Raw genomic sequence first — 144,179 nt, 5'->3', positions numbered from 1 at the left:
AAAAAAGAATAGAAGTCAGAAGCTGAGGGCTAGTATGACAGCTTTTCAATACCCTAAAGGACTTAGCCTCTTCCTGTTTTTCTGCTCTGTCATCCTCAGCACGTTCCATCCTCAAAGTCACCTCAGTGTTTAACCTAATTGCTGACTTTCCAGCCATCAAGTTTGTATTCTGAGCATCAGAAAGGAAGAAGGGAAGGACTCACTTCCTCCCTTTTAAGAAAACTTCCATGTAGTCCCACACAACACTTCTATTGGCCACGTAATAACTTCAGTTGGCCAGAACTTAGTCCCATGGCCACAGCTAACTGCAAAGGAGGCTGGGAAATGAGGCTGATTATAGCAAAATTAGACTGTGTTTGGAATCCAGCCTGTAAGTATATTTTGACTGGCCTTGACAATTTTGACCTGCATGATCAGACATTTAAATATTATAAGACTTGACATTTAAAATATCCTTTGAGAAGTTTCCCCTTTAGATAGGGTCTTGCTCTCCCATTTGCACCACCTCTTGAGGTGGTTTCCAGGGCTTGTGACTTTGAACTCCAGGCTTTTTAGGGGATTCCTAATGGGTCCAGGTCACCTGCTTACAGGAGAGCTGTCCTTGGAAGTTTCCCCTACTGGACCAATCTGTGCTGGTTACTGGTGGAAGAGGTTGGGGGCCCTGGGCAGCTCTCCAGATTGGGTTGTGGTACAGGTATGCACCCCCAAACCTGTCCATTACAGATGATAGTAATCAGCATCAGCACCTTTGGGACTCCTGCAAGGTGGGGCCAGCTGCCAGAACCTTGAGCTGCCCTTTACTGAGCACCTACTGAATGCTGCATCTATTGGACTCCAAATCCCATTTTACTAGTTTCTCAAAGTGTGGCACAGAGGCCTCCTGCATCAGCATCACCTAGGGTGTCTGTGTAAGCTGTTGACTCCTAGACTGGGTTCCAGAACTATGGAATCAAACTCTGTAGGCCAGGGGCCAAAGACTCTGAATTTCAACAGACTTCCTGGGTGATTCTGACACTGCAGTTTGGGAGCAACTGCAGTATGCCAGCCCCACAGAGAGGAGCATGGGGCAGGGATCCGCTCTCCTTGGCTGTCTGGGGAAGGCAGGGTATTGTTAGGGTCCAGGCTTCTGAGGCTTCCCCAGAGAACAAACTACACAGGCATAGAGATGTAAATTCAAGCAAAGTCTTTATTCAGCTAGCTAGCTGAGGTCCAAGTCAGCCCGATGCAGCGGGTCTCAACAAGGACCCCGAGCACTCAGAGCCAAGGGTTTATATAGCAATTTCAAAGCACTTAACTCATAGCAATTTTCTATAACTATACATTATTCTTGCAAGACATATATCCTGGGGTTAAGCAAGGGCAGGGTAAGACTACTCCTCAATGGTTAGGGAGGTTCTGCACGATAAGCTTGGTATGTAAGATTTACTGACCAAGGTTAGCTGACCAAGGGTCACAGCTGCCCACCACCCGGTGCTCATGATTAACTTGTTTTTCAAGGCCTTACCCAGGCCCAGGGTTTGTTTTTTTTGTTTTTATTTTTTTCCTCTGAGTCACACTCTCAGAAAATGGTTTCTAGGTTTCTAAGATGGCTATGCTTATGCTAATTTACTAATCTTACTAATGCTTAGATTCTACATTTCCCCACTTTCCTTTGACCATTCCAATCATGGAATGTTTGTTTCTTCCTGCTGTGTGAGTGAATGATACTGCGGTCTCAGCATTAGCACCTGAACAGCACTCACTCTTTCCCTAACAAAGGCTATTAGCCGGTTTAAGATACAGGGACCTAAAGTGAGAAGCAGTATAAAAATAAGCAAGGGCCCTGCCAGGGTGGATATCAGGGTTGTAAACCATGGGGATTTAGTAAACTAGGATTCAAATAGCCCTTGGCTGGCCTCTCGCTCTCTCTTCCTTTGATCTGGTCTCTCTCTAAGTTTAGACATTGAATCTCTTACTATTCCGGAATGGTCTGCTGTTAAGGTTTAGCTAAGTTTTATTAGTTCTTTTTCCTGACTCTTAATGCTCTCTGCACTCCTTTACAGTATCAGTAGAATCTCTCTAGTCAGGAGGCTGGTGATTCCCCTCAGGGTTCTGGTCTGAAAGGCAGTTTGTACAACCAGGGCATCTCCTGCCTGCAAGGCTAACCCTGGGCTGCAGGGTGTTCTTCCCTGAATTTTAATTTCATTTAGAAATAGTGGGAGCAGCAGGTAGTCAAATGGTTGCGCAGAAAAAGGCATGCAGCATTTACCTAAGTGGTAATACAATGCCTTTCTAATTAGCTGCCTGAAGTAATGGACTGAGAAATCAGTGGGCAATAGCACAGGGCTTGACTAGCAATGTCTGCTGTGGGAGCATAAACTAGTACAAGTGCGTGTGTTACATCCTTGCTGGTGTGAATTATTCTTCTATTGATGTTATTTCTTCCAAATCAATAAGGGGACCATCATGGCTGTGTGCTCCGTGGTGTTCAGGATTGCTGCCACTTCTCAGCTCAATTCAGAAATTAGAACATGGGATGATTTGTGGCCAGAGGTGACTGAGGCACTTGTGGTGGAAGGGAATTTGCAGAGGATTTGGGGTGGATGTCCAGAGGCTACCTTCAGCCTCTGCCACTTGCTGGGTGATCCTGGACAACTCACTTCCCCTCCCTGGGCGCCAGTGACTAAATCTGCAATGAGAGGAAGTTGAAGAACAAGGACTCGGGGGGCCCTGTGACTTGTGTGCAGGAGGTGCTATCCATGCTGTCCTCCTCTACACTTCATGCTGTGGTGGCATCAACCTACTCGTTATTCCCCAAAGGCATTGTTCTCCCTCTGCACCTTTCAGATGTCGCTTCACATACTCCTCACCATTCCTCAGTACCCTGCTCAAATGTTCCCCCCTCCTCCTCCTCCTCAGGCAGGGGAGACAGAGCTTCTACTGGGGCTGATGTGCCTGGGGCTGTGGGCTCTGTCACCCTCACCAAGCTGTAAGTTGTCTGAAGGCAGGTCCGGGTCTGATTCAGAGCTCGGCCTGTGACATGGCACAGAGCAAGGGTTCAGGCAAGGTTTGTTGAGTGAATTAGTAAATGACCCCTTTTCAGAGGCATGAGGCTGCTAGAAAATTCACAGAAAGGCCAGAGTCCCAAGGAGTTTAATGCTTTCTATATTTCTCCTGCCTCCCTCCCTTCCTCTCTCCCCTCCCTTCTTTCATCTCCCAAAGAATTTCCCAGCAGAAAGAGCCTGTGTGATGACCAGCACTGCCTTGGGAGGTGAAAACCCTGCTTTGTGGGCCTGGCCTGGCCTGGGCTGAGCTGGAGGGAATGGTGGTGGTGGTGGTGGGGTTGGGGGAGGACCAAGACCCTGGATCTCCCCTCCCTTTCAGAAGCAGGGGCTCTCCAAAGAGTCATTCAGAGGCACTGTTTACATGCTAAAGCCTGTTTTTCTCTGAACTTCCTGAAAATTGGACTGAATGTGCTAAATGCATAATGAATCTGCCAAACTCTTAATGCGCCTGCAGTATTTGTTGATTTCCTCGTTGATTACATATAATTTGCAGAACTGATTTGGCTGTGTGACTTGAAAGGTATTTGGGAGAGATCTCTGTAATTTATCACTCAACTCACTCTGGACTTTAAAATGAATCAGAATGATACATCAAAAAAAGTTTCATGGTTGTGATCCACATTATCTTTAATTGATGGCCCATGTTCAATGAAGCAAATTTTGTGCAGAATTCCAATTATATTCCAGGCTCTGTATGAGCTGCTAGGGCTTCACTGATGAATAGGAGTGTGTTTCTGACCTTGGCATGCTCAGTCTACATGGGTGGAGGGTGGTAGGGGAAGTTAGGGCTGGAGAGACAGGCCCACGGTGCCTACAATTCAGAGAGTGGGAGCGCAGAAGAAGAGCATGTAAATTCATTTATGAAGGTCAAAGAAATCTTCAGAGAGAATTTGACCTTTGAGCTGTCATGAAAAATGTGCAGGAGTTTCCAGGCAGGCCAGGTACGGTAAGTAGATGTCTGTTGCTCTTGTCTGCCCAGCTTCCTTCCTCCCTTTAATGACAGCACCCAGATTTCTTTGGAGAATTTCCCTCCCCCATCCCACACCCGACCAGGACCTGGTGGAACCAGGGGTGCCCCCAAGCACACCCCACAGCCCGGGGCTGGTCCTTCAGATGTTACTCCTGGGACTCTGTCTGCCATGGCATCTTGCCAGGATTCGGCAGCTGCAACTGAGACATCCCAAGATCGTCCTTGAATTTCTGCTGCTGAGATTCCGGCCCTATCTGGGTTCTTTCTCTCTTGAATCTCAGTCTATGAGCTGCTCTGTAGCCAAGGTTTCTATTGCTTATAATCAAAAGTCCTTAAGTGACACAATAAATGTAAAGGCCCTTTCTCTCCACTTCCCCTGAGGAAGAACTGATCCTTCTCCTTGGCAAGATGATAATCCCACGGCCATGCCTTTGTCATTTACCCATGACCCATATTTACATCTCCGTCCCTGAGTTCTCCACTGAACTTGGAATTTATATAACCAACTGCCCCACTAACACAGCCAGTTGGAATCCTAATGCACATCCAGAACATGAATCTCAATTCCTGCTCTCCTGTTGCACCCAAACAACGGCTCCTCCTCCATCTCAATAAATGGCATCACTCCCCACTCCCGAGCTCTGGCTAGTTGTCATCTGTCTTCTTGCTGTGCCTTGCCCTGCTCAGTCCCATCTGTCTGCCAGTGCTGTTGGTTCTATTTTGAACCTGTCCTCTTCTTTCTATATCGATTCCACCAACCTAGATCAAGGCACCAGGACCTTGTAATAGCTTCTTAAATGCAACCTTGGACTCCACAGCCCTGCATATCCCTCTGCTTAAAACCCTTCCAAAGCACCCACTGCACCTGTGACACAATTAAATTTCCCACTGTGTCTGGCACGTCCTGCTCCATCCAGCCCCTTCCCCAACCTTGTTCTCACCTCCTTCCCCTCTTCCCTCATGCCCAACCCTCAGTGGACTGGCCTTCCTGTTCCTAGACTCCACAGGGCACCTCAGGGGCTTTGCACTGGCAGGGTCTCTGCCCGGGGTGTGCTTCTTGGGAGGTGAAAACCCTGCTTTGTGGGCCTGGCCTGGTCTGGGCTGAGCTGGAGGGAATGGTGGTGGTGGTGGTGGGGTTGGGGGAGGACCAAGACCCCAGATCTACCCTCACTTTCAAAAGCAGGGGCTCTCCAAAGAGTCATTCAGAGGCACTGTTTACATGCTAAAGCCTGTTTTTCTCTGAACTTCCTGAAAATTGGATGGAACGTGCCTTCCTTATATGTATTTGTGCTTTACCTGGTGGTTCCTCTTCATCATTCTGGACCAGGGTCTCAGCTCAAAGGCCATCTCCTTAGCGAAGCCCACCTTGACCATGCCAGGCACTGTCTAACCCACCCCAACCAACTCTCTCACATTATCCACTTGTATTTTTCTCATTGCATATGTTGTTGTCAGATAGCATTGGCTTCATTTGTTCACTTGTCTGGTATCTGTCTTCCCCACTGGCATGCGAGCTCCAGCAGACCAAGGTCTGGACTGTTTGCTGTGTCAACATCACCCTGCACATAGTGTGTGCTCAGATATTTCCACTGTGCAAACAAATGAGTGACTAAGCAAATGAATCAATATCACATACCTTAGTGTTTTGCATTTGCCAGGTTATTTTATTAAACCATCTGTCCTACTGGTCTGACCTCCCTGAGGACAGGGACTGGATTGTTTTTAATGTCAGTTATCTCCAGCACCCAACAGATACCTGGCATGTAGTAGGTGCTAGTGAATGTGTGTTAAAAGAATGCAGAAGTAAATGGCACTTGTGGCAGAGGAAACAGGATAGGGAAAAGCATGAAGGCTGGATTTGTGATAAATAGATTCACACTCTTCTTGGAGAAGCATTGAACATGACTATTCATACAGCGCTAGGAGCGTGCATGCATACACACACAGAATTGCAGGGAGTAGATGAGGTAACAGAGTTACAGGTGATAAAATCTTGACAATGAACCCTTCCTTCTCATCCAAAGCAGCACAAAAGAAATGATTTCCAAGGATCAGGGTCCACAAGGAACACGGAAGTCAGGAATTTCCATGAGAGGAGAAACTGTGGGAGGGGAGTTGAGACTTTGATAAATGCCCAGACTTTGTAATTTGCAGATTAAAAGGGGTTTAGCATTCGTCTAGGCCAGTTTTCAAATGTTAGTAAACATTAGAATCAGCTGGAATGCTTGATAAAGGGGCAGATTCCTGGAGCCCATCCCTAGGGATTCTCATTGCATAGGTCTGGGCTGAAGATTAGATCTGTGAATCTACATTTTGACAATCACCTCCTGGTGATTCTGATACAAGGGATCATTGACCGCCAGACCAGAGGAACCCTGGGCTGAAACAACTCTATTTGATGCCTTGAATCATCTGTAACATCCCCTCTGGAGGCCTTTCATTCTTCCTGTGATACTCTTAGTGATGGGAACTCATCATCTTTGGACATCTGAGACTGTTAGGAAGCTTTATTCATGTGGAGGTAGGGGGAGGTGAGTGTCATTTGAGGCAGGATGTGCAGAATACACAAAGGCTTCTAAGACTGCGACAGTATTGATTACAGATGAATCATTGATTTAACAAGCTTTGGGAAAGGAAAAATAAAAGCTGGTTGTATCAATTGTATGAAATACCCTGATTTCAGAAATGTTAAAATGTACAAAGAAAAAGGTGATTTTGAATTGAGGAAATGGGCGACGATGATGAAGATGGTGGTGGTGCTGACCACAGGGGTGATAGTGCTGAGAAATGGGGGAAGGCAGGCGGTGAGTGGGTAAGAGTGCAGAGTGCAGACTCGGAATTGACAGGCTGCACATAAACCCTGGTTTGGGCATCCACCAGCGGCCCTATGTTGAGATATGTAGACCCTGGAAAAGGGCTCACCAAGTGGTAGCTTCTCCCCCTTGCCCACTCTGTGCCTCAGTTCCCCTTTCCACTGTCCTGTCCCAAGACACCAAATTTCATGATTTTTGCCTTCTTTATATGTATTTGTGCTCAACTACTTTTCTATAATTTTTTTAATAATCAGATTGTTTTGATAATTTAGAAATATCCCTTCTGGGAAATTATAAGGAAAATACTATCCATATTTCATTCCCTCCTCCTAAAGATAGCTCTTTACCATTTTATTTGATTTTCTCCTATGGTATTTTCCTGTGTATAAGTTTCTGCTATTGTCACAGTTACAATCATCCTGTAATTTCCATTTTGTTTCCTGTTCTCGTCTTAGTTATTACCAGTTCTCCCTAAATAGAATTTTAATGACCGTAATATATTTCATCATGTGTCTGGAATTGGTTTACTTAATCATTTTCTATTTTTGAATGCTACGTAGTTTCCAAGTTTTCCCCAGGCTCATAATGTAAGGATGAAACATTTTCTATAGAAACCCTTCAAGTTTCTGATTAACATCATGAGAAAACAATCTTGTAGGCAGAAACACTGGGACAGGAGTTGGGACATGTTTTCAGTTCTTTAGTCTCTGATGTTTTCCAAAATTATTTTAGTACTATGTGATCCTGTAGGTATCTATCAGCCTATTTCAAATGGTTGGTGTGTGCACAAACACACGTGTACTCACGTGTTTAGCCTTTGACCCAAGTCGCCCCTAGGACTAGGAAGAGTAGGTCCACATAACCAGGAAAACAGCCCTTCAAAACCTGTTTTAAATAAACTCAGCAGTAAAATAACCCAAAGAAGCTTCCATAGGGCATATGGGCAGCGGAGGTGCCATTACTCTTTCCAATTCTGGCTCAGACCCTAGATTTCAGTTTTAATGCTGGGACTTCTCCCTTGAATAAGATGTGGCCCTCTAGCCTGAAGCCTTCTTTCCTCCTTCCCTGCACAGTGCAAAGTCCCCTGGGCAATTTCCTTAGGGCGTAAGTACCATTTCCCTCCTATGCTTTCTTGTCCAGCTAATTTGGCACTGGACCCTAGGCAGGTACCCTCACCAGGAAATTTGCTCCTGAAGCACCTCTCACAGTCTACAGGAAAGTACATTGGCATGTGAGATTAAACATAAGAATTTCTCCTATTTTAAAAAAACTTTCTTGGTGAAAATAATGCATATTCAGAAAAGTACATTCAAGTGTACAGCTAATGAATTGTTCCACATAACCCCCACCCATGTCAGTCCCCCCAGAACTCTCCTATGGTCCCCCTTCAATTACACTCCTTTCCATACCTGCTAAAGGTAACCATATCTTGACTTCTATGGTAATCACCTTGTTAATGTTCTCCATAGTTTTGTTACCTAGGTATGTTTTCCTAAACAGCTAGTTTAATTTTGCCTGATTTTGAATTTTCTATAAATAGAATCAAAAGCATGTGTCCTCTTGTACCTGACTTCTTTAGCTCAAAACATATGTTTTCTAAGATTCATCCATGTTGTGTAATATTTGATGAATGTTATTAATCCAGTGTAAAAAATATGCCACGGATTATACAACCACTCTACCAGAAGTCTGCAAACTACAGTCCACGGACTAAATCCAACCCAACACCAGTTGTTTATAAAAACGGTTTTATAGAACACAGCCAGGCCCATTCTGTGTTCTCTGTGGCTGTTTTTGCCCCACAATGGCAGAGTCAAGTAGTTGTGGGCAGAGGATGTACGGTCTGCAAAGCCTACATATTTACTATCTGGCTTTTTGCAGAAAATGTTTTTTAACCCCTCCATTTTACAGCTGATGGACAGTTAGACTGTTTCCCAGTTTGGGGCTACCACAATTATTCTATGTGCCTGTCAATAACTTTCTCCTGGTATGTAGGTGCCCAAGATTTTCTGGAACATGTACTTCAGAGTGGAATTGTTGGTTTACATGACATACATGTCTTCAAATATTCTAGATAATGCTGAACGTTCCAAAGGGTTTGTACCGATTGACACGCCTCTTGAACCCATGAGTAAGAGCTCCCATTGCTTCACATCTTCTGGACACTTGTATACTCAAGACTTTATTATTTTTGCTAATCTGAGGGGTGTGAAATAGTATCTCGCTTTAATTTACACCTCCCTGATAACTAATGAAGTCGAGAATTTTTTCATTTGTGTTTTGAATCTTTATGTTTTTTCTTCTGTGAATTTCTTGTTTATTTTGCCCATTTTTCATTTGGTTATTTGCTTTTTTCTTCTTGAGTAACAGGAATTCTTTACAGTATTCTGTTTTTCAATCTTTTATTGGTTAAATGTATGCAAATACCTTCTCCTGCCTTTGAGTAAGCACTTCACCTGGTTTTTTGGTCTTTTTTTTTTTAAATTAAGGTATCATTGATATACAATCTTATGAAGGTTTCACATGAGCAACATTCTGGTTTCAACATTCATCCATATTATCAAGTCAGCCCCTCCCAGCCTCATTGCAGTCAGTGTCCATCAGCGTAGTAAGATGCTATAGAGTCAGTACCTGTCTTCTCTGTGCTATACTGCCTTCCCCGTGACCTACCTATATTGTGTGTACTAATCATAATGCCCCTTAATCCCCTTCTCCCTCCCTCCCCACCCACCCTCCCCAACCTCTTCCCTTTAGTAACCTCGAGACCCTTCTTGGGTTCTGTGAGTCTGCTGCCATTTTGTTCCTTCGGTTTTGTTTTGTTGTTATACTCCTCAGATGAGTGAAGTCATTAGGTACCTGTCTTTCTCCACCTGGCTTATTCACTGAGCAAAATACCCTCTAGCTCCATCCATGTTGTTGCAAATGGCAGGATTTGTTTTCTTCTTATGGCTGAATAATATTCCATTGAGTATATGTACCACATCTTCTTTATCCATTCATCTAGTGACGGACACTTGGGCTGCTTCCATATCTTGGCTATTGTAAATAGTGCTGCAGTAAACATAGGGGTGCAGATGTCTTTCTGAATCTGGGATCTTGTTTTCTTCAGGTAAATTCCTATGAGTGGAATTCCTGAGTCAAATGGTATTTCTATTTTTAGTTTTTTAAAGGAACCTCCATATTGCTTTCCACAATGGCTGAACTAATTTACATTCCCACCAGCAGTGTAGGAGGGTTCCCCTTTCTCCACATTCTTGCCTGCATTTGTTGTTGCTTATCTTTTAGATGTTCGTATCCTAACTGGTGTGAGGTGATAGCTCATGTAGTTTTAATTTGCATTTCCCTGGTGATTAGTGATGTGGAGCATCTTTTCATGTGCTTGTAGGCCATTTGGATTTCTTCTTTGGAAAAGTGTCTGTTCAGATCCTCTGCCCATTTTTTAGTCAAGTTGTTTGCTTTTTGGGTGTTGAGCTGTGTGAGCTCTTTATATATTTTGGATATTAGCCCCTTATCAGATATGCCATTTACAAATATATTCTCCCATACTGTAGGATGCCTTTTTGTTCTGCTGATTATGTCCTTTGCCATACAGAAACTTTTTAGTTTGATGTAGATCCATTTGTTTTGCTTTTGTTTCCCTTTTCCAAGAAGATGTGTTCAGGAACAAGTTGCTCATGCTTACATTCAAGAGATTTTTGCCTATATTTTCTTCTAAGAGCTTTATAGTTTCATGATTTACATTCAGGGCTTTGATCTATTTCAAGCTTACTTTTGTGTATGGAGCTAGACAATAATCCAGTTTCATTCTCTTACATGTAGCTGTCCAGTTTTCCCAACACCAGTTGTGAGAAGGCTGTTTTTCCCCATTGTATGTCCATGGCTTCTTTATAGTATATTAGTTGGCCATATATGTATGGGTTTATATCTGGGCCCTCTATCTGTTCCATTGATCTATGGATCTGTTCTTGTGCCAGTACCAAATTATTTTGATTACTGTGGTTTTGTAGTAGAGCTTGAAGTTAGGGAGTGTAATTCCCTTAGCTTTGTTCTTCTTTTTCAGGATTGCTTTGGCTGTTTAGGGTCTTTTGTGGTTCCATATGAATTTTAGAATTATTTGTTCGAGTTTGCTGAAGAATACTGTTGGTATTTTGATAAGGATTGCATTCAATCTGTATATTGCTTTAGGCAGGATGGCTATTTTGACAATATTAATTCTTCCTATCCATGAGCATGGATGGGATAGATTTCCATTTATTGGTGTCTTGGTTTTTGGTCATTTTTTACTTGGAAGTTTTAAAGTGTAATCAAATCAACTTCTTTCCCTGTGGCTTGTACTTTTTCTATTTTATCCAAAATTTTTTCCAATGTTGAAGAAAATTTTCCTATAATTTCTTCCAAATTTTTTTTCTCTGGGAGTCATTATATACAATGTCTTAGACAGTTTAGATGAGGAAAGAGGTTCAGATAAGTTAGTGACTTGGTGATAAATGCCAAAACAGAGTCAGATCTAGGCCTCACTGCCGCACTTCAGGACACTCCAGAATCCTCCTGTGGCCACAAGGCCTTCCTTCTTAAGAGACCAAGTTAGGGCACCAAGTTCAATTCCATCCTCCAGTAGGAGGAAGTTGAAGCTCAGAAGGAGAAGTGGGTTCAGTGACTTGTCCAGGGTTCTGTGGTCAGTGAAAGTGCCCACCTCTCCAACCACTTATACCTTCATAAGGCAGAGGGCAGCCAGGCAACGGACCACAGAAGCACCCCAGCAACCCCATTTCCAGTGGTTCTCAGTACAGCATGCCTGGATATTATCCCAGGGCAGCTTCCTGGCCAATAGGTCTGTTTTTAGACCCTGGCCAGATATGGCCTGACCTCTGGGCTCTCCAGGGCTCAGCTGCAGAAACACGCTCATTGTTTTCCCACTGAAGGTCTGTGAAGGTGGAATCTCTTGAAAAGGTCCTCTTATTTTCCCAGAAGTGAATCTCTGCCTCTCAGCCTGTGTGTTCCAGGCAAGAAGGCTCACAGCGAGGTATTTGACATGTTTCCAGGGAGGATTCACTGGTCTTCATGAATTCCTTGAGAGGATCCATTTTTGGAGCAGCCACCAAGCATGTGTGCCTGGAGGACCAAAACTCTGGGCCTGGTGCTCAGTGGTTCTTCCTGGGCACGGAGGTGAATCAGAAGTGTTTCCCACCCTGGACATTGGTCTCTGTGGGTTGTGATGTGTGGTGCAACACCAAGTCTGCAGTGGCCAGGCCCCTTCATGGGGTTGCCATTGATTGTGGGACCTAAATACAAAATTTCCTGTGGGAGTCCAGTATTCAAATATTCTCCTCAAACACAAAAATGTGCCTCCTCATTAGACTGTCTACCCCATAAGAGAAGAAGCTACTATTTGGGATTTAAATGTATCATCTCACCAAGTTCCCACAACTGGTCCTGTGAGGCCCCATTCCACAGAGGCTAAGGACAGTGAGGCCCTTGGACAACAAGGGCCCACCCTGGGAAGTGGCAGGTGCCATGATTCATTTCTTCATTCAACACATACTGTTGAGGTCCAACTATATGCCAAGCGCCATGCTAGATCCCCATGCCCAAGGGGCTTACATTCTAGAGGTAGAGAGAGAATGTAACAAGTAAATGAGGTTAGTGCAGGCTATGAAAGGGCCGGGAAGGAGGTGGGCAGGGTGAAGAAGTTAACTTCAGATGGGTTGGTCAGGGGTGGCCTCTCTGAGGAAGTGATCTGGGAGCTGAGGCCTGAATGAGGAGGGGCTGGCCATGCAGATTACTCTGCCAGTAATCTTGGCAGAGAGAACAGCGAGAGAAAGGCCCCTAGGAGCTTGAGGAACAGAGAGAAAGCCAGTATGTCTGGACCACAACCCGTGGGGGAAGTGGAATGTGGGTGAGGTCCAGGCAGGTAGGAAACAAACTACACAGGGTCCTCTAAGCTACAGGAAGATTGAATTTGATTCCTAGTGGAATGGAAAGCCACTGGTGCCTTTATCTAATGGATGGACACAATGTGATTTACATTTTAAGAAGAGCATTCTGGGTGCCACGTGAGGCAAGCGAGGGAGCATCGAGGCTAGTCCGATGGCCATGGCTTCATTTGAGGGGTGACAGCTGGGACTAGAGTAGAGGCAATGCAAGGGCAGGCCAGGCACACAGAGCCTCCATATCTCCCTGGGCTTCTTTTTTTCACATTCCATAGAATTCATTATTCCTAAATGAACAACATTTTTAGTATATTCAGGCTGTGCAACTATCACCACTATCTTTCCACCATCCTCCAAAAAGGCCCCATACCCATGAAGCAGTGACTCCCTATTTCTTCCTTCCTCTACTCCTAGGTAATCACTAATCTCAGGATTGGTCTATACTGGATGTTTCTTATAAATGAAATCAAGCAATATACAGTCTTTTGTGTCTGGCTTCCTTCACTTAACATAATGTTTTTGATTCATCCATGTTGTAGCATGAATCAGAATTTCTTTTCTTTCTGTTGTGAAATGCTATCCCATTGTAAAGATTTACTACACTTCGTTTACCCACCCACCAGTTGGATTGTTTTCACTTCTTGCTTATTACGAATATTGTTACGAAGATTCCTGTCCATGTTTTCATGTGGACATATGTTTTCAATTCTTCTGAGAATATTCCTACAAGTGGAATTGCTGGGTCTTGTAGTAACTCTGTATTTTTAGCTTTCTGTGGAAAGAAAAATACCAAACTCTTTTCCAAAGCAGTTGTGTTTTACATTTTTATCAGCAGTGTATGAGAATTTCAGGTTTCCACATCCTTGTGAGCCAACACTCAATGTCCATCTTTTTCATCCTAGTCATTCTAATGGGCGTGAGATGGTATCTCATTATGGTTTTGATTTGCATTTCTCTGATGACTAATGATTTTGGTCATCCTTTCATGTATTTATTGGCCATTTGCATATCTTCTTTGTAGAAATGTCTATTCAAGTCCTTTGTCCACTTTTAATTGCATTATTTTAATTTTTATTACTGAATTGTAGGAGTTCTTTATATATCCTAGATAGAAGTCCATTATCAGATATATGATTTGCAAATATTTTCTCCCATTCTGTGGGCTGTCTATTCACTTTTTTCATAGTGTCCTTTGAAGCATCAATGTTCATAGTTTTGTTGATGTCCACTCTGTCTATTTGCATTGTTTCCTGAGCCTTTGGTGTCATATCTAAGAAATCATTGCTTAATCCAAAATCACAGATTTGTCCCTATGTTTTCTTCTAAGAGTTTTATAGTTTAACACTTATACTTAGGTATTTCGTCTATTTTGAGTAATTTTTTTTGTATGTGATATGAGGAAGGGTCTAACTTCATTCCTTTCCATGTGGATATCTAGTTGTCCCATCACAACCTGTTGAAACGATTATTCTTTCTCCATATTCCAGGCTCTTTGAGAGAACCTGGTGAAAAACAAGAGAGGAAAATAGATGGACGTTTCCTGTGAGAGCCCATCTCATGAAGCTCCACATAGTCCTGGGCCCTCCATGTCTCTCTTAATTCCTGGGGAGTGTACAGTTGACTAGAGAAATGGGCTAGGAATTCAATGGGAGGTTCCTTGATAACTTAGGGCCCCAGAATGATGTCCCCAGAGACTGGGACAGGAAGATCTGCTGAATTTAAGAATCTTACTTTACTGGAGAAGCATTGGAGACTCAGAGAGAGGTGACTTTCACAAGGTCACAGCCAGTTAGCTGTAACTGGGTCCAGAGCAACCTCAGCACCCCTCAGGCTGTGATCTCCAAGCAAGCACAGGAATGACCCTGCTTCCCCTGCAGACCAGACGGACCCTGGGGTATGGGGCTACCTCTGAGGACTCTGCAGGAATGAGCTGGTTCCTTGGCATAGACTTAGGAGGAAATAGAATAATACTAGTTGCAACATGAAAAATAATTATGGCTTTAAAAGTGCAGTGTTTAAGTCCTTCCTCTCTAGAAGGAATTGAGAGCAGCTCTTACCCCCAAGGCCCCTTGCACTCCCCTTCCCCTCCCCTCTATCCTCTGTGCTGCCGGTACTGCTGGGCCCTCACAGACAATCCCCTAGGTAGGGAGAGGCCCAGTGGCCAGGGGAATCAAGCCTTTCTTAGGAGAGAGGGCTTGGGAGGGGCCTTTAAAGGATAGTGCTGTAGAGGCAGGGAAAGGAAGGCATATTGGCAGACAGAACGGCAAGGGGCAGGGCAGAGATGTTCTTCCAGTGATGGCCCTCACCTGAGACTCAGTTTCTTCCTCTACAAGGTGGGGTGTGTCTATTGAGATGCTTTTAGCTCAAGTAAAAAAATACCCAACAAAAGTGGCCTAAACATTGAGGTTTATTACCTGTTCAACTGACAAGGAGTCAGGAGGCAGATGTTTCTGGGCTTGATGCCCCAGTGCTACTTGTCAGGACCTCGGCAGCCTCCCTGAGAACCTCTTTCCTCCTCCCCGTGCATGATGGCAGTCACGGTTCTCCCATCTGGTGGGGGAAGACAGGCCACAAACTAGAAAACAAGCACATACATGAATGTGATGTGTGATACATGCCATGAAAACAGTCATAGCAGTGACAGAGAATAACAGGGGGTTCTCTTTATATAGGGGGCAGAGGAGATATCCCTGAGAGCCCACATTCATTCTTAGGCTAAGACCCAAAGTCAGAGAAGGAGCCAGATGTAAGACAGGCCAGGGGACAAGAGATCCAGGCGTTTGGCAGCATGTGCAAGAGCCCTGATCCAGGGGGGCTCGGCTTCTTACCTCCTTAGCTCATGACAACTGACGTGCTACACTGGGGGCTATTGTGGATGACCCACAAACAGGGGCACTGAAAGCTGGCATGGGCACCCAGCTCTGAACTGGTCTTCTAGGGAGTCTGGAATATAATGGCATTAACTTCCAGTGATAGTTAAAAGCATTTTTAGAGTACAATGAACAGTCCAGGTGAAAGTAAGAAATCTGAAAACAGGTCTCATGGAAACAAAAGTTCACCAGTCTCTTTGCTTCCCTTGTTCTCCCACAGTTTATTTTCCACCCAGAAACCAGAGAGATAGTACAAAAATGTCAATGAATTAATGTCATTCCTTTGCTCAAAGGCCTCCAATGGCTTCCCTTTGCCCTAGCATTAATTCCCGAGCCCTTCCCAGGACTGATAAGAATTCGGCACCAGCCAGTCCTTGTCATTTTCTCTGATCCCTTCTCTCACTACCGTTGCAGTCCCCGCTCACTTGATTCCAGCTTTTCTGGCATTCTTGCTGTTCTTGGAATCTGCTGAGACATTTCTGCCTCAGGGACTTTTTCACATGCTCTTCCTTCTGCCTGGAATCCTCATCCCCAGATATTCACATGGCTCACTCCCTCACTTCATCCAGGCCTCTGTTCCAATGTCACTTCCTCAGTCACCCGCTATTGCCTTGCCTTGCTACATCTTAAACTTGGCTATATATTGTTGGCTTTATCAGAGTGGAAACTTTGTCGTGTTCTTGCGTCCCCAGTGCCCTGACAGTGCCTGGCACATGATAGGCACTCAATTAATATTGTTAAATGAATAAACAAAGGATATAAATCCAAGTTTGAGATCATACAGCTGTTTGATACCCCAAGGTATTATTTCTGAGCAATGGTGGCTCTGTTCACAGTGACTTCAGGAGAGGACAGTGGCAGGGAAAGATGATGCTCCTGGCGGGAACACTGTGAAGTTCAGATATCACTGTAGTGTCTGGGAAAATCAGCAGGTGAGCGGCTGGGCTGGAGACAGAGAGACCTAGGAGGCACCTGCATGGTGATGGGCACCCAGATTGTGGGAGCTTGCTGTCGGAGACTGTGGGCTTGAGAAGGAGGGGAGACCTGTCCTGTGTGGCCTGGGGCCATGAAGAGAGTGAGGAAAGAACACCAAGAGAGGACTTTCTGGAGGAAAGAGAGCCAAGGCATCCTCGTGGCCAGGGGCAGCTGTCACAGGGACACTGAGGAAGACGAGGCCTGAACAGCAGGACTGCTTTCAGGCACAGCAAGAAAATGACACCTGGAAATACATTTTTCAAATCAATGGTTGTTTCAGTTGTCCTTGGGAAAATCAACTGGCTTTTCAAAAATAATCACAAGGTTCAAAACAAACCAGACAAGTTATTCCAAGTGCAGAAAGGACTGCTTCTATTCGGAGCAATGGAATTTAGCTTTTTTTTCCCAAGGTCCCTGTCTATGGGTTCACCAGTTACATTGAACTCACAGTGGGATCGTGAAGGATTTTAAAATATACAGAATTCGCTGCTAACATTTAAAAATTGGGAATGTTCACAAAAAACCTGATTTCAAACTTCTTTAAAACACAGAAAAATTTAGAAACATGGGCTCCTAATTCCTCTGAGGCATCAGTTAGCTGCCCTCTTTATTTTATGTATAGTTCTGAATGTTTTGGTTAAGCAAATAATTTTTTAAGCCTTTTTTATTATTAAAAAATGTCAAACATACTAAGATGTAGAGATGAGAATAATAATATAGAAGTAGCCCTGTACCATCAGCCAGCTTCAGCAATTATGAACATTCTGTCTCTCTCACTTCCTCAGTCTCTATTCTAAACTTTTTTGGTGGGGGTAGAGGGGCTAGAATATTTTAAGTCAGATTCAAGACATTATATGATTCCACCCATAATGTAACTTTCTAAGAGATGGAGGCTTTTAAAAATCTTAGCTAGAATGCCATTATCACATTCAACAAGATTAATAATTCCTTAACATCATCTAATATCCAAGCTATGCTCAACAAGATGCATACAGTGCATATAGTTGCTGTGTCTCTTACAATTTTTAACTTATAAGGATTCTTTTTCCCTCTCCTTTTTTTTTTCCATTTATTGAGGGAACTGGGTCATTTGCCAGGAAATTTTCCATATTCTGAGTTTGACTGATTGTCTCCTTCTGCTATATTTAACATGTTTGTCTATCCATGTATTTCCTCTAAACCCATTAAAGTTAGAGACTTGGTTAGATTCAAATTCATTGTTTTCTTTTTTTGCAATTATCACGCATTGGTGGTGGTGTATACTTCCTATTGGTTATATATCAAGGAACCCGTAATGTCTGTTCTACATTTTCAAGAATGATTAGCAAGTTTAGAGGGTGTCACGAGCTGTCACCATGAGAAAGTTCATGATTAAGCCATTGATGATCATTGTCTAGATCATGCATTCTCACCCGGGATAACAATGCCTCCAGGGAGGCAGAAATTGGGTCTTGGAGTGGGTTAGGAAAAATCTTATTGTTCTAATGTATAAAGGCATAGATGTACCTATAGTACATAGATACACAATATATCTGTGGTATTAAAATTTCATGGGAAATGTAATTTCCCATTGTATGGTTAGGGAAAAAAAGGCTAAAAAAAGCTCCTTGGGGATCATAATGAAAAGAAAATTGAGGAACATTGGCACGGATGTATAATTTCATTAAGGATGGCAAATTGGGTAATTTCCTAATGCTGTCATTCCCTGGCTATGATTTTTTTATTAAAAACTTTTCCTTATCAACGAATTGGCTTTTCTGAAATCCAATCCATATTAGGAAAGGAAGATAAACTTATCCCCCTTTATTTAACAATGGCTGGCATAATGAATTGGAGTTCAGCAACTTCCAGAAGAACCAATCAGATTTTCTTTTGTATCATTTTGAACTTACAGATTTCACATACTTTGTGTGATTTTCTTATCCCTTTTGGTGAATATTCTTTGCTTTGGCCAACGAGAGCCTCTTCAAAAAGGCTCCTTTGTCCACTGCTTTGTTCCCAGTGGTCTAAAAGGCCTTGTTTTCAATTATAACAAAATATCCCAAATTCTGCTGACTTTTCTTGCCCCAGAACTTCAAACACCCATTCCTCTGAGCGGCCCTGGTTCCTTCTAGAGGGAAACGGTGTTGGAGTGCTGAGGTCTGAGCACCAAGGGTAGTCATTCACTGCTACGTGGTTATCAGTGCTTCTAGTTGTTTTCAGTGGACAGAAGTAGGAGATAATAATTTTTAGAAACGGGAAAAAAATGAGTTCATACAGTTATTTCCAACTCAACTGAAAAATAATAGAATTTGTATTGAACATTTTGATATATTTATATCTTCTCTATTATGCTAATTATCTTGGTTTCTAATGAAATTAATATAATTATATGCTTTATCCCAGTGTCTATCATACACAAGATATGATTGTGTGTGTATATAGATACACACCAACATATACATAGGCTTAACATAACCATACTAATTTGTTTTTTTACTAAATATTTGACCACTGACTGCAGTGTAACTATCTTTCCGGGGGTTTTTTTTTTGTTACCTTTTAAAGGGAACTTAAAATCCTTCTTCTGAGTTTGTTATGACATGGTAACTCGGGGGAAAAATATGCTCGCATCCTGGGGCAAATAACCTTTGAAGCTGAAATTAAAGAGAGAAATAAAATGGGAGAAACCTGTTTATTGATTGCAAGGAGTCATTCACTTCTGCTTGCCCTTGTCTTTGGCAACCCGGCTGCAAAAAGGGACCCTATGCAATCTCTCAGGTCCAGATATTCCCTCACTCCCTCTACTCTTGTAATCACCTATTGATATGGAGATGAACTACTCTCCACCCCTTAGGAACACCTATTGATTTAAAGATGCACTAAAGCCAGGTGACAGATTCTGGAAATATTACCCACAGGCCACCCCTCCAGAAATCTCACCTTACAATCTACTCATTCCCCCTCTTCTGCAACGGTCCCTGGGCCAGAAAACTGGAGCATTGTGACCAGAATAATGACATAACAATAGCAACAGCAATAAAATCATGATAATTCTCAAGCTGGAGGATTCGGCTACATTCAGAGTCCTTTGCAGATTAAGCCCATAGCTCACCATTCCAGCAGGCAGGCAGTAGCAATCATCACACAGCAGCTGCAGCCAGGGGGCGCAGCCAGGCCACAAGGACTGGAGAAGAAAATAACCTTAAGGGAGATACACATTCTAATGCCGTGAGCACAGGCAGATCTTGTCCATCAGGTAGGATACATGCAAGAGAGTGGTTCTGTGATAGGACAGTGGCAGGAATGGGATCTCATCCTGGTCTAGTATACCAGACGTTCACCCTCTTCCTGCGGGAGTTACAGATGGGTCAATATATATATATATAGGACTACGGGAGGTACATGAACTGGCCATAAAGATAAAACAAAACTTCCCTGTAAGATACTCTAACCTCCTGTATGTTTTGGGTACACAGCAGTGATCTTTGGGGGCCACTCTGCTGCCACACCAGGAATACTCACGAGGCCAGCTTCCTGGCCTTTTCCCCAAGGTGCCAGAAGGGCCAGCCTTCGCTGGTCCGTGTGTCAAAATGTCCAGGGCCACGTCCACTGAACAGAGTCCAGGGTTTAATGCAGTTGGGCTGGCAGCAGGATGTTGCTCTGCTGGCCATATGCTGGCTTCAGTAACTCCTCTTTGGTTTGCACATACAGTTGTATAGGAGAGGCAGCAAGGTGTGTTGGTGTACCCACAGGGCTCAAGGCTCCTTTTCAGGGCTTCTCATTCAAATGCCGTAGCACTGTTCGTAAGGGATATGACCAGCCACATAGACTATTGGTGTATGACTTCAGCAAACCATTGTACCTCTTTATCATGCCTGCCCTGGTAGAATTACATGGTACATGAAATTTCCTCTTTATTCTTAATTGCTACACTGATTCTTCTAATGCATGTCCAGTAAAGTGGGTGCCTTGATTGCTGTCAGTCACCCGTGGCCAGCCATAGGCTGCAAAGAGATGCTCTAGGCCCCTCTTTATGGTTTGCTGATCTGCACAACGTGCAGGAAAAGCAACCAATAGCCCAGGAGCTGTTTCCACACAAGTCATGGTATACTGATATCCTTCTGATATGAGCAAAGGCCCAGTATAATCTGTCTGCCACCTGATAGGGGGTATCGACCCCCTTACTATTGTCCCATGTTGCTGTGGAACTCAGTGTAAGCTCCCTCTTAGAGCACACAAGGCACTCCTTCTGGACTTGGCTGACTTCTTCAAAGGTCAATGGCAAGACCCACCGACAAGCTAAGTCCTCATTGTCTATTGCCTCATGTGTAACAAATGCTGATGTAGCCATTGGGCCACATCAAAGGCAGGCTTTCCTTCTGGCCAGTGCACCTGGGCCAATGTGTCTGCTTTCTCATTCCCTGGGGATGCCAAAGGCAGATGGCCAGTCACATGATATATGGTAAGAGTCTTAGTCTGACCAGAGGCCCATAGATCTTGTCACAACTCTTGTCCCCAGAGGGACTGGTGACCAACCTTCTAGTTAGCATGCTACCATGTCAGTAGCCACAAAGTCAAACCCCAATAGACAGCCCAACTCCTGGGTGATTACGAGCCATACTGACCGCAACTCAGTTCATTGGCTGCTCTTCCCCTCTCCATTCTCTATCCATATTGTCTCAGTCTTAGGATGGAAGCTGAAGCCCTCCACTTTGGGCGATGCCCATGACTGGAGCTGTTTATATACCAAGCATCTTCAGGTAATAGGGGCTTTTCCCTCCTGATAAGGGATCTTAACTACCAATGGCTCAAAAGCAAGTTCTTCCTGCTTTCCACTGGTATAAGTCACTGGCCCCAGTAAGTGTTAGAGTTCTCCACTTAAGTGGCTACTGGGGAGGGTACTACACTGCTGTAAATATGCACTTAATTTGGTCAGTGTACGCATCTGTGCCATGCCACTCCACGGCCTTTGGGTCCAGTGTTTCACCCACCATGCAATGGGATAGGTGGTTATTATCTTGGTTGGAGCTCTTCCAGTGATGGGCTCTGTAGCCAGAAAGGCATGGTACAGAGCAGCCAGTTGCTTCTCTATCAAGGTGTACCAGACCTCTGCTCCTTTCCATAGTTGTGACCAGAATCCAATAGGTTGGTATGTCCATTCAAACTGCTGCCAAATGCCCCATCCATGACTATCTTTTGTTACATGGACTTCTAGCTCACAGGGCCTTGATGAGTGCATTACACTTAAGGCCTTTATGGCCTTGACTGCCTGCTTGGCAGCAGTAAAAGCAGCTGCACATGTCTTATCCCAGTCCCACCTGATGCTCTTTTGTACCAACCAGTATAAGGTTCAGAATTTCTGCCAAGTGCAGGATAAACACTCTCCAGTAGCCCAAAAGATCCAAATGTAATACTGCCACTGTGATAGGGGTAGGGAAAACCTGGATGTTGTCTATGACTGCTTCAGGAAAAACTTAAGTTTTACCTGATAAGAGAACCCCCAAGAATTTTACAGACAAATCAAGTCCCTGAATTGCTGTTCACAGCCCATCCTTTCTCCTGTAGATGTTGCAACAGTCTAGGAACTGCCTCTTCTAAATCTGCAGGAGAATCAGGTGTGTGCATAATATCATCAATGTTGTGATACAGCCACACTGTTTGCGGTCTCTTCCTTGTGTCCAAGTCTGGGCTGCAAGTCTGTGACAAATGGTGGGACTGTGGAGGTATCCCTGTGGAAGGACAGTGAATGTCCACTGTCGGCCTTCCCATGACAAGGCAAACTGTTCCTGACTTTCCTGCGCTATGTCAATAGAGAAGAAAGCATTAGCAAAGTCCACAATGTAATGATATGTCCCTAGTTCATAGTTCATTACTGAGCATGTCCATAAGGGCTGCTATAGATGGGACAGCAGTACACAAAGGAGGTGTGACTTTATTCAGTTCCCTGTAATCCACAGTCAGAAGCCAAGAGCTGTCTGGCTTTTTCACTGGCCACACTGGGGAATTCAAAGGACTACAAGTGCATGTTATGATGCCTATCTTTTCCATCTCCTGTAGAGTTTCTCCAATTTCCTGTGTCTCCCAGGAAATATACATGGCTTAGTATTTTCACCTGCCAAGGCACAGGCAGAGGTACAGGCGTTTGCTGAGCATGTCCCCTCAGAACTGCCTTTCCCACATGCACCACGTGTGCCCTCAGTTCAAGCTGACCTGCAGGGCTCTGCTACCACAGGCCCTGCAGGAGAGCTACGCCCAAAATATATTCAGGGATGGGAGAGATGTACACGGTATACTCTTTTGGGGGTAAACACCCTATCCCCAGTGGGATTTGGGCTTTCTTCACTCTGATTGCCTTGCCCCCATAGCCATCTATCATAGCAGGGGTCCTGGGAAAATGCTCAGGGTTACCATCAATCAGGGAACATTCAGCTCCTGTGTCCACCAGCACCAGGAGATGTTGTACATTTACAGGGAACCAATGAATTGCTAATTCTACATGTGGCCTCTGGTCCCCACCATGTCCCTCTAGGTGGGGCCTTGAACCCCCCCTTCCCCAAAACCGAGTCAAGCCACAACACCCAATCATCCTCCTGTGGGAGTGAGGGCCCAGGTGGAGCATGAGTACTGTCCTCCAGGAAGTCTTGCAGGGACACAGGCCGGACATGGGGCTTTACCCCTGGTTTCCGTGTCCTGGACCTCAGTGGCTGGAACTGCTTCTCTGGCTTTAATTGGTGTCACAGTTCTAGCAAGATCCTACTGGGCTGCCCATCACATTTTTCTTTCACTTCCCTGGCCTTTACCAAATCAACCCACATCTGGGTCCTCAAGACCTTCACAGGGCCCTTTGCTCCTCTCCTTTCAGTTGTAGCCTGTACTTCTTTTCATACTTTTATTGTTTCAACCTTCCCCAGGTATGCTAAAGTAGGAGTACCCTCACTTATGGGTTTCACTATGTGGGGGGCAAGAATAGTCACTAGGGACCCAAGGAGAGATGGGGGAGCTGAATGGAGCACCATATTTCTCATTCCTACAGTGAACAACTTCTCATAGGGGCCCTGGGAGTCCATATTACAGATGATTCATTTGAACTCCCATAACACCTGCTGGAGCTTTGCATGTTTTCCAGCTAGTGGGTAAATATGGTAAAGCTCCCTGATTAGGCCAAACTGCCCTGATGGCTGCTGTCAGCCAATCCAGAAGTGCCTGATTCCCTGAGGTGTGACTGGCATTTTGCAACTGCTGCTGGAGGGAAGGGAGTCATCAGTGAAGCCAGTCTACCCATTTCAGAAACAGACAAAACAATGTTTTCTGCCTCCATATCCCAAAGACACAAAAGCCATGTAGACAGAGGTTCTGACAGCGTTTGCTGAAACCAGATGCTCATGTCCACCTGGTCATCCTGGGTATAGGGGTGGAGTATGGAGGAGGTGGCGGCTCCTCCTTCTGAGGAGCCTGCAGTTGTGTTTTTATTTTCTAAACTACAACGAGGCAGGCCTTTAATACAGGAGAGGCTGGTACCTCAGGTGGTGACCTCAACAACAGTTCGGCCCACAGCCCCACCCCTCATACTCCACTGACATCTCCTCTACCATCTCTGGGGCTGAAGGTACCATTCTTTCCTCCCCCTTCACTATGGCCTCGTGCAACGTGAGTTCTCCTGCCACCTCCCCCTTCACAGCTGCTAAGGAATCTTCCAGGAGTGTGACCTGTCTTCTCAGTAACTGTCTCTCTTTCTTAAGGGTATCCCATAGGTCATGGCCCAACTACTCCAAATGATGCCAAAGTGTATCTCTCTCATTGATAATCCTTCCCACTATCTTTAGAAACAAATATCCCACAATCCCAGCTGCTACAGGGCCACTCAGGGCCTCTAAGCAGTCTTTGGAGGGCTAATTCCACAGCTTCCAGTGTCTCCACCCTATCCCCAATTCTGGAGAAAGGCCCACCCATCTAGAAGATACTTTATCCTAGACCAATTTCCCACTAGGGGCTCCCCAAGTGGAAGCCCCAGGGATAGGGGGCTCCTGGGTGAAGCTGCACCATCTACCACTGCCTGAGGGAAGGATGAGTTGTCACCTCCCACTGCAGCAGCCACTGGGACCTCCCCACCATCCACAGGGGGGTTTCCAGATATCTCTCCACCATCTCTAGGGAAGCCTGCCCAAGCATCACATCCATGAAAACAGATTTCGGGTTAAGAGGTACTGCCAACTACCTCCTGGTGCAAATCCAGGTGGAAAATATATCCCCAGCCTGGGGAAAATAAACTTAGAAGCCAAAATCAGTCAAAGGGAGAAAAAAAGTGGGAGAAAACCATTTATTGCCAACAAGCAGTCATCCACTTCTGCTCGTGGGTGTCTCTCATGACCTGGCTACAAAAAGGGGCCCCACCAAACCTCTCTGGTCCAGATATACCCTTACTCCTCCCGCCCTTGTAATCACTTGTTGATATGGAGAGGGACTACTTCTCTCCACCCCTTGGAAACACCTACTGATATGGGGATATAGAAAGGCCATGCAAGAGGTTCTGGAAATATTGTAATTTTACCCACAGACATTAACTTCCTACACAGCTAGGTTTTTTTCTGCTTGCTTTTTCTTTTAGAATTTTTCTTTTTGTTTTGATTGTAAAGATATGTAAAACATCTACATATCTACATGGTTACAAAATAAAAACTGTAAAACATGGTACATTCAGAGAGGTCCAGCTCTATACCTGTCTATTTCTTTTGGTTCTTAGAAAGTTTTGTATTTTAATTCTAAAGGTTACCTTTATATCAATAGCTTTGTATGATAGTCTTAGTTCTTTCTTTATTAGTTTCTATTGGTTTCTAACTAGTTTAATAGTGTCTATTGGTGTCCAACTATGAGGAATATTGAAATTAACAGAACTTTTTCATCCTTTCTTCCTTCCTCAGCATATATTTTAAAGTACTATCAGATATATTTTAAAATAATGTCTTTTTACTTTCAACTAGTGCCAGTGAGGCCATCAGTGAGATCATGCTACTTTTCCTACACTCTCTCTCATATTTTGAAAATTGTATTATATCTAATTATCAGAACATGTAAAATTATATGCTAATTTATTACTCTTAATCCCATTATGTAGTCTTCTACTGTTAAGCATAGTCAATGTTCCCCACCAGCCCTTTGCTGAATCTTTCCTCATTTTCTGATCATCTGAAGTACATTCTGTAGTAGACCTCTTAGGAAAGGATCCTGGGAATAATAGTCTCTGAGTTCTTGAAATTCTACAAATTTGTGCTGTGGCCTTTTACTAGATCTATCCAACTGAATATAAAATTCTTGACTCTCATTTTCTTTCCTTGAACTTCTTAAATATGTTGCTCTTTAGAATTCTGACATTAAGAGTTTCTGATGACAAGTTGGATACCAAAATGATTTTTTTCCTCTTAAGTAATTTGTTCATTTTGAATGGATATCCAATGTACCTTTTCTTTAAAGTCTGAAAGTTTTACTAAACTATGTCTTGCTGTTGACCATTTGGTGGTGTTTTTTCTGGATTATATAATTCAAGATCTTCTTTGTTCAGAAAAGTTTCTCAGATGGTAGTCTTGTTGTTTACTTTCTTGTGTTGTATTTTCCCCTTTGGGAACTATTATACACATGTTGGACATTATAATTTATCTTTCATATCTATCACTTCCAAATCTTTTCTTTTAACTTCTTTATTTGTGTTTCATTTCTGTTTCCCCTTTTCATCCTGTAATTCTCTAATTGTAATTTTCCATGGTGTCTATTGATGTTATCTTTAATTCATTCCTGGGGTTTTCTAAATCAGTTTCATATTGCTCTTTATTAACTGTTACCCACTTATCCTTTTTTTAAAAAAATTTTTGAGCTAATTTTGAAATTTAGGTTATAGATTTCCTCTGCTTTGAGCTATATATTTCTAATGTGTTAAAATTTTTCATAGATACATTATTCTCATAATTATCCTACTATTAAAAAAAATTCTTTGACCTCAGTCTTTTTCTCTTTACTCATAGTTAAGTGAGAAAGGTTTCTCTGTGCTTTTTTGGAGGAAGTTTTTGTTTTCAAGAGATAATTTTCAGAAACAGGTATGATCATAAAAATATGAACAAGTGGTATAACAATTTTATCCTATTTGTTAATCAGCATGGGAATCAGGCAGATGTTATAACCAGTTCAAAGGAGAAGTCACAATAGTACAAATTTATGTGGAGTAAAGGAGTGTTTAGCTGAATTGCAAATCAAGGCAAATTTTGTGTGTGTGTGGTAGGGTACGAGATAGGACAGAATCCACATGCCTATGAGTTCCATACAATTTACAGATTTGTAAAAGAGCTCCACAGACTCAGAATCTAATAAGGCATAGGGTGTGCTATGAGCAAGGCATAGCTTTCCACTGAAGTACAGGACTTTTTTCCACTCTGTGCAGGAGGTGGGGGTGGGCCAGCTCTCCCAGCTACTGTGAACAATGGACTTCCACCCAGCAGAGGGTAATTACCCACCCACACTGCTATGAGACCTGATCCAACTTTAGCCTGGCTTCCACCTTTACTGGGCCATTCCTCTAACAGTGACCCTAGCCCCTGTGCTGAGTCTTTGCTCAAGAAAACACTATGTGGCTAAGCCACAAAATGTATATTGTCCACTCATATTGCCAAACCATTTTTAGTAATTCTCCACTTATCTCCCTTCTGTAATTTTCCATTTCCTCAGGGCCCCTTTTGGTCTCCTTTTTGTTTTCCCATTCAAAACCTCACTCACCTTTATATTGCTACATACTGAGCTCAGTTTATATGCGAATCTATCTGTCCTAGTCTAAATAAAGTCTATCTTGCCCCCTTAACAACTGTCTAGTGCTGTTTCTCTTTGACACTTTGTGGCTCTAGAGCTCTCTCTTCTGTTGTCTCTGTAAAGTATTAAAAAATGTAATATTTCAGTGAAGCCAGATCCCCTGCACTTTCAGAGATCTATTTCCTCTGGTACCTCCCCCACAAATACCTAAACCTTTTTCTACCTTTACCCACAAACTTCCTGCCCTGGTTGTTTTTCATGCTGTTATCAGCACTTCCCACTCTGTAAAGCACGTTTTGGAGGGCCCGAGTCCCCAGGCGGTTCCAGCAGCACCCAGACCCCACTCTGTCCCCTCACACTTATCTGCAGCTCGGCACCTACAGATACCCCTCCATGTTCTCTGTTCAGATGTGTTCCAGTAACTCTGGGGAGAGAAAATCCCGGGGCAAAATACCTCTAAAAACGAGATCAGTCAAAGGGAGAAATAAAGTTTAAAATCCGTTTATTGCTTACAAACTGTGGTCCAGTGGCCATCTCTCTCCTGCTCTGGCAGAAGCAAGCTAAGCCTTCACCAACCTTTCAGGTTCAGATAAGCCCTCTGAATTACGGTGGCCCAGGTAATTACCCATTGACATGGAGATGAACTACTTCTCTCCACCCCTTAAGAACACCTATTGATTTGAAGATGCGCTAAAGCCAGGTGACAGATTCTGGAAATATTACCCACAGACCATCCCTCCAGAAATCTCGCCTTATAATCTACTCATTCCCCCTCTTCTACAATGGTCCCTGGCCAGAAAACTGGAGCATTGTGACCAGAATAATGACATAACAATAGCAACAGCAATAAAATCATGATAATTCTCAAGCTGGAGGATTCGGCTACATTCAGAGTCCTTTGCAGATTAAGCCCATAGCTCACCATTCCAGCAGGCAGGCAGTAGCAATCATCACACAGCAGCTGCAGCCAGGGGGCGCAGCCAGGCCACAAGGACTGGAGAAGAAAATAACCTCAAGGGTGATAAGATACACATTCTAATGCCGTGAGCATAGGCAGATCTTGTCCATCAGGTAGGATACATGCAAGAGAGTGGTTCTGTGATAGGACAGTGGCAGGAATGGGATCTCATCCTGGTCTAGTATACCAGACGTTCACCCTCTTCCCGCGGGAGTTACAGATGGGTCAATATATATATATAGGACTACGGGAGGTACATGAACTGGCCATAAAGATAAAACAAAACTTCCCTGTAAGATACTCTTACCTCCTGTATGTTTTGGGTACACAGCAGTGATCTTTGGGGGCCACTCTGCTGCCACACCAGGAATACTCACGAGGCCAGCTTCCTGGCCTTTTCCCCAAGGTGCCAGAAGGGCCAGCCTTCGCTGGTCCGTGTGTCAAAATGTCCAGGGCCACGTCCACTGAACAGAGTCCAGGTTTAATGCAGTTGGGCTGGCAGCAGGATGTTGCTCTGCTGGCCATATGCTGGCTTCAGTAACTCCTCTTTGGTTTGCACGTACAGTTGTATAGGAGAGGCAGCAAGGTGTGTTGGTGTACCCACAGGGCTCAAGGCTCCTTTTCAGGGCTTCTCATTCAAATGCCGTAGCACTGTTCGTAAGTGATATGACCAGCCACATAGACTATTGGTGTATGACTTCAGGCCATATTTCAACAAACCATTGTACCTCTTTATCATGCCTGCCCTGGTAGAATTACATGGTACATGAAATTTCCTCTTTATTCTTAATTGCTACACTGATTCTTCTAATGCATGTCCAGTAAAGTGGGTGCCTTGATTGCTGTCAGTCACCCGTGGCCAGCCATAGGCTGCAAAGAGATGCTCTAGGCCCCTCTTTATGGTTTGCTGATCTGCACAACGTGCAGGAAAAGCAACCAATAGCCCAGGAGCTGTTTCCACACAAGTCATGGTATACTGATATCCTTCTGATATGAGCAAGGCCCAGTATAGTCTGTCTGCCACCTGATAGGGGGTATCGACCCCCTTACTATTGTCCCATGTTGCTGTGGAACTCAGTGTAAGCTCCCTCTTAGAGCATACAAGGCAGACCTTCTGGACTTGGCTGACTTCTTCAAAGGTCAATGGCAAGATCCACCGACAAGCTAAGTCCTCATTGTCTTTTGCCTCATGTGTAACAAATGCTGATGTAGCCATTGGGCCACATCAAAGGCAGGCTTTCCTTCTGGCCAGTGCACCTGGGCCAATGTGTCTGCTTTCTCATTCCCTGGGGATGCCAAAGGCAGATGGCCAGTCACATGATATATGGTAAGAGTCTTAGTCTGACCAGAGGCCCATAGATCTTGTCACAACTCTTGTCCCCAGAGGGACTGGTGACCAACCATCTAGTTAGCATGCTACCATGTCATTAGCTACAGGGTCAAGCCCCAATAGATGGCCCAGCTGTCAGAGCAGACAACTATAGGAGAGGGCACCTGGGTGATTACAAGCCATACTGACCACAAGTCAGCCCATTGGCTGCTCTACCCCTCTCCGTCTTCCATCCATATTGTCTCAGTCTTAGGATGGAAAGCCACAGCCTTCCACTTTTGAGGCTGCCCATGACTGGAGCCATCTGTGTACCATGCATCTTCGGGTATAGGGACTCTTTCCTCCTGATAAGGACGCTCTGCTTTCCACTGGTACAGATCACTGGTTCCAATAAGAATTGGAGTTCTCCATGTAAGGGGCTAGTATAGAGGGAGTTACGCTGCTGAAAATATGTGCCACATTTGGCCAGTGTAGGTGTCTGTGCTATGCTACTCCATGGCCTTTGGGTCCAGTCTTGCACCCACCCTGCAATTGGATAGATGGTTATTACCTTGGTTGGAGCTGTTCTGGTGATGGACTTGGTAGTCAGCAAGGCGTGGTACACAGCAGCCAGTTGCTTCTCCATCAAGGTGTACTGGACCTCTGCTCCTTCCCATAGTTGTGACCAGAATTCAATAGGTTGGCATGTCCATTCAAGCCACTGCCAAAGACCCAATCCATTACCATCTTTGGTTACATGAACATGTAACTCACAGGGCCTTGATGAGTCCATTACACTCAAGGCCTCTACGGCCCTGACTGCCTGCTTCACAGCAGTAAACGCAGCTGCACATGTCTCATCCCACTCCCACCTGATGCCCTTTTGTATCAACCAGTATAAGGGCTTCAGAATTTCTGCCAAGTGCAGGATAAACACTCTCCAGCAGCCCAAAAGACTCAAAAACTCTTGCAATATTGCCACAGTGGTAGGGGTAGGGAAAGCTTGGACGTTGTCTGTGACTGCTTCAGGAACAACTTAGGTTTTTCCCGACCAAACAACCCCCAAGAATTTTACAGGCAAATCAGGTCCCTGAATCTTGCAGCCCATCCTTTTTCCTGTACATGTTGTAGCAGTCTAGGAACTGCCCCTTCTAAATCTGTAAGAGAATCAGACATGAGCATAATATCATCTATGTAGTGTTACAACTGTACCATTTGCAGTTTCTTCCATGTGGCCAGGTCCTGGGCTGCAAGTCCATGACAGATGGTGGGACTGTGGAGGTATCCCTGTGGAAGGACAGTGAATGTCCACTGCCAGCCATCCCATGTGAAAGCCCACTGTTCCTGACTTTTCTGTGCTACGTCAATAGAGAAGAAAGCATTAGCAAGGCCTACCACATAGTGATACATTCCCAGCTCATGGCTGAGGGTGTCCAGAATGGCTGCTATAGAGGGGACAGCAGCATGCAAAGGGGGTGTGACTCTAATTCCCTGTAGTCCATGGTCATATGCCTGGAGCCATCTGGCATTTTCACTGGCCACACTAGGGAATTAAAAGGACTATGAGTGGGCTTTATGATGCCCACCATCTCCAACTCTTGTCGAGTTTCTCTAATTTTCTTGTGCCCTCCAGGCAATTTATCCTGCTTAGTACAGGCAGAGCTACTGGTGGGTGCTTAGCATGTCCCCTCAGAACTGCCTTTAGCACGTGTACCTCAGTGTGATCTCACCTGCATTGGTCTGTAACCACAGGCCCTGCAGGATATCTATCCCCAAAATATATTCAGGGATGGAGAAATGTACACAGTATACTCTTTTGGGGGTAACCACCTTATCCCCAGTGGGATTTGGGCTTTCTTTACCCTAATTGCCTTACCCCCATAGCCATCGATCATAGCAAGGGTCCTGGGAAAATGCTCAGGGTTACCATCAATCAGAGAACACTCAGCTCCTGTGTCCACCAGTGCCAGGACACGTTGTGCATTCACAGGGGACCAATGAATTGCTAATTCTACATGTGGCCTCTGGTCCCCACCAAGTCCTCCAAGGTGAGGACCTTGACTTCCCCCTCAGTTGAACCGGGATACCCAATCATCCTCTGGTGGGAATGAGGGTCTAGGTGGAGCCTGAATACTGTCTCCCATGAAGTTTTGCAGGGACACAGACTGGGCATGAGGCCTTGACTCTGATTTCTGTTTCCTGGACCTCAGTGGGTGGAACTGCTGTTCTGGCTTTAATTGTTGCCACAGTTCTAACAAGATTCTATTGGGCTGCCCATCAAGTTTTTCTTTCACTATCCCAGCCTTTATCAAAGCAACCCACATCTGGGTCCTAGAGGGGCCTTCACAGGGCATTTTGCACTTCTGCTTTCAGTCATGGCCCGTACTTCCCTCTGTGCCCTTACTGTTTCAACCTCCCCCAAATCTGCTAACATACAAGTAGCCTCCCTTATGGGTTGCCATAGGTGGGGTACAAGAGTATTCACTAGGGACCTTCAATTCTTTTTGCAGCACCAGATTTCTCATTCCTACAGTGACCAACTCGTCATCGGGGCCCTGGGGGTCCATATTATTGATATTTTTCACACCCAATTCCCACAGTACCTATTGGAGCTCTGCATGTTTTCTAACTAGTGGGTAAATATGGTAAATAACCCTGATTAGGCCATACTGCCCTGATGGCAGCTGTCAGTCATTCAAGGATAACACATTACTCCCTGGTCCCACAGGGTCTACTTCTACACAGTCTTTGTTTTTCAGAGTCTATTTCTGACACTCAGCTCGTGGCTCAGTGTGTGTCTCAGAATCTATCTGCTTATAATATTTTTCTTTATATTTTATACATTTTTCTCTTTGTAATACCTAAGAAGTCATTCCTCTTGCTCTCTCTCTCTCTCTCTGTATCTTTCTTTTCTTTTTTAGTATCTCTTTTTGTCTTTTTCTGTATTGTTTTCTTTGCTCGGTACTAAAAAGTGTGAGATTCACTCTCTCCCTCAGGCACTGTGCAGGGGCTTTCTTGAACTCTCTAAACTTTAATTTCCTTATCTGTAAAATGGAAATTATACATTCATCAAAGACTTTGAAAAGATTAAGTCTATGATAGGTCCTCAATCAGTGCCTTTTTGCCCCTCCAACTGGTCACAGAGATGAAACTCAAGTACATTTTTAAGTGTTTTGTTGCATCTATTGAATAGTTTTACAGTTTTTTAAAAAACAGATGTGCATTCAGAATGTTTTAAAATTCTTCTTTTGAAGAAAGAGCCCCCTGGGAGAAAACAGAAAAGAAGAAAAAAACAGGTATTCAGTTGCTTTTCCTTCTCTGTTCTGCCCTGGGTCAAGGCCTCTCACAGGAAAAGAAGAAGAGGAGAAAGAAAAAGAAAAAGGAAAAGGAAAAGCTTTCTGCCAACAGTTCAAAATAACGCCTTTTATGACCGTATTTTTTCCTTCTGAATTGATATCTCCCTGTGCCACATTTTTTAGCCTTTTAAAAAAGTGCCAGAAATGATTAGAAAGGAGAACAAAAGGGTTGGAGATTCTGAAAGGTAAGTACTCCAGGTCTGAATTCAATCGTCTCTTTTATTATGCAAATATACCCACTTTGATTCTGCCTCTCAGGTGTTATTAAATGGAGATTCTTAGGATGAATGGAGCACAGATGAGAAATAAAGCTTCCACATTTCTCAAGTCCCTGTTCCTCAGAAGCCAAATAGCTTTCCTCTCCACAGCCCCTATTGTTTTCTTCAGAATGTGGTCCATATTTCCCGGGGGAAAATAAATTTTGAATTATTGTCCCCGGCTAAATGCTAAAAACAAAAACAAAGCCCCAATTCTCTGGTTTCCTGGAGCTGCCTCTATCAGCCAGGCTTCAGATCTGGGTGGTGTTTCCTGCCTGATACAGGAAATAATGGCTCACATTTTTACTGAGTGCTTCCTATGTGCCAGGCACGGTGCCAAGCGCTGTCTCCATCCATAATCTCCCTCCATCCTTCCAACAGCTGCAAAGGTGGGCACTTGCTCTGATTATCTTATTTTGCAGTTGAAGAGTCCAAGACTTAACCCATGTGGAGTCATCCCCAAACCAGGACTGAGACCCAGGGAAGGTTCAAAGTGTTGGCATCACTATAAACAGGCACAGAATCCTATGGGCTTTGGAACAGGAGTCCAAGCCTGGTTTTTGTGTCACCTGGACCCTGAATTTCCAGAAGCAGAGCCAAACAGGGCTGGCACCATGTACCCAAAAGATAAAGGAAGAATGAATGAAGAGTGAATGAATGGATACCAATCTAACAACAATGCAGGAAGGTGGAGTGGAAGGAACACAAGCTTTGTAGTCAAACACATGGGTTCCAGTCCCAGTCATGCCAGGGGTTTGCAGTGGGACCTTATTGCACGTTTTCTAGTCTCTCTGGACCTCACTTTGCTCATGTATCAAATGGTGCCAGAAACATCTTCCTCTCAAGGATGTGGGAAAGATAAAATTTAGAAATCCATGGGAATCTCTATGTTAACTTAATAGCATTTTTTAGAGGGAGACATACAATTTATTGTCCAAACCAGGTGTTGTATATTGGTGTGTTATGATTTCAAAAATACTTGTTTGTGGCTTAAATAAAGATATTTTGATCTAAGGGTGAGTTTGTTTACATTGAGGAGGTCATGTCAGGATGTCATCAAAATGGGAGCTTCTGAGTGCTTATCTATATGAACATAGGAGGAGCAATATGACATAATGGGCACTTAAGTCTTAAATACCAAGAATTGTGAGGATTTATCAAGAGTGTTCAGTTTGGGCAGGGCAACTCTTTGCTTATACAAGTAGCTCTCTGAACACCTTGGGACATGAGCTCCTGCTGAGGGCAGGCTACCTGCAGGCAGTGGTGAAAACACAGCAATGGCCCTGCGAAGGTGATCACCTTGCACATCAGTACCAGAGCCTCAGTCTGTCAGCGATGTGCTCCGGCAACAAGGACTTCCCATTTGCACTGGTAGCTGGCCCCCAACTGTTGGCTGGCTCAGGTGACCTTTCTGAGAACTAACCTATAGCACGGTACACCTAAACTAAATTTGGACCTTATTTCTTCCATCTCCCCTTTGCCTGAAACAATAATGTATCATTGTGTTTAATCTATCATTGGTTTGGAGAGTTATTTCTTTATTGGCTTATTAGGAGACATTATCCTATATACTTGGCTTCTGAAATAGTATTACTATTATAAATTATAATCCCCACAGTGAACTTGTGTTAAATAAATTATTGTCAAAGACAGTCTTAGTCTCTGAGCATGTTTTACCATGAACAAAACACCAGGGCGACAGAGAACAGCAAGGGGCACTGTGAACATTGACACCTGTAATGGAGTGCAGAGAGCATCAAGAGTCAGGAGAAAGAACTAATGACACTTAACCTGACTGCCTAGAGCGAGAGCCACCCAATCTTTTCTTGTGTAAATTACCCGAGGCTTCTGAGAAATGCACCTACCCTAAGTTAGATAACTAGAAGTGGGCAACAGCCTGGGAATGCCTGGGAATGTAACCTGTGATAAGTCACATAGACATGCTTGGGTAAGCAAGAGATAACAATTGAAGCGGGCAGGCAACTGGCATGTTCCCTAACAAGGTTACAATGTTTCCCATTGGTTACAATATAGAGTGTGTTTTAAACCTATTAGTTGTAGAACTGCGTGGGCTTTGGTGTAAGGGCTGTGAAGATCCTATATAATCAGTACCCAAAGTTGCTTCGGGGTCAGCAGCTCGGACTCGGCCTGCGTGTCAGGGAAGGTGCTGTCAACCCCAGCTTGCTGGCTGAATAAAGACTTTGCTTGGATTTTCATCTCTGTGTCCATGTGTCTTGTTCTCTGGGAAACCCCGGAGTCCTAGACCCTAACATTTGGGGGCTCGTCCGGGATCCGTGCGGCTTCCCTGAGAACAAAGGACGGCTGGAGGCAAGGTGTAATTGTCCAGACCGGGCAGTGTAATTCGAGGGTTGCCCCCTCGTGTCTGCATAAATCCATTATAAAGCAGGAGTCGCCATCCCGTGTATGGTCTCGGGTTAGTGACCCTGAGTGAGAGAGTCCGGGTTGGTAGTCCCGGCCCCCGGGTTAGTGACCCTGGGTGAAGTCCAGGTAACTAATCCTGGCCCTAGGGTCTGAGTGACTCGGCCTTAGGAAAGCAAGTACGATCGGCAGGAACCTGGTGCCCGAGGAGGAAAGGATTGAGCTCGTCACCCTGTGGCAGTCCGAGTGGACGCCTTTTGGGAGAATCACGAGAGTTTTTGAGGATCCTGAAAATGGTGAGGGTGGTGCGCACCAGAGTGAAAGAAGGACCGGTCCGAACGAGTGCGATCAGATGTGGTGTGTGTGCTTGGTGTTATCATTGATTGTTTTATTGTGTTTTGGTTTCAGTTTATATTCTTTCTTGTGCTTCTCATTTTAAGTGTCCTTGTTCTAAGGTTCTCCTGCTCTCTCCGTTCCTCCTTTCTGCCACTACATCATTCCCCGTGGGCACGGGTAGGGCAATTAAGAGCCATTAGGGCGCCCGCCGCTAGAAGACTCCCGTGACAGGATAAGGGGGTCACAGCCGCGAATCCCAGATAAATTTGTGTCCCCCGCAGAAGAAAAACTGTGCAACGACAGGCACCCGTTCACAAGCACATGCAACTGTCATCTTGTTTGAAGTGGCATCTTCATCCTTCGCCTTTGTCTCCCTCATATTCTTTTTCTTCTTCCTTCTCACTATGGGTCAGACTCAGGCTACTCCTAAGAGTCTGATCCTTTCCCATTTACCGAAGGTCAAGGAACAGGCCTTAAATATGAGCCTTGGCATCAAGAAGGGTAAGCTCGACACCTTTTGCTCGGTCGAGTGGCCTTCCTTTGGAGTAGGCTGGTCGACCCAGGGGTCTCTTTCCCTGGACCTTATTGGCAAAGTCAAAACCATTATCTCCCGACCAGCCCCTGAGGGCCACCCTGACCAACTCCCCTATATCTTGGTCTGGGAAAATCTAGCCGAGAATCCTCCATCCTGGCTGAGGCCCTTTTTGGTGGGGAAACCTCATACTGACCCACTAAAGACCTCCGTCCTAGTTGCTCAGGAAAAATTAAAGCCCTCTGATTGCAGGGCCAGAAATCCTGTGCACCTGAGTACGCCGCCTGTCCTCCCCAACAGTTCTCCTCTCTACCCCCTTCTGCCGATTGAGCAGCCACCCCCGTATGCGGAGGAGAGGGGTAAAGCTGCCGGGAGGATAGAAAATGAGGCTGGGAAACCCAGCGGGAACCAGGCGGCCGCAGCTTCCCCAGACTCTTCAGCAGAGGGAGGCAGGAGGCCGGAAAGAGCTTCCCCACACTCCCCCACCCTGGCCCCACGCTGGGCGCCAGGTAGAACAGGAGGAATGCAGTTAAGGCCTCCGGGGGCCAGGGAACAAGAAGGGGAGGCTCCCTCCTCCACCTCAGAAGGAGCAGTGCCGGTTCTGCCTGTGCGTGCCATCGGTACAGGCATTGCTCAACAATATCAATACTGGCCCTTTTCATCTAGTGACCTCTATAATTGGAGGACTCAGAACCCTCCCTTCTCAGAGGACCCCCAAGTGTCTTATAGGTCTAGTGGAGTCCATTATGTTTACCCATCGTCCCACATGGGACGACTACCAGCAATTGCTCCGCACTCTCTTCACAACGGAAGAGCGAGAGCGTATCCTCAATGAGGCCAGGAAAAATGTCCTCGGAGAGAATGGAAGACCCACTACCCTCCAGCCCATCATCGATGAGGCATTCCCACTTACGCGCCCAGATTGGGACTTCGGGACTGCAGAAGGTAGGGAGCGTCTCTGGGTCTATCGCCAGACTCTGATGACCGGTCTCCGGGTGGCCGCGTAAAGGGGGAAATGGAAAGCCCAGCCGCGTATCTGGAAAGGCTGTTTGACGCTTACAGGCAGTATACCCCCATAAACCCGGAAGCAGAGGAACATAGATCAGCTGTAGTCCTCTCATTCATCAACCAGGCAGCCCCCGATATCCGGAGAAAACTCCACAAGCGGGAGGACCTGGGGGAGATCTCTATTAGGGAACTGCTGCAGCAGGCGGAGAAGGTCTTCAATGCTAGGGAAACTCTGGAGGATAGAGAAGAAAGGCTGAGGAAAGAGAAATGGGTAATGCAGGAGAAAAATAGGAAGGAAGACAGAGAATTTCAGAAGAGGGAAAACAAGAAGCAGAGGGAGGAGATGGCCAGGATATTCCTGGCCGGGGTGAAGGAGGGCCCTAGGCCACCTCAAGGAACAGGACCCCGCCAATCCCTACTAGGACAAGATCAATGTGCCCTGTGCAAGAGATATGGACATTGGAAAAGGGAGTGCCCCCAAAGGAGGGAACAAGGAAGAGGGAACCCTGTTAAGACCCTGCACCTAGGAGAGGAGGATTGATGGGGATGGGGTTCGGCACCCCTACCCGAGTCCTGGGTAACCCTGTGCATAGAGGGGACTCCCATTGGGTTCATGGTAGATACTGGGGCACAATATTCAGTTCTTAACCAGGCCCACAGTCCCCTGAACCCAGGACGCACAAGTATAGTCCAGGGAGCGACAGGGTCCAAGAAATGTGCTTGGACCACTAGCAGAAAAGTGGACCTAGGAAGGCATCAGGTCTCTCACTCATTTCTGGTTGTACCTGAGAGCCCTGCACCGTTGTTAGGTAGAGACTTACTAACCAAGGTTGGGATGTGCATTCATTTTGACCCCGAAGGGATAAAAATCATGGACAAAGAAGGGCAGCCCCTACAGCTGGCGCATGTGTTAACTCTGTCCCTGGCCGACGAACATTGTCTGTTTCAGGCGGATCAAGAAAAGTGGGGCCGGGGAGAAATGGACTCTTGGTTACAGAGGTTCCCTTCCGCATGGGCCGAGACCGGAGGAATTGGTCTCGCTAAACACCTATCCCCAGTCGTTGTTCAACTCAAAGCCGCGGCTCTACCCATCCGGGTCCGGCAATATCCAATGCCGGAAGAGGCTAGGAAAGGGATAGCACCCCATATCCATAGACTGTTGGAGACAGGAATCCTTAAAACCTGCCAATCTGCATGGAATACACCCCTGCTTCCAGTGAAGAAGCCTGGCAGTAGAGATTACAGATCAGTGCAGGACTTGCAGAAAGTCAATGAGAGGGTAGAAGACATCCATCCTACAGTGCCCAACCCTTACACCCTACTCAGCCACCTGCCACCCACGCATGTGTGGTATACTACTCTGGACCTGAAAGACGCCTTCTTTAGTATCCCACTCTCTGAAGTTAGTCAGCCTTTGTTTGCCTTTGAGTGGCAAGAGCTGGGGGTAGGGGGGGAAGAAAAGGGCAGCTTACCTGGAATAGACTACCACAGGGCTTCAAGAACTCTCCCACCTTATTGAATGAAGCCTTAAGCCTGGACCTGGAGCCCTTTCACAGGAGCCAACCCCGTGTGACACTGCTGCAGTATGTGGATGACCTGTTGCTAGCCACGGAAACCCGTGAAGAGTGCAAAGAAGCCATGGGGAACTTGCTGGCTGAACTGGGCAAACTGGGATATCGAGCCAGCACCAAGAAAGCCCACATCTGTCAGAGGTCAGTAGTCTACTTGGGGTACAAAATATCTAATGGGGCCAGGTGGCTAATGCAGGCCATGAAACAAACTATCCTGACTATCCCCGTCCCTTCCTCACCCCAGGGAGTGAGAGAATTTCTTGGCTCAGCCGGGTTTTGCAGGCTCTGGACTCCAGGGTACGTAGAAATAGCCTGACTGCTATATGAAGTGACCAAAGAAGGGCCGGGCTGGCAATGGACTCAGGAACAACAAGAGGCTTTTGACAGACTAAAAGAAGCTCTCATCCGGGCCCCCGCCCTATCTCTGCCAGACCCAGAAAAACCCTTTATCCTGTTTATAGATGAAAAGAATGGAGTGGCTAAAGGAGTCCTGGCTCAGCAGCTGGGCCCGTGGAAAAGACCTGTGGCCTATTTGTCCAAGTGGCTAGACCCAGTGGCCTCCGGGTGGCCACCTTGTCTGCGAATCCTAGCAGCTATCGCTCTACTGGTAAAGGAGGCAGACAAGCTGACTTTTGGCCAGAACCTGAGAGTAACAGCCCCACATACCGTAGAGGGGATCCTCAAGCATCCTCCAGGAAAATGGATGACAAGCGCAAGACTCACCCACTACCAAGGGCTCCTACTAGATTCTCCATGAATTGCCTTCTCTGACCCAGTAACCCTAAATCCTGCCACCCTTCTGCTGGACCCAGATCTGACGACCCCCATCCATGACTGTAGAGACATCCTTTCCTAAATTATCCAGGTGTGAGCAGACCTGAAAGACACACCGTTACCAAACTGTGAGCTAAATTGGTATACGGATGGGAACAGCTTTGTGCAGGAGGGGGTCAGGAGAGCAGGGGCAGCAGTAGTAACCCATGAAGGGGAAGTTGTCTGGAGCGCAGCTCTGCCCCCTGGCACCTCAGCACAGAAGGCGGAACTTATTGCTCTCGCTGAGGCCCTGGAAAGAGCAGAAGGCAAGCGGGCCAACATTTACACAGATAGCAGATATGCCTTTGGCACTGTCCATGTCCACGGTGCTATCTACCGAGAAAGAGGATTCCGTTCCACGGAAGGGAAGGGACTGAGGAATCTGCAAGTAGTCCAAAGACTACTAGCTGCTGTCGAAAAACCCAAAGCGGTAGCAGTTATACATGTACCGGGCCACCAATCAAAGAAGACACCTGAGGCCATTGGCAACAGCCATGCTGATGCGGAAGCTAAGAGGGCAGCCCTCTCGGACTCCCTTGTACTTGCAGCCCTCGAAATACCCATACCTGAACTGCCCACCTTGCCACCCAAACCTGAGTATTCCCCCCAGGATCTTGAGTGGATTAAGAAACAAGTCTCGGGGAAAGTGTTTAGGGAGGGAAATTGGAGTAGGGACCAAGAAGGTAGGTTGATCCTGCCAGAAGCATTGGGGCAGTACATGCTTGCTAATCTGCATAAGTCCACCCATCTAGGCTGGAAAAAGCTGCTCAGCCTTTTCCAGTCCACGCAGTTGGTGTTTCCCCACCAGAATGAGGCAGCTCGTCAGATCACGAAAGAATGCAGTAGCTGTGCAATGCTAAGACCAGCCCCAAGAGGGCTGCACCCGGCAGGTACCCGGGAAAGAGGGAGGGCTCCAGGGAGGAATTGGGAAATAGACTTCACCGAAATAAAACCAGGGAAGTATGGATACAAGTATTTGCTGGTTATGGTAGATACTTTCTCTGGGTGGGTGGAGGCCTTTCCAACCAAGCATGAGAGTAGCCAGGTAGTAGCAAAAAGATTAATTGAGGAAATCATCCCCAGATATGGGGTCCCTGAAGCAATAGGTTCCGATAACGGCCCGGTTTTCATTAGCAAAATCCTGCAAGGACTAGCCCTAGCTTTGGAAGTAGATTGAAAGTTACACTGTGCTTATAACCCACAAAGCTCTGGGCAGGTAGAAAGAATGAATCGGACCCTGAAGGAGACCCTTTCTAAATTGGTATTGGAGACTGGCGGGGACTGGGTGACCCTCCTTCCCTTAGCCATCTTACGCGCTCAGAACTCCCCCTATGTACATAGTTTAACTCCATTTGAGATAATATACAGGGCCCCTCCACCCATAACCTGGTGAGTGCAGCTTCCCGGTGCAGAGGACCCATCCCCTGACTATCTGAATGTGTTGCAAGCTCTTGCTAAAGTGCAGCAGGAAATCTGGCCCCTGATCAGAGCATATTATGAGGGCGGGAAAATTCCGAGCCTGGAACATGGCATAGTCCCAGGGGATATGGTATGGGTCAAAAGACACCAAGTGAGGACTCTCGAGCCCAGGTGGAAAGGACCTTACGTTGTATTGTTTACCACCCCCACTGCTCTCAAGGTTGATGGTATCGCTCCATGGGTGCACCACACCCACGTTCGGATCCTACCTCGTAACGATCCAAGGAACCAAAAAGAAGAGTGGAAGGTGCAGCAGCATCCTGCCAATCCCCTAAAACTACACTTAAGCCAAAGATGAAAGAGATCCTGCTAATAAGCTCCTTAGTATGGATCTTCACGGGAGCCACATGTGTGGGGATCAGAGGCACCAACCCCCATCAACCAAGGAACCTGACCTGGATGTTGATTGATGGCGACAATGGGGAAGTCATCAACTCCACACAACACAGTGCGCCAATCGGAACCTGGTGGCCTGACCTGTATTTCTGCTTTTGGCAGATCAACCCCGTTTACTGATCTGTCCCTCCAAATTTGGCTCGCTCCCATGGGTTTTATGCTTGCCCAGGAACAGGTAAAGGAAGGCACTGTGGGGGGGGGGCATGACTTCTTTTGTGCCAGCTGGGACTGTGTAACCTCGAATGATGGGGATTGGAGATGGACAGTTACAAAAATCGATTCTGTCAAATTTACTTATGTCAACAAGGGCATCCCTCGTCACCAGCCTATGACCCTTTACAAAACCAAGGCTTATGACAAAACGGACCAGGATTGGGTAAGAGTTCAATTCACCGAGACGGGCAAAAACACTGAGGTATCGCGCTGGATAAATGGACTAACGTGGGGAATGGTGTATTATAAATATGGGGGGCATGCCGGCTCGACCCTCATCATTAAATTAACCGTGTCAACTCCCACCATCTCCATAGGTCCCAACCCGGTTATAAATCCCCAGAAACCTTCAATCCAAGACAAGGGCCTGAGCAAAAAGGATGAGAAAATGCCGACCGGAACGCTTGCTCCAGAGCCCACGAGAGGACCGGGTCCATCGACCTCTGGGTTATGGGCCCAGCATACTCCCTCCGGGTTAGATAAACCCATGTGGGAAATGGTGCAGGCAGTAGTAGAGACTCTTAACCATACCACTTCCTCCCTCACCGATCCCTGTTGGCTATGCTACCCAGGTTCACCCCCTTTCTATGAGGCAATCGGGATAAATGGCTCCTACACTATCAACAACTCCCATCCCACTTACTGGGACGGGAGACTGTGGGGACTTATAATCGCTCAAGTCTCAGTCATTGGTACGTGTGTAGGCACAGTCCTGACGACCCAGAGCCAGTTATGCTCCTCCTATAATAACACTACGTGGGAGCAGGGAAAGTGGATTATACCCTCCTCGGGCTGGTGGCTCTGCTCAAAGACAGGCCTCACTCCAGCCCTATCCACCTCTGTGTTCAATGCTAACAGTGAGTTTTGTGTGCTGGTGGCCATTCTACCTCGCCTAATGTATCATTCTCATGAATCTCTCCTTTCTTATTGGGAAGAAAGGCCGAGCCCCCACCGGAGCAAGAGGGAGGTTGTTACCGCCCTGACCATTGGGACCCTCTTCTCCCTAGGGATAGCAGGGGCAGGGACAGGGGTTACAGCCCTTGTGATGCGGGAAAAAGGGCTCACAGCCCTGAGGCTGGCAGTCGACAGGGACCTAGAACAACTCCGAGAGTCAATATCAGACCTGCAGCAATCCCTCACCTCCTTGTCAGAGGTGGTCCTACAGAACCGAAGAGGCCTGGACCTCTTGTTCTTAAAAGAAGGTGGGCTATGCGCAGCCCTAAAAGAAGAATGCTGTTTCTATGTAGATAAGACAAGTGCAGTCAGAGATTCCTTAGCCAAACTAATAAAAGATCTTGACAGGCGGCGTAAAGAATATGAAAGCAGCAGCAGCGAAGGCTAGTTTGAGTCTTGGTTCAAGCACAAGCCATGGTTTGCTACCCTCCTCTCGGCCGTTGCAGGGCCACTGGTCATCCTGCTGTTTTTGCTTACCATCGGCCCATGTAAAATAAACAGGCTGCTTAAGTTTGTGCAGGAGAGGTTTGACACCGTCCAACTCCTGGTCCTTCGCCAAAAATATTAGGCCCTAGACACCGCTGCGGAAGATTCCTTAGTCTGATCAAGAAAAGGGGGGAAATGTAATAGAGTGCAGAGAGCATCAAGAGTCAGGAAAAAGAACTAATGACACTTAACCTGACTGCCTAGAGCGAGAGCCACCCAGTCTTTTCTTGTGTAAATTACCCGAGGCTTCTGAGAAATGCGCCTACCCTAAGTTAGATAACTAGAAGTGGGCAACAGCCTGGGAATGCCTGGGGATGTAACCCGTGATAAGTCACATAGACATGCTTGGGTAAGCAAGAGATAACAATTGAAGCGGGCAGGCAACTGGCGTGTTCCCTAACAAGGTTACAATGTTTCCCATTGGTTACAATATAGAGTGTGTTTTAAACCTATTAGTTGTAGAACTGCGCGGGCTTTGGTGTAAGGGCTGTGAAGATCCTATATAATCAGTACCCAAAGTTGCTTCGGGGTCGGCAGCTCGGACTCGGCCTGCGTGTCAGGGAAGGTGCTGTCGACCCCAGCTTGCTGGCTGAATAAAGACTTTGCTTGGATTTTCATCTCCGTGTCCATGTGTCTTGTTCTCTGGGAAACCCCGGAGTCCTAGACCCTAACACACCCAATCAACCATTTTCCTTCTAAGTGTGCAAATTGTCACTTCTGCTTTCCTAAGAACAGAAGAAAAATGTTTCAGGAGGAGGACCCTTGGGAAGTGTTTAATAAGGTCAACTTAGCTTTCATGGAACCTGGCTTAGCACCTGGCTCTGTCCTATTTACTTACCAGATCTTGGGGCCCCTTCATAAAATCATGTCATTTTCAGTTTAATTCAGAGATTGCTGATTACAGTTGAGATGATTGATGCTGGAGTTTTATTTTGTGTATTTGAATCCCATTTCTGTCTCTTATAAGCTATGTAATCTTGAGTAAGATATGCAACCTCTCTATGCCTCAGTTTTGTTCCCTACAAAATGGGTATATTCACCCCAAGTTCATAAATTGTGTGAGTATTGCATTCTTGGCACAGTCCTTGGCACACAAGAACCCTCAATAACTGGTAATTTCCATTTTTTCCTTTGGCTGAACCATGCAGCCTGTTCGAGTATTTATTGAAATTCAAGCATCACAGAAGACAATGAGAATCAGGTTGCACTGGTTGTGTTATGGGCCAAGTTCATTCTCCTCAGTTCTTGTCCCACCCCCACCACAAAAAATGGAAAGGCAGAGACGCATTAGTGAGGCAGAGTGAAAGTTTTATTTGAACACACTCCAAGGGGAAGTGGGCCAGAGACAAGGTAGACGAAGAAAAGAAAGGGAAGCTCATTTAGCTCCTGCTTTGTATTGGGCAAATCCTTTGCCAACTCCTAAAGCCAGGGTCACCTGGCATCCAGGGTCTGTTGGAATTTGCACAGTGTAGGAACTAAGTCCTTACCACTCCAGGATTTGGGGGAGCTGCAGATCACTGGATGGAGTGAGTTTATATTCTGAGAACTTCCCAAAGCAAAGAGATTTTCAGGCAGGATACTAAGGAGCATGATCATATACCGCAGTTCCGTCCTGGTCACCCAGGCAACGGGAACTTGCAAGCTCAAATCAGAGCCCTCAGTGGTCCCTCCTTACTTATCTGGAGTAGAACAGAGAGTGACACACTGGAAGAAAGGGGAGTGTGGGCAACCTCAGAGAGGGAGGCATAATGAAGGTTTTAGGGTTTGGGGTTTTATAGGGCTTTTTGGGTAGAAGTCAGCATAAGGCATGATGTATACAGATGTTTCATAATTCCTTTGAAGTTCTGTCTTAAGAATAGGGTTATTTAGATGACTGTGTTGGTCTGGATCTCAGCATTCTTTATCCACATAGGTTTATTTACACTTTGGAGGTCTATCCTCTATCCTGGTTTCAAAGTTACTTGATTAAGGGGCTGGAAGAAGAGGAAGAACAGCATATAGATTAAGTTAAAGAATAAGCTGGGCCTTTTTGCGGGCTAAGTAGATTTTACAGGGGCATGATCTAATCGGTACAATGAAGACACAGGCTGTGCTCCAATACTTTTCTTTGTTTCAGGAATATCCAGACATTCCAAGTCACTCCTGGCCTTTGAAGCTTCAACTAATTAACTAATTAACTCTCTGAGTCCTTTCTGGCTCTCTGGTTTTATCTGGTTACCTCTTTAGGTCCCTTTTAGTGGGCTTTACTGGCTTTATTCTCTCTCCACCCCTCTCATGTCTGTCTTTTGGCCTAACAGTTGTAGTAGTCTATAACATTTAAATGGATAGTACAGGGAAAATGCTCTGTTACACACACCTGTTGTTACTAGTAATAATAATGGTAAAAGGAGCAGAAGCAATGGATGTGCCACTCCACACCCCCCTGGCCCTGCAGGTTGGCCCAAAAACTGACTACTTCTTTCCTCAAGCATTTGCATCTCTCCTCTCTGTTGAGTGCTGCTCGTCCCATGCAGACACTGCCATGCCTCCCAGGGCAACCCTTACATGATGGGGGCAAGAGTCTGGATACCCCTGAGCCTCACGTCCTCGGGGGGCATGATTCTGACGTGATTCCACTGTGTTTTTCAGGGGTCCCATGAGGACCTAGGCCCCAGGTGTCTGCAGCAGGAACCCACTCAGAGACACCTTATAGTGGCTTTTCTCCTTTTTCTCTCCCCAGATCCCCACTGTGTTTCCTGGGGTCGCCTTGTAAATAAATCATGATCCCAAGTCTTGCTCTTTGAGAAACCCAAGGCTAGACAGTAACTGGAAACTGCTTTGGTCTGTATGCCCTCCAAATTCATCTGTTGAAATTGCAACCCCCAACGTGACACTATTAGGAGGCGGGGCCTTTGAGAGGTGATTAGGTCAGGGGGTGGAGCCATCGTAAGTGGGATTAGTATCCATATAAAAGAGACTTCTTCTCCCCTTCTACCATGTGATGGTACAGTGTGAGGATGGCCACCAGAAAAGAAGCAGGCTCTTACCGGACACCAAATCTCAAACTGCAGAGCTGTTAGAAATGAATTTCTGTTGGTTATAAGCCACCCAGTCTATGTATTTTTGTTACAGCAGCCTCAAAAGTCTACGACACTAACACACATAATAGTAAGTGCTGGCCATGTGCCTGGTACTGTGTTGAGCACTTTACAAATACCCTTCTGTGTGATCTTTGTAGAAACATTATGAGACAGACACTATTAATATGCTTCTTTTACAGATGAGAAAACTGAGTCTCAAAGAGGTAAAAGTGATTTCCCCACAAATTCAACAGTGACTTAGAGATTTTCCAGGGTAGAGTACCTGGGTCAAAAATGAAGTTTGTGCTGGTTGATTCTGTAGGGGCAGAAAAATTGTCCCTTCTTCTCTTCTAGGTTCTTTAACTGATCTAATAATTAAATTTACATAAGATAGAACAACAAGAAAAAAACAAATTAAATTTTGTATGTATGAGAGCCCCATAAAAATGTGAGACCCAAAGATAGGCAATTGAGGTTTATATGCCTTCCTAACCCAAGGAATGGAACAGGAGCCTTGGGCTTCCTTCAGAGGAGAGGAGGGCAATTTGCAGAAAGAGATGAGCAGATGTTTGGTAATCAGATGTCTGTCCTGCTATGCAAGTCTCCTGTGGCAGTAGCTGTCTTTCTGCTATAGACCCCCACTAAATCCCACGAGGCAGTCCAGGGAGATGTAAAAGTTTTTCCTGCATCTGCTGGATGTTGATTGCCTTCAGCTCAAAATGATCCACATGCCAAAGTGGCACATTCTGGGGAGGCATATTCTGCTCCCCTTCAATTCTGTTCTGATATGTTGATTCATTCATTTGACATGAGGAATATCTTATTCAGAGGGGACTTTGGAGATGACCTCCTTTGGGGGTGGGCGTGGGCTACAGAATATTTAGACTCTAGAGGTCTGTAGGTCAGGAGTTATTGATGAAATTGGGCTTCTGGTCAATACAAGAGTTTAGTGGAGCCTCAGGGAGAGGCTGTCACTGTGTTCTGATGACATTACTAGAGGCATAGAAGAGTGAGGTCTTCAACAGAGGCTGTTCTCTGCCTGCTTGACTCATGGGGAGGGGGTGGTCCTCCCTGGACCAAGAGGGGCAGCTACTCTGTGCCTTTCCTGTGGGGCAGGCACCATGCTGGGAAGTGTCCCATATCATTGCTAGAGGCATATTTCCCATGTGAGGGGCCACAAACCCCGCTCTTCCTCTAACCTATGGTGTCTGCCAAGCTCAGGTCTTTGGCCTTTGATGGCCTGCTGATCTTGGGGAAACTGAGGCAGCCATGTGTACTGAGTGCTGGCCTTTTCGTGATCAGACTTAAGTCTCCAACGTGGGACTTCTGATGCAACTTCAGTGTGGAGAAGCCTTTAATTTCAGCTCTTGTTAATTAATTTATGATCAGATTACCAGGAAACTTCATTTCCAAATTAGACAAATTGCAAGAAGGAAAGTGTGCTTTCTTTTTTTAATCTGGAGGAAACTGGAGTCTGGAAACCATCTAGGTGAAGGACAGAGCAGTAAGAATGCTGAAAAGCTGCCTAGTGTCCTCTTCTTCAGAGGGCTGCAGACTTGAACTCTGAGTCCAAGCCTGGCTTCACCTTTTACTGGCCATGGGCTCCCAGGTAGGCTGCATGATCTCTCTGCTCCTCAGTTTTCTCTCTGTAAGATGGGGATGATACTGGTTCTTATCTCACAGAATTTCTGTGGGTACGAAATGGCAGTGCATGTAGACAATTTAGCACAGTCCTGGAAGCAATAGTAAATGCTCAATAAATATTAGAGCAAAGGGTTTATTGAACATATCATATGTGATGGTAAAAGGGAGAGGAGGTAGGGAAACCTTCAGACTTTGGTGCAAATCTGACATTTGGCCAATGGAGCACCAAGTTCTAGAGCAATAACTGTTTTTAGAAGAATCTGCATAGGACAGAAATGGCCAGGCCCAAGTAAGTCTGCCATGCTCTTTCCCTGGCCAGGGCAGAGAACTCTAGCTCTGGAGAACCAGAATGCTGAGCTGCATGCTAAGAGGCTGTAGCCAGCTGCACTTCTTACAACTGAAAGGCAAGCTCCCTGAAGGAAACCGGAGCATGCACCTCTGTGGCTGCCACTGGGAATCTCTTCAGAAGCACAGCCAGTTCCTGACCTCACCCAGGTCTATGATCTCCTGAGAAAGGTGGTCATTCTTCAGGCCCCTAGTCAGCTTTTGGGAAATGCTGCCTCATCCGTGGGGACTGTTCTCCCTAGGATCCACCTTCTTGTACCCGCAATACATTTTCTTAAGTCCTCTTCTATCAAAAGCACGGCCTCAGAGATCCAGGGGGCTGGGGGACAGCCAGGAGTGGCCTTGGTCAGGGGAAGGTGTCATCTCAGCCTACTTCCTTTGACATCTCCCTACCTATGTGCTGGAGACACTGTTCTGTAATTGCAGTCATCCTGCAGCTAAGTGAGGGTCAAACTCTGTTCCCTCTAGCACTGCTCCCACTGAGTGGTATCTCTAAGCCTCCTTCACAGCTGACGCCCAGCTTGGCCATGTGACTTGCTTTGGCCAATGGGAATATCAGCCAACGTGACTTAAGCAGAGGCTTGGTAAGTGCCAAAGCACTGGGGTTTTTCCCTCTTATGCTGTCCTGAGGCCACCATGCAAGGAAGCCAGTGTAGCCTTTTGGAAGATGAGGGGCCACATGTAGGAGTACCAGTGCCCCAGCCAACAGCGAGCAACAACTCCCAAACATGTGTCTGAGGCCATCTTGGACCTTCCAGCCTCGAATGCCATTACATGAATGAGTTCGGGTGAAACCAGCAGAGTATCATCCAGCCAAACCACAAAATCAGGCAAAGTAATAAATCCTTGTCATTTATTTTAAGGCAATGTTTGGAGTGGGTTGTTATGCAGCAATAGGTAGTTGATAAGCATGTACCCATATAAGCATCTCCCAAGGAGAAAGAGGTCTTTGAAACCTTATGAGTCCACCAAAGGGGAAGAGACATGTTTCCTAGGTGCTGCATAACTTGCAAGTTTACCGCTCACCCTGAGGAGTCAGAGGGGCCAGAATTTCACTTCAGTGCAGAGCAGAGTTGACCCTCTCCTCCAAGTTTCTGCTCTCACACTGTGGCTCCCAGCATTTGTGAATGAGGCATAGGTCTGCCTCTGAGTCAAATACAGAATGTCTGCTCTCTTAGCCACTGAAGACTCAGAGGAACCCTGAAATGAGAACATGTAAGGACTTACTTGAGGGCCATGCCCATCCCTGGTTCCTGTGGGGAGGGAAAAACCTTCTTTTGGATGAATGAGGAGCTTATGTTTTAGAAGTCAGCCATGGTATGTGTGTGTGTGCTTGATTTGTTTGTTAATTAGTTCATACACTCAGCAACCATTTTTGAGGGCCAACTATATGCCATCCACCTTGGAAATTTCCTCAGAGAAAAAGGACACCTACCCGGATCCAAATATAAACAATGAGGTGAGGTCAAGATTCCTCTCAGCAAGTAATTTAGAATGATTTACGTCAGGGCCCTAAAACACTACTTTAGAAAGCACAGCCTAAGGCATTTCAACTGAAAAATGCTCAAAAATCAAAGTTATTTTTTTCTAATTATGAAAGTAACTGCAAAATATTTAGAAAGCACAAAAATGTATAAAAAAGACACAAATATCACTTAAAATCTCACTGTCACTGCTAATAATTTGGTGTTCTCCTTCTTGGTTTCCCTCTGGTTTTAAGAGGAGTCATTTTAATCAGGCTTTGAAGGAGTTTGCTAGGCATATCAAAGATAGAGAGGCCTTCCAGAAAAAGGAAGTGGCATGTATAAAGGCCTAGAGATGTGTAAGTCCACGCACATGGTTTGCGAAAGCCAATAGGGAAGGGACAGGAGGGCCAGAGAAAGGATACTGACTTGGACAGGCAGGCATGGATGAGGTCATGGAGGGCTTCAAATGTCAGATCAAGAAGCCAGGCTTTGTCAAACGCTCCAGGAGAGGATGTGCCTGCTCAGGCGGTGTGGAAGTGGGACTAGAAGGGGGAAAGCCTGACAGCAGGAGCGAGTGGAGGCTGTGGTCCAAGATGGGGAGCCAATGGTTTGAAACAGGCTGGTAGGAGTAGAGGACACAGAAGATGTTCAACCTCAAGGGGTGAGAAGCAAACAAAACAGAGCTACTTTTAGATCTTTAGCGTGTACAAAAAAAATGATACCATCTATTTGAGAGGGTGTGAGGAAATGAGCCCCGTTGCTAGAGTGAAAATTGGTACTACTTGTTTCACATAACAGTCCATTCACTAGCTATGTGATTTGGGGCAAGTGATTCAGCCTCTTTAAGCATCAATATCATTGCATGAAAAGTGAGGATAATAGTAGCATCTATCCACAGAGTTGATGAGAGGCTTGAATGAGATAATAAAAGAAATGTCCTTATAATGCCTGGCACATCAAAATAAATGCTAAATACAGTTAGTGCTCATCACCACCATCGTTATCTTCATCAACATTACCACCACCATTATCAAAATTTTAAATACTCACATCCTATGACCTCATCTCAATTCTAGGAACCTCTCCTAAAGAAAGAACAGCATACAAAGATAAAGCTATACACAAGAATATTCATGAGTTTTTTTTTGTAATGGCAAAAATGTGGAAATAAAGGAAATGTCCATCAATGGAGGAATAATAAATTATGGGAATTAATATTTCAGGATTCTATGAAGCTCTTAATAAGAAAGAGGAAAATCTACATATACCACCTTGAAAGATATCCCTGGGATATTTTTTAAGGAGGAAAATGAAGCTGTAGTTTAACATGTATAATAGGATTTCATTTTTATAGACAAGGCCAAGCCAGATACATTTGCAGGTGAACGTAAATACTTGCCTAAGCATAGACATGGTCCAGATAAGCACAGACCAAATGATAAAGCAATTGCCCCTGGGAGATGGTGCGTTGATGGGTGGGATTTGGAAAGGAGAAGAGGGAAGCTATCATTTTATACAATTCTGTATTAGCTGAGTTTACTGTTATGAGCATGTATTATTTTTGGAGTAAAAATAAAGAGGTTTTTAGGTCAGAGACATTGAGGCTTAAAAGAAAGTAGAGCAAGGAGGAGGAGCTCGAGGTGGGGCTGGGATGTTGCTGCTTTGGGAATGAATGGAGGGAGCATGTGTGTGCCCAGGACAGAGCGCCCTGCAGGGCTCCAGAAACTGCCTGAGCAATAGGAATAGTGAAATGCTCCTCGGCGATCCTGGAGTGAAGCCAGGGGTGAGAGGCTACTCAAGACCAGACGGGGCGCCTTCGTCATGCACAGCCGACCCCGAAGACAGCGTCTTGCTGCACTGTGGGTCCCCCCAGACCCTCTCTAACCCACTCTCAGCAACTAGACTTAGAGCTGCTGTCCACACTAGCCACAGAGTCTGTCTGCCTCTTCTTCCTCCTCCACTTTTTAAAAAAAATTTTGTTATCATTAATCTACAATTACATGCAGAACATTATGTTTACTAGGCTCCCCCCTTCACCAAGTCCCCCCCACAATCCCCATTACAGTCACTGTCCATCAGCGAGGTAAGATGCTGTAGAATCACTACTTGTCTTCTCTGTGTTGCACAGCCCTCCCCGTGCCCCACCCCACATTATACATGCTAATCATAAGGCCCCTTTTCCTTTTTCCCCGCCCTTACCCCTCCCTTCCCACCCATCCTCCCCAGTCCCTTTCCCTTTGGTAAGTGTTAGTCCATTCTTGGGTTCTGTGATTCTGCTGCTGTTTTGTTCCTTTAGTTTTCCTTTGTTCTTATACTCCACGTATGAGTGAAATCGTTTGGTACTTGTCTTTCTCTGCCTGGCTTATTTCACTGAGCATAATACCCTCTAGCTCCATCCATGTTGTTGCAAATGGTAGGATTTGTTTTCTTCTTATAGCTGAATAATATTCCATTGTGTATATGTACCACATCTTCTTTATCCATTCATTTACTGATGGACCCTTAGGTTGCTTCCATTTCTTGGCTATTGTAAATAGTGCTGCGATAAACATAGGGATGCATGTGTCTTTTTCAAACTGGGCTGCTGCATTCTTAGGGTAAATTCCTAGAAGTGGAATTCCTGGGTCAAATGGTATTTCTATTTTTAGTTTTTTGAGGAACCTCCATACTGCTTTCCACAATGGTTGAACTAATTTACATTCCCACCAGCAGTGTAGGAGGGTTCCCCTTTCTCCACAACGTCACCAACATTTTTTGTTTGTCTTTTGGATGGTAGCGATCCTTACTGGTGTGAGGTGGTATCTCATTGTGATTTTAATTTGCATTTCTCTGATGACTAGTGATGTGGAGCATCTTTTCATGTGTCTGTTGGCCGTCTGAATTTCTTCTTTGGAGAAGTGTCTGTTCAGCTCCTCTGCCCATTTTTTAATTGGATTATTTGCTTTTTGTTTGTTGAGGTGTGTGAGCTCTTTATATATTTTGGATGTCAACCCTTTATAGGATCTCTCATTTATGAATATATTCTCCCGTACTGTAGGGTACCTTTTTGTTCTATTGATGGTGTCCTTTGCTCCTCCTCCACTTTTTATTGTCAGGCTCTGCTTAGCAGTTTGGGATTCCTTGTTTTTTCCTCCATTGTCCCGTTTTGTCTCGCAAGGGAGCCCTGGGAAGCTGGAAGTTCTCTGGAGAAGTGGGATCCAGTCCCAGCTTCTCTCGTTGACAGCATCCTCCTCCTCCTCCTCTGATCACCACTTCTGTGTTTTCAGAAGCGGCTTATCCTGGTGAGGAGGTCGGGTCAAAGGGAAGGGTCTTGCTTGGTTCCTGCACTTTGTGCAGGTGGTCGCGTGGCCCCAGCTGGAGAGCTGCTGGCGCCCATCACTTCTGCTTCACCCCACACCCCTCTGCTGGCAAACAGCAGAGCGAAGCCCCCCCCTCCTCCAGTGGGGACCAGAATTACTGTTCACAGACTTTGTATCACGAGGTTGTGCCCTTTAGAATTTCAATGGAGTAGACGCTTTGTCTCTATTTTTAGCTTTTTATTATTTAAAAAAGATTGTTCTGCTAGGCTACCATCTTCTCTGGAGATTGCACATGATTAAAATACATTTTCATTATAAACGGGAATAAGGGCAAAACGTGTTCGTGATTGCAATCACACAGATGAAACAATTTCCTGGCCCTGGGAACTGGCTGGGATGCCTCCTGCGGACTACTAATGCTTGCCGGGCTGATGCTGTGGCCCTACTAGAAATGGTTTGCTTGTCTGTCTTCTCCATTTGTCTGTTATTGCTGGGAAATAAAAGGACAAGGGAAGGAATGTCATGACCTAGGCCATTTACCCCTTTTAAAGACTATAAAGTGGGTTTTATAGTCTCCATCTTACAGATGAGAAGATGAGGCTCAGGGAGGGGGGCTGCCTTGTCCCATACCACAGCAACAGTGAGCAGCAGAGCTAGGATTTGGGTACTGTCCCTCCCCTGCACAACCGTTCAGGATGAGCCCCGCTTTCAGGACAAAGACCACGTTCCTCCCCTAGGCATTGAGGGGCCCTCAAGGCTTGGCTCTCTGGTACCCTGGTGGCAGCCTCCCTGCAGCCTCTTCCCTTGTACATTCTATGCAGCCACACTTTCTCTGATCTGCAGGTCTTTGCATGGGCTCTACCCTTTACCCACAAGCCCTAGTTTTCTTCCTGCCCCCTTTTCTTCCCAGTTAGTAATTCCTACTCATTTTCCAGGTGTCTGCTGAGGGGCCACTTCTAAAGCCCTCCGGATTAGCAGCTCCCCTCCCTGGAGATGGGTTCGGGGTTCACTTCCTAGTGAAATTGGCTTGTGTCACAGCCCGAATGGCTCTGAGGGTGCGTATGGACTGGGTCTGCTCCACCAGTGCTCCGTGTCCCACCTCCCCCTCCCCCTGGGAATTAGGTGCCGGGTACCAGGAGCCCCCAGTGGATGAATCCATTCCTGCTTTCAGGAGTAAACCAGGGCATCTTTGCAGCTTGCCGCAGCTAGAGAGATCACGTCTTTCTCATAGCTTCCTCTACCCTCTCCTGAACTGGCCTAATATATCCGGAGGTCCACGTTCCGGGGCCGCAGCAAGTTGCCCTGGGCCACGTGCCCTCAGTCCCGGGGCGCGCCCCGCTTCGGGCGCGCGATCTTGCGGACAATGCTGCACCCTAGCGGCGCCTCTCAGCGCGGCGCCGCTCCTGGCCCGGAGCTCCCAAACCACAGCCAGCTGCAGGCCTGACAGTGATCAAGGAGGCAGATTAAGCATGTCAGTAGGGCCCTGAACTGGATGTTTTCCTGATTAAAAAATGAATACAGCTGCATTGCAGAAAATTCGAGACAAATACAATTGTAAAGAAAAGAAAGCTTACCTGTAAACCCAGAGACACCAACAGTTCAACTATTTTGGTGAATATCCTAATACATCTTTTACACATTTCAATGCATGTACTATTAGAAAATTGGGATTATAATCTATAGAGGTTTTAAAAAATTGCATTTAATTAGTATATCCTGAGTTCAGAAGCAGAAGAAAATCTGGAAAATCAGAAAAGCATAAAGGAGAGAATGTAAAAATCACTTAAATGCCATGATCCAGAGAGAACCTTTCTTCTCAATTTAGCTTATATGTGTGACAATTGGCTGCTGTTTATCCATCTATCTATCAGGCAAGAATCCAAATCAGAAATTTAAAAGATTTCCCTCAGGGAAAAATTTATCTTGTATTACCCCACAGTTAGTGTACACTCTTTTCTTTCCTGCCTGCCAATTTCTCTGGAAACATCACCCAACTTCTACCTTCCTCCACCTGTCCCTCTCTCTCCGTTAATATTTCATGTGACTCCTGTAGGAGTAGCCAGGCCTCCTGTGAACGTGTGAGATTAATTCTATTCATCTGTGGGATTAATTCTTAGAAGTGGAATTTTTTAAAAGAGGGTATGTGCATTTACAAAAAGTCTTGATAGATACTGCCAAGCTGTCTTGCAGAGAAATTGTAGCAATTTGCACAGCCACCAATAGTTGCAAGAGTGTCTGTTTCCCCTTAGGGTCAACAGAGTGTTGTCAAACTTACTGTCCCGTTGGGTCTTGAGCCTTAAGTTTAGCTGCAGTGTGCTGAGTATGTGCTGTGCCAGGCACCAGGCTAAGTGCTATCTATTAATATTCACTGAATATTAATTACCAAATGAGGAAGTAGTTTTATCTTCATTTTACAGATATGAAGACTGAGGTTTAGAGAGCTTTGCCCATCTCAACTCGATGAATGGAGCTGAATTCAATTCCAGTGGTGTCCACCCAGTGGTTCTCAATCTTGAGTGTGTCAGTCATTCAGAGGACTTGTTAAAAGTTGGTTGGGCCTCACCTTCAGAATTTCTGACTCAGCACATATGAAAAGGGCCTGAGAACACCCATTTCTAGTTCTCTGTGATGCTGTTGCTTGCTGATGCTGTCAACAACTTTGAGACCACACTTTGAGAACCATTGCTCCTAACTATGACAATTATATGGGATCCTGTCTGGAAAGGACCACGCTGACCAACTATTGTCCTTAGTTGGGTGCTCATTTGAACTATACATGTTCTACAAACCTTTTGTGTGTGTGTGTGTGTGTGTGTGTGTGTGTGTGTGTGTGTGTGTGTGAATGTGAATAGATCTTTTATAGTTCTTTGCACCAACTTAGGTTTGTGGCAAGTGATTTCACTTCTTCAGGACAGTTCTGCCACATTTTTAATGGAGATGATGCTCAAAAGAACCCTTGGGAGAATTACAAGTAGTGTTGTATGTAAAAAAGCCCAACACATTTGTAGCTCTGGGAGTAAGGGGGTTCCCCGTCTGGGGCAAGTTCCCTAAGAATCTTTTGAAACTGAAGGAGGACAAGGGGAAGGGCAGGTTAGGAAAAAGGGTTTTTATTGCTTATAGCTCCCTTGGGTTCTTAGCCAGCCCTTGCTCTGTCCATCTCTTGCCCCAGGTGACTGGAGGCTCTGCTCTGGTAAACATCCATTGGTATGTAAATGAGTCCCCTATCTGCATACCACTATGGAACCCAGGAAGATATTCTGGGTGGAAACTTCCATTTATCCCACAACCCACCTTACTTACATGCTTGCACTCCCAATCTTCCCAATGGCCCCTGTGTGAGAAAGCTGGAGCTCTGTAACCAGGATAACAACATACAATAACCACAACAATTATACAGGTAGCAATAAAATCATGACAATCCTCGAGCCAGAGTTCAAAGTCTGACTCAGACTGAGTTCATTGCTCATACATTCCGTGGGAGGCCAGAGGTGAACTGGCAGGTGACTCCATGCACACTCATCAAGCAGCAGCTGTGGTTAAGGGCCAGGCCCAATCTGCAAAGGCTGTAGAAGAGAACAACCTTAAGGGTGATACATGTTTTAATGACACCAGCACAGGCAAATCCTGTCCATCAGGTAGAATGCATGCAAGAGAGTGATCCTCTGATAGGACAGTGAATGTAGGATGCATGCAAAGGGGACAGTGCAGGTAGGATGTGGGACAGTGCAGGTAGGGATATGTGCAGAGAGTGGTCCTGTGACAGGACAGTGTGGGTGGGATGTGTGCAGAATGTGGTCCTGTGATGGGACAGTGGCAGGAATGGGGTAGGTGTAGTTCTCCTGGAAGCACAGGCACTGGCCACAATAATAAGACAACTTTCCCCATAAAGTGCTTTCACCTTCCAGCCTTGGGTGCACTACCATGACCTCTGGGGGCCATTCTACAGTTACTCCAGGAACACACAGGAGGCCAGTTTCCAGGCCTTGTCCCCAGGGTGCCAGAAGGGCCAGCCATCGCTGGTCCAGGTGTCAAGATGTCCAAGGCCATGTAGCCTCCAGGTCGTTGTGGGGCTCAGTCACGCAGTGCATTACTACCAGGCTCTGCTGACATCACCAAACATCAGAAGCAGGCCTCACCAAAGGACCACAGCCCACAGTGTCTGCCCTGGACCAAGCTGTCTGCTCTATGATCCCCTGGGGAAGCCAAGGCAAATGGCCTGCAAGATGCTGCCAGAAGCCCCAGTTACACAGATGTCCTGCTTGTCTGTTTTTCAGTGGTGGTGATAAATGCACACATTTTATCCCAGCCCCACCTGATTCCCTTGCATGCCAAAGTAATCACAAAGGTCTCAGAATTTGTGCCAAGCGCAGAATAAACACTTTTCAGTAGCCTACAAGACCAAACTTCTTGAAATAATGCCACAGTTATCTGTAAGAGAATCAGAGGTGAGCATAACATCATACACGACATTAGATCCCCCTATTCCCAAGGGGATTCAAACTTGTTCACTCTGACAGCCCTATCCCTGCAACCACTGTAACAGTGTAGACCCCAGGACACCACTTTGGGTCACAATAAATCAGGGAACAGTCAGCTCCTGTGTCCACCAGAGCCAAGACACACTACACACTCACTGGGAACTAATACTTTACAAAATTGCTCAACATGTGGCCTCTGGTGCAAGAGGCCAGTCAGTCTCCCAAAGCAGGTGCCTGACCCTCCCCTCGGTCAAACCGTGACACCCAATCATCATCCAGCAAGGGTCCAGGTGGGTTCTGCATGTCCTCTCCCAGGAAGTCCTGCAGACACATGGGCCAGACGTGGGGCTTTGCTTCCGGGTTCTGTGTCCTGGACCTCAGTGGCTGAAACCGCTGCTCTGGCTTTAATTGTTGCCATAGCTCTAGCAAGATTCTATTGGGCTGTCCATCAAGTTTTTCTTTCGCTGCCCCCACCTTTATCAAATCAACCTACATCTGGTCCTGGAGACCTTCGTGGGGCCCTTTGAACCTTTTCTCTCAGTAGCAGATTCTATCTCCTTCCATGCTCTTACTGTTTCAACCTCCCCCAGATCTGCTATAGTTTGAGTAATGTCACTTATGGGTTGCCCTATGTAGGAGGCAAGAATAGTCACTAGGGATGCAAAGAGGGATTGGGGAGCTGTATTTCTTATCCCCACGGTGAATAACTCTTCATCGGGGCCCTGAGGGTCCATATTGTAGATGATATTTTTCATGCCCAACTCCCGTAAAACCTGCTGGAGCTCTGCATACATACTGCCAGCTAGTGGGGAAATGTGGTACATCATCCTCATTAGGCCATACAGCGCTAAGTGCCACCACCAGCCAATCAAAAAGTGCATGATTCTCTGGGGGCTGATAAGCATTCTGTAACCTCTGCCGGAGAGAGGGGTGAGTCGTCAGAGAAGCCAATTTACCCTCTTCTGACCCAGATAGAACAATCCCGTCTACTCTTAAATCGCAAAGACACAAAAACCACGTGGACAGAGACTCCAAGGGCTTCTGCGGAGACCGGGTGCTCAAGTCCACCAGCTCGGCCTGGGGATCGGGTGGAGCATGGAGGGCGCCACAGCCTGGGGAGGGGGCTGCTCCTCTCCCTGAGGAGCCCGTGGTTGCTGGGTCTTTATTAACTCCGACCGGGCGGGCTTTATATACAGGAGGTGCTCGTGCCTCAGGTGGTGCCTCAGCACCTGCTCGGTCCTTGGCTCCACACCCTCATCCTTTCCCAGCTCCTCCCCCTCTGACATCTCTTCTACCATTCCTGGAGCCAAAGGCACCACCCCTTCCTTTCCCTCCCTGAGGGCCTCTGGCAGCCCATTTTTCTGCTGCCCCATCACACACAGCTAGCATGTCTCTCAGCAGCGTAATCTCAGTTTCCAGTAGCTTTCGCTTATTTTTCAGAGCATCCCACAACTCGCGTTCCTGTTCTGCCACTTTTGCGGAAGCGCATCTCTCTCCTTGGTAACTCTTTCCAATGCTGCAGAAGCATCCAACCCACATACCCTGCTGCCTCTAGGGCACTCAGGTCCCCTAGGGAGTCCCAGACTTTGCGGAGGGCCAACTCCCATTGCCTCCGGGGGCCCCACCCCTCCCCAGTTCTGGGGGGACCCACTCCTCTAGAAGGCAACATACCCTGGGCCAAATCCCCACTGGGGGATCTCTGGGTGAATCCCCAACACCCATAAGGGGGTCCAAGGGTATTTCCCCACCACCCACAGCGGGGTCCCTGGGTGTCTCCCCACTATCTACAGGGGCATCACACGCATGAGGACAGTTTTCAGGTTCACGGGACCCTGCCAATTCTATGCCAAAACGTAGCTCCAGGAGTTAGGGGGTTCACTGCCCGGATCAAGTTCCCTAAGAATCTGCTGAAACTGAAGGAGGAGAAAGGGAAGGGCAGTTTGGGAGAAAGGGTTTTTATTGCTCACGGCTGGCTCGGGTCTAGTAGCCAGCCCCCACTCCATCAGTCTCCTGCGGCCGAGCGCACACTCCCTTCCCTCTTCCAGGCAGATCTCCATGGTGACCAATTAGATACCAGGAAGAGAATGGGGGAGGGAATGGCTGCCACGCTTCTCCCCTTGCCCCCGCCCCACAGGGGCTGGAGGCTCTGAAGTGGCAAACATCCACTGGTACATAAATGAACCCTTATCTGCACTTCACTATGGAAGCCAGGTGGAAATTCTGGGTGGAAACTTCCATTTACCCCAAAACACTGAAGATCATGAAATGCTGTACCAAAGCTAGTTGTAGGTATTCCTATTGATGGAGAAGCTGTGAAACACAGTGGAAAACACTCTGGAGTTGGACAAACCTGGACTGAGATGGTGGGTGGGCCGCTGCATGACACTAGACAAGTCAGTCCACCTCTCTGAGCCTCAAGTTCCTTCTCCTGAAAAATGGGGCTATTAGGGGGTCCTTGAGGATTAAACAGCCCTGTATATGTCATCCCAAGTGTTTGCTACTCTAGAAGCTCCAGGGGCAGTGATGCCCTTTGATAAAGGGCTAACTCTGGAGAATGGTTATAATTTGGTTGCTCACAGCCATTTCCCCCTCTCAATTCTCAGGGATAATGTTCATTTCTAGGACTGTTACCAGAAAATTCCTATCTCTGTTCACACATCCTGGTGATGACCTCTCTGTGACACAAAATGGACTTTTCCCCAACTGCAAATTGGAAATGGAAGGATACTTCTTCAGACTCCTGCAAAGAGCCCAGTTTGAGCCCAGTGACCACGTGGACCCTTGGCTGGTGCCAACTGTTCTCTGCGCTGGAGGAATGGCGGTGGACAGAACGGAAATCCCTGTCCTTGTAGGTTTATACTTACTGTGTCCCTACGTATGCAGTACAATGTCAAACTGAACCTGCATGCTTTCTTGGAATCTGGTGAAGGATAAACATGCAGATTTATAGCAAATTACATTGATCTGAAATTGACCCAGTGAAGCCCATGAATCTAGGAATACCAGAGATGCTGCTACAGTCAGAATTTCTCAAGCTGTGATGTGTACTGGGCTCCTGTTATCCTGCACTTCCTGGCTCAGTAGGTCAAGAATGGGGCCCAAGAACTGGCATTTCAAACAAATTTGAATGCTGCTTGTCTATACACCACTATTTGAGCATCTAGAGTTTGATACCTTATATCATGAATACCAAATGTACCTTATTATTCTTCAGCTTTCAGTGAAATTCTGAATACACAAAGGGCAAACTAATCTTATTATCCAATTGTTTACATTTTTGGACGGGCTGAGGGTTTGAGTGGCAGATCTTCACAGTAGTTTTCAAGTGATCATAACAGCCTTGAATGTGTATTTAACTACGGGAAGCCCCGGCATTCTCGTCTGGGGGCAGACTTTTCCTACCTTTGTCTCATTTAGGTAAAACCTTGTTTAGATACTTTAAAAGGATGGATTCAAGTGTCTCCACTTGACCATTTTAATCTGATACTTTTAGTTGAGTTGTGGGTTATCTCTGGGGTAGTTGCCAGGGTTCTGAAATCTTAGCATAATATTGACAAACTGGCAATTTCCATGTCCAGTGTCTCTAAAATGAATAACTGTATGATGGGCAACTATTCATTGAATGCCAACTGCCATACAGGGATTATTTTGTTTAATCTTTATAACTCTACAAGGCAGATTCAATTATTTTCTCCAACCAACCAAACAAAACTGAAGGTCAGAGAATGTCAGTAGCCCAAATGTATATATTTTAAAACAGGGTACAAACAAGACTGTACTGGCTCTGACTTCTAGACCCAAGCTCTTGAATATATTTAGGTAATTTAAGTGATGAATAGTTATGGTAGCAAAACAGATTCAGAGACATGACCAAGAAGGTTAAAATGCTCAGTTCTTTATTAAGTATGTTAATAAGGCACTCCCCAATCTTGGGTTGTTTTATTTTTTCTGTGAACTAGGCAAATGATGGGTCCACATTAGAATCTGACAATATAAAAACAAATTTACCTCACCACCATGTGCCATGGTATTAGTCACCAGGGTCCAAAGCAGAATCACATTTCTCCCCATGCTTATAATAAACATTCCTAGAAATACATTGTGGGGCTGGTGTGTATGTGTGTGTGTGTGTGTGTGTGTGTATGTGTGTGATATGTGTATGGTGTTCAAGGTGGAAGACTGGTAGCCAAAACAAAAATGTTATTTCCTGCATAATGTAAAACTCTCTCTTCACTTGAGTTACTGATGGTACTATTAAGTTTGAATGAAAGGTACCATCCAGTGTAACATAAAAAATGCATCATCCTTTACATACAAATAAAACAGAGAATTTATTTTCATTCTGAGTTTATTTAACATTTCATCCAGTTGAACTGAAGTAACACATTGATTCCAACACTCGCAAGACACTGCTAATACTGAAATAAAAACTGCCAGTCAGTAAGTACGTACAATTCTTTATATCATTTTAAAGGAGTTAGAAATAACTATCTTTACAAGCTTATTGCACTTCATGTGGACTTTTCTCCAGAAAAGTTATTTCTAAGAGATCAGCAAAGATTGCCAATCTTGGTTCATTTGTTCCTTTTTATAAGCCATGATTAAACTATACAGTTAAAATTTCTATATAAAATCATCAGGAGTCAGAAGCTTCAATAAATAATGTTTAAAAAGACACATCTCCATGTTCATTATCCCTTTAATAATGATGCTTTGGTCGTATCTTTCTGGTGTGTATAAAATTTTGGTTAGTTCATCCATCTTAAAACCAGTTATTAATTTTTTCAATTAAGGTTATGATTCTGAAATGGAGCTACCGATGAACAGGGGCTGAGAATCCTGAGATGAGCTGGGGCAGGTGGGGCGGGGCTCAAGTGCATTGGTTTCTTGTTAAAAGCACCCTTCCAGCACCTCATGGAGATCTGCCTTGAATGTCAGGCTTTTAACCACTTTTTAAAGGGAAGCATCTAGGCAGCAAAATACATCCAAGGCCAGTATGTCATGGGGAAGCTATTTTGCTTCAAATGGTTTCAAGAGAGAAAACCTAAGTGAGAAAATTCTGGCAGCACAAAGGAGGGCTCAGAGTGGCCCCAAGCTCCAGATCCACAGCCTTTCAGAGAAAACAGAAACACAGACACAAGGCACACCACACCATTTTTTCTTTATGAGGAAATTCAGTCTGGTCACATCGTCAGGAAAAATCTGTCAAGACTAGTTTCTACACTTTTTTCACTTACAAGTCTTTGAATTACAATCGAATTGCGTGGTCTTCACTCAAGGAAACCACCACCTCACATATATGCCTTTGAATATCTACAGACTTGAAACATACTCTGTTACATTAAATACATGTGAAACTACTATAGATGATATAAATGTGGTCCATGAATTCATTCTTTTCCAATAGGGTGGAATGTAATATACAACATTCAAGTAAAATCCATTTAGTCACTGATTCACATACACATAATTTCCATAACTTCCTGAAACCAAAGAGAGCTATAAAGATGACAAGGTAAGACATGTAGGTAGCTGGAACTGTGTTCTCACCTCTAAAAAAATCAAACAGAACAGATTCAACCCAGTCATACATCACTGGCATTGACTATTCTTCTAAAACTTGACATTAGTATATTTCAGTTATTTGATTATTTGATGTAAATAACTGAATATAAAGTCAACAAGTGCAAGGTAAAATTAACATCTTCCTAAGAATGTAACAGCATAAATTTAAAAGTCAACCAGAGAAACCCACCAGCAATATGAATGCATATAGTCGCTGGCAACAGGGAGGGCTTGTCATATTTGTCTACTACCGTGACTTTCAGAAAGTATATGAAGGAGCTTTTACCCTACAGATCGAAGAACTCATCATCTACTTTGGGTTGCTCACTGACCAAACTGGGAGCAAACTGCCCTTAATATTTATTAATCATTTCATATAGTTTAGCCTCAGACCTTTAGTGTCTTCCCAAATCATTGCTGAGATCTTCATGATTTGAAACAAGAATGGATAAAAATTCAGTATTTTAAACCGATTTCCTTTTCACTGAATGATAATTGACAAATACTTACTGAGCATATACTGAACATCTACTCTATGCCCAGCAGTGCTGTTTAGAACTCTGGGTGAGGGCTGGGGTATTATCGTTTAAAAACAATTACTATAAAAGCTACAGGAAGGGTATTTCTGTAAATGATACCATAATTCAAATGTAAAGGAGGGAACAGGTGTTGGGCACCTGGCCCACACCAGGTGCTGTGCTCTATGTAGCAGCTTGACTCTCAAAAGCTAACGTGGATCTTTAAAAGGTTTCTTAACTGGAAGAAGCCAGGTCAATGGGAATTCCCTCACCTATGTGGCTGCACCAGGTATGCTGTTGGCCAATCAGCTGGGGGTTTCTTTCCCTACTTTACAACCCCTTATTAAAGTACACACGGCGTAATTCAGGATAGGTCTCCTGGATCTTGGCTTGCAACTCAGCCTCCAAGCTTGTCACAGACATGGAACTGGGATAAGGGAGAAACAACAGGATTATTAAGTGGGCAGAGTTTAAATGGGAACTAGAACCTGGAGAGAACAGAGAGGACATTTCGCGACTGATGCAGTACAACAGTCCCATTTGAAAAATGCTTCATGAGCTTAGAAAACGAGCATCCTATTCCTTTCAGAAAATGAACTGTCATTAAGAATCAAGGAAACACACCTAAAGAGCCCCCAAATTACTAAAATCTCAAAATCCACTCATCACTGGTAAGGATGCAGGGCAATGACACTCTCGGACCCTGCTGGCACTGGAAAACACATATGCCCTCAGTGGGATTTTTAACACTGAGAATCACCCGCACTGACGTGCTTTTGTCCACTGTATACAAAACACACACTCATGCTCAAACTTTCAGAAAATACCAAAATGTGTGAGAAAAATCCTTCGTAATCACACCACTGAGACATGACCACTGTTAGTCTCTGCTTTATGCACTTAAAAAATGTACTTGAATGTTCTATATGTGTATATATATAAACACTTTTTCTTATGAACACATAAATATAAAGGTACAAAGGAAAATTGTCCAGAATTCATACTAGCAGAAAACCTGTTAACATTTTGATATGTAATTAGTCATTTAAAAAAACTGGCCTCTTAGTTGAGATGTGGTAAAATATGAGGTAAAAAAGGTAGGATATAGACTTATAAACACATATGCAAAAAAAAAAGTTATGCCTATAGAAAAAATACAACAGCTATTTTCTATGTAGTGGGACTTTGGGTAATTTTAAAATGCTGCTGCTGCTACTACTAATAATAGCTATGACTTATCGATCATTTGTTGATTATGACATTATGCATTTTAATCCTTATAAAAACCCTGAATGTCAGGTATCATCCTAATTTTACAGATGAAGAAACTGAAGATGTAACTGATATGAAGCCAGATCTTTTCTCGACCCCAAAGCCATGGTCCTCACCAACAGGCTGTACTGCCTCTTGGTTCTTCTGTTTTTCCACTGATAGGGAGTCTTCTGTTTCCTATCTTCTTGGAGAGTTTTAAAAAATTGGCATAATCTGTTTCTTCACAGTTGAGTAAACTTCACCTGTAAACCACCTGGTTCTTGTGCTTTCTTTGTAGGAAGAAGTTTACATAATACTTCAACTGCCTTAATGGCTATGAGCCAATTCAGACTTCCTAATTTTTCAGTCTTGTTAATATTTTTCTGTGAATTTGTCCATTTTGCCTGTTATCTCATCTATTGATATAATAATGCTGACAATATTCTCTTACTTTTTAACCTCTACTGAATCTGTAGTTATGCCTTTTTCATTCATAATATTTGGGTCTTTTTATTTTGATATCACAAGGTAACTGTCTACTTTGTAACAATTTTCAAAAAATCAACTTTTGCCTTGTAGATCCTCTACTTTTTTCTTTGTTATCTAATTTATTTATTTCTGATCTTATCTCCTTTTTCTTCCCCTAGAGTTTATTCTTTTGTTTTTTAAAACAAGTTGGACATTTAGTGCATAGATTTCCACCCATTCTTCATTTCTAATATAAACATTTAAAGCTATAAATTTCTTTCAAGGCAGTATTTGTTGTTGCTTCATACAAATTTTGATTAGGAATGTTTTCATTATCTCTCACTCATGCAGAAGAATGGATATTGTGGTATATTCATACAATGGACTACACTATATGATAGTAAAGAATGGTTAAACTACAGCTACATGCAATATGGACAAATCTTAGTTATATGATATTGACTACAAAGAACAAGTATAGGAAGACTATATATAGTATGGCACTAAAAAGTTCCAAAAAGACAAAACTAAACAACAGCATTAGGTATACATACAGACAATAAAAAATGAAAATGCAACTGTGTGATGGCCATGAATTCAGCACAGGGTTAAATCTGCTGGGGAGGCAGGGAAACAGGCTGTGAAGAACCCATATGTAGATGTAATTTATTGGTAGTATTTTTATTCATGAGTTAGGCAGTGGATTCATGGTGGTTTATTATATTATTAAAGTAAATAAAATAAAACAGGGTCATGCTTGGAACAATGAGGACAGTCTGCTATGAACTGAGGAATATGATTAATCCTATTCTATGCAACAGACAAGGAAGAAACAAAAGGAAAAACAAACAAACAAATGAATAAGCAAAGCCCCTCACTGATAAGCTTCACTGTAGATAGAGGAAGACAAAGGGTGTTCTTGGTCTCCCAAATGTAAAACCGTATTTCTCCAAGGACAAGCGACCTTGTGGCACTAGTGGTTACAGAAAACTTTTAATTTCCGTAACTTAAAATTTCCATACCATGAAACTAATCATAAAAACAAATGTTAGAACAAAAATCCTGTTTTTCTCATACCACAAAACAAGGCCTATATTGGAAGTTTCTTTATGGATTTTCAAACCCTTTTAATCTCAAAATAATATCTATATTTATTAAGATTATACCTGTATCAGTCACTCTCCTCAACATTTCACATACACTATTTCTAAATCACCGAGTGCAAGATCAACTACCAGATACTGGTGTTGCAGTACTATATCCTTGAGACATGAACTTTTCTTATGTTAAGCCCTGCAATTCAATGAAATAGGTATGATTACTCCTCTTTAGAGATGAGAAAATTCATCTGTACAGGGCTCAGAGAACAGGTTCTGAAGATCCTGTTCTCTCCAATGCAGGGCTTGGCTATAGCCATCACGGTGATAAAAGGCTCCCTCTCCTTGAGATTTAATTCTCTATTAAGAATAATGTGGAGTCAAAGACAGAAATGAAAGTGCAGATAACAGGTGGAGATCTCTATCAGGTGGAGGGACCTGACAAAGTTGGTTCTAGAACAGAACTCATTGAAAAGCTTACGGCATGTAAGGGACCCATTGGCCAGGAGCTTGGTAACCCATTATAAAGGCAGGAGCCTGGTAGCACTGAACAAAAGCAAAACAACAAAATGCTTCTTCTGTTTCTTGATGTTAGGTCAGGAGGAGGCTGAAGATTTATTTGATGCTGATTTAATGCCTATCAATCCAGTTCTTATATCAAAAGCAGGATTCAAGAGCAGCTTGTGATAAAAGTGCACAATAAGGCTTTGAAGGCACAATAAAAAACTAAGTGGGAAGAAGGGAAGCAATTACTCCAACCACTGAAGCTAAGTGTGTATAATTGCTGTCCCTGGAGGGAGAGCTTAAATTCTAGTATGTCTGTATTATAGATATCATTTGCCAATGGATTGGACAACAATGAGCCATAATTAAATTTTTATGAAAGCACATCTGCACCAGAGTTAACCTGACTCTTACAGAAGAATAAAGCATTTTCAAATGTAACAGTCGTGGGTAGAAAAGAGCTGGGGAAAAAGCTCTGAAATAAAACAGACTTCATTGGATTTCTGCCTCTCTCTCTTCCTTTGAGAGACTTGGCTTCATTAAATGTTTTTGAGCCTCAAATTCCCTACTAGTGAAACGGAATAACAGTGTGTGTATCAACTGGTTTTCAGGATTAAAACTCATGATCATTCTGGAGAATAACAAATACATACCTTTTCTGAGGAAACAGAGCACAGCACAGAGGAGTAGCAAATACCAAGCTTAAAAAACAAAAAAAGACAGATCAAAGCATTTTGAAATGGCTGACTTTTTAGATTCTTTTTCTCTTTTACATCTACAATCATTCCCTTTCTTTCGTGCAAGCATTATATTGCCTCACTAAAATATAGTTTGTGTAATTTTATTAACAAGGACAGCCAAAATAATTTCTTAAAAATGTCAGGGGTAACAGGAGTTTAAAAAAGAATCAGATTAATGATAACAAAATAAAATAAATAAATAAATTAATTAATTAAATTAAATAAAAAAGAATCATGCAAATAGCTCCAAAAGTTGCAGATTTCTCTTTATTTTAATCTAATTGTTAGGACCCTAAGTCCCAGGTGTTCTGGGATGGTCCCATTTTCAAAACTTGTGTCCCATTTTATCTACCCTTTCCCTTCCCTTTCATATGCTGTATATTTATCTTTAGAAAAAAATTAATTATGTAAAGTAATTCTACTCACCAGAAGCCAACTAATCCAACTTGAACAGGTGCGCTCATCCATGGGAACCTCTGTGTTGAGAAATAAATTATTTTGACTACCTCCGTCTAGGCTCTTACAGACAATTTCTTCTGCTGATTAACTGGGAGGAAATGCTCCACATTACAAGATCCAGATGGAAAGTGATTAGTGAAATTGGGGTTAACACTGCAACAAGCATATTTAGTCCTGACTTTCTGTGGCCTTCCTTCATCATCAATGAATGCACATGCAAAGATCAAATGGCTTTTCTCACATTTTCCCCCTGAACATATATTCTGAGAGATGCCTGCAATATACAGGAGGTAGAGACATCACTCTTTCACTTACAATGTACCCCCTGCTTGGAGAGGCAGTAGAGCCTGGTGCCATGGGAAAACAGACCTGCCCTACTAGTATGCTCCCAGCTGCAGGGCAAGGGCAGGCAGAGCCCAGTCCCTCCAGGCTTCGGTTTCCCTATCTGCCAAATGAGCGTCACAAGTGGTTCCTGAAGGCGTGTGGGTGAAGATACAGCAGGTAATATTCATAAAGCACCTGGAATTTAGTGGAAACCCAAACATTCCCCCTTCCTCCCCTGCTCCTCTTTCTTTCGTTGGGTTTAGTTTCTGTCAGTGGCTGGTGTTTTTGCCTGTCACTTTTTAAAAATGGAAATGAATGAGTTGGTTGGCCTTTTGGAGAGTAAGTATTGTTAGACTTTTCATTTTCAAAAAGGAGTAGGACCAAAACGCACAACATAAAGAGTGATGAGATATGTGGTTATATAAATAAGGCCACTGAAACGGGTGCAAACAAGCTGTGCCCTGGTTGTAATGAAATCAGCCAACTTAGTTTAGAGTCAACACAAGCTGTTAAAAGATCACGATCCCAAGAAAGGCTTGAGTGAGAGGCGTACCCCAGTCTCTGGGCAGACTCCTCTGGTGGAAAGGTACATCATGTGGGTTAACGTGAGCGCAGAGGCAGGGACTAGAGAGGAAGGGAGAAACGCTGTCAAGAGGAGGCAGATCCACAGAGCTTAGGCAGAGGGGCCACACCCCTCGAAGGAGAGCAAGGAAACACTGTACTGTGGGCAACCGGCTCCTGATGATGAGGGGTTTTCAGAAGGAAATGTAGATCGTCACCCGAGCAATTCCCAGACATGTGACACGTGAGGCAGTACACAGACCTGGTGATGGGAAGGCGGGCTGCGTACTGAAAGAGATCTTGCAGAAGGAGGAGCTTGGGCCCAGGAGAGCAGCCTCCTCATTCCAAGTGGACGCCTGTCTGAAGCAAATGGGCCTAGCTTGTTATCCCAGGAACAGCTGTGTGTCACCTCAAAGAACAGCATGCACAAATGAAAGGCTGACTGTGTGTGCACAGTTTTTCTGGAAAGGCTCTTGGTAATGGCAAGGATCCCCGACAGCTCTGGCTTACTGGTGAGACCCAACCTGGACGCCATCCCTTCTCCCGACTCCTCTCCAGCACCCCATGCTGCCTAATTCACCCCTCCTGCTGAAACAGACTTAGTCTGAGACTAAATCAGTGGGCTGTGGATGTTGGGTCTTCCCTATATACTCACAGAACACCTCGATGTAGGCTCATGTCTTACCTAGCACAGAATTGTGCAAACACAGAATATTTCAAATGAAAGTTAAGTGAATTAAAAACAGTAACGTAAGTTTAAAAGACATATATTCAATGAGGCAGAAGCTCAAAAAGTTAACCTGCCTCTAAATTCCCCCTCCATACCACGCCCTCCACCACTACCAGGATGTCTTTTCTAATGGCTTGACATATATAGTAAACTACACATATTTAATGTGTACAATATCAGTTTTTACATATGTATTCAGGTCTAAGCCATCATCACAATCAGTATAATGAACATACCCATTACCCCTAATACTTCCTGTGTTCCTTGCGCCCATGGCAATTCCTCCCTGGTTCCCTAAACCCTGCACCCCATTCCCTGGCAATCTCTAATCTACTTTCTGTCACTATACATTACAGTTTATATTTTCTAGGATTTTATATACAGCACCTGCTCTTCTGTGTAATTATTTTGAGATTCATTCATGTTGATGCATGAATCAATAGTTCATTACTTTTTATTGCTAACAAGGTGTTCCACTGCACGGATATATCACAATTTGATAATCCATCCTCCTGTTAATGAGCATTTGGGTTGTTTCCAGTTTTTAGCTATTGCAAATAAAGCTGCTGTGAACATGTATCTTTGATGGATACATTCTTTCAAATACCTAGGAGTGAAATGGCTGATCAGATGGTAAGCATATGCTTAACATTTTAAGAAACTGCCTGTTTTCCAAAGCGATTGTGCCATCAGCCTGATATGAGAGTTCCAGTTTTACATTCTCATCAACTTTATTAGGGGAGGTCTTTTTTTTTTATTAGTGAAGTATAATTGATATACAATATTATCCTGGTTTCAAGTAAAAAACATAGTGGTTCAACAGTTACCCACATTAAATCCTCACCTCCCCTAGTATGGTTACTATCTGTCAACATAGAAAGATGTTACAGAATCATTGACTGTATTCTCCATGCTGTACTACCATCCCTGTGACCAACTTATATTATGATTGAGATTTCTGTGCCCTTTTATCCCCCTCAATCTCCCCACCCACATACCCCAAACCTTCCCCCATGATAACCACCAGTCACTCCTCACTGTCTGAGTCTACTACTGTTTTGTTCATTTTGTTTAATTTCGTTTTTAGATTCCACATGTAAGTGGAATCATATGGTATTTATCTTTCCATACCTGGCTTATCTCACTGAGCATAATACCCTCTAGGTCTACTCATGTTGTTGCAAATGGCAGGATTTCATTCTTTTTTATGGCTGAATAATAATTCATTGTGTATATGTGCCACCTCCTCTTTATCCATTCATTTATTAATGGACACTTTAGTTGCTTCCATATCTTGGCTATTATAAGTAATATGGCAATAAACATAGGGGTGCATATATGTTTTTGAATAGGATTTTATTTTCTTCAGGTAAATTCCTGGAAGTGGAATTATTAGTAGTATGGTATTTCTTTTTTTAATTTTTTGAGGAACCTCCATATTGCTTCCCATAGTGGATGCACCAATTTACATTCAATAGTGTAGGAGGGTGCCCTTTTCTCCACATCCTTGCCAACTCTTGTTATTTCTTGACTTTTAGATAGTGGCCATTCTAATGGATGTGAGGCATTATCTCATTGTGGTTTAGATTTGCATTTCTGGGCAGTCTTGTTTATTTTAGACATTCTAATAGGCATTTAGTGGTAGCTCATGTAGTTCTAATGTGAATTTCCCCAATAACTAAAGATACTTAGCATCTTTTTATGTGCTTATTTGATATCCATATATATTTGGTAAAGTATCTGTTCAATCACATTGCCCATTTTTTATTGGGTTTTCTTGAATGAGTGTTGAAGGTTCTTTATATATTCTGGATATAAGTTCTTTATCAGATACATGCTTTGCATAAGTTTTCTCCTAGTCTGTTTCTTGTTTTTTCATTTTCTTTAATAGAATTTTAACTTCATTTTGATAAGGTCCAATTTATCAGTTTTCTTTTACACTGTGCCTTTGTTGTGTAAGGAAATCTTAGCCTAACTCTAGATCTCAAAGATGGTCTATTATCTTTTCTTCTTGAAGTTTTACAGTTGGAGATTTTTACATTTAGAGTCATGAATCAGTGGGCATTCACTTTTGTATGTGATATAGTCAGTTTCCTCCACATGGCCAGGCAACCTGACCATCCACAAATCCCCCAACAAACCATGCTGTGTCTTCCCTGGGCTTCTGCAGAGCATGTGCCCTTGACCAGTCCTATTCAAATCTCAACCCACTTACCACAGTTGGGGGGTGCTTCTTTGCTGCTCTGTGCCTTGTGGTATAATCAGCACGGACTGGACCTCCTCTTTCCATCATTATGCTACACAGCTCCCAACAGCAGGGCTCAAGCCCTGTTTCTATGACTCTAGCACCTAGCGCTCTGCTTGGCAGACAACAGGTGTTCAGCAAACGGATGCTGACTAAGCAAATGAATGAATGAACAAATAAATGCTACACTCACACTCTATCGCAGACAATCCTGAGAATCTACTGCGTAGATGGAACAGTTCCCTGCTATCAAAGGAATACAGACAAAGGAGAAATTAAGGAATGAGGAACTATGATCTGACCCAACACACATCAATTTTCTTCCCAATGCAAATGCCAGCAAGTTAAAGAGACCACAGGAACAATCTTTCAAGAAAGCCACTGTTTGAAGTACTGGATTTTAGTCAGTGGACTTTCTGATGTACTGCAGAGATTTCTGTGGGTCACGTGCCTACAGCTATGCTTCCTCCAGCATTCCACTCAGGAGAAGATAAGGGGCAGGGGAGGAGGGCTCATGTAGAATGCTCTTCAAGCTCCCCATTTAAAAAAGCCAAGAATGGTCATTTCATGTTTGAAGAGGAGTTTGGTCATATCCAAAGCAAAAGCCCAGATAAGTACATCCTTGCAAAGAGGCACCTCTAGCCACTGGAGCTGTCGGAGCAATCAGAGGGCCGACAAGCAGACATTATAAACTGCTGAGAAATGACCTGTGGAACCTTTGTAACAGGGGCACAGCAAAGCCTGCTTTTCAGAATAGCATTTGAAAGTGCTCTGAAGATGCAAACACATGGATATTAATGTAAGCTGCCTCTGCCTATGGTTTGGTAACAGCTATTTTATCAATTAAATCCTATGTTCCTCTCTACGGGGGCAAAATGCAATGTCAGCGTAACAGCAGTCCTGAACTTAGGAATGTATGTGTTTATGAGTAGCTCAACAACACTTAGCCATGGCTTTTTCTCTGCTGAGGCCTGAGGGAGTCCAGCTACAGCCAGACCCCCTACAGCCAGTGAGGTGCTGGACTGACCCATGAGTTACTCTGCCCCTTCCGAGCTTACCACAAGGGTTCTGAAGCCAATGGCCCCTTCTGGCTCCGGGTGACGCCCTTCAGCGTTGGAGTTAGGGCAGGCTGACAGCTTCCTTGTGAAGGGTAGGTGAGGTGGCACACCTCCAAATTATTACTGAAGGGTCCAGTATTAAGTAAGCAAAGCTAAAAACTGCAAACTACAACGAGGGAGGAAAACTCAAAGTTTATTCATTTATTATTGTGGAAAAGGACAGTGTGGCCATTGTGGGCTACCTTCTTGTACCATTTGCTGGTTCCTTCATGTAAGAAAATGACAGGCTGGCCCTATGGCAATTTCTGTCAAAGAAAGAAAATGCGGCAGTATGCCAACTATGTTTTTTTGTCCAGTGTTTGTCACTGAGAAATCAGAGTAAAAGGGGCAACTTTTCGGCATTAAGATCCCAGGAGTTCAGGGGCGTGACTGAATTGGGAGGGTGAAAAAGCAACTTCATTTCACGTTTTCCTCAGTGTCCTAACTTTGCAGCATTAATATAAGTTCAAAAGCAGACTTTTTGGGGTAGAATTTCTGGAAATCCAAGCCATGATCAGGATACATGCTAGCAGCTAGTGTAGCCAGTCCTCACAGGCTGGGGGCAGACTCCATGGCCTAATGTCCCACCATCAGTGGCAAGATGGGGAGCTTCTACTCCACACTAGAGGTTGGGAGGCAATTGAAACGTTGAGAGAAAGGACTGTAAAAGCTTCAAGAGTGGGGACGCTGCCACTGAAGGTGGCCTCCAAACTGCTTTCACAGTCATCTGCAAGTTCATGACAATCCTAACACTGTTACACTACTGGTGGAATGATCCACATGTACTACTCCTCTATCCCAAAAGCTGTCATTTTTATGTCCGACAAACTAACATGGCAAGATGATAGTCTCCAAGTCTTATATCTACCTAGAAATCTGGTATTGCTTTAAAAAAAATGATTTTGCTTGAATTTAGCAGGAGTGGAAGGTTAGGTTTATTAAATCCATTTTTGATTTTCCATTGTTTCTGAGGCTGACATGTGGATACCTTAAAAATTAACGACCAGGCAAGTCAAAAGACTGTCTGAGTCAGTATGTGTCTTTGCAGAAATACTGTAATCCTAATCATTTATCAGATCAAGAGCCAGCAGAAAACACAAGGCATCAATTCAATGTCTGCAAAGCTATGGGCCCACTGAGTGGGCCACCCACTCCTAATGTCCTGGAGAAAGATGTTGATGGACCCCATTCTCAATTCATTTGATAGGTTTTCTCCCTCAAAGCCTAAATCACTTTCACAAGTAAAGCAGGATGGGTAGAGGAAGGAACATTAATTTTTTCCATATTATCTGAAAAGCAAGGAAATGTCAAAGTTGGTGAATTCCAAAGGTTTATGTAATTTGGTATTTTTAAGATGTCATCACTGAGTATGTAAACTAATCCATTAGCAGTATTTAAGAGTTATCTTTCCTAAACTTTGCACCAGAAAGAGACTGGCAAAACAACTTCCATGAATTCTCAAAATAACTTCTGTAAGTGGGTAAAATGTCAAATGAGGCTATCGTTACATTTTGGTTTACATGAATAGCTTTACTGCTTGAATATATGTAACATCTGTATTTGTGCTTGAGGCTGTCAGACCTGCACAGGAAATGGAAGGGGACTCAGGGCTTGTGAGGGCGCAGCTTCCTGGGATAGGCCAGGGTCTGTGGCTTTCCCCGGGAACACTCCACACCGGTTCATACTGACATGCAAGACAGCTAGGAGCAGCGGCTCAGGGAATATAATTCCTCCACAGGTCCAAAGCTCCCAGGAGAGGATATGGGAGGCGGAGGGCACCATTCCCTTACATGGCATTGGTGCATCGGCAGGTGACAATTCAAGCACATTGGTCAAATGAGGCGCTCAACATAACGGTGTCTTCACAGCATGCTTTCTAAGAACGTAATCGTATTTGAAAGTGTTTATGGAGAGTTCACTTAGTGTTGGCCTTAGTTTTCCTTCCAGGGCCTCTAGGGAGCACACAGGTCAATGAACCTATCTGTGGGATGTTTAGAATTCTCCTAATGACTGAATAACTCAGGAAGGCAACTATGTTTGTCTGGGAACTATCTTCTTTTCTCAGATCTTTTTAGTGTCCCCTCAACATTACTGTTCTGTTTCTAAGACTCCAAACAATTCACCCCAACAGACCTGCAGTCTTCATCACAAAACACCTGTTCCTCCATCAAGGAACCTGAGCAGTTCTTCTGGTAGATCTAACTATGTCACTTTCCCCACCAAGGGCCAAATGAGTCACCCTACCCCACTGTATCCTACTTGTAAGATTTGGGAAACTAAGGTGATGCCTAAATACTGCTGCATTAAATCACAGAAGCTACAAAAGTCAATGTAGAAAGAATGCATATAGCACATTGAGATTTCTTGGTTAGTTTCGTCCTGTAATATTTTCAGACCTTGAGGGGAGGAAGCTAACAGATTAATGTATTACTAGATATGATCACCAAAGAACAATCCATTGGGGCACTCAATTCAGTGCTCAATGAGGCTACTACTCCAAATTCTTTTTTCATTTCTGATAGGATGGATAGTGACTTATAAATACACTGTTCCAAATTCTCCCCATCTCTTCATTATTACCTAGCTAGGCATTCCACCGATGACTAAGGCAAGTATATAACTGAATTATAACTTCTCAAGAGAAGTGGGTAGCAGTCTTCATTTCTGAGAGCTCTTTAAAATATCTGCGATCAGAAACAAAATGTTCTTGGAAACATCTTTTTATTTATGTAAGTGCCCAAGTGCCACTGGCCTTCAAATTCTTCATTCACTATTCATGTAGGAAATACGCTCTATAGTTTGAGGTCTGAAAAGGAATTGAAAGGATTGACATGATGATAAACAGAATTGAGGCTTACCTTTAGGAAGGCTTTCTTTTCCAAAGTATTCATGATAAATGGAGGGATGGCTGCAAGTAAAGACAGATCCGTTTACATCTTTACTTAAGGTCTATTTTCAGCTCACATTTTTTCTCTTAACAATTTCATAAAAGGCTGATGTCACTGTTAGGCTACTTTAAAATTGGCAGAGTTCAACTATTTGTAATAATTCTTTAAAATACTTTAATGTTAAAAAAAAATTCACTGTTCCCATTCTCTAGATTTTTGAAGAATAATGTAATGCTCCTTGCCAGCCAGACCATTTTATAAACTTGAAGAGAACTTTACAACTAACTTTAAATATGCAGCAGTATGAACATCAAGAACCCTTCCCTCCTGTACTAATAAGACAAACACAGCCTTCCCAGGGCATCTATCCTACAGGGAGGATAGTGCCAAGAACCCTGCTTTGAGGGGTCCTGGAAAAGTTCTGTAACTTCTCTAGGCCTCAGTATTGTTTCCCTCATCTATAAAATGGAGAGAATTGAATCAAACTGGCCATGATGAATTAGATGCAATAACACAACACACATAGAAAACTGGGTAGTGGTAGTTAATTTGTGCATAATTTTCATCAGACTGAACTGTCACATCCACCACTTCAATATGACAACTGCCTTTAGAGATTTCACTGGGATAGAAAGATTGTGTTTCTTCCCTGGGGACTAAAAAATGTTTAAAATAACCAATCCACTGGAAATAGATATGTTGGGCTGGCTGAACTCCAAAGAGGAGTTTCGTATTTCACAATGAGAAAGAATAAAACCACAAGCAAACCCTGGATAGAAGCTGGAGTTGCAACCTTTATTTCGACAAGTCTAGAAATCTGGGCTCAGCGGGCATGCATGTTGGGGTGGGCTCCCCAGCCCCCTTTTAGGTTAGTGACAGTGTGCCATCCTGGGCTCAGCGGACTCGGCCTACATTGCACACTGTGGTTTGCACAATGCATCCACCCTGCAGTGCACACTGCCATCTCATGAGGGCGCCGAGGGGCTCCCTTGTTCAATCAATTAGTGGTGGTTAAATCAGATAATCTCAGTTAGCTGGAATGTGGCTGACACGTTCCTCAAAGTTTTCCTTCATTCCCTTTTCTTCAACTTTTCTTGTCCACTCCTACTCATCTGCTGATGAGCATATACAGTGACAAACGGAATTTAAAGACAACAAAAAATATTACTGGGAAAACTTGACAGCAGCTGATTACATATGCTTTCTTTGGGAGTTAATAGCCAAATTCAGTTTAGATGATGAAATTAACCATGTTTAATGGTTAGAAAGAGCAGCAAAACTGCCAGGCCCCCTGGTCTCTGAGTAAGTCTGAGAACCTCCTCTAGGCCCCTAGTCTGACGGTAGCTCTAGGAAGCCTTGGGAGTACACCAGAGAGCCTCAAGGAAGTGAATGCAAGTCGATTTTCTGCCTTTGGGCTGCTGACTCCAAGCTCTGTGAACAAAACTGAGTAGTAGTTTGGCAGGTATCTTAAGAGCTGCCCTAACAACTCAATTTGGTTCATGTTCCAAAACTTTCTAATTGATAAAGATAACAACTCTTCAGTAGAAATTACTCCTATTCAAGAACTTCTGGAAGTTTCTTTTCAAGATTTACAAAGATCGAATTCTTTGCCTTCAAGTTCTCTCCCCTTAGGCTGTCATAGCCCTGGTCCCTGGGGACTGCCAACCCGCCCGTCAACACTTGCTTGCAGTGCTGTGACAGCTTCCTGACCCGTCTCCAATTGTCATTCTTGCCCCCTCCTGAGTCTGTTCTCAACACAGCACTCACAGTTATGCACTCAAAACCTACATAGGATTATGCCACCCCCCTGCTCAAAAACCTCCATGGTTTCCTATCCCTCAAACTAATAGCTAGGGCTTGAAACCCTACGGGGCCATCCACGTTCTGCCCTGGGGCCTTGCTCATTACATCCTACAGTTCCCACCTCCCCGTCTGCTCCAGCTGCACCTGCTGCCCTGCAATGCTCCCAATGCGCCAGGCAAGCTCCCCCTCTCCTGCCATCCTCTCTGCCCGAGACATTTGCCGCAGGGCCCACTTGGCTCACTCCCTCGGCTTTAGTCCTCTTCCCTCGTCTTCCTGTCTGCTTCCACACCAAGACCCCCAATCTCTCCTTCTCTTTAGCCCTATTATCATCTCACATATTACATATATTACTTCCTTTGTTTATTCTCTGCCTCCCCTGACAAACAGTAAGTTCCATCAAAGGGTATAATTCACCCCCCCCGCCCTCCCCGGCTCCACCGATGCATAAACATTTCTTCAATCTGTATCTACTCAAAAAATGCATGGATGACGGAGTTCTACTAACCCATGCCAGGGGCTGCCATGAGAATCCTAGAGACGACGACCTGGGTGATGGCTTGTTTTGCAGCATTTGCTGACTCACCCAAGCGGTTCCCATTTTCATCTGTGACAGGAATGCCAACTTTGAGTTCCCTACAGGGCAAAACACGTGCAAAGAAGTTCAAAGATGTCTTCCTGAAACGGCTGAAAATAGTACTATGCTGTGAGAGATCAAGTCGCTCCTTAGTCTGAAGACCCACTCAAGTGTCAGTTTGGCACTAACAGGTCTATTTATTAATACCATGGATGAGTTTAATCCACGTGTGATAGACACAAAAGTAAAACAACACTAGTTAACTGTTATAAAAAAAAAGTGTAGCATTTTAAATAACAGTATGACTCAAAGGATGAATATGCTAACTTAAAGAGAAGGTTATTTCTGTGCTCATGATTGAGCAACTTTCCAAACAAGAGAGAGAGATAATACATGGCATTATTAAGTCAAATATTTATAATGACATAGGGGTCACTAGTACATGGCACTACTGGATATTTAACTACAGTTACTAACACTAAAATTATAGCTCCTGTTGTTACCCTGTTTTTTGTTATCCATTCCAAAATGCTTTTCCTTGTTCTTTCTTCTCTTCTAATTTTTGCCAGTTCTAAAAAAATACTCCCAAAGATAGAGATTAATACTATTTTAAACCCAATCAGAAAATTCTGGGGGAAGAAACCTTCCTCCTTTGCCTAGTCTAAGCACAACTAAATGTAAGTCTGAGATACATAATTTAACCTTTTCATAACACAGAAGTTGAAAGAGTACTCTAAACCCCCATGTATTCACTGGCCTACTTAATAATTAGCAACTGCTGGCTAAGCTTGTTTCATCAATGGACCCATCCTCACCCCCAACATAAATTATTTTGAAGTAAATCCCAGATCTCATATAATTTCATCTAAATATTAAAATGAATTTTAATTATTACAAAAGACTCTCTGTCAAGCACAAGTCCTTTTAAGAGTGCATATTCATCTTACCTTTGCCTCATTAATGGAATATTAATACAGTTAGCAGCAGCTACCGCAGCAAAGGGAACAAAACGTCCTATAAGTGGTGAGACATGCTGCAGAAAAGATAATTCCAAAAGCATTATCTTACTTTTCCTTACTACTGAATGAAAATACTTATTTCTCCTTGAAAATTGCTAAAAATGCAGAGTCCTGTTTATTTAGAAACTCAGGCCAAGGTACTTTCAAAACTTGTTTCCTAGTGGTATTTCTATATTTCTGGTAAGGGTATATCCTGAATGCAGACTTCCAAGACATTTGGACAGCTTAGTGTGGTTGATGGAGAAGGGGGTTTTGCAGTCCCAGTGTCAAGAGTTTATCTGTTGGCTCCCCAACTTCTTCAGGGGTGTGGCCTCTGGTGGGCAGTTGGGGTAGGTGAACATTTGGCACTTCAGACATAGCACCAGGTCATACCAGGGTCTTGGCAGAAGTTATTGGTGACATCCCTTCCCAAGCTTATTGGATGATAAACTGAAATATACAGTGGAAGATAATGGCTATGATAAAAAAGTCATAGGGCTTGAACTATTTTCAGAAACAACAGACTTAGAGCCAGGTAGCTTGAGAACAAATTAAGAAGCTGTACTTGGAAAATAAGAATCTGCGTACCTTGGTTAATGCATTGAGTCCTAGGGCTGTTGCTACAGCACCAGTAGTTGCAGAAACATAAGCTGTTCCCAATTCACTAAAAAGAAAGAGAATAGTACATAAACAATGTCAGGAAATGCAAATTCTGCAAAGCAACATTTGTTATCACTATACAAGGAGAGAAATTCAGAGAAAAAGCACGTAGCCCCATAAAAAATGGCATTCTTCACATATAACCTAACTACAACTGAAAACAAGTAACCACGTAAAATAGGTGTGTGTCTGGAAGGAAGGGAGCTGTGAGTGACTGGAAGCTGCAAAGGCAGAGAAATGCCTATTGGCCTAAATGTTCACAGCTCATTTGCTTAAATAAAAAAGACTTCCCCAAATATTAACATATTATATATATATTCATATGTAATATACAAATTATTATAATTACATACTATATATAATGTATGAATATAATAGAAACTTAATGTTTTATGTATTTAATATTATATAAATTATATATAATTACATATATTATATGTAATATAACATAATGTAAGTAAAAATGCAATGCTGCCATTCTTAAATTCCATCTTCTTATATAAAAATACTAAAAGTCTCATCTTCAACATATGCTTAAGCACAAGTAGTTTTTTCTTATTTTAAAATAAAATTTAATTCAAGGATTAGATGAAATGAAGGTGTGATGAACACTGCTGGTTGTAGATTGCCGTATCTTTTGTTCCATATGATGAAGGTAGAAGAATATGGACTGTCAAAAGCAATTTAGAGTGATAAAATAGAAAACCCTTTAAGTGTTACACAAGTTGTGCTAAAAGTTGTGGTTAACAAATCACTTTAGCCTGTCTAAACATTTTTTTTACAGGAAGCAAAATTTTAAACTTAATTGCTTTCTTTTTGGCTCCACAAATGACTTATTTTAAAGAAAAATCACATATAAAAGTCCCCTTGATTTCTGCAGAGATCACACTGCTGACACTGCTACTTCGGCCCCTGGTTATCTGTCCACAGGCAGGGGCAGGTGGGACCAGTTTGTTGTTTTGTGCAGGCCAGCCCTGGGCTGCCTGTGGTGTGTGCTGCAGGGGAAGGAGCCCCAGGGCGGGGGGGCACGTCCTCCTGCCAACGGTCACCATCTGCATGAGTAATGTCTGAGACAGCAGGCTGGACAAGAGTTCTCTTGACAGAGAGGGAGGAAAACAAGCACTACTTAATAGAAGTATGCTCCGTAATATTCTCAACAATGTAAACAATTTGTGCAAATCTACTTTATTAAACAGGAAAGTATTGCCAGTGAGTCAAATGAACACTAGACGGGTGCAGTGGATGGTTAATCTTGCAGTCTTACTTCATAGTGAGGGGGGCGTCTCCACTTCTGTTGGTGTAATTGACCACGGCATTGAAGGACTGGTTAACCCACTGCCAGAAGAGCACGGCCGGTGTGGTCCTAAAACAGAGCGATCCATCATATACCGGCCATCACCTGTGACCTAGCCGCTGTGCAGAACAGAAAATGTGAACACCGGTGACCAGAGAGGAGAGGACTACAGAAGGGAGAATGCTGGGTCAAAGACTGCATGTTCTGGGTCAAAAGCTTAGGACCTGTGTGGCCGGGCTGAGTTTTCAGGGATTCTGTTTCTTCATTCATTAGATATGGGTACACCAAACTCAGAGGGTTACGGTGAGGTTGGAGTTACCTTAAACTTCAACTGAAACTTGTAAGAGAGCCTGGCACAGAGTAGGGACTCAATAAATGTTAGGTCCCTTCTCTTGGGGAAAAAAGAAGCCATTTGTAGGCTAAGTAGTCTTGATCCATCCTAACTGCGTATGCAGGCTTTAAGGTCTATGTATGTATCTACATCTAAGCCTATACCTATACCTACACCTGCATTTGTTTAGAGACAACTTTTTATTTCCTTCTCCATCTTATTTTCTTTTGGGTTTAAGATTCAGGGACAGATTCAGCCTCCTTTTGAACAGCAGAGAATACTATTTAGCAGAGGAAAAAGGTCGAACAACCCCTGAAGTTGGAACACTTATACAAAATGGAACTCAAAGTGAAAAAATAAAACTACTTACATACAAATGTACTTTCAGCTTCTGTAATATAAACTGAACTAGCTATGATTACATTTCCATAACTCACCTATAAAATGTCATCATACAACCTGTGATGGTCATGTTCATTGGAACCTGAGCTGACATTCTTCCTATCAAAATCATCTTCTCGCCAGTGTCGGGATGAAAAGCTGAATCATAGATGTACTTTGCTCTCCATAATTCATTTTCTGTGAGACCTGGAGGAACAATTCCTTGTCTAGGAAACAACAACAAATGACATAATGATTGTTCATTTCAAGTATCTCACCAGTGCTGTAGGATACATGTAGGTGGAAAGTTTTTAAGTTTATACTTATCTAAAACAACTGGCTGGATGGAATGGGAAATATAACTCCAATTACATAGTGAAATTTTAATGACACAAAGGACAGTAAATACTTAAAATGAATATCTCAAACACATATAGCTCAAATTATCTGTAATTTGGAAAAACAAAAACTTATCTTTTATAACAGGCAAGTATTCAACTTTGAAACAGTCTTTTCTTAATGACATTTAAAATTTATTTTGAACTTTGCAAACTCTAAAATATTTTTAGCCGATTAGACAAAAGCTGTGGCAATCAAGAATATTAATTCATTTTTAAACTTAGTTTGAAAACCTAGATAAGAAAGGCTCATTATTTTATCTTCTTGTCAAAACAAAAACAAAAACATGTTCACTGCTTGAAATTCAGAAAATACAGAAATTCATTAGAGTAATTAAAACCATTCAAGCCTTTGCCTACTCATCACCATTGGTAATGTTCTGATGAATATACTTTCACTCTCTTCTAGGCTCTATATACACTATCTAGAATCTATGTAAAGTACCATACCTGTTGTACAACTATCCCTTTTAATCAATAAGATTTTGTAAACATTTCTCTGCCATCTTTATTCTTCTATATCATTTATACTTGGGTGAGTAGGGTCCCCCCAGATTCACATCCACTCAGAACCTCAAAATGTGACCTTATTTGGAAATAGGGTCTTTGTAGATGTGATAGTTAAAATGAGGTCAAGCTGGATTAGGGTGAGCCCTAAATCCAATGACTAGTGCCCATGTGCAGACAAACAACAAAGGTCATGTGATGACAGAGGCAGAGACTGGGGTAACGGAGGTAACAAACCAATGGAAGCCAAGAAACAACTAGAGCCTCGAGAAGCTGGAAGAGGCCAGGAACAGTTTCCTCTAGAGCCTTTAGAGGGAGATGGTCTTGCCAACACCTTGATTTCAATCTTAGCCTCTTGCAATTTCTATTGTTTTAAGCCAGTTTGTGGTAATACGTTATAGCAGTCTTAGAAAACGAAGACATCATCCTTTTAAATGCTACACAGTATTCTACTGTATGACTGTAAAACATTATCCTAATCCTCCATTTTTTGGCATTTTAGTTGCTTCTAATCTTTTCCACTTGAAAAGAATGAAGAAGTAAACATCTTCCTAAATAGATCTTTCCCCAATTTAAGATAGTTAGAAAGATATAAGTACATGTGCTGAGACAAAAGTTATATAAACCATTAAAACTAACATGCCTGGATAAAAGGCATATCTTTTTTTATCATCAACAGCAGCAGCATCCTCATTATTTTGGTATGTATGTATGTTTCATATACTGTGGATAATTCTGGTAATTGTGTTATCTGACGCCCTGAAATTTTTATTTTTATGTTGTCAGGTAGGAAGAAGTTTCGAGAAAGACTTGACCACCTTTTAAGATTATACAGATGTCTACCTGTACTTGCATTTTCATAATAATTTTTTTGTCGTTTACATTTAAATTTATTTGGAATACATCGTAAGGTACGAAACATGTGACATGTGTTCAGCTTTACTTTCCAGTTGGCTGGTCTGCCATTCCAACACCAAGATTTAAATCATCAACTGAGGTTTTGTGAGTGCTAGGCTTGGGCTCTGGACTTTCTGTAGTGTTCCCATTATCTACCCTGTCAGGTGCTGCTGCCCACCACTTTATAATTTTGACCAATTTTATGTCTGGGAGACCAATGGCCTCTCACTCAATTACTCTTTTTTTCTTTTTTCAAAAATTCCTTAGTTACACCCATTAATTTATTCTTCCCGATAACCCTTAGAATTATTCTGTTAACTTTACAGGCAGTCACAATTGTATTTTGACTGAAACTGTACTAATCTGGAGATTTCTGACACCTCTGTAATATTAAAGAGTTTCTCTTCTGAACATCTCTCCAGCTACTCAAAGGCTTCTTTTAGTGACCTCCCATGGTCTTTGAAATTGCCTCACACTTCTGGCTAAGTATTCCCAGACATTTTATATATATATCGCTTATTCTTTTTGGTCTCATGAATGAGATAAAAAAAATATTATCTAATTATTGCTGTCTAGAAAACTACCAACTTTTTGTGTAAAAGCAGTCCCCTCATCATGTTCTCTTACTTGTTCCACTGATTTTTCAATTGATTGTTGAGAGTATCATTATTTGCCAAAAAAAAAAAAAAAAAAAAAGTCTTGTCTTTTCAGTATCTCCACCTCTTACCTCAGTTTTCTGGCTTACTAGATGGGTTAGGGCTTCCTGAACAATGTTACGTAACAATGAAGATCCAGGCACCCTGGCTTGCTCCTGACTTTAAAGAGAATGCTTTGTAATGCAACATTTTCAGGGGAGGGGTCTCTCGGATGTTAATAGGTACTATAGGAAAAGAGAAAGGGCCCATATTCAAGTTTGGGAAAATGGATTCAATAGTTTTTTTATTCCAAGACTTGGCAGATTCTTTAAACATTCAATGCGATGTGACACACTCAAGAGTGGGATGTAAACTTCCCGAAATTTGACTCGAGAAACCACCTTCTTTTTTTCTTTTCTTTTTTTGGGAAGGGGGTTGACTGGGTAAATATCCCACAGGATTACTTTTCTACAGAACTCTCTATTGGAAGTTTAGCTCTATTGTTTCATTATTTAGTGTTACACATTGTGGGTAATGTGGGATATGTATTCCTTATCATATTAAAGTACTTGTACCTTAGTCCTAGTTGATAATAACTTTCTGAGAATTAGATTGTAATATTATCTTCTTCGGGGCATCTATCAAAATATAGCTTTTCTGTTTTGATGTGATAAATTACATTGATAGGTGTCCTAAAATTAAATCTTTTTATTCTTAGAAGAGATCCTACTGGTTCATATTTTAACATAAGGCTCGATTTGATGTGCTACTATTTTATTTTGGATATTTGCATCATTAATTTGTAAGATGAGCCATTATTTTCTTTTAGTGTGCTTTTGTCATTCATAGTATCAGGGCTGCAAATGAATTGGGTAGCATCTCCTTTGTTTTCTGTTCCCATAACATTAAAAAAATAGCTTTATTAAGGTATCATTTAAATAAAAATTTAAAAGTCACCCATTTTAAGTGTATGATGTACAGTGATGTAATCCCCTCCAGAATCACAGTATAAAATATTCTCATCTTCCTAAAGGTTCCCTCAAGCCCTTTTGGAGTCATTCCCCTACTCCTGGCTACCACTGATCTGCTTTCTAGCACTACAATATTGCCTCTAAGAATTTCACGTAAATGGAATCATATGGTGAGAAGTGATTGTGTCTGGCTTCTACCACTCTGCATACTTTGAGAAGCATCTTTGTGGCTGCATCAGTAGTTCGTTAACTACTGAGTAGTATTCCATTTGATGAAGGAACCATACGCATTTATCAGTTCTTAGCCATTTTAGTGTGTGTTAAGTAGTATCTTATGCAGTTTCAAACTGCATTTCCCTAGCAACTAATGACTTGAGCATCTTTTCACATGCTTATTTGCTATTCCCATATTCTCTTTGGTGAAGTGTTGTCAGTCTACCCAAATATTCTGACCATTTTTAAAAACTGGGCTGTTTTGTCTTATTATTAAATTAAAAGAGTTCTTTATATCTTCTGGACACAAGTCTTTTATAAGATACAAGTTATAAGATACAAATATTTTCTTCCTGTCTGAATTTTTGTTTTCTAAAGAGTGTCTTCTGAAGTGCTAAGACATAATTTTTTCCTTATTGTTCATGTTTATGTCCTACCAAAGAAATCATCCAAAATCATAAAGATTTTCTTTTGTTTTCTTCTAGAACTTTTATGTTGTTAGCTCATATATTTAGGTCAATCATCCATTTTAAGGTAAATTTTGTTTAGAGTATGAGGTAATGTTCAGTATTTGTTTTCTACATGGATATTCAATTTTTCATGAGCCATTCATTGAACAGAATATCTTTTCCCCACTGAATTATCTTGGCATCTTTCTATTAAATCAATTGACTATATGTTTGAATCTATTTCAGGATTCTCTATTCTCTTTGACCTATATGACTACCCTTACACAATGCTCTATTGTCTTGATTACTAGAGCTTTACAGATAATATAAAATTTACCACTTTAACCATTTTTAAGTGTCTAGCTTTATGGCATTAAGTACTTTCACATTACTGTGTGACTGTCACTACCATCCATCTCCAGGAATTTTTCATCTTCCCAACTGAAACTGTACTCAGTAAACAATAACTAACAACTCCTCATTCCCCCTCCCCTTGGCCCCTGGCAACCACCACTGCATTTCTGTCTCTATGAATCTGACTAATCTAGTTACTTCATATAAGGGATTCAAACAATAATTTGCCCTTTTGTAACTGGTTTATTCCTCCTAGCAAAATGTCTTCAAGGTTTGTCCATGTTGTAGCATGTGTCAGAATTTCCTTCCTTTTAAAAGGTTGAATAGTATTCCACTGCATGTGTATACCACATTTTATTTATCCATTAATCCACCCAATGACACCCAATCCTGGGTTGCTTCCACCTTTTGGCCATTGTGAATAATGCTGCTATGAACATGGGTGTACAAATATCTGTTTAAGTCCCTGCTTTCAGTTTGTCTTTTGATACATACCCAGAAGCAAAACTGTTGAATCATATGGTAATTCTATTTTTAATTGCTTGAGGAATCTCCTTATAGTATGGTTTCTTATTTTTGAACTCAATTCTTCTTCCACTAATTAATTAAAAGAATTTATAAGGAACTTATTTTTGATGCTGTTGCATATTTTTCTCTTACCTTCATAAAAATAATCTGGTATAAAAGTTCTAGGTTATGTTTTCTCCTCAAAACCTTATACATACTGCCTCACTGTCATCTGGCATTTGGCATATAGATGAAAATATTGAGACATCTCTGACATTTGTTGTTTTTAAGAACTTTTCCCCCTGTTTTTGGATGCTTTTGGAATTTTCAGTTTCGTTGTAGAAAAAGAAAAGAAAAAGAGGGGCGGAGCCAAGATGGCGGTGTGAGTAGAGCAGCAGCAATCTCCTCCCAAAACCACATATATTTTTGAAAATTCAACAAATACAACTATCCCTAAAAGAGAGACCAGAAGATACAGGACAACAGCCAGGCTACATCCACACCTGTGAGAACCCAGCGCCTGGTGAAGGGGGTAAGATACAAGCTGCTGCCCGGCGGGACCTGAGCGCCCCTCACCCAAGCTCCTGGCGGGAGGAGAGGGAGCCCAGGACTGCTGAACACCCAGCCCTAGCCATCCGCACTGGAGCGCAGACACACAGGGCATGGTGTGATGGATACTAGGGAAACAGGACAGTAAAACCTGTGAGTGGGTCCCTGCAGCTGGCGCCTCTGCGACAAAGAAAAGCGAGTGCTTTTTGAAAGTCTTAAAGGGACAGGGACCCCACAGCTGGACGGAAACGTCCCGGGACATTTAGCTCTGCAGCTGGGAATCCCAGGGAACTCCAGGAGCCCTACCCCCTGGGCGGCAGCACAGCTCGGAGGCCCCTCACTGAAATAAACAGCCTCCTGCCCATTTCCCCTCTGATACCACTCCGCCATAGTGGAGCAGCAGCCTGAGGCAGCAGGGCAGAGCTTCTTTCACAGCGGCTGGGTAAGAATAAGTAACCCTGTGTGTGCACAGCTGCCCAGCACAAGCCGCTAGGGGTCGCTGTTCTCCCAAGAGAGGAAGGCTACAACTAGAAAGAAGGGACATTCTCCCAGCAAACACATGCACCAGCTTCCCACAACTACCTCTATTGCCATGAAAGGCAGAAGAATTTGATACAGACCAGACTAACCCAGACATACTCCCCTGAGAAGGAATCTGGGGAGATAGACCTAACCGATCTCCCTGAAAAAGAATTCAAAGTAAAGATCATAACCATGCTGATGAAGCTGCAGAGAAATATGCAAGAGCTAAGGGATGATGTCCGGAAGGAGATTACAGAAATGAACCAATCTCTGGAAGGATTTATAAGCAGAATGGATAAGATGCAAGAGGCCATTGATGGAATAGAAACCAGAGAACAGGAATGCACAGAAGCTGATGCAGAGAGAGATAAAAGGATCTTCAGGAATGAATCAATATTAAGAGACCTGTGTGACCAATCCAAATGGAACAATATTCGTATTACACGGGTACCAGAAGAAAAAGAGTGAGAAAAAGTGATAGAAAGTGTATTAGAAGAAATAAGTGCTGGAAACTTCCCCAAACTGGGGGAGGAAATAGTTGCTCAGACTATGGAGGCACACAGAACTCCAGAGAGATGGGATCCAAAGAGGTCAACACCAAGACACATAATAATTAAAATGGCAAAGATCAAGGACAGGGACAGAGTATTAAAGGCAGCCAAAGAGAGTAAAAAGGTCACCTACAAAGGAAAACCCATCAGGCTATCATCAGACTTCTCAACAGAAACCTTAAAGGCCAGAAGAGAATGGCATGATATATTTAATGCAATGAAATAGAAGGACCTTGAACCAAGGATACTGTATTCAGCACGATTATCATTTAAATATGAAGGAGGGTTTAAACAATTCCCAGACAAGCAGAAGTTGAGGGAATTTGCCTCCCACAAACCACCTCTACAGGGTATCTTAGAGGGACTGCTCTAGATGGGAGCACTCCTAAGGCTAAACAGATGTCACCAGAGGAAATAAAATCACAGCAAAGAAAGAAGACCAACCAAATACTAACTAAAGGCAAAAAATAAAATCAACTACCCACAAAAGCAGTTAAAGGAAACACAAAAGAGCACACAATAAAACACCCAACATATAAAGAATAGAGGAGGAGGAATAAGAAGGGAGAGAAATAAAGAATCACCAGACAGTGTCTATAATAGCTCAATAAGTGAGCTAAGTTAGGCAGAAGATACTAAAGAAGCTAACCTTGAACCTTTGGTAACCACGAAACTAAAGCCTACAATTGCAAATAAGTACATATCTTTCAATAATCACCCTAAATGTAAATGGACTGAATGCACCAATCAAAAGACACAGATTAATAGAATGGATAAAAAAGCAAGACCATTTAATGCTGCTTACAAGAGACCCATCTCAAACCCAAAGACATGCACAGACTAAAAGTCAAGGGATGGAAAAAGATATTCCATGCAAACAACAGGGAGAAAAAAGTAGGTGTTGCAGTACTAGTATCAGACAAAATAGACTTCAAAACAAAGAAAGTAACAAGAGATAAAGAAGGACATTACATAATGATAAAGGGCTCAGTCCAACAAGAGGATATAACCATTATAAATATATATGCACCCAACACAGGAGCATCAGCATATGTGAAACAAATACTAACAGAACCAAAGGAGGAAATAGAATGCAGTGCATTCATTTTAGGAGACTTCAACACACCATTCACTCCAAAGGACAGATCCACCAGACAGAAAATAAGTAAGGACACAGAGGCACTGAACAACACACTAGAACAGATGGACCTAATAGACATCTATAGAACTCTACATACAAAAGCAACAGGATACACATTCTTCTCAAGTGCACATGGAACATTCTCCAGAATAGACCACATACTAAGGCCACAAAAAGAGCCTCAGTAAATTTCAAAAGATTGAAATCCTACCAACTTTTCAGACCACAAAGGTATAAAACGAGAAATAAATTGTACAAAGAAAGCAAAAAGGCTCACAAACACATGGAGGCTTAACAACATGCTCCTAAATAATCAATGGATCGACAACCAAATTAAAATGGAGATCCAGCAATATATGGAAACAAATGACAACAACAACACAAAGCCCCTACTTCTGTGGGACGCAGCAAAAGCAGTCTTAAGAGGAAAGTATACAGCAATCCAGGCATATTTAAAGAAGGAAGAACAATCCCAAATGAATAGTCTAACATCACAATTATCGAAATTGGAAAAAGAAGAAATGAGGCCTAAAGTCAGGAGAAGGAGGGACACAATAAAGATCAGAGAATAAATAAATAAAATTGAGAAGAATAAAACAATAGAAAAAAATCAACGAAACCAAGAGCTGGTTCTTGGAGGAAATAAACAAAATAGATAAGCCTCTAGCCAGACTCATTAAGAGAAAAAGACAGTCAACACACATCAACAGATTCAGAAATGAGAAAGGAAAAATCACGATGGACCTCATAGAAATACAAAGAATTATTAAAGAATACTATGAAAACCTATATGCTAACAAGCTGGAAAACCTAGAAGAAATGGATAGCTTCTTAGAAAAATACAACCTTCCAAGACTGACCAAGGAAGAAACACAAAATCTAAAACCAATAACTAGCAAGGAAATTGAAGAGGTAATCAAAAAACTATCCAGGAACAAAACCCCCAGGCCAGATGGATTTACCTCAGAATTTTATCAGAAATACAGAGAAGACATAATACCCATTCTCCTTAAAGTTTTCCAAAAAATAGAAGAGGAGGGAATACTCCCAACTCATTCTATAAAGTCAACATTACCCTAATACCAAAACCAGGCAAAGACCCCACCAAAAAAGAAAATTACAGACCAATATCCCTGATGAACGTAGATGCAAAAATACTCAACAAAATATTAGCAAACCAAATTCAGAAATACATCAAAAGGATCATACACCATGACCAAGTGGGATTCATCCCAGGGATGCAAGGATGGTACAACATTCAAAAATCCATCAACATCATCCACCACATCAACAAAAAGAAGGACAAAAACCATATGATCATCTCCACTGATGCTGAAAAAGCATTTGACAAAATTCAACATCCATTCATGATAAAAACTCTCAGCAAAATGGGTATAGAGGGCAAGTACCTCAACATAATAAAGGCCATACATGATAAGCCCACAGCCAACATCATACTGAACAGCGAGAAGCTGAAAGCTTTTCCTCTGAGATTGGGAACAAGACAGTGATGCCCACTCTCCCCACTGTTATTCAACATAGTACTGGAGGTCCTAGCCACGGCAATTGGACACAACAAAGAAATACAACCAATCCAAATTGGTAAAGAAGAACCTAAACTGTTTGCAGATGACATGATATTGTACATAAAAAACCCTAATGACTCCACTCTAAAACTATTAGAACTGATACTGGAATACAGCAAAGTTGCACGATACAAAATGAACACACAGATATCTGTGGTTTTCCTAAACACTAAAATGAACTAATAGAAAGAGAAATCAGGAAAACAATTCCATTCACAATTACATCAAAAAGAATAAAATACCTAGGAATAAACCTAACCAAAGAAGTGAAAGACCTATACCCTGAAAACTATAAGACACTCTTAAGAGAAATTAAAGAGGACACTAGCAAATGGAAACTCATCCCATGCTCTTGGCTAGGAAAAATTAATATCATCAAAATGGCCATCCTGCCCAAAGCAATATACAGATTTGATGCAATCCCTATCAAATTACCAACAACATTCTTCAACGAACTGGAACAAATAGTTTAAAAATTCATATGGAAACACCAAAGACCCTGAAGAGCCAAAGCAATCCTGAGAAGGAAGAATAAAGTGGGGGTGATCTCGCTCCCCAACTTCAAGCTCTACTACAAAGCCACAGTAATCAAGACAATTTGGTACTGGCACAAGAACAGAGCCACAGACCAGTGGAACAGAATAGAGACTCCAGACATTAACCCAAACATATATGGTAAATTAAGATATGATAAAGGATCCGTGGACATACAATGGGGAAATGACAGTCTCTTCAACAGATGGTGCTGGCAAAACTGGACAGCTACATGTAAAAGAATGAAACTGGATCACTGTCTAACCCCATACACAATAGTAAATTCAAAATGGATCAAAGACCTGAATGTAAGTCAGGAAACCATAAAACTCCAAAAAAAAACATAGGCAAAAATCTCTTGAACATAAACATGAGCGACTTCCTCATGAACATATCTCCCTGGGCAAGGGAAACAAAAGCAAAAATGAACAAGTGGGACTATATCAAGCTGAAAAGCTTCTGTACAGCAAAGGACACCATCAACAGAACAAAAAGGTACCCTACAGTATGGGAGAATATATTCATAAATGACATATCCAATAAAGGGTTGACATCCAAAACATATAAAGAGCTCATGCACCTCAACAAACAAAAAGCAAACAATCCAATTAAAAAATGGGCAGAGGAGCTGAACAGTTCTCCAAAGAAGAAATTCAGATGGCCAACAGACACATGACAAGATGCTCAACATCGCTAGTTATCAGAGAAATGCAAATTAAAACCACAATGAGATATCACCTCACACCAGTAAGGATCACCACCATCCAAAAGACAAACAACAACACATGTTGGTGAGGTTGTGGAGAAAGGGGAACCCTCCAACACTGCTGGTGGGAATGTAAATTAGTTCAACCATTGTGGAAAGCAGTATGGAGGTTCCTCAAAAAGCTCAAAATAGACATACCATTTGACCCAGGAATTCCACTTCTAGGAATTTACCCTAAGAATGCAGCAGCCCAGTTTGAAAAAGACAGATGCACCCCTATGTTTATCGCAGCACTATTTACAATAGCCAAGAAATGGAAGCAACCTAAGTGTCCATCAGTAGATGAATGGATAAAGAAGATGTGGTACATATACACAATGGAATATTATTCAGCCATAAGAAGAAAACAAATCCTACCATTTGCAACAACGTGGATGGAGCTAGAGGGTATTATGCTCAGTGAAATAAGCCAGGTGGAGAGAGACAAATACCAAATGATTTCATTCATCTGTGGAGTATAAGAACAAAGAAAAACTGAAGGAACAAAACAGCAGCAGAATCACAGAACCCAAGAATGGACTAACAGTTACCAAAGGGAAAGGGATTGGGGAGGATGGGTGGGAAGGGAGGGATAAGGGCGGGGGAAAAAAAGGGGGTATTACGATTAGCATGTATAATGTGGGGGACATGGTGGGGGGCTGTGCAACACAGAGAAGACAAGTAGTGATTCTACAGCATCTTACTACGCTGATGGACAGTGAATGTACTGGGGTATGTGCGGGGGACTGGGTGAAGCGGGGAGCCTAGTAAACATAATGTTCTTCATGTAATTGTAGATTAATGATAACAAAATTTAAAAAAAAGAAAAAAGAAAAAAAAATCACCATGTATGGGTCTCTGCTTGAAACAAGGGTGGAGCTCTCTAATTTACAGACATATTTTTCTCTCACCTGAGGAAATTTCCATTTTTTTATGTACTTAAAATTAGTTCTTTTACATTTTTCTCATTTTTCCTTTAAAAGCATCAGTTATACTTCACTCTCCATTCTCTATTTGCCTTAAATATAATTAATCTTTTTCATACCTTTACCTTTTCATCTATATCAGGAATGACAAACTATAGTCCATGGCCTGTTTTTGAATGGCTTGTCGGCTAAGAATGATTTTTACATTTTCAAAGGGTTGCAAAAAAGCAAAAACACCGAAGAATATGCGACATAGACTAGTGTGCCTGCAAAACCAACTGTATCTACCATCTGGCCCTTTGCAGGAAAGGTTTGCCAGCCTCCGGTCTTCATCCCTGGAGAGCTTCTCAGGCTTATTCCCACATCTTTGCTTCCACTTTTTCACCAGGCCATTTCTTCACTACCCAGTTCTTTGCCACTGACTCCTGCAGAGACTTTGCTTTTGCCCATACAGTAGCAGATTCTTCGTAATGTTCTTCATGTCTTCTTTCAACTCCTGTCTTTTCATCTCAGCCTCTCCTCTTTTTGCAGCTTTTGTTCAGATTCACAGAACATTTTACTTCCTGCATTCCTGAAATGTTTGTCTGCTGTCTTCGTCTGCCTGTTCTTCAGTACTTTCTCATTTTTTAACTCAGTTTCGCTTCATGTCCTGATCACTCCAAGATGTTCTGTGGTCCAAGTATTCTCTCTTTAAGCACACTGGCACATGATAAGATCTGGCCAATCTCTGTGTTTGGTGACAAAGTTTAACTACTGCTTTGGTTCTTTTTCTAACAACTCATGTGACCGTCAAATACTTGTTTTGCATGTATTACTTGTGGTGCACTTAGGTGCATGGCTCCCGCTAATCCAATTCTCAGCTTCTAGCTGGCTTTCCGTTAGAGCAGGAGTCAGCAAACTACTGTCTGTGGCCTGTAGGGCTCCCTAGCTAAGAGTGGTTTTATATTTTTTAAAGGTTTGTTAAAAAACAAAACCCAAAAAATTAAGGATATGTGACAAAAACCATTTGTGGTCCACAAAGCCTGGAAATATTTCTGACATGGTCTTTTATTGGGATTGTTGCAACCACTCACAGTTGGGCTAGAATATCTCTCCTTTTACCTCCCGCTGGCTCTTTGAATTGATGGAGTGCAGCCCCAAACTACAAACTCTGACATCAGCATCTTTCCTGCTGGAGCTCCTACTTGTGGGGTTTATTCACTGGGGCTTGATCTCAGAAGAACCAACCTACACTTGCTTTTTGCATGGTGCCACCGTCAATTGGAAAAAGAAAGATGCATGGGGTGGCTGTGGACACAGAGGTGGTTGTACTGAAAAGCAGAAGGCAGAGTACTGGGGAAGAGGACCTCACAGATTGGCACTATGAGTTGTGGAAGGATGGTGATCTTACTTTCGGGTTACTATGAACCCTGGATATCTGTAATCAGCGTCAGAATAAGACATATATTCCTACTTCCTACTTTATGTGTGTGTGTGTGTGTAAAAGGATTTCATTGCAAAAAAAGTTATAGAATCACTAAGTGAAAGTTTAAAGACAATAGACTAACATGATGATTTATTACTACATTAATCCAAAAAGCATAATCATTAATGTTACCTGTAATCATGCACTATTTTTCTTGCATTCTCTAGTTGTTCATTGGTTAACAGAATATTCCTGGGGTCTGTTACAGTGAAGAAATGATTGGCTCGTCCAACAAAGGTGCTTTGATCCCATCGAGGTTCCTTGATGTTAATGTTTGGTGGAAGTTCTCCAGACATGGTCCTGGACTACAGGGTATCAAAAAGACAAGTCTAGTTAAGACTTACAATGCTGCCAAACATTTAGAAACTTTCTAGTCAAATTAATCTTCTAGTAAAGATTTATGTACATTCCTATTTATAAAAATAATTTTGCATAAATGGAAGAAAGATAATTTAAATCCGAAGTTAATTTTTGTCCACAAATCTCAATTGATCTTAAACAAAGTTCAATAATTTTCTATATATTTCTCTTTGTAAGTATGTAGCATTTTATCATTCCTTACTTTTTGAAATTACACCTGGAAATACGCTAAGAAAAACAGATATATAAAAACTTAAAAATAACATCAACAGGGTCTGAAGTTTGAATGCCTTTTTCTGGGTGAAACAACCAACGTCAAGCTACCACTGCATTCTGGCCCACCAACATTGTTATTTCTCCCAGTAGAAGTGACTAGTAATGCAAGAAGCATTAAATGCCAAAAATTTTCTGGTAAAAAAGATTCATATTCTTTCAGCCTTGTTCAGCATATAAACCACCAATCAAATATGAAACATTATGTTCCTTAATCTAACGGGAACATAGTGGAAAAAACACATTCTTACAACCTCATGAATAGGAGTAATACTGTAACATACAATTTCCATCATAAAATACCTATTTTCTGGCTAAGAACCATTACTTTTTTCCAAAAGTAATTAATTTCTTTCTCTGAGTAATACATGCTTATTTTTAGAACTGCACTGTATTATTGTAATAGGTGCTTATGGTAGTATTCTGAATAAGCTTACTGTAGAAAACAAAGAATAATGAAACAAAAGCTCCTACAGTCCAGCCATGCTGAAATAGCCATTGTTAATGTTTTGGTACATTTCCTTGCAGACATTTTATATGCATATTATCATATAATTAACAAAATTAAGTTGATATCATACTATATATTTTAATTTCCTGATTTCTTCTTTTGGTAATAATTTATTGAGCATTCCCCAAGGCACTAAATATTTATTTTGGCTATCTAACAACACTTTTAGTGTTGAACTTATTTTCAGTTTTTTACCATGATAAATAATGCTGCTCCTATGAATCTTGTCATGTCTATGAATCTTTCCCCTCAAAGCTGGTGATTTCCTTAGACTAGCTCTCTCACATGATATTAGTAGACTGAAGGATCTAACTACAATAAAAGGCTTCAAGCCATCACTTTCTTATTCCTGTTTCCCTATCCTATGTTTCTAATACCAGCTCTAAAAGCAGCTTTCTTCTCCAGTCATTTTTCATTGAGATTTTTTAGTGCTCCACACGTTCTGAGGTACATTAAGATGCCAGGTGCAGATACCAGGTACTCTTGTCATTTGTACTTCATCAAAATTTCAAATTGCTGCATATCAAGACTCTCTGGATCAAAATTGAACATGTTAGGCCCACAGATGTAAGGAATCTAGTGTATGTGGAAACAACTGGTCAGAAAGTAAAAATCATCCATTAGTCATAAAGTCGGCTGAGATAATGAACAGATAGAGCCAGCTGCAAAGCTAACAGGAAACCCTATTTTTCCCAAGGTCACAATGCAGTTATAGTGTCATAACAACACCTGTCTTTGAGTGACCACTACTTTCTTATCTTAAGAAACTTTGTTCTGTATAGTCACAGACTGTCAGAAACTCTGCTGTTTAAAACCAGAGCAGGAAGAATGAAATGTCCCACTCTTGACACAGAAAAGGAACCTACATTTCCAGCCCAGATGCAGAGTTTCAGATTAGGGAGTTTCTTAACCTGACATTCCACATCCTTCTTAACTTCATAATTTCCAAGAAAACAGGGCCATGGGGCCACTTCACAGTCCAGACATTTACATCCAGCCCCACTTTGAGCCAATCAAAATACTACTTCACTAAGCTTCACCTAAACCCCCTCTTCTCCAAGGTGCTTTTAAAGACCTATCTCCTCCTTTGTTGGTGAGATGCCCCCAGATCATCGGGCATGTGGTCTCTTTCATTGCAATAAGTCATTAAACATGCTTCGCTGGACTACTGGTTTGTTCCTGTAGGTTTTTGGCTGATTGGGCTCTGATAAGGGAAATGAAATGTCTAGATTTTAGATCAGAACACATCAAAATCATGCACATCACGTACAGGGATACAGGAAATATAATGTATATCAGTGAGCTGTGTCACTGTATGAAGAAATGTCTACATTTCAAATTAGAAGACATCAAATGTATTATTTATAAAACATAAACAAAAAGCAAAAAACAAAACAAAAAAACCCCTCCAATTCATACCCAGGAGGGCAGTGGTTTTCAGACTTGCCTGCAGAGACCTAGGGCTCTGGTGGGGCACCTTCGTGACTCAGGAAGTGGAAAGGAGTTGGCAGGTGGGAATCAGTAGGTGGGCTCTGGGCCCCTAAGTTTGTGTTCAAGAACAGCGGGTTTGCTTTTTTCTGCCTTCTACATCTGTTTGATGACAAAGATCATCTGAAAAGAGGCTTCTATTGCTTGGGGGAAAAAAAAGAAAAAAGGAAAAAGTTGGAAACCACTACAGGAGAAGATCTATGAGGTGGTTCACGTCCAGAAGGCCTCATGACTCTTCAGGCATTTTTTTTTAAACTCCAGTTTCACAGTCAACCCTGGCATACATTTGATTAGTGTTTCTCAAACTATTTGTCAAAGGACCTGCTTTAGTTTTTCTAATTTCTAATCCCCATCTTGAACCAATACTTTCATGAACTATATTAAAAATGAATCCGAAGAAAAATGAAATAAAAAAATTGGATAAAAAATAAAAGCCCCAATTTTTTATTTTTAGTTTCAGTAGATATGACTGTATCATATTGTTTTGAAAGTTCCTAAACACTTACTTTCAATTTCTATACTTACCTCAATGTGTACATGTAATAAACAATTCACACTGACTTTGTCTACAGGTCATACCTTGAATTTACACTTATGTGTATGGTTGACACTGTTTCTAAACATAAATGTCATCAAATAAATGCTATATCTGATCATATAACTGAAAGACAGATAATCTGGTTTAACTCCCATTTCTGAATGGTTTAACGTAAGATATAATCCCTACCTTTTGGATTACAATTTAAAGAGAACAGGAGAAATTCTTACCAAAACAAATATTTTAGCTTTGTTTTTCCTTTAAGGTCTAAAAAATGCTGCTACCTTTAATGCTCAATTATTGGGCACCTACCATGTGACAGATTCCTGGGCTACATTAGCAAACAAGCACAAAAATTCCTGCCCTAGTGGAGCTGATATTGGGGTGGCAGGGATAGAAGGAGAGACTCACAATAAGCAAAAACATAAGAGGTAAGTCAACTATTCATTAATTAGAAGGCAGTAAAGGTTTGGGTATAAAACATAACGGGATAAGAAACACCATGACTATGGACTGCATTTTTAAATAGGGTAGTCAGTGTAGGGCTGACTGAAAAAATAACTTTGGAGCAAGATCAGAAGAAAGTGAAGAACTGAATCATGTGGGTGTCTGGGTGACAGAGCATTCCAGGCAGGAGGAACAGAGGTTGCAAAGACTGTAAGAATAGCAAGAAGGCATGCAGCTGGAGTGGAGTGCAGAAGGGAAGAGGGAGACAGGAGACAGGGAGGGGTTTCAGTTGGAGTCAGACTGTTTGGGGCCTTGTGGAGACTGCAAGGCCTTTGCATTCTACTCTGATGGAAAGGAGAATCACTGGAGGGTTCAGATCAGAGGATCAAAATGATCTGACTGACAATTTAAAGGGATTTCTCTGGCTGCTTGTGTGGAGAATACACTGGGGATATAAGAGCAGATGCAGAAAAAGCCAAGTGCAAGTAATCCAGGAGAGAGCCGATGGTGGTGCAGGCCATGGTGGGAGGATGGGGGTGGCAAGACCTGCGACATTCTGGTTATTTTGTTGATGGAACCAACAGGATTTCCTGACAGCTTAGATGTGGAGAGTGAGAGAAAGGAAGCACAACTCCTAAGGTATTTGGCTGGAGGAGCAGCAAATCTCGGAGTGCAAACAGCAAGTTCAGGTTTGTACAGAGTAAGGTCAAGATGCCTAGGAGACATCCAAGTGGAGATGTGCAGGAGGCAGCTGGATTCAGGGGTCTGGAGTTCAGGGGAGAGGTTAAGTTGGGGATATACATCTGGGAGTAGTCAGGACAGAGACTGCATTTGAAATCATGCAATGGGATGAGCTCACCAAGGAAGTAATTATAAGTAGAGAATACTTCCAAGGACTCCATTCAGAGGTCAGAAATGTCTAAGTTACAGCAAAGGAGGCTGAGAAGGATGACCAGGTGGTGGAAAGTCAGGAGAGCGTGGTACCCTGGAAAACAGATGAAGGGAGTCTATCATTAGTCCCAGGGCCAATAGGAAGAACCAAAGGTAGTTGGTTGCTCACATTTTGTGGGAGGGAAGAGAGGGGAATATAACTCACTGAGGGACCAGCCTGGGGTAGAAGAACACTGCAAAAAAGGTCCTCTCTGCAAGTTCTGAAAATTCTAAGCAATGGTGGTAAGAAATGGGGAGAGACTGCACACACATTAAATGCCCTCTCCTCTAAGAACTGTTAATTCTGCGAAGCCACGGGCACAAACCGGTGGCCCCTTACTAATGGAGCACATCGAAATACCTGGAGAGCTTTTCAAAAAGACAATTACAATCCCCTTTCTAGAGATTCTGGCCCCATAGGCCCAATGTAAGGCTGGGCATGTGATTATGTAGTAGCTCTGGCGTGGCCTGCAGGCTCTCCAGGGAGCAGGCTGAGCTGAGCGCAGGGTGGGAGTTCTTTCCCTCCCTGTGTCCTCTCTGTGCGGCCTGGCCATCCCTCATCCATCCACGGTGGTCCTCAGTGGACAGCTAGTGATCGGGATTTTTCTCATGAAATTGAGTACCAAATAATCTTCCTTCCCTTTAAAGTATAATTCTATCACTATTTCTCCTTTACATGCTGCATAAATGATAAAAAAAAATTAAAACATAGTTTTCATGTAATTCTAGTTCTTAATAACAAACCACCTCCCGTTTGTGGATAGAAAGCAACATCTAGGTCAAGTCGTCACCAACATGAGCCAGTTTAAAACATGGCTACTTTACAAAAGAAAAAAATGTTCTTATTGCATAAGAGCTGGATAGGATCTTAAAAATGGCCCATCATTCTTAACCTCAGCATATAGATGAGGAAACTGAGGCCCACAGTGGGGAGATAACTTGCCAGATTGTGTGATTGGTGCTGGTGGGAGAAGATCTGGGAGGACCAAAGGAGGACTCCCCTCCCAGGCACTGCTCTGCCAACTGACTCTTTCTAGTCTGCTCCTCTCTTTTAACTATTAAAAAGTAGTAAAGAGCGCAGCCATCCGGAGGCCTGCCAGTCCAGGCTTGCCCCCGCAACCGCGCCGCCAGGTTGGCACCTTTCTAGAGAGGTGTTCTTAAGCACTGCTGACTACATGGTTCTGACAGTATTTCAAGCAATGGGTGGTGACAGTTTTACAACAGGTGCTTCTCAACTAGGAATTTCTGCAGAGCCACTGGAAGAAGTCATTATGCTGTACAACCTCAAGATACTGTAGACAATGAATGATCATGAAGCCACAGTGGTTCAAAATAAAGTTTCAGGGAACCAGATCTGTGTGTTCCAATTGCATATGTGGCAATGATAAGGAAAAGCACCACACCTCAGAGACAGACTGCACAGGACACCAAAGAAGTGTTCCGGAATGTTTGAGTTCCCCACTTTCTAACACCTGATGCTAGTGAATGATGCCATGGGAAGAACAGGAAGTCATCAGCGGGGAGGGTAGTCTCATTGCCATGTCTACCATGGCTTTGACAGTTATGCAGAAGTGTGGAAGTATCTTGGGAAATTTGGAGAGACTATGAAGAGAGAGACAGCAATGGTGGAACATCACAGCCACAGGTGAGCAAGCCAAGAGCTTCCCCAGGAGGAATTCACTAACCAGTTACCAGATGGTTTGATAACTGCAGATGGTCAACAGCTAAATGTATGGTTTGCACAATATCATATTGGCAGATTTGATGTTCAACACTTTGTTTTCATGGTCTGAAGAAATGTGGAATGGGGGTGACAGAAATGAGAGTGGTAATAAGATTTCAGAGCAGGGACATCAGGAAATGACCAGTGAAAGGAGTCTCTTAATACATTTGAATTGCTGGGCTGTAGCTTCTTCCTGAAATACTTGACCAATCGAGGTGTTAATTCTGATTTAGGAATGTTTTTTCATGAATGAGTTTAAAGAAAAATTTGCATTTTAAAGGAGTTAAAAATTTTTTTTTGTTTGAGAAAAAAAGATAAAAATAAAAGTTTCTGTGGTTGACACCACTTACACTAAGAACAAAGTCAAGGCTTTATCACAAGACAAAATCACTTAGAGTGAACTGAGGATGCCAGCTATCTGGGACCATTAATAATTACAGCATTAGACTGTCTTTAAATAGGTCATTTCTAAAGAGATATATCTTACCTATTGTATGTTGATAAATTAATTAATCCATCAAAGGTGATTAATATATTACAGGAAAAATAACTGTTAAAATACAGTCTCTTGACTAAGGTTTTGGGTAAACATAGCATCATGGAACCTCATCAAAATAAATTTCTTCAAGTCTTTTCATTCATTCATTCACAAACAAAATTTGTGCATTCAGTATTCACTGAAGGCCTCTCCTGTACCTAACACAATAAGATGAAAAACACACACAAATGAACCAGCCTAAATTTCCCCAAGCCCACTTGTAGACATCCTTCACATAGAGAGCTTATTAGGTATGGATATTAACTCTGTGGATGAAGTCTTAAATTGAGTTACCAGATTACTAACCTGGGTGAATCTTACTGAAGATTGTGATATGAATGACTGTGGCATCCAAATCTGTACATTTTTTAAAAATACCCATTATTTCAATGGAGTAAATCCTCTTTGAAATCCACAATAACACAGTCACAAAATTTAAAAGCTTTTGAAGCCAAAGTGAACAGCATGACAAAGATTCTGTATTCATAATATATTAATACGTACTACAGGCCTACTGGTAATGTTAGTTAACCCCATCTTTTTCCAAGTTACTCTGTTTTTATATCACAATCTTCATGAACAATTCTGGGAGGGCATTATTTCCTTTTAGGTTAGATATCACACAGCGCATCTCCTGATTCCTCAGCTGGGGACCACCTCTACCACACATACAAGCCTTCATGGCTGGTTAACATCTGCTTCAATTAGGCAATGGTTGATCGATTTAGTGCCTAAATAAGTTTACTGAACCAGTTGGTTAGCTGAGCTTGAATTCCTGGTGAGCTGCATTTTCTTATCTGTTCAGTAATTTAGAATCCCTTGAATGAAGGGCGCGAGGGAAGGGGTGTAGTGGTTAGGAGATTGTGTTTGTGAAGGTGGCAAATCTGAGTTCAAATCCCAGCTCTACTGATGACTCTGTGACTTTGTATACATTAGCCCACTGCTCCAAGTTTCTGTATCTTTATCAACAGAATCAGGGTATTGCCTAATAATAACTAATATTTAATGACCGCTTATTGTATGGGCTTTCCTTATATTATCTCATCTAACCCTCATATCAGTTTGATTTACAGGGGCGGTTAGCTAACCTGCTTAAGTAGGGGTGCCAGAATGTGAACCTAAGTTGTCTGGCTCCAGAACCTTGTTCCTTGGAGAGGTGGCTGTTAACACAAAAGCATTTCCCTGGAGATTCTGATTCAGTAGAGCTGTGGTACGACTAGGACTAGATTTTTAAGAGGTACACCAGGCATATCCTATGATTAGATAAATCTGGGAAACAATATATTGGAAAGAATGTAAAAATTATAAATAAGTAACAACCAAATGTTGGGCCACTTAAAGGAAGATGTTTATCCTCTTGCAGGGCAATATAATTATTTAGATGACTCCCTGGCCTTTCACACTATTGCTGGGCCTTTCTGACTGGTTCCTGTGAGGGAGGCTCCTTGCCCTGTGGTCCAGTCCCACGAGCACCTACACTGACAAGATAAGGAATAAGAATGGGACTGGGACAAATGCAGTCTGGATTGGAGTCCTGATTCTGTCACTTCCTTTCCAGGCATGTCACTGGGTGAGTCACTTTACATCTCTGAGCCTCAATTTTCTCATCCGTATAAGATGGGTAAGAGTTGCCTCACAGAATTGGTGGGATTAGCAAACTGAAGTGTACAAGAGGGCTTTTAACCTTTATTAATTGTAAAATGCCAAACAAAGGTAGGGATCATTAATAACAAGCCAGTTATCCATGAACAAAGCTCCTGTGCAGTTGCTGTTGGGAGTGGGGGCTGGGGGACTGGAATGGAGCTTGGCTGCCTGAAAAAGATGTCAGAGATGACTAAGAAAAGTACCTTTTCTCCAAGATAAACTTTATTTCAAACTCTTAACTACATGCCAAGAAAATGCTTAACTACTGGAGAAAAAAGGATTTTCCAAAATTTCACAGGAAACAAGTTAGCAGGGAATGTGCTTTATCAGGGACTTAGTAACAAAGATCTTTAACCCTGGCTAAAGATTAATGATGATAATTAAGTTATTAAACTGGAAGCGTGCTGTTGATTAAAACGACTGCAGTGTGAAAGAGTTAAGAGTCTAGTTGCCCTGATTTTAGTTAGGGCCAGGCAGATGTGAAAGATCTTGTCAAAGTCAGTCTCAGTGGGGGCATGACTGAGTGCCCATTATGTGTCAGACACTGGGGTTTCCATGCATTATTATACTGCTAAATCCTCATTTCAGCCCTCCAAAAAAATTTCCCCTATTTCGTAGAGTTGCTTAGAGAAATGAGTGCTGTGCCTAAGATGACACAGCCTGGAAGTGGTTCTGTCTGACTTAATACCACGTTCCTTGAGAGGCCAGAGGTGGTATGTCCACCACAGGCCATCACACTGAGTCAAGGAGCCTAAACAGCACATATACTAATTTGTTTGGCTTTGGGCTCACCCTCCACACACAACATTCCTTTCTTATGGGCATGGCCACCAGGAGATCAAATTATAGATCAGGAAGTTGAAACCTGTGCAATGAACTAGGTTCCACAATCCAAAGGGCATTTCCACTCAGCAATGGCCTTCTATTGTGTACTCTTCTCTATTCCAGGGGGCCTGTCTAGAATCAGAAGACATGGAGTATTGTCTTCTGCCGGTCTCTCTGCCACCATCATCCCATCCCCCTGACCCTCCAACAGATCCATTCTTCTAGCAGCTTTAAAACACCCAGGTTACAACATAATCATTGTTCATACTTCACTTTTCAAGATAACTTTGGGTTTGGATTTATTACAGTTTTTTGGATGGGTGAAGTTCATTGCCATTAAAAAAAAAATTCTATTGGTTTCTACTTGTGAAGGTGGCATCAACCTATAAAAACGGTAAAATACTACCAACCAGTAGTATTTTGCACATATTCAGTTGAATATTTTACCACCCACTTTAAAGAAACAAATCACAGATTACATATATCTATTAAAGTATTTTACAAAGTAATAGTAGTTGACTAAAAACTTACTAACTTTGACGTCTATAATTAAGTGTAGGTTTGATGTGTATTCTAACTTAACAATTCTGTATTTTCTAGAAAACGATTGGCCTTTTTAAAAAAATGACTCACTGCTACTGATTTCTTACCTTTAACCTTAAGCAAAAGGTTGGTTCCACCCATGATTATGGTCCAACTAAATGCATCTAACCACTGACTGAATAGTACGATACAGACCCTGTATTTTACTCAAGCATCAGAGAGCAAAGACATTGATGGTGGACCTGCTCTAATGGTTGCTCGCTGCTGCCCTAGCTGTCCTCTCAGCTTTCCCTGCAGGAAGTGAGGAGGGTGAAGGGATGTTGGCACCTTTCTCTATACACCCATCCACATGGGATTTCACAAAAGTTCTACAGAGTATTCAGAACATTCTAAAAACTTCAGACTCTGAATTACAGCCAGCCCTTGCTATACAAGTTCATCTCTGACAACTGCAAACTCAAATCTCATCCCTTTCCTGAAGTCCCAATGGGGCTTAAAAAGCCTGCACTCAATCTACCCTTTGAATGGACACTATGAGCAATTATGTATCAGAGCTGCATAGGAACTGATACATCTTCCTCTCCAGACACCGTCGTTTTTGAAAAGCAGACGCATGTAATTCAGAGGGGAGGAAAGACCTACTTGAGGTCCCAGAACTTACTGAAGCCTCTACTCATCCTCCTCAAGAGTCCCCCTTATTTTATGTCACATCTGACTCTAGGACCATCAGCATTGCAAAGCCTCCTTGTTAACCTGCTTTCCCACCTTGCACCTATTACAATGCTTGGAACACAGAAGCAGCTCAGAAAACTGGAGGTGGACAAAGGAAGAGAAAATCTAGAGGAACCTAAGTAAAAATCCACAAGGCAAGGCAGAAAAGACATTATGACTTTGAGAAAAAGTACAAACAAAATGCAGTGGGATTCAAGAAGGCAGGTAGATTGAGTGTCCACGGAATGGTGATGTGCCCGAGCTCGGAAGTCACTCAGAGCTAGGCTTTTTAATTCAGGCACTCAACAGCTATTCACTGGGGGCCTACTTTATGCAGGCAATTGCTGGGTGCAGGGGATAGATAGATGAGCAAAACAATCTAGGCCCTGATCACAAGGAGAGAATAAAACAAGCAGGTTAATTTCAACTGATGACAAATGCTATTAAAGAAAAAACATCTAACAAAGGACACGTGCAGGAGAGGGCAATTTTAGACAATGGGGCCCGGGGAAAGCATCTTTGAAGAACTAGCATTTAAACTGAGACTCAGATGGTTAGCTGTGACCTTGTGCAGGTTACTCAACCTCTCTGAGCCCATTTTCTCATCTGTTAGGAAAGTACCTATCCGGGCTTGTGAAGGTAAATGGACCTAAATCACTTGCACAATAGTAGATATTGTGGTTACTGGTTAGCTATTCTGGGACGGCTGAGACCCGTGACTCTGGGGAAAGATCGGAAATGCAAGGTCCACCCAGGACCACTATTATTACTCACCGCTTTCTTTCAAACTAGACTGTGAGTTCTAGGCCAGGGGCCAGTTGGTCGCCTCTGATCCCAGACTCCCGCTCTGCGCCAGGAGAAGCCAAGAGCCAGGAGTGTGAGGGGTGTGGGGGTCCGTGTCACCTGGTCACCTGGCAGTCACTCGCGCGGGTCCGCGCGGTGGCCTGTCCCCCGGCAGCCATCTTGGGTGCCCTCACCGCAGCGAGTTTCGTCCCGCGGCCGCCGGGGACCGCGTGGCAGGGCGCGCGGCGGCGTGCAGGGAGGAACCCCCCTCGCATCGGACGCAAGCCCCACTCCAGCACCGTGGCACAGGGGAGCGTACGGGGAGGTCAGCTTTCTGGAGGCGGGGCGCTGTCAGGCCGCGGGTTTGCAGGGGTTCTCAAGGTGCAGGGACCCCTGGACCGGGCGTCCCCGGCAGGGCGAGGGGGCTTCTGGCCGCGCACCCCGGGATCTCCTTGGCCGGCCCGCGGGCGTGCGCCCCTCCGCCAGGCTCCCTGCGGGTGTCCCACCTCCCTCGCCGGGCCCGCCATCCGCTACTCACCGCTTCCCTGGCTGCAGCCGAGCCGCTCGCTGGACCCGCTCAGCGCCGCCTCCGCGGCCACCGGAAGCGCTTCTCCCGCCACGGGGGCCCCGCGCGCAGCCGCCGCCCGGAGCGCGTCCCCGGAGCGCGTCCCCGTGCGCAGCCACGAGGCCCGGGCGGTGGGGGGGGGGCGCGGACGCGCCCTGCGGGTCGCTGAGCTCTCAGCTTCGCCTCCGCCTGGTGCAGGCGCGAACCCCTGTGCCCGCGCGCTTGCTTCCCGCTCTTCGCCCCGCACTGTCTCCGTCATGAATTCCCAAGTGCATCCTCACGGTGGTGTGGGGCTCTTGTTCAAGCCAGTACCATTGTTTTCCATTTTGGTTTCCCGAGCGGACTCGCCCGTACTTTATTCATTTATTTTTTTTATTCCCAGGGTCTTGCATAGATTAAGCATCCGTCTCCCGCCCCACCCCCACCCTACTCATTTATTGGTTTAAACTGATGTTTCCCACAGTGTGGAATTTGGCACTACTGGCACTACAAGGTGATTTAAGGTGGTCCAAGTGCCACGACCTGATTTATGTCTTAAAAAGAATCAGTCTGGAATAGGCTGTAGGGGAGGTGAAGTGGAGGCAGAAAGAGCACGGTGGGGAGGCTAACGTGGCTAACTCGCGGAGAGATTATAGTGGCTTGGGCCAGCTCGGTAACGGGGGAGATGGTGAGAATTACGGGGTTCTGGCTTTATTTCGGAGGCAGATGGAATCTAATAAATGGCAAGTTACATCATATTCATGGATGGAAAAATGCCATTTTTTAAAGTCATAAATTCTCCCCAACTTAACCTATCAATATATTGCAATTTGAAACAGAATTCTGACAATTCTGCTGTGTGTAAGACAGTGTGTGTGTAACTTGAGAAGATGACTGTAAAATGTATATGGAAAAATAAAGAGCCATAAATGGCCAAAACAATTTTGAAGAAAAAGACAAGGTGGAGTGATTTCATTCTGTGAATACAGAGAGGTAGTTATGTTTGTGCAGAGATCAACATATAACTTAGTGCTGCCAGAAAGAGTTACCAGACATGGACCTTGCATATATTGAAACCTGCTCTTAAGTGGCATCCCAGGCTGTGGGGATGGGGGGAGGGGCAGGGGAGGGGGTGGCAGGAAGGTTATTCACTAAGTGATGACTGGGCAATTGATTCCCTACCATATGCTGTACACAAAACTTGACTCCAGATGGATTAAAGACCCAAATTAGAAGCAAAACTTCCAAATTTTTAGCAGACCTGGTATAAGGAGGCATTCTTAAATAAACACAAAAAGCACAAAACATAAAAGAAAGATTGAGAAGTTAAACCACATTAAAATTAAAAAATCCATGCTTATCAATCCTACCATAGAGAAGTGAAAGAGTTCATGACTGGGAGGAAATATTTCCAACACACAGCTCTGGCAAAGAATATATATTCAGAAAATATAAAAAACATTTACAAATTAATAAGAAGAGAGAGAAACAAGCCAACAGAAGAACATATAAAAAAATGAATACATGCAAATCACAGAGAAGGAAAAACAAATGGCCTTGACCCATAAGAAAAGATATTCAACCTGGCTAGTAAAATTCGTATGAACGTTTAACCATTTTCTGTTCTTTACTGTATACCATGTGTCAAGTGTTAGGCTCAAAGAGATTTTTAAAAATTTCCTTCCCCAAAAAGCTTACTAGCAAGGAGACAGACATGTAAACAGGTAATTTCAGTAAGTGATTACAATTCATACAAAAATTGCAACAATATAATGTGGAGTATGTGACTAGGTGTTATGAGATCACAGAAGAGGATTGATTAGCTTTGCCTGCAGAATGGGGATACAAGAAAGGTATAGTAGATATAGGGTATAAGTTTTCTGTTGCCACAATAATGTATAGCACAACCACAAAACCTCAGCAGTATACAATAGTAAACATTTATTTTTGTTCCCCACTCTGTGGGTTGTCTGTTTCTGGGTCTCAGCAGGGCTCTGTCCTGTTCATTCACAGCTGGGACAAGTGGCCCCACTTAGCGCTTCCCCCTCTCACTCCACCAACAGGCTAACCTGAGCATGCTCACATGGCAAGGGGGTGGAGGGGTTAGAGAGAGAGAGTGACTCAAGGCGTCCTGAGGCTAAGGCTTGGAACTAGCATGCTGTCATATTCATTTCATCCTATTGGTCAAACCAAGTCACAACACCAGCCCAGATTGGGCAGGCGGCGGAGGTGGGGGGCGGGGACTAGAGTTTTTCTTGATGGGAAGATCTACAAAGTGATAAATATGTGTATATATACAGATAGGTAGAGAATTGGGGACATCATTTTTCAAAAAATTTAGTCATGTGTGCGCTTTTTGCCTTCCCAGCATCCCAATTTCTTTTAGGGCAGCTTCCCCCCACTACCAAACCCTCACTTCATTTGATCCTGGGTCAAATTGTCAATCATTGGACTTGATCTTCTCATGCCTGCCACAGTCCTGGGTAAGTGACAGAAACCTGCCCTGAATTTATAAGTAGACACTGGGAGAGAGAAGTTGCCTCCCTCCCCTGCCCTTATTGGAGTTGCTAAGCTGGGAAAAGGTGGATCAGGGCTGCCAGGGCTGCCCTGTTTGCCAGTCTCAGAAGTGAAACTAAGCTGAAGATGTGAGAGAGAGTTCAGATGACATCATTTGAATTTAGCCAGTCCTGAAGGTAGAACTGCCTCCTGGGCTTCCAGTTATGGGGACCAAGAAACCCTTCCACATCACTTTTTTTTAACCACAAGGTCTTCTGAGTTAGATTCTTATCCTTGACAGACAGGTTCACAGAGGTGGTTATATTTAAGCTGAGTGCAACTGAATTTGAAAAAGTAGGAAAAAGAGGCAGATGAAGGACAAAGAAATGAGCTGAGGATTTAAGAATAAGAAGCAGGTATCCACATGTGTTCCCACTATTGTTTTTAAATAAACAGCTTTCAGAAACAACTTTCATGGAAGCTAAAACAGCATTTTTCTGCTTTGTTGGTAAGGAAGCCAAGTGCTTGGGAATTCTTGCTGGGCACATTGACAAAGGTTATAAAACCCATGCATTTTAATATGGACTTTGAACTGTTCGGGGCATGGAAAAACCAAACAATGCTTAAGTCAGCAAAGATGGGGATGCATTTCTGAGCATAGTAAAAGTTCAGTGAGCTGAAGAAAGATCTTGCTGAATATATCACAAAGTGAAGGTTTCCTCCTGGTAGAGGAGGGAATTTGGTGGGAATCTGTTTTTTTCTTTCAAATTAACATTTAAATGAAAGCCTTAAGTTCCAGATTATATTAGTAAAGTTGTTTACGATGACAAAAGAAATACAGAGTCGTATGAATTCGAAAAGCATGAAAAAATTCATGTCCATATTCCATGCTATTCCCCACCACTCCCCCTGAGAGATTTTTAGTATGTTCCTTTCAGTATTTTCTTTTCTTTTTTGACCCATCAATCTTCTGTTCATCCTGTGCTTGAGTTTAGCTCTCTGTGCATGTGACTGGAAGCATGTGGGCCAGCACTTAGGAACGCAGGCTCTGCAGGCAGACCAACTGACTTCTGATGCCGTCTCTGCCGTGGCTGGCTCTGAGACCCTAGACAAATGACTTCTTACCTGGGAGATGTAAACCAAGCCACATCTCCTACTTCTCCCTCACCATCCCATTTGTCTGTTGGGTCACTTGCCGGGCTCCCTAATGCTGTGTTGGGTAAAGGTCCAGGTGGGCATTGCAGGCATAGAAGCCAGTTAGACACAGCCCTGCCAGTGAGACCCTCTGGGTCCAGTGAGGCAGTTAGCACAATACAGGGAGGAGTCAGGTGGTCCAAGCAGCAGACATGGACCCAGAGCAAGGACCAACTGAAATGTTTTAGGTTATGTGTCAAGGAAGGGCTCCTGGCAGAGGTGACTGATGAACCAAGGCTTAAGGGACAAGTATGAGAATGCGAGGTGAAGTGGCTGGAAAGGACATTCTTTGCAGAGCGAACACTATGTGTGGTAGCATAGAGGCTCAACCAGCTGGGTGTGGGTGGGGAAACTGTGGTTTATGTGCGGAAGGATGGTCATGGGGTGGGCCTGGGTGGAGGAGTGGCGCGGTAGCCCTCTCCCTCCTGGTTGTGGGGACAGACAGCTAGAGAGCAGTCAGGAATTCTGCCTGGGAGAGGGGTCGAGGTCAAAGCTGGAGGGAATATCCTCTTAGATTCTTTCATAGGTTATGGAAGGAAGGCATGGGGCCAGGGCCAGGGGCCAGGGCAGGAGAATCAAGGAGGCCAGCAAAGCAGAGAGGGCAGCATGGCAAGTAGACAAATGGGAAACCAAGGGCATTTCTCCAGGCAGAGTGCAGGTGGCAGTGGGATTTCACACTGGTGAGTCTAGTTCTATAGGGACCTTTTAAAACAGTGACTCTTAACCCTGGCTTTAGCTTAGAATCATCCAGGGAACTTTTGAAAGTTTCCCCAGGCCCAGACAAATTACATCAGAATCTTAAAAGGTGGGACCTGGAATCTGGATTTTTTAAAGCTTCAGTGTGCAGCCAGCAGTGGAAGCCCTGCCAAAATGGGATGGACAAAACACCAAAGAACAGACAGAATCATCTTCAATAGGTTCAGAGCGGCCCCTCCCATCCTTGAGGTGCAGAGATTTGCTGCAGGGTCTCCACAGAGCTGAATCCTCCCCATTAGTGTGGCTGGACTGTGGTCGGTAGGTCGGCAGGCTTTTGTTCCTCAAGTATGCAGACAATGACCCTAAGCACATTCTTGTTTGAGAGAGAAAGCCCAGTGGGTCTCACATACAAAGCGTCTGAAAAAACACATCATGAAATTGGCTCTTTGTTTAAAAATAAAGCAACGCTAAATATCATTTGGAAGCCAATTTTATCTTTAAATAGGTTCTGGAGGTTAAACAATGTTGATCATTCTGGGAAAGCTGAGTCACTCCATTATGGGTCATAAGGAACTGGTCCATTAGTTAAAATAATCTTAATAGGGCAGAAAGAAGGAAGAAATAATACCTTATATTTCTTTTTGCTCTGGTTAAGTACTCACTGTTCCATTTCTTTAACTCTTCTGAGAATGATATCATATCCTGCTTGCTCTTTAGAGCCAATCCATTTATTCTTCTAATTTATATTTACGGAGCACCTACTCTGCCGGCACTGGATAGGCACCAGTGAGTAACACAGGGTCCCTTACTTTGTGCTGCTCCCGTTCCCTTGGAGGAGATGGACAATAAACCCATACGTACAGGATTTCAAGGAGTGAAAAGTAGGATGAAGAAAACTGGATAAAAGGATAGAGCAAGGTGAAGATGGGGGTGTATTTCAGAAGGAATATTCAGGGAAGGCTTCTTTGCAGAGGTGACAGTGGAGCAGAGATCTGAGTGAAGGGAAGGAGGCTTGCTAAGATTGGGGAAGAGCATTCCAGGCAGAGGATGGGACAAGTGAAATAGCCTCAAGACTGAAGTAAAAAGCAGAGGCTGTAAAGAAACCTTTGAGTTGGTACGTGAATTTCTGGTATGAGTGTTGATTAGATTGAGACTCAGGGCTCCCGCTGGCACATAAGTGCCTTTGTAGGAATTATAAAAGACCACCATTTCTGGCAAACAAGTGAAAACATGTGTTCCTACCTGTGACTGAAGCAGCGCCAGGTCATCCCAGTTTGTAAGCAGAGCCCCTGATGGTTTCTAGCTCCCCCTTACTCTTTTGGCCAGGGGCATCTTTGTGCAGTGCACAGGCTGTACAACTGTATATATCAGCCCTCACTGAAGCTCATTTAAAACAGACTTACCTAAGTCACAGGCAAATGGCAAAATGGAATAGAATTTCTTTTTCTGGTAATTTTTTATGAGTTTGCAAGCTCTCACTAAGAAGCCTGAAACAGTTGTAGTGGAATAATATTTTGAGAGATCAGCCGGTTAGTTAATTAACTGATCTCTACTTCCAAACCTGTTTTCTGTCCCCCTCCTTCCTCTTCAAATTACCAAGCTGTTCTGGACTCATTTCCTCAGTGGAAAGTTGCCATAGAGCAGAAAGTGTCTAGATTGTGGTCTTCAACAAATCTGAGCCCCCAGGTGAAGGAGAGAGGTTTAATATGTTTGAACAAAATGTCCCCTTATATTTATTTATGCACTTTATCCCCATTCTCCACTTCTAGGTTCCTCCTTTCCAAAGGCTGGGCCCTAACATGCTGCTGTGTCTCTCTGCAGAACATGTCCTGTTGCTTTGGTGCCTGATTCTAAAATCACACAAAAGGTGCATGCTGCTGTAGCTCTTGCTTGGCTTCTACTTTTCCACTTACCACTGAGATTTTGAGATCTGTTCATATTGTTTAGTGTATGTCTTGTTTGTTTCTTCCAATTACTGATAAAATCCTTTGGTGTAAAGTCACCGTATTTTACTTGCCCACTATCCATGACAGACACCCAGGGTGCCTTCCACTTCTCAATGCCAAAAACAACTTGGGTAAGCACCTTCTTATATGTCCAGTTATGGTCTTGTTGAATAAGGACTGGGAAACATAGCCAAGAGTAAGATTTCTGCACATACAAGCACATTTAGTTTAGATAAGCATATCTGGAGGACTCTCCAGAATGCTAGCAATATCTCAACACTCACCAGTAGTGTGCAGAAATGCTCCTGCTTTTGCATATCTCCCCAAGAATTCTTCCCTCTTTTTCTGTCTGACCACTGCCTATATGATGAGAATAAAGTGCTATATTGTTGTTTAATTTGTATTTCTTTGGTTATTAATGAGTTTGAGAATCTTCTTATCTAGTATTAACACTTGTTTGATTGCATTCCTTGCTTGGATTTTTAAAAACCGTGTTTCTTGTCTCTGTTACTTTGCAGGTGTACCATGTCTGCTACAAACATTGCAAATATCTTTTCCCAACCTGTCATCTTTCTGCTAACTTTGCCTACAGTGTGCTTTGTTAAACAGAAATCTTTAGTGTTGGTATAATTAAATTAATTAACTTGTTGCCTTCTGTTTGCAGCTTTTGTTTTTAGAAGATCTCCCCCAATACTAAATTGTAAATATATTCTCCAATATATAATTCTTTAGTTGTGTAGTTTTGTGCTTCACATCTAGGTCTTCAATCCATATAGAATTTACTTTTGCATAGAGTATGAGATAGGGATCCAACTTAACTTTCTCTCCAAGAGTGAGCCAATTTTTACTATACCATCTACTAAACTGTGGATCAGGGGATTTAAGAAGTGCAGGGATTTGGGAAGGCAGTACAGCACAGAGAAGACAAGTAGTGACTCTATAGCATCTTATGATGCTGATGGACAGTGACTGCAATGGGGTGTATTGGGGGGACTTGATAATATGGGTGAATGTAGAAACCACAATGTTGCTCATGTGAAACTTGCATAAGATTGTATATCAATGATATCTTAATAAAATAAAGAAGAAAAAAAAGAAGTGTAGGGATTTACTTCTCCTCAAGACTGGGAATTATTTCATCAGGCCTAAGGAGAGGAAAGAAGTGGATAAGTGTGAAAAATCCAGATATTAATGTGTTTTGGGGACAGGGAACTTGTCTCCTGCTTCCCTGGCAGACTTTATGGGTCTAGGGAGACAGGGTCTTAGTTTTGTAGAGATTCTCAGGCTTCCAGGTATGAGTTGTGGAAACAGTGCAAGCAGACCTAAAGAGTTCTGGCAGATAGGAATGAGGGATATGTGAGTATTGATATCCACATAAAGGTATATATAAATATACAAATAATATATGTAATATTATTTATATATTTATTATTCATAATATACAATATATAGTTAGCATCCCTCTTTGAATTAATGAAGGCTCAGTGGGCCCTCCCACCATGCCTTGGAACTGACGCCATCTCAAGAGAAGGGAAAGGTAGATGAACCTTTAATTAAGATAAACTTTCAACAACCTCACTGAAATAAGAGCTCAAAGTAGAGATTTAGTCCAATTAAGGAAGTTGCTCACATTATTAGCTAAGTGAAATTTGAACATTTGTCTTTGTTATTTTGCTTTTATTTTGTCAAATCGACCAATATAGGGTCGTAATGAAACTTGCTGATCAATTGCAATCATGGTTTGGTTAAGAATTTAAGTTTCATGAAACTTAATAAACTTCTTGTGAGAATCAGTTGCCTATATGAAACTCATAATGAGGAATATTGCATAATTCATCATGTGTAAATTTTTTTCTACATATACTTCATGTTGGTGTATTTATAATAAACCTATTATATGTATAAAGTATTTATATGTATATATATTTATTTATTATTATTACTTTTTCAGCACAGCAGTTGTTAAACATGTAACTGTATACCTCTAGGTCAAGTTCTAATTTTAACTATCTACCTTCCGCACATATCATCCAGGAGTCAATCTTGATTACTCCAAGTCAATAGTTGGGTGTTTCATTTTCCTCCTTTGTCAATAATTGGTTCCTGGTGGCCATGTGATCCTGTTTGGGCCAATGAGATGTGAGAGGATATCTGCTGGAAGGCTTCTGGGAAAAATTTCTTTGCTTTAAAAAAGAGATGTTTGCGGTTTGCAGAGTACTTTTTTACGTGTATGGATTTGTAATGCCTGTGTGATGCCTGGAATTGTGGTGGTCGTCTTGTTGCCATGAGGGGAACTGGTTGAAGATCAAGCCACATTTTAAAGACGGCAGAATAGAAATATGGAAAGACCTTTTTTCCTTGATGGCAGTATTAACCACTTGAGTTAAGCAACTTGGGAGTTGTTCTTCTTCGGAACTTCTTTTCAATATGAAACTTTTCTCATAGTATAACTTAAGCAACTTTTAATTTACTTAATTAAGCGGGAATTTTCTATTGCTTGCAGCCAAATGTTCTCACTGATACCCTGATCATACAAATGGTTTGTGAGCTAGTTATTAAGTAAATGTCTCTCTGCACCAAATCCAATTTTCTATACTCTGCTTTGTGATTCTAGGACTCTGTAAACCACATTTCTGCTTTGCCAGCTGACTGTAATATAGGCTCTGCCATTGGAAGCCTAGGGTGAAATAGAAGGCTGAAGGAGGAATGAGGGACATGTCCTTTCCTTGTTACTCCTATTTTTTTGGCATCACCCCAGCCTTGCTTCTTCATTCTAAGAGCCAAGTTTTTCCACACTCCAAGACTCAGATTCATTGCACCCAGCATTAACAGGTGGGAAGTCCCTTTTCAGAGTTTTGGGTCCCAGACCCATGAGCCCTCTGCTCAAAGCTCTGATACCAGCACCAGCCAAACAGCACTCTGTCCTCCAAGTCTCTATGATTTCATCACCCTGTTGTTGGGAAACCCAATCCCAGGAGATCCCCCTACTAGCTAGGTAAGACCTCAACCTGAGAGAGGCTTCTTGACTCTGATTGGGAAAGAATTCATGAGAAGGTTTAGCAGGTACCAGCAAAGAGTAGTTTAGGAAAGCAATGTACACACTCAAGGAAGGAGTGCAAGGTTGCTCCAGAGGTGAGCGGCACTGTGGGGGCAGGTTGGGTGGTCCTACAGTTCAAGTTTAAGCAGGGTGTGGAATATTCACTGGGATAGGTGGGATTTTCTTGGAATAGGGAGGGGATTCCTGGGAAACAGGGTGATGCTCTCTTCCTGTCCTTGGAGGGTTTTCGTCAGAACTGTCCTGATGCCGAGGGGGTGTGGTTTTTGTAAGCTAATGAGCATATGATGTATTTTGAGGTGAAGGCAGGGTCAACTTCTCCTCCATGTTGGACCCAGCCAGTTTTGGCAGGTCTGATAGGTGTAACCTCACTCCCCACATCCCATGAGAACAGTTTACACAGGATGTTTAGAATATAAACAAGCATCTAGCTGAATGTAAACACCAGCCAAAGTCCCCAACCCCTCTCTCTGCTCATATCTGGCTATCTACCTACTGTAAGAAACCTAGTACCTTGCTTGTATTTGCTGATGCATTTGGGATGGTAGCTGATTCCTGTAGTTGCTACACTGGGATGGTTAGTTTCCTTTTTGTCATTCTAGTGTTCTAATACCTGTTTAAACTATTCCTTAGACTAAATCCTGTATTACAATAACTCCTGTAATTTGTTTCCTGATTGAGACCATTGGGGGGGAAGAATTTTCATCTACCCCTCAAGAAGTTCCTGTAGTTGGTCAAAAAATTAAATTGACTTGAGACCAATTAACAGGAGAAAAAACAGAATTTAATTACATGCATAGAGGATTCCATAGGTGTAGATTACAAAGGCATATCTCAGGGAGAGTAGGGTATATATGTCATCCTGAGCTAAGAAGAAGGGAGTAGAAGTCTGAGACTTCAAAGGAAAAGGGAAGCAACTCATAGGAATATTAAAGAGTAAATGTTTGGTAAACAAATATTTGATGGGCCGTACAGAAACAGTGGGACATAGACAGGAATGTCAACAGATTTTGCCACATCCCTGTCTGTCCACCACACCTCATTTACACTGTAATATACTTACCTGTGGTGAGAGCTCTCCTCTTGGGGCAGTTCCTCCAACTAAATTCTTTTTATGCAATTTTGAGGGTGAAGGGAAAAGCGTCTTTCTGACTCTTTTGGGTCTTGATTGTCTTCAGTTCACATGTCATCATAGCACACTTTGGGACAGCCTTCCCCTGGCACCTATAAGAACCTGACTGATAGAAGGTGTTCAGTGGACATTTGTTGATTGCTTTTCAATATCCATTATCCCCTTCCCGCAGACAGCACCCTGAATTGGAGCAGTTACCTCTACTCCTTCTTGTAGCAGCCATTTGGTTTAGGTGGGATTGAGCCAGATTTCAGCTCCAGGGTGACTGGCTTCATCCTAGAAGCATATCACATCCCCTTAGCTTCAGTTCTTGGCTCAGAGACAGGCATGTGACCCAATTTGGGACACAGAGAGTGCAGCCAGGGTGGTGTGATGCGTGAATGTGAGGTGTAGAATTCTGGAGGCAAAAGGGAAGTGTCTTGAGATGCTGGGAAGGGGTGGGCCACGCACAGGATGCTGCTGACAGAGGCGGAGAGAAACTCAGTGCTCGGTACTTATACCAAGCCTCTGGATCCAGCCTTCCCTAAAGCCAGTGCAAGCTCTGTGCTCTTCAGCTGTTTAGCCAGTGAACTCCCCTTTACTTAAATAATTTGGGTCAGATTTCTGTTACATACTGTCAAAACAATCCTAATGGGGAAAGGAAACCAGTGTTTGTTAAGCATATCCATATGCCCAGCTCTGGGCTGGGTACTTCCATATGAGCTGTTTGGCATAACCCTCCCTGTAATACTGTTTCCATATTAAACACATGGATCTGAGTCTCAGAGAAGTGAAGTACCATGCTTAATGTCACACAGAAAATAAAAAGCAGAGACTGCATTTTTTTTCAAAGAAAGCTTAATACAGTGTTTTGTGATAATGTTGTGGAGATGAGCTCTTGGTCTCATTGCAAGAAAGAATTCAAGAATGGATGCAAAAGACAATTGAACATTAAGAGTTTATTGGAAAATGAGAGTATAGAGAAGAGCCAGAGAGTACACACCTGAGAATGGAATGTGGGCAAACCCCAATGTGATTGTATCAAGGAAACAATAGGGAGCCATTTTTATGTAAAGGGAGATAAATATTCACTAAGTGGGATTAGGTTTCAAAGGAAACAGGTGGGGTCTTCTTGGGGTTCAGGCTTGCTCCACTCTGAGGTTAGGTGAGGGAGTTTTTGACTTTATTTGGTTCTCACTGAAATTGTCCTGGGCATGGGAAGGCATGGTTTTTATCATGTTAATGAGCGTATAATGTATTTTGGGGTGAAGTTTGGGTCAACTTCCCTTCCACGTTTAGAACCAGCCAGTTTTGGCTGGTCTGTTATCTATACCTTCATTCTGCACATCCTGCAGTAACAGCTCACAAGGAATGTTTAGGATGTAAATACCATGCAGCTGAAGTACTTCTCCCGCTCTCTGCTCATGTATCGCTGTCTACCCACTCTAACAATAAGGACAGCTATAATTCAGATTTACTGGCCCACAGAACTGTCTATGTCCGCAGAGAGGGGAAGGGGTATGTATTTGGGGAAGAACACGTAGAGAAAGGCTTTCACATAGATGTCCTAGTCATCCTGGTAGGATATTTTTAGTTGACTTTACTGAGGTATAATTTATATAATATAAAATGCACAGTTCACAGTGAGTTGTATAACTCAACTCGCTAAGCTTTGACAAATGTATAAACACCTATATATCTATCACCGTGATCAGATACAATTTCCATTGCCCGAAAAGACTTTCCTCTGTGCCCCTTTGTTGTCAAGCTCTCACCCTTAACAACCACTAATTTGCTTTCTGTAACTATAAGTTAATTTAGCCTTTTCTAGAAAGTCAGATACATGGAATCACACATTTCTAGTCTGTGCCTGGCCCCTTTGGCTCAGCACATTGACTGAGATCCATCCACGGTGCTGCACACATCAGTACCTCATTCCTCTTTGTTGCTGAGTGGTATTCTAGTGTATGAATATGCTGCAGTTGAATCCAATGGACAGATGGGATTTTTGAGACCAGCTTCTCAGGAAGCAGGAAATGTTATAGCTACAGTCCCCCCTTGGAGTGGGGCTTTTGGTCAAGAGGTCTCAGGGGTGGCACTGTGGTTTCTGGAATGTCCTGAAAATGCCCTGGGTAGCCCAGCTAGTATGCTGGGAGCGATTCTGCTCAGATGGTTCCTCCAGAATGGGATGGGTTGGCATCTCTTCTTTGCCTCAATTCAGTGGTCTCCTAGACTGTCTTGTCTTAGCTTCCTTCTTTGTCGGTGTCTCAGTGCAGTCCTGACCATGACCCCGTGAATGGGAGAGGAGGATGCAGGTGCTTGGGAGGGGAGGCAGGCCTGGTTACTACCCCTAGGTGCACTTCTTTCCCTCTCATTGCTTTTGACTGGCCTGCACAGCATGGCGGCTGCCTGCACATGCAGGTCCTTATTCTGATGGGCTTGGCTCACAAGTCAGTCCTTGATGTTCTTGGCTGCTGTGCAGTATGGAAAAGTCTCTTGAAGAAAGCTGCCTGGGATTTGCTTTTGGTGGTCAGGTATAGAGCAGACAAGATAATACATGTTCTCTGATTTACACCTAAGACTGAAAAGGGATATAAAGGATCCTGAATGAAAAAACCTTGTGAGCAGCTTTTCTGTGTTGTAGCTAAGTTACTCAAACTTTTCAACACTATTATTTTGCTTTGTTAAGAGATGCTTAAGTTAGTCTGCATATAACCAGAAGAAATTTTGGCTTTTTTTGAGGCATTTTTTAGCAGATGTGTAAGTATCTAGATTCTCTTAACCAAAACACTGCCTGCTAGGTGTGTATTTGATGTATTTGGAGGCTTATATGCTGCAAAGGCCAAAATGTGTTTGATGCATCTGGGAGAAATGCTACACTGAAGTGTGTCAGAGCTTGAAAATGCATTTGGATAGAAGTTCTGCTGCCCTGCCACATGGTGCAGATAAGTCCTTGCAGTCTGGTATACTCCAGTGCTATCTCACTGATGATTTTTGGTTGTAGACAACAGAGGCCCCACCTGCTAGTCTGAACAGGAGATCTGTTAAAGGATATTAGATAGTTTGCAAACCTCTAGCGTTTAGAGAATCACGTTTGGAACCATGTCAGAAAAAGCATACTTGGGAGAAACAGATTTGACTCATATCCCTGAGTCTGATTAAGGATTATTCTAGAAAAATCATTGCCAGCAAACCACTGTGAGCTAGGAGACAGGCAGGAACAAGATTCTCCCTCACAGCCTTCATAAGGCACTAACCCTGCTGACACCTTGACTTTGACCTCTAGCCTCCAGAGCCTATGACAATCAATTTCTATTGCTTAAGCCACCTAGTTTGTGGTATTTTGTTATAAAAGCCCTGAAAAACTAATACAAGGGGACTGAAAACCTTTAACACAGAGCTTGCCCAGTGATCCTCTCTGGGCACAGCCCACCTTTCCTTGCTCACTGACACATCCCAGTCCAGGCAAGTATCAGATAGGCTGACAGCAGGTCACGCACTTGTGCCCACATGCACAAAGGAATCTGGTAAATGTGGCGTTAGCTCTTCATCCCCTATAGCAAAGAGAGGGCCTTGGGCTGGGTGCTGAGCAAGCCAGCTGTGAGCACTTGCCACAGCACTAACTTGAACTTGACAGAGACCATGACGTCAGAGGATGGGAGCTAGAGTCTATGTCATCTCATTCAAGGCCAAGTTTCAAAGTATGATTTTTGAGCCTGTTTCCTAATTTATAAAATACGGTTAAAAATCCTAGTTTAGTATGTGCTATACTGCTTGGGCATCCCTTCAAGAAAGAATTTGTTGTTTCATTCAAGGACTGAATGTAGTGGACAGCCTCGAGGTGTTGGAGGCCCCATTCTTTGTAGGCAGCCCTAGCCAATGAGCAGGCATGGCGAGGACATGAGGGCCTTGCCTGTGTGTGCCCAGGCAGGACTCCTGTGATGCGCAGTCTGCACTGGAGCTCCCCGCTGGGTTGGGCTTGCAGAAACTTTGTCACATCTGCATGGGAGTCCTTTTCCTGTCCAGTCCTGCTTCCTCCTATGCTTAGCTTCACAAGTATCATCCTCCCGGTAGACCTTTTATATTCCTAATTCCCAGGGGACCTGATGGACACACACACACACACACGCGCGCACACACACACACACATGCACATACACACACAGGACTCTCAATGAAGATGAAATGAAGTAATAATCCATGAAAGCATTGAATGGAGTGCCTGATACACAATTTCAATAATTTCCTCTTTGATTCTTTCCTCCCTTTCCAGTTTAATCTATGTCTAACCCATTAGAAAATGGTGTCACTTCTACCTTCAAAAATATATCTTGAATTTATGTGCTTTTCTATGATCCCCAATGCTATCACCCTAAATCAAAGCATCGTGGTCCTAGTTTTCTGTGGCTTTCATAACAAAATAACATGACTGGATGGCTTAAGAAACAGAACTTGATTGTCTTACAGCCGTGCGGGCAAAGCCAAGGTCAAGATGTCAGCAGGGTTGGTGCCCTCAGAGGGCTGTCAGGGAGAATCTTGTTCATGCCTGTCCCTTGCTCAGGGTGGTTTGCGGGCCGTGTTTGGCTTGCCTTCACTTGCAGAAGCAGTGCCCCAACATCTGCCTTCTTCACATGGTGTTCTGTGTGTGTGTCTGTGTCCCCAGTTTTCCCCTTTTTGCAAGGATGCCAGTCATGTTGGATTCGGGCCTACCCTGCTCCACTGTGACCCAAGTAAACTGAACTAGTCACACCTCTAATGCTCCTGTTTTTATACTGAGGTACTGGGGATGGTGCTTCAGCATACGAATTTCAGTGGGGGACACGATTCAACTGTTAACAACCCTGGGCAATGTAGGGGACTCTGAACTGGCTTCCCTGCTTCCTTTCCTGATTTACAGATTTCATTAAACACCTGAGTCTGATCACTCCATCCCGCTGCTTAGGACCCTTCTGTGGCTTCCTATCACACACGGAATGAAATCTGACCTCCTCACCTGGCTCTCGGCGTGCTTATGCTCAGGCTCAGACATCTCTCCAGCTTCATCCCTCACCACTCTCATCTGCCCCAGGCACCCGGGTCTTGTTTTCTCAAATGTGTCAAACTCTTTCCCACCTCAGGACATGTGCACTGGCTGCCTCACCCTTTCTGGAAAGCTCTCCTCTCCTGTTCTTTAACTAGTGAGATTCATTCATTCAGGTCTCAGCTCAAAATATGATTTCTTCAAAGTCTTCACTGACTTACCTTTATTAAGAAGGTGTGTAAGTCAGGATAGGTTGTGCTATACCACACTAGCAAATGACCCCCAGATCGCAGTGACTTATAACAATAGCATGTCCATCAAGGGCCACCTTGATCCACAACAGCTTCACTCTGGGTCAGACTGATGGACAGCCTCTACATGGGACAGTTCTGGGCTTAGGTCAGAGAGGATGGAGATGGTAACTCAGGAGCTGGTTTTAAGCTGTCTGACAAAAACACACATCACTTCCAGCTATATTCTACTGGCCAAAACAAATCACACGGACACTCCTGAGTGCAACAGGGTGTGGATGTATAACGGTCCCATAGCAAGGGCACCACAAGTCCCATGGCCAAACCTGAAGTCAATGAGCCGGGCAAGTATAGTATTTTCTCAGGGAAGGACAGCAAATACTTTGAACAATTATATAACCTGCCAAAAAGGTTACCCACAGTCTATATTCTCTATTTCTTCTTTATGCTTTCTGTCATAGCATTTATTGTTGTAAATTTTAAATAAATCCACACTTCTTTCAAGACTGTGTGTGTGTGTGTGTGTGTGCATCACCAAGGAGTGCCCCATGGTAGGTTTCCGGTAAATCATTATGGAATGAACGAACACATAAGTATGAAGAAACATGGAAGGAGCTTAGGTTTTTTAATCAGACAGAATTGGGTGTGAAGTCCAGACTTGCCTCTTATTAGTGTGTGATCTCAGGCAAGTTAACAAATATTACCAAACTTTGTTTCTTCGTATTTAAAATAAGGACAAGAAAACTTCCACCAGAGTTGGCCCATAGATGGCACTAGAAAACATGTTTCTGTCCCATTCTGTCACTTTAGTAGCTATCATTTTTTTGGTTTGTGCTTCATTTTAGCACATAGGCGCAGGGACATGACCATTATTGTATTGTAGCAAATACAAAACAACATTTTTTTTTACTGGCTTTGATTCATAAAGCTTCTTCATTTGGCACTGGCTGTGTTTTGTAATACTTTGACCCAATGGATCTCAGTGATCTCTGGCTTTGCCACTGCATCTCGTATGTGCTAACTAACCTAGCTCCATCTGGCTTATAAAAAATGACATCTGTTGATATATTGACTGCTTTGATTTAGGAATTTGTTTTTCATGCCTTTAAGTAGTTTAATCTAGTTTTTTGTAATGATAATGAGTCCTAGAGTCAAACCAATGAATCTGATTTGGAGAGTTATCTCTGGCTCTTTTGTGTTTGATGCATTAGTTACCTATGATACATAGAATGTCAGCTGTCCTCCACCCAGTGCCTAGAGATTACGGCATTTGAACTCTGATGGGCCTCACAAGGCTCTGGCTCCACCACCTTATCCATTATGTGGCTTTGGGCAAATCACTTCCCTCTCTGAGCCTCCATTTCTGGTCAGTAAAATGAAGATTATACCTGAACAATCTCCTCATCCAGGCATGATGGGTGTTGCTCATTATGTCATGTCTAAGAATCAGGGCCAATGCAGGCTCATAGCTTTTTCTGGCCCATGGGCTGTGGTGCATGTCACCAGGGTGGTGAAGGGGAGAAAGGATATTGGAGAGAAACCAAAACAAGACCATGAGAGCATCATCAAAGAATCTTCAGTCTGAAGACCCTGGCTGTACAAAATGACCCTGAGAGGAGGTGCCAGGCACAGGTGAAGTCAAAGTGTGCAACAGATGCCTGGCAAACAGAAGACAGTCTTTGTTCCATGGAAAAAAGTAGGGATGCTACCTTGCAGGCAAATGGTTGCAAGGTGTTTACAATATCAGCATTTCAGTTAATAATATGTTTAGGTCCAAAGAAACCTATTCCTGGATGACTTAGACCAAAATAATAGTTGCTTGTAAGGCTAATGGGGTGCTCACAGACTGGAAAAGAGAGCTGGTCTATCTTTCCATGGGAGGTCGGGAAGCACTGGGTCTTCCACAGCAGGGACTCATGGACTGCTCTCTGGAGACTGCCATCTGATGGCTCACTTCTCACCTCCTTTTCCTTTTATTGTGGTAAAATATGCATAATATGAAATTTACCATTTAGCAATTTCTAAGTGTATAGTCCAGTGACATTAAATGCATTCACATTTTACAACCATCCCCACCAACATCTTCTGAGCTTTTAAAATCTTCCTCACCTGAAACTGTCCCCATTTAACACTAATTCCCCGTTCCTACCTCCCCTCAGATGCTGGCAACCATCATTCTCCTTTTTGTCTCTATGAATCTGCCTATTTAGGTACCTCATACCTCAAATGAGTGGAATCATAGTCTTTGTCTTTTTGTGACTGACTTATTTCACTTAGCACAATGTTCTCAAGTTTTGTGCATGTTGAGCATGTGTCCTTCCTTTTTATTCTAATAATCTTTATTCTAGTAATATTTGTTTTTAAATATGATAAGGAGTAATAAATATAAATAATAAATAGTAATATGTATTCTAGTAAAATTTATTCTAATAATATTCTACTGTGTATATATACTACATTTTACTTATCCATTCATCTATTGCTGGACACTTGGGTTGCTTCCACATTTTGGCTCTTGTGAATAATGCACTATGAACAGGGATATGAAAATATTTGTTTAAATCTATGTTTTCAATTTTTGAGGTATTATCCAGAAATTATTATTACCATTCATAAGGTAATTCTATTTTTAATTTTTTGAGGAACTGCCACACTATTTTCACTTTATAGTCCCACCAGCAATGCACAGGGGATCAAATTTCTCCACATCCTCGCCAACACTTATTATACTTTTTTTTTTAAATAGCCATCGTAATCGGTGTGAATTGACATCTCACTGTGGCTTTGATTGGCATTTCCCTAAGGATAAATGATGAACACTGTTCATGTGCTTATTGGCCATTTGCACGTCTTATTTGGAGAAAACTCTAATCAAGTCCTTTGCCTATTTTTAATTTTTTTTTGAGTTGTAGTTCTTTATAGATTCTGTATATTCATCCCTTATCATACATGTGATATACAAGTCTTTCTCTCCCACTCTGGGGGCTGCCTTGGTGCTCTGTGGCAGGGTGCTTTGGTGCACAAAAGCTTTTAATTTTCATGTTTTAAAATTTATTTATTTTTGTTGCTGTCTCCTGTGTTTTTGGTGTCATATCTAAGAAACCATTACCAGTCCAATGTCATGAAGCTTTCCCCCTATCATTTCTTTTAAGGGTTTTACAGTTTTAGCTCTTCTGTTTGGGTCTTTGGTCTATTTTGGGTTAATTTTTACATATGGTTTTAGGTAAGGGCCCAACTTTTTCTTTTGTTATGTGGATATCCAGTTTTTCCAGCAACATTTGCTGAAAAGACAGCTCCGACCTCCTTCTGTCCCCTCCGTGTCTCCACTCAAATTTCAGATGCCTGAGGGAACCTGGACAAGGCAGTGTAGATGCTTATCCTTTGTGGCCAGGGCAGTTGAGGCCATGACAGCAGGTGAAGGAAGATGCCAGGTGAACAGAAGTGTTCACTAATCATGAGCAATCATTGTTTGAAGATCAGGAATCTACTAATACATTCATTTATTTCTCTTTGTAACAAAAGAGAAAAGAGACAAGGTCGGACTCTGAATCTCCTCTTTTTGACAAAGAAAAATGACAGTTTATAAACCTTTCAGGAATATTAGATACCAATCCATATACCTTTCCCTGTGATAGCCAATCACTGTGCAAGATTAAAGGTACATTCCGTTAAAGGCATTGAGAGAGTAAAGGTACATTTCACCAGGAAGATGCAAAAATTTCACTTTTATTAACACTTGAGGCCCCTTGTATGGTTTCTAAATAGAGAGCTGAATTTTATTCTTGCAAATGTTTACTGTCTCTAACTTAATCTAAACTATTTTTTCCTCAAAAGCTGTTCTGTTTAGTATTTTATCTCCAAGTACAGCTGCACCAACATTTTTTGTTCCTTTCCCTATAATTAGGAGGGTTACTTTTGCAAGACTACAGGTAATTCCTTTTGCTAGAATTGAATTCAACAAGGTGATGCCTTAAGAAATCTAAAACCTAATAAAGGAATATATAAGGAAGTTAACAGGTTTTTAAGAAAGGGACCAGTAGCATATAACATTTGTTCTAATATCTGGTAGACTCAGATAGCAGTTCAGAGGGGAAAATGAAAGGTTCTGCTCATCCCCACTAATCCCATTTTGCAGGGAGGGTGTCTCTAAAGATTGGAGACACATAACCCATGACTTAGTCTGTGTCTGGGTATATGCTAGGATGGTGATTGGGAAGATGGCTGCAGTAACCAGTGGCAGGTCCTGCAGCCTGGATTAGAACAGTAGTTATAGGAATAGAGAAATAGGGACAGATGTCCCCATGACTCTTAGAAGAACAGGCAAGAATACATGACTTTGAATGTGGTGGGAGTAGTGGAGAAAAGACATTAGGTGATGGGCAGGCTTCTACTGTGGTGTCTAGAGAAGAAGAGCTGTCTTTCACCAAGACAGGAACCATGAGAAAAGCAGCAAGGTTTGAAGGAAGATGATGAGTTTAATAAAGGACACACCTGTGCTGACCTGGTAGAGAAGTTGAGTAGACAGCTGGGATGCAAGAGCTGTAGAGAGGTGGGTGGCTGGAAACTAGGGTCATACAACTCATGGGCTGTATGGAGAGGAAAGCTTTTTCTAAGACTCCCAGGATTCTGTTTGCAAGATTATTAGCCATTTTCTTAGCCCTTCTCAAAGTTCTCTCTCTCTTCCGAATTGGAGCCACTGAGCTACAAGGGAGCTTCTGCCTCTAGTTTCTCTTCCCCATCAACACAAGACCTGTTGGAGATCCTTGAGATACCCATAAGCCTCTGAATAAAAACATATTGACCTTAAAAATGCTTGGGTTTCAAAGCAGGAATGGGCCGTTTCCTTCACATTTCTTCCAATCTCGGACTTTCTCTCTTCAGTTTCCCCCTCCTCCCACCACCATCACATCCTCTAGTCCTTTGCATATAGTGTTCCCTCTGCCAAACATACCTTCCCTCCTTCATCTGTATATTTCCTGTCTTTCTTTTAAGGTCAGATTAGACGTTGTCTCCTCTGGGATGCTACTTTTGGTCCTATCCTGCCTCCTAAAGCTGGGATGGGTGCTTCCTGTCTTTGGAGAAGTAGTCAATCAAGTAAATCCCAGCATCCAAAATGTGTGGATCCAGTGCATGTTGCCTCAAGAATTCCAGGCAGACGTGGCAGGGGGCTCCTTCAGGCATCATGAGCAGGGGCTTCCACTTGAAGCAGGTTATACACTGTGTTGTTCATTTAATCTACTGCATATGTTTGTTATAAGGAAGATGGTTGTAAATGAAATAAGCCATTGGGAAGACTCATCACTATATGAGTTATATAGGTTCTTCTGTTAGTTAGAAAAAACCCTGGGACTTCCTGTGTCTAATTTTTCCTCTTGCTGGCCAGGCAAGTAAAACGGTGGTTGATTAAATCCAAATAAATCATGAAATATGGGTTATTTTGTTTGTTTGCTTTTTGTTTTGCAGATCAGATGACGTTCTCTGGTTGTAAGCTACAGAAACTCCCTATAGCTAACCCAAATAAAGGAAAGTCCCTGGGAAGGTAACACTGATGGTGGGGAGGCTGTAGAAACAGGCTTGAGGATGGACAGGGAAGAAAGCACTTTCTGGAAGCAAGTTACATGAGCATTCTACAGCAGAAGCTATCAGGTGAGGGAGGTACTAATGGGATGAGTGACTGGCAAGTGTTTTCAGTCTCTCCGTCCTTCTGCTTAAGATTCAAATCTTAGAGAGCAAGCATCCTCAGGTCATGTGTCCATCCCATTAGCTACAGAAGGCCAGCAGGATGTAGTCAATAAAGAACAGGTAACTCTCCCCCAAATCTGGGATGTTTTCACCAGAGAAGATGAAAGGGCTGTTGGGTTGGCAAATCTAAAAATGACACTTGATAAATAGCCTTTGCTAAGACAGAATGTAAAGCAAGCTAACATTTCCTGGTCTCTGCCTGCCTACCTGATATGCCACAAACAAGACCTCATTTAATCGTTTCAACAGTCTTGCAGGATAAATAATAGTATGTGCATTTTCAAGGGTGGAAAAAGGAGGTCAGAAAGGTAAGAAACTTGACACCAGTCCCACAGCTGGAAATTAGTGGAGCTCAGATTCGAAGCCAGGTCTGTCTGACTCATTGTTCCTTCCACTGCGACCTCATGCTACCTTTGCATGGAACCGGGAGGCCTGATGCTGGGGGTAAGGGTGAGTAGTGATTGTGTGGTGAGGAGGGGAAGTAAACACCAATGGCAGAAGCAGGCTGGGAGAAAGGCCTTGGCTTGTGAATCCTGTTGTGAGGATTCTCCGGGGACCCTCCAATCACGTATTCTCTCATGAGCCCAACAGACAAATTAGCAGCTTTGGTTTCTCCACAGAACATTTATTTACAGCCTCAAGAGCCTGCTTCAGTTTTTTCTCTGCCAACTCCCCCGGGCTTCATGTTTCTTGTAAACGGCTAAAGAAGACTATGGTGATTTAAATTGATCCTGTATTTACACAGTATAAGTAATTTTTTAAAATTAGCCTTTTATCTCAGCTTAGGTTATGATTTTGCTGGCAAGAGCAGTCATTTTTTTCCCAAGAAAATTGGAACTGATGGCAATTCTATAATGTGTTGTGCAAAAGATATCAATTGCCAAGCACTAAAACATGAACTCTGTGAGGACAAGGGTGTCTGTTTTGTTTGCTGCTATATTCCCAGCACCTAGACAAGTACCTGGCCAGTAATAGACACTCAGTAAATATTTATGAAATACGTGATGGCATTTGTAACCATTCCGTCTTCTCTTAGAGAACTGACTCTAACCTCAATCCCAGAAGGCCAGAATCCTCCTGGGCCAAAAGTGATTCCATATATCTCTTAAGACTGAGGGATTCAGATGAGAGGGAAGGGAGATACCTGGAGCCATAATAACAGGCAGGCCAGAGTTACATTTGATGCTATGGCAGCCTATAGCCATGAGTCTGTAGCAGTTTTGAGGGTACAAAAAAAAACCCAGAAGAAAATTACTATTGTTGAGCCAGCCTCCATTTCCAAGCCCAATTTCCCTTGCCTGCTAGATTCCTTTGCCTTTTAAGATTTAAAATCTAAAAAGCTGAGATTTCTGTTTCCAGACAAGGTAGAGTAGCAGGAACCAGATTGATCCTCTCAACTGAAACAACCAATGAAGTGGGCAGAGTATACTGAGCAATGGTCTCAAGATACTGGACATGACTATGAAGGACAGTGATCCCAGAGAGAATGGGAACAAATGAGGTGAGCCTTACTGACCTTCCTCAATTACCGACTTGAGAGAATTTCCAGGCCATGGTGCAGGGAGGGGACACATAGGTGGAATCTGGTGGATTTCTTGACTTGAGGAGACAGAATGGAGAGTCCAGGGATGCCAAGTCATCTAGAGGTTGCAGAACAGAGTGCTAGAGAGGAAAGATCTACAGAGAGAAAGAGAGAATGCCAGAGATCTTCAGAATCCTTTTGAGTATTCCTCAGAGAACTAATTAGTATACAATGTGAGGAAATGGGAGTGGGAAGATTGTAGGGATCAGTATCTGAGCCTCACACAAGGCCTGTAACAGTACTTGTTGGACCAGCCAGACTAAAGAACCTCATAGTTCACAGGGCATTGAGTACAGTTCACAGAAGATTCTTGCCTCATTCATGGACAGTAACTAGTCCCAGACTAACTGTACCTCTGGTTCTACTAGCAAGTCTTAAAAGTAATACCTGAAAGGATCAAATTGTTTTAAAGTAGTTTAAATGTGTTCTGGAACAAAGCTCAAGAATATTCATAAGAATATAAAAAGATTTATAATATGAAAAGAATATAAAAAGATTCAGCACCCAACAAGATCAAATTCAGTGTGTGCCATCCAATAAAAGATTAACACACATGAAAAAGAAAAATACAACCCATAATGAGGAGAAAAAGCAATCAACTGAATTGACACAGAGTTGGAATTAGCAAAAAAGGGCATTGAAATAGTTAACTATATTTCATACATTCAGAGAGTTTAGTAAAGAATGGGAGATGTCAAAAAGGTGCAAAATGACCTTCCAGAGATGAAACTACAAATACACTGGATGGGATTAACAGCAGATTAGATGCTGATGAAGAAAAATATTAGTGAACTCGGAGATACAGCAACATAAACTGTGCAAAATGACAGGGAGAAAAGAGAATAAATAAAAGAGAATAGCATTAGTGAGTTGTAGGCTACCCTCCAGTAGTCTACAAACATGGAACTGAAGAACCCAAAGGAGAGTAGAAAGGGAGAGACAGAAAAATATATTTGAAAAAATAATGGCTAGAATTTTTCCAAATTTGATGAAAACTATTAACCAACAGATCTAAGAAATTCTACAAATCCCAAGCACACAAAGGGTTTAGAGAAAACTATGCTAGGTATATCTTGATTAAGTTGATTAAAACCAGTGATAAGGAAAACAACCAGAAGGAAAAAGACATGTTAGATAGAGACAAAGATACAGATGACAGAGATTTCTCATTGGAAACAATGAAAGTAAGACAAAAGTGGACCAAACTCATCTAAAATTCTATCCCCAGCAGAAAGATCTTTCAATAAAGAAGGCAAAATAAAGACTTTTCAGTAATACAAAAGCTGAAATACCTATATCTATATCTAGATATAAATGCTGATATGTAATACATATAATCTTATATTATATATAATATAAGCCCTAAATAACCATGAAAATTACAAAACAAAGAATTATAGAAAATAAGACAGTACATGAGAGAAATGGAATCAGTTAAGCCTATAGACAGGAGAAAAAGAGGAAAAAGAAAAAGGGAATCAAGAACATATTCAACAATAGAAAACATTATGCACATTGAACTATCTCTCAACCACTATTCAAAGTGACTGGTGGATTTTTAAATTTTTAGTAGTATTAATTTTTGCAAATAACTATAGGAGATGAAAATACAACATGGGGCTAGGAGTTCCAAAGAAGCCATATTTATGGTTGAAAGCAAGCATTCTAGTTACACAGTCCAGGTCAGTTGAGCTTTATCTCTTTTCAGTGACATTATAAAATGTCATTTTTGGTATAAAATCAGCTTTAATAGTCCTTAAACCTCCCAAATTTATCATTTGCTATACTTGACTGTTCAGTCATTTTATTTATTCTTCTATGAGATTAAGCTCTCTTGATGATAACATGCCTTCTGTATTCATTTACTTTTACAAACTCCAAATAAAAATTTGTTGAAAAGTGTAATTTTAACTTCCTCCTTTCTGCAGTGCATAAATCATACCAGAACCTAAAAGACATGCCAATTTGAGAAACAAAGGTTCTTTTGTGTTTGGGTCTACATTCCCAGCATGATCTAATGCTAATACCTGTTTGCATTTATATTCCTGGCTCTTGATGTTTGCGGGGGAGATTTTCATAGAACAAAATGGAAGGAAGCCTTTGTTTCACCTTGACTTTCAGAAAGTAAAACAAAAAACAAAAAACAAAAAACAAAAAACGGGAAAAACCTGACTTTCTCACCAAACTGTAAGTTCCTCTGAAATTTACACTTTGTGCAAGGTGAAAAAACCCCCTGAGATTTCAGCTACATTTGACACTTTCCTGTTTCCTCAGCAATGATGTTCCAAAATCAGTAACCTAAGTCTGCTGGGAAGGGGTCTCAGGTGTTTGTCTTAGAATCATAAGAAATTGTTACATTCTCTTGTTTTCCTGGTGACAAGAAACAGAATTGCCCCCCTAGGTGTCCGCAGGCTCCTCCCTCCTTCTCTAGCTGGATTCCTGAGCCCTGTTTGTATATTATGGGTAAGGAGGAGATTGGGTGTTCTAACACTGAAAATGACGAGACCTTTTTCTCCTGAATGAGAAATATCTCTCAACTATCAGAAAAGTAATATATGTTGATTTGATCACCTGGACCTGGCAGGTGAATGAGTTGAGAGAAAAAGGCAAAGGTCAGCATGGGGTAGTTTGGAAAGATTTAGGGGCTTTTTAAAGCAAAGAAAGAGAGAGTTGTTGGAGCAGCTGCCGAGCTTGAGAGAAACAAAGATATGAAGAAGCATGTTCTGAATGTCATTTGTTTCCTGCAAGGGTTTGGTCCTATTTAAATGTTGTATCAAATAGTTTTTGTTCATTGAACTGGTGTTTCATTGATTGTGCTGCCGCCAGAAACCAAACCAGTGGGCTGTAGCTGAGACCTCTGAACCTGGCTGTTGTGTTGTCATCCTTGTTTTACTCTCAAGAGCAGCGGCATTGCCAGGTTACTGGCTCTGGGAGGTCTTGGGCACCGGGGGCACTTCTCAAGGGCAGTCACTAGAGAGAAAATTCTCTCAAATTGGCCTTATCCTGACCTCCAGCCTTTGTCACCTCCATCTTGGTAATGTGGTTTTTTTGGCTTTCCTCCCATATGGAAAATGCCAGGGAAGCCCTCCCTCACACAGTCTAATCTCATCTGCCCTTTATCGGGGCAAAAGGATCCCCCCCTTTCCTGTTACCAGGATTAATACTGAATTTCCCCTCCCTGTGTATTTCCTGCTAACTGCAGTGAAACCATCTCAGGAGGCGGTTGGTAGAATATGGGGAGTTAAGTGTTCAAGCTCACATGACAGTTTCAAATCAGAAAATATCCTTTACTTCTGTTTAGTAGTAGAAGGGAAAGAAAAGAAATAAAGGCCAGAAGCTTGGGGGAATGACCGCCTTAAAGGAAAGGATCTGGACATGTTAAGTTAAGCATGGCCTAAGGCTCTACAAGAACGTGGTTCTTAGGCCATGTGTGCGGCAAGAATTGTGTCTGTGACCATGTCTCATGACTCACTGTGTGTGACAACAAGACTGAGGGTGGGAGGACAGAGCTGAGGGCAGAGGCACACAGGGGTCTGTGTCAGTAATAGTCTTTTCAGTTAAAACCAAGGTGCAATTTGTACTGGCTATTTGAATGGAATTATTATTTGGGTTCTGGGATTTTACAGAGAAAATTATAGCTTCCAATGCAGTGTGGGGTTCTCATGTATAAGGTTATTGGTTTTCTAATGAGCCCTCAGGGCTTCCTGCCCATGGAAGGCAGAGTAGGTCCTTGGCCCCCTGCAGTCATCATCTCATTTAATACTTGTAACAGTGCTGTTATGTTACCACCATTTTACAGAAAAGGAAACCAAGCTCTGAGAGAAAAGAGGGTGCACCCAGCCAGCAGTGGCAGGGTAGGGACAGGAAGCCAGCACTCAGACATGGAAGGCCCTCGCTTATCTTCTCAAAGCCTGGGAAGGCACAGGAAGGCACCGTGATGTTGCCATGTAGGAACATTAGTGTGAAGCCTGACGTGTGAGGCATCAGCCAGAGCAGCTGGGGTGGGGTTCGGGGGTTCCTTCTCCACCAGGGCCTCTTGTCTCCATCTTGCCTTTCCCTCTATTTTAGCCATGTGGGTAATTAAGTAGTTTGTCAGCTCCTGCACTAGACCTGTTGCTCCGGGTAGGCAGTGACGAGTCAGTGAAAAGAACGCGCAGGAGGGAGCCCGGCAGCCAGCAGCCTCATTATCCCTCTAACTTTGAGCACCTTTCTGAATCTCATTTTCCACTCGGGCAAGGTGATGAGCAGGCCTATAAGGAAGGGTTGTTTTAAGGAGTGAACCATGAGGCATGTGGCTGGGACACAGAGGCTGCTCAGTAAATGCTCTCCATGGTCTCTTTGAGAGTAACGCTCGCATCTTGCTACCCTGCCGCTCTTGCTCTTGCACGTACATAGTGAGTCCTCAGGAAAATATATTGGTTCAATGAATGCAGTACCAACAAAAGGAATTTTTCACCCGTGTCAGTTTGGGGGACATTACAAGCAGCATAAGTCCTGAGTGACGAGGATTTCTTTTCCAGGTTCCGGCAGTCGTGGACGGAGAAGAGAGGGTCCAGTCGCGGGTGCGGCGTGGATGCCGGAGCCGGCGCGGGTGAGGTCGGAATCTGCGAGCGCGCTGCCAGGCCTCGGGAAGCCGCAGCGCCGGCAGAGGGCGTCCCTGGCCCGCGGAGCGCCAGGCGCTGGGTTTGGGGCGCTCGCCCGGTGCAGGTACAACTGCAGTCCCGCGTTGACCGCAGCCAGCCGCGCGCCGGCTACCTGCGCGGAGCGTGAAGTGAGCGCCCTCGGGACGCAGCGGAGCGCACAGGCCAGGCACGCCGCGGCGCCGAGCCTTCGCGAGCAGTGAGTACAGGCGCTGGGGGCTTGTCGGGGGGCATCTGAAGGCAGCGCAGTCGGACGGGGACCGTTTTCATGGTTGTTGTGAGCGGGGGAGTGGGCATGGTCCCTGCTTGCCTTGCTCTTTGGGGAAGGATTGGGGTCAACACTAAGAGGCGCTGGATGTCGGGCGGAGCTTGCTTCCAGGCTGTTGATGCTTACTTGAGGTTCTAACATCGGGATTTGTCTCGAGGACCCTGTCTCGTGCTGTCCCGGGCCATGGGGGTAGGAGAGGGTTGGCGGGGTAACTCACGGCGGGAGAGAGCCCAGCTGGGCGTCCACAGCCAGTTTCGCCCACAGTACCATTCAGGGGAACCACGTGCGGAGTCGCCCGCAACTCTGCCTGTCAAGTGAAGCCCGTCCCCCAGGGCTGGGGAGGGGACGCGGGGGCGGGGTGGGCTGTGCCCTGCAGGAACCGGGCTGCCCAGTGCGCCCGCCGGGCCGGCTGAGCTCCCTCTGCCTCGCGTTCCCATGGGCTCCTGGGTGGTAGCGGGTAGTGCCGCGAAGAGACCCAGGGCCCTGCCCCGAGGGGCTCCTGGGCCCTCGGCTCAGAGCGAAAGGAAGCAAAGCCAAGTAGCTTCCCAAGTGCCTGCCTAGTCCAGGAGGTGCCCTTTCACGAGGAGGCGCCGAGTGCCCGGGAGCCCTTTTCTTGGGTCTCAGTCGGCTTTGTACAATCTCTAGCCGTTAGAGAGACAGTAGGGCAGCACTGGCTTTTTGGGGCTCTGCCTCAGGACCCTTTTCCAAACACCCCTGGGCGAGTTGACGCATTGAGCCAAACCTGGGCTGCGCACGATGGGCAGGACTCAGACGCGCCTCCGGGACGCTGTGGAGCCCCGGCGCCTCGCGAAGCCCGCTATCTGAGCTCTAGGGGCTTTGAGAAAGACAACCCCAAGGCAAGGTAGGTGGCTCTGCCAGAGTTGGGTTGGGTTTGACTTGAGTAAAGATGCGATCTGCTTAAGTCTCGGCGAACGACCTTTGCTTTCTCTTTGCTTTTCAAGGCGTTTGGAGAGCTGCTGTAGAACCAGGGGCTTGGAAGAGGAAGGCATGTATTTTCAGCTGTACCAGAAGGGGAAAATTCTGTCACCACCAGTAAGGCAAGAACCCCGAAATGTGACTACAGTGGACTAGCTCTGCAGTGGCCTGGGAATCTCTGTATTGATAGTTCAGAATATGCTAAAAAGCCCACCCTTTGCATGGGAAATTGAAGGGCCAGCTGGTCTCCATGACAGGGACCTGGAGCAAGGGAATCAGAAGACAGCTGTAGAAAGCAAGAGGTGGCCTTCCGAGGGGCTGACTTGGATTGCCCTTGGCTCCTGCCTTGTGAGTGTCGCAGCTCTCTGATGGAATGCTGGTGAGGTCCTCCACCCAGAGGAGCTAGTGGGGCTGAGCAAGGGGCTGCCTGGTGAGTGAGGACTCCTGCAGGTCTGACGGACTCCAGTCCCTGCTTAGGTACTCGAGGGGTGTCAGAGCCCCCTATGCGCTCTCTGTCAGGAAGATGAGGACTCTCAACACCTCTACCATGGAAGGGGCTGGGCTGGTGGTGGAGAGGGACTTCTCCTTCCGCATCCTCACAGCCTGTTTCCTGTCACTGCTCATCCTGTCCACACTCCTGGGTAATACGCTGGTCTGTGCCGCCGTCATCAGGTTCCGACACCTGCGGTCCAAGGTGACCAACTTCTTTGTCATCTCCTTGGCGGTTTCAGATCTCTTGGTGGCTGTGTTGGTCATGCCCTGGAAAGCAGTGGCTGAGATTGCTGGCTTCTGGCCCTTTGGGTCCTTCTGTAACATCTGGGTGGCCTTTGACATCATGTGCTCCACTGCATCCATCCTCAACCTCTGTGTAATCAGCGTGGACAGGTATTGGGCCATCTCCAGCCCCTTCCGATATGAGAGGAAGATGACCCCGAAGGCAGCCTTCATTTTGATCAGCGTGGCGTGGACCTTGTCTGTACTCATCTCCTTCATCCCAGTGCAGCTTAGCTGGCACAAGGCGAAACCCACAAGCCCCTCTGATGGGAATGCCACTTCCCTGGGCGAGACTACAGACAACTGTGATTCCAGCCTGAGCAGGACATATGCCATTTCATCCTCCCTAATCAGCTTTTACATCCCTGTGGCCATTATGATTGTCACTTATACCCGAATCTACAGGATCGCCCAGAAACAAATACGGCGTATCTCGGCCTTGGAGAGGGCGGCAGTACATGCAAAGAATTGCCAGACCACTACAGGTAATGGAAAACCCTTGGAATGTTCTCAGCCAGAAAGCTCCTTTAAGATGTCCTTCAAAAGAGAGACTAAAGTTCTGAAGACTCTGTCCGTGATCATGGGGGTGTTTGTGTGCTGCTGGCTCCCTTTCTTTATCTTGAACTGCATGGTGCCCTTCTGTGGGTCGGGGGAGACCAAGCCCTTCTGCATTGATTCCATCACCTTTGATGTGTTTGTGTGGTTTGGGTGGGCCAATTCCTCCTTGAATCCCATCATTTATGCCTTTAATGCTGATTTTCGGAAGGCATTTTCAACCCTCTTAGGATGCTACAGACTTTGTCCTACGACAAATAATGCCATAGAGACGGTTAGCATCAATAACAATGGGGCTGTGGTGTTTTCCAGCCATCATGAGCCTCGAGGCTCCATCTCCAAGGACTGCAATCTGGTTTATCTGATCCCACATGCTGTGAGCTCCTCCGAGGACCTGAAAAAGGAGGAGGCAGGTGGAATAGCCAGACCCTTGGAGAAGCTGTCCCCGGCCCTATCCGTCATATTGGACTATGACACAGATGTCTCTCTAGAGAAGATCCAGCCCATCACACAAAATGGACAGCACCCAACCTGAATTCTGAGATGCATCCTGCCAGACATGCTCTTCCCAAAAGCTAGAGGAGATTTACTTGGGGCTTGCTGTTTGAGAAACTAAGGTGTGGTAAGACTCTGAGATGTTAGTTGAGCCCTCCTCTGCTGCTTTCCTTCAACATACATCTAACTCTATTTTAAAATACATTCCAGTGTGTTTTCTGTGTTGTTCATAGTGAATCAAAGAACGTGAAGCTAATGTTCATAAGGGAGATGTCTTTGGCTCCAAAATTATTTTTAGAAACTGATTCTTATCTTAGGACGTAAAAAATAGGTCAAAGAATCAACAAGGAACAGCTTCACTTAAAAATTAAACCTTTCCAGGAAGGAAATGAGAAGGGTTGAGTTTGCTGTGTACAAACAGGTGCTAACATTGGTCCAAGCAAAGTTTTCAGATTGTAAAGGTAGGTGCATGCCTTTATAATTATTTTTAAAAATTTATTGAGCCTTACAGCAGGAATGGGATTTTTTTTTTCAGAACTGAAAGATGCTTTGTTGATATTGGTTTTATTTATTTATTGTATTATAACGATATTTTTAATTTATTAAGATAAATTTATTGTTTATCATACTTAATAGGATAAACTAATGAGTTATATGAGACCTTGCAATCACATTTTTTTCCATATAACTAGCATTTTACAAGCCAATGAAACAAGCACACAAACTCTCTGAGATTCTAAACACACATCTGTAAGTTCCAGAAATATAGCAAAGACCGATAGGAAATGAATCGATGATCCCTTAAAATTAATTGGCATCAATAAATACAAGGTGAGAATTGACAATGCTGTGAATGGTTTTTTTCTAAAAAGATTTTTAAAAACTTGAAAAAGCATAGCTACTATTGTGTTCAGAAATTTTTAAATGGCACTTTCCCAGAAGAATGATTCTCATTTCTGTAAATACCTTAAGTAAAAGCCAGCTTAAGAAGAACCCAATTTGAAATTTATGATCTTAGGTGGTAATAAAAAGTATGTGCCACTTTGTATTTATGTAAAATAATTGGCCTTCTCCATCTTTTCTCATTTTAAGTGTCAGATAGCTTTCTGAACCAAACAAATGGCTGTCCTGGTTAGGTGTGTGTTGTGAAGACAGTGGGTTTCCTTAGCCCTGGTGTCACAGCAGTCTCACCAACAGACATAGGTCAAGTCCTGCATCTCCATCTTACCAGGTCAAACCACCCTACTCAGTGGGGCTACTTTTTGTAGTGCTTTAATCTAAACTTAGAATAGATTTTTTTAAAAAAGTCTACATGTTAGTGGTAGACTAACTATGAATAGTGCCTCCTTATCATCCCTGAGTAAGACACTTCTGTTGGTGGAAAAAACAGGAGACCCTTTCTCTTTGGGTGTTTTAAGCACCCACAGTTATCAGTTGCTGCTTTTGACAAATGCTAGTCCTTTCTCTGTGCTTTGGCATCAAGTTCCTGTGTCATCACCTGGACTGTAAAAAGTATCTAAAGTCTCCCTTGCCAGATATTAATTCATATGGGACATTTGAAGAGAATTTATTTGAAATGTTTACAAAGTGCTTTTGTTGATAAGCAATTTACTTAACATTAGATGAAATGAGTAACAAGAAAGAAATTGAATGGAAAATATCTCCTGCATCAGGCCTGTTATTTATGCATTGTGAATGTTTTCTTAATTTTATTGCCTGTATGCTTTCTTACATATAATAAAATTATTTTGTGAACTCAAATCAATCCTGAATGAGCTCTGTTGCATTTGTTAAATGTGTTTTAAAAACCAGGATACGTCAGACCTACAAGTTAGCAAATATGGGCATGTTCAATGATATGTTACTTCTTTTTCTTTTTAATGGAATTTTCGCCTGTTATGTATGCCATGTGTTGCCTTTGAATATTTAAACAGGAAATGTTTTTGATTTGGGCTATATACTTTTGTTTTTCCTCTTTCCTAATAACATTTTTTTAAAAAGAAACCCTTTTTCATGCGAAGAATTCCTCTGCTTTTTGTTTTATGGATCTCAAAGCTTTCTAAAATCTCTGCTTTTCCTTTTGAAGAGCCCAGAGATTTTAAATAATACAAAAATTCCAGAAAAGACTGTGCTTGCATAAGTTACTGTGGCTCAGCTTATGGCAACAATTGTATGTGTGGTGTTTGCTTTAAAAGGAAAATATAACAAGAAGTGTTTTCTGGAAAAAAATATACGGGTTGTGATACTGGGCTTATCATAATGTCTTAATGGGCACATCCATTGATCCCTGCTAAACCTGCTAAGTTACTGTGCTAACCTTTTATTTTCTTTTCATCCTGAAGAAGGAGATGACTGAACAGCAGGTGAGGTAGAAGTTAAGGGCGAAGTTTAGAATTTGGAACATCACACAACAGATGATGTCTTTTTAAATTCCATATTTGCCTTCCCCAGGCTTTGGCATATAATGAACATATCTAGAGTGAACACCCAAAGAGCATGATGCCTTTTCTTTCTGCTTCCTAACTTTCTGGATATCTCTATTCCTTGCCATTTTATTTTATTTTATAATTAGTCATCCAGCAACACCAGCTATGGTGCTCAGGTTGTCATTGTTCAACCAATGAAATGTGACACAAAAGCCTTTGCCATTTATTACATTGGCAGAGTGAAAATAAATGGTATGTCTGGAAGTCATATTAAATAATTGTAAAATTCAACACACCATGCATGAGACTGTACTTTGGGTTCCTGGTATGTTGGATTGATAAAGGTATCTTATGAAATGTTGGTTTTACTGGCAGAATCCTTCGGAGAATTTAACATGCAGCCCTTAAAGCAAAATTACAGCATGGCTTTCATGTCATTTTTAACGATCATGGCTGAGCCTTCACAATGCTCAATATATGTGACACACTTTAGCAAGATAGAGACAATTAAAAAAAATTTTTTTTCCTTTTCCACCTAAGAAATGCAGAGCTCTTACTGGTCAAATAGATGCAGAGCTCTTACTGGTGCTGGAACAACAGGAAGTCCCATGGACGGGGGATATGAACACTGGGCTACAGTTGGCAAATTGAGGGTTTATGCAGGAATAGCACTGTCTTCTCTAGGGATATAAGCAAGTCGCAGTTTCTGAGTATTAGTTGTCCTGACCCTTTAAATGGGAGGATCAAAAACTCTACATTAACCTTTCAGTAGAGGGGTCTCTCCAAAAAGCAAATGGATATGTAGTCCAACTTCAGGAACTTTCTGAATTCTCCATTCTCTGGGTGCTCCATCGTGACTTTTCTGCTAACCTGTACTGGCAGCATTACAGCTTAACCCCTCCACCCCCTAGGAGCCAGTCCACATGTGGGAGCCTGACATGAAGAAAGCGCAGGCTTTGTTTCCAATAAACTTGGGTTTACACAGCAGCTACCACTTCCAAGCTGTGTGAGAGTAAACAAATGTCTGTGCCTCTCTGAGCCCGTTTGCCCATTTGTCAAATAGCAATAAACATGCAGTTTCTTGTGAGGGTTTAAATGAAGCTAATACCTATAAGGTACTGAACACTGAGATGCTGGATTCACTGAATCTTTGCAGGATCTCCACTTTGAAGAGATTGGTGACAATGTCTATTGCATTAGTAATAATGGAGCTGTTGTGCATTTGACTTTTCATGTGTTTGCTTGAAGCAAATGGAAGTGACTTTTAGGGAATGTGTGGTTTGAGATTTTCCTGGACACCGTTCTCTTGCTGAGGTTATCTGGTATTCCAGAAGCAAGTGGCTTTTTATATTTGATGGTTAAGACAATTGTCTTAATTTTCCACTCAATACTGATTAAATAAATCTGTCCACAATATATAAGTCTATGAAATCTATTTACTTTGCAGAATTTGTTTCAGGAATAATGAGTTGATGCCAGCAGGCTCTGGGCTGTTAAAAATAGAACCTGCTGCACTGCTGGACCTGGTTACTATGGCCATTTGCATACACTAACCTAACGATCTGAGATTGTAGTACTACATAGACTAGATGCCTCTCCGTGGATTTCTTTGAGATTTCCTGCATAGAAACATAATGCAATCAACCTGTTTATTTTTACAGAGAATTGAAGGGATGGCAAGCATTACAGCACAGAGAACCCCTTGAAGATTTTGTTACCAGGCCAATTTAGTCATGTCACCTTCTGTCCTGTTAAGTAACTTCCATGTGATACGCAGAATTTTAAAAAGTAGCATTTGGACTTCAGTCTGTTACATCATTCAAGATTTGGGAGTCATAATTCAAATAGTATTAGAAGCTCAAGAATAATCTCTGGTTTAAAAGGGTTTAACCTTTTAATCACTATCAGAAAATGTATAAAACCAGTTAAATTTTCTAATGTTCATGGAATAGATTTTCTACCAGCTCTCAAAATTGGTGAATGTTTTCATCCATTGGATGAAACATAACTATTTCTTGAGTTACACCCACAGAAGTGATCCCATTTAGCAGAAATGCCAGCAAAGGGGCAGATAACAGTGTGACCTAAGAAGACTGAACTGTAGGGCAGAGTTTTATATTTCATTAAAAAATTTTTTTGAGAAGATAATTCATCTGGATAAACTACTTTATATCACTTGAAAATGAGTTTTTTCATCCTACAATACGAAGTCAGGAGAGATGATTTCTGAAATTTTTTTGGCTTCACAATACTAGATATGAGATCCATTATGGGAAAAATATAAATCTGATAGGTTTCCCCAAGTCTCCATTCTTTTTACAATTACAAAGCTGACAGAGTGATGGTTATAAAATGCAAATGTGATCGTGTTATGCCCTTGCTTAATATTCCTCAATGGCTCCCAGTTAATTTCAGGAAAAAAAAATCAAGCTCATACAAGACCCTTCATGATCAGGTCCCTTGTGGCCTTTGCAGCCTCATCTATTGCCATTACCCTACTGGCATGGTGTCCTACAAGCAATTCTGAACTTCATACAGTTTGGGGCGTGTACAAAGTCCTTCTAATCTTTGTGCCTTTGCACATACTGTTCCCTCTGCCTGGAGCACCCTTCTCTGTTTCCTTTGTTTTCCTGCTTCTACCCATCTTTTAAGATTCAGTGGGGCATAATTGCAAAAGCCTTTTTGGCATTCTTCCTGCCTCTACTCCGCTTACTGCTTTCTGAGGGCTTACCATGCTCTAATGAAATAATCTCCTTACTTCCTTCTTTCTCCCTAGATTGTGAGCATACTGAGAGCAAAAGCTGTCTTATTTTGTTTCCCTTTATCTATTCCTAAGCATAAAACACGCTGCCTGACTTATAGGAGCTGCTCATTAAATGTTTGTTGAATGAATGAGGGAAGGAACAAGTCAGAACAGAGGATGTTGGAACTACCCTTTCAGTGAAGTTTATTTCTGGGGGGTTTGTTCTGTTTCTATAGGTCTGCTAGGCTCTCTCTAACATCTTTGGATATAATCTCTATGTGGTCTCTTAGGCCTGCAGTTCCCTGGGGTCTGAAATGGTTGTATAGAGGCAGTAACACACACACACACACACACACACACACACACATACGCACGCACACACACACGCACGCACACACAGAGGTGTGTTTATTATATAAGCAATCAGTATTTGCAATCACTATCCTTTCGTGAGCACTTTCTGTGATTCAGGCCATGTTCTGCATGCTAGAGGTAAATCAGACACTATCCCAGTCTTTGAGGAGCTTGAAGTAGAGACAGATATGCAAATAAAGCACCACCAAAGAATATTTTAAAAGTAGACTGTATGGAGAAAGAAAATGTTTTTTTCCAGGTGATGCCAGTAGCTCCATTCTATTATGTCCTGTCTACACGGCATCATGCCAAGCACTGGCCATTCATTATTTCTTTCATTTCTCACATGCATTCCATGAGTTGGGCACTGTATCATCATTCCCATTTTATGGACAAAAATATTTAATATTCAGGGAGGGAATGCAGTGTGTCCACAGTCACACAGCTAGTAAATGATGGGGCAGGTTTAAATCTAAGGTTCTAGAATTTCAAAAGTTATTCTTTTGATTATGAGCCAGTTCTATTTATCAGAAATTAGTCCTTACCAAATGAGTAACTTGTTAAGAGGTGTTTTTCTAAAACACCTCAAATATTGGATTAAAAAATACTTTTTATTATTGACATTTCAATCATATACAAAAGGCAGAGAGAATTGTATAATGAACCCCTGTGTACCTATCCCATTACCCAGATTCAAAGTTTAGCAAGACTAAGTTTGATGGTCTCTGAACAAGGACAAGAGGGGTCATGTGTTTCTGGGTAGAGCACAAGTCTGAAGCTAGGAAGATACTTGTTTTCCCAGAACAAAACCCTGTGGGATTCAAAGATAACAGAATAGGGAGATAGCTTCTTCAAGGGTTGAAATACCCCATCAGGGGTCAATTTGATG

At 43.1% G+C, this 144,179-nt stretch overlaps 2 protein-coding genes across 9 annotated transcripts; one reads left to right on the top strand and one right to left on the bottom strand.

The window, feature by feature from the left end:
* Positions 1-62,040: 62,040 nt before the first annotated feature.
* SFXN1 (sideroflexin 1) lies at positions 62,041-107,154 on the bottom strand. 7 transcript variants are annotated; one of them, XM_036995151.2, is made up of 12 exons: positions 107,001-107,138; positions 99,625-99,750; positions 95,281-95,453; positions 82,255-82,425; positions 81,457-81,555; positions 80,121-80,196; positions 79,482-79,567; positions 78,466-78,593; positions 76,128-76,177; positions 68,280-68,329; positions 67,767-67,814; positions 62,041-64,220 (listed from the first exon to the last, which is right to left on the bottom strand). In XM_036995151.2, exons 3-12 carry the CDS (start codon positions 95,442-95,444, stop codon positions 64,124-64,126), a joined length of 969 nt encoding a protein of 322 aa, XP_036851046.1. In that variant the 5' UTR covers positions 95,445-95,453; positions 99,625-99,750; positions 107,001-107,138; the 3' UTR covers positions 62,041-64,123. The 7 variants fall into 7 exon arrangements, 6 of the variants coding, with proteins under 6 accessions (XP_036851046.1, XP_017516468.1, XP_017516472.1 ...); XM_017660979.3 differs by lacking the exon at positions 99,625-99,750 and having other exon boundaries at positions 107,001-107,154; XM_017660983.3 differs by lacking the exons at positions 78,466-78,593; positions 99,625-99,750 and adding an exon at positions 69,190-69,260 and having other exon boundaries at positions 107,001-107,154.
* A 27,476-nt stretch (positions 107,155-134,630) lies between these two features.
* DRD1 (dopamine receptor D1) lies at positions 134,631-139,583 on the top strand. Of its 2 annotated transcripts, none has more exons than XM_017660969.3 (2): positions 134,631-134,938; positions 135,970-139,583. In XM_017660969.3, exon 2 carries the CDS (start codon positions 136,467-136,469, stop codon positions 137,805-137,807), a length of 1,341 nt encoding a protein of 446 aa, XP_017516458.1. In that variant the 5' UTR covers positions 134,631-134,938; positions 135,970-136,466; the 3' UTR covers positions 137,808-139,583. The 2 variants fall into 2 exon arrangements, with proteins under 2 accessions (XP_017516458.1, XP_017516459.1); XM_017660970.3 differs by lacking the exon at positions 134,631-134,938 and adding an exon at positions 135,420-135,869.
* The last annotated feature ends 4,596 nt before the right edge of the window (positions 139,584-144,179 follow it).

The sequence above is a fragment of the Manis javanica genome, chromosome 1, assembly GCF_040802235.1.
Source record: "Manis javanica isolate MJ-LG chromosome 1, MJ_LKY, whole genome shotgun sequence".
NCBI classification, from domain to species: domain Eukaryota; kingdom Metazoa; phylum Chordata; class Mammalia; order Pholidota; family Manidae; genus Manis; species Manis javanica.
Note: the sequence above shows the minus strand (reverse complement) of the source record. Positions and strands in the feature narration are given on the sequence as shown.

Bases quoted from the DNA above. Each gene is read 5' to 3' on its own strand.
- SFXN1 (XM_017660979.3), bottom strand. From the start codon at position 95,444: ATGTCTGGAGAACTTCCACCAAACATTAACATCAAGGAACCTCGATGG. The intron at 79,568-80,120 runs GTACGCAGATTC...TCTTTTCTGCAG, and splicing joins GACTCAATGCATTAACCAAG to CATGTCTCACCACTTATAGG. The intron at 78,594-79,481 runs GTAAGATGAATA...TTTGCCCTGTAG, and splicing joins ATTCCATTAATGAGGCAAAG to GGAACTCAAAGTTGGCATTC.
- DRD1 (XM_017660969.3), top strand. From the start codon at position 136,467: ATGAGGACTCTCAACACCTCTACCATGGAAGGGGCTGGGCTGGTGGTG.